Consider the following 121,896-nt stretch of genomic DNA (forward strand, 5'->3'; position numbering starts at 1 on the left):
GATAATCAAGCTAGCGCTGTACTTCGGCGTCAAGTGGTAACCATGGCAACGAAAGACTCAACACCACGGAGAGAAATGGAACAACAGCAAAAAGACAAAATGAGGCATGAGGCGTATAACGTTGCTGAAATTTTCAGCAACGTTATACGCCTCATGCTTCTTAACGGTCTCTTGCTCTTGTTAACCTTTATTTAATAAAGGTCAACAAGAGCAAGAGACCGTTAAAATATATATATTTATTTATATTTATATTTATATTGAGGGTCATCGATAACATGACAGAAAGAAAACACACAGGCTATGTCCTTCCTTTCTTTCATTCTTTCTTTTAGGCTCTCAAAGCAAAAGTGTGCGAGTATTGGGAATAAAAAGCATGTGCATAATATTATGTAGGCCTAATAGTTTACTAAATGTAGGCCTAAGCCTATATGGCTATAAGTAATAATGAAAATAATGTATTGCAGATATACGGATCTTATTGGATGCACACTTCAATTGTTATCAGGACCAACCATGCCGAGGGATAATGCACAAGTTGAAAGGGCCTGGTGGGATTACATTTCACCATCTTGTACGATTCCATATGTGACAAAAAGGCTAATTGACTGATTGATTTGCTTGATCGATCGATTGAAATCATGTCAAAATATGACATATGCTCAGTTGCATAGGCTAGCCCCCATTATGTTTTCCTCAACACACGGCGTTCTCCTGAAGAACAACAACCCTTTCTGTCAGTCAGCATGACGTGGATAAATCAGGGGGTTGAGGCTTATATAAAGAAAACTGACATCAGACTACACAGACTAGCGTGAGCAGGCATAAACGTCACATTACAGATTTCGCCCTTTGTGGCGCTTTACCACGGGCCATCCCCAAAATAAACAATGGAAAGAGGCAGCATCTCCACCGGCTCACAGACCACATCCATCCCTGCTGCGCACCAGCTCAGCTCCACCATGGATGTTCCCCAGTTTCATGGTGATATGGACGGACAGTGCGCCGGGTCCTCCAAAGTCCTTCTGGCTTACAAAAACGCGTCGCAGCACCTTAGTTCATCGGGAATTAAAGCGGGCTTGGGGATACTTAAAGTGGCCTCGTCTCAGTGGAAACAGGAAAAAAAGACGTGCTCAGGGGCAGCCGTAAGGCAACTATCCACTCCCAACAGCAGCCATCTCTGCAAGGGATCCCCACTGGATCAGCTGGCATCTCTGTTTCTCCACGGTCAAACCCGGCAGCGCCAGATTGGCCAGGAGCAAGCACCGACTAAACCGCAGAACTGTAAGCGCATCGTGGTTCTTGGTGCGCCACGGGTTGGCAAGACCTCCATCCTAAGAAGATACCTCCGGGACGGATTTGTGGAGGAGTACAATCCCACCTCGGAGGATTTCCTCAGGAAACTGTTTCGTATCCGCGGAGAGACCTACCAAATTGACGTCCTGGACGCGTCCAAGGAACGGGATTTCCCAGCCAAGCGCAGGCTCTCTATCCTCACTGGTGCGTGTTGGATCAGTTATAATCTCGGTCCTGCAAATACTAAGAATTGTTTGTCAGTTTCTGTATTTGTTCATGACAGAAACATAATTGTAAGTTAGGTAGGCCTACATGCGTAAATGCTTAACTATCTCTCTTAATGCTGTGCATCAACTATTAGAGGAAAATAATTGATTTTCTATTTTTTCGCAGGAGACATTTTTCTTCTCGTATTCAGTCTAGATGACCGGAGCTCTTTCGAAGAAGTGTGCGCCCTGCGAAAGGAGATTCTGGCCGCTAAATCCAAGCTTAACAAATCCTCTGTGCCAGGGCAGTGCGCACAGCTGCAAGTTCCCCTAGTGGTCTGCGCCAACAAGGTTGATCTCCTGGAGACTGAGAGAGAAATATCTAATGCAGAGGTGCTCCAAGCCCTCAGTGATGACTGTGCCTATTTTGAAACGTCTGCAAAGGAAAGCACGAATCTAGAGAAAGTCTTCGAGACTTTGGCAAAGCGAGGCGGGCTTCCGACTGAAACTAGCCCGTCTCAGCACCGCAAAGTCTCCCTCTGTTCGTACCAGGCAATGCGGGTAAGCCGTGTGCCGGAGAGGGGCAGACAGTCCCAGGGGCGCGATGATGCCTGCGGCGCCCTGTACCCACTGGCCCGTAGGCCGAGTTTTAATACAGATCTTCGACAAGTCATTGGGCCAAGTACGGCAAGAAAGCCCGGCAAAGCACTGGACAAATGTCCGATTCAGTAAGGACAATAAGATAACTATGAGAAGAAGTGTTACAGAGCGAATAAAACAACGAATTAAGCACTGTTATTCTAATGCATTATTGTTGTTTAGTAACACGCTTTTGAGATGATGTTTTCAAAATAAATTATCTTTAATTGCTTAACTTCGGTGACTCGCTGCGGTTCATTTGGTCTAACTTCAGTAAAAGCAATTGTCACGTGTGTGAAATGCAACACGTTTTATTTATATATTTACTTCTTAAATTGCTTATCTATCTATCTATCTATCTATCTATCTATCTATCTATCTATCTATCTATCTATCTATCTATCTATCTATCTGCATGTATACGTGCTACCCATGGAGGAGAGTGTAGGAGGATGTTGAGTCAGGAACTTGATTATTAATGTATGACTATTGCATAATATTCAGAAACCTATTAGATAGCAACTCTTTCTCGCGCCCACTCTTCCTTTTATCTTCCTGTGTGCATTTGTGTTTGTGTTTGTGTGTGCTTGTTCGTGTGCGTGCCTGCGTGTGTCTGTGTGTTATCATGGAGTCATGATTGCCAAAGGTCCACAACCCCGAATCCCACACATCTTGAACAATCAGATTAAAGCCGAGGTTTCCAGTTGGTGTAGGCTATACTTTTCCATCCTACTCTATACACACTATAAATGGCCACTCAGTTACTCACTGGGCCCTTAATGGCTGCTTCATAACTGCCAGCTTACTTTTAATTTTATAAAGCTTAAGAGGCCTCTGTAAAAGGCATTTAACAAGATTATTATTGGATTTGAGACAGGGTTTTGGTCTGCTTACATCTCATCTCCCAAAGTGAAGCATTGTAGCACCAACACATGACAACTAGGATGCAACTCCAACTCCATGAAATATTGTGTAAGAAATAAAAGCTACAAAGTTGCATTGTAATGATTGTTGCCGCAATACAGTTTAATCACGTTCATCAAGATGATAACTGATGAATGATAGCTGGAAATCCATTTTTTTTTGGAGCAGATGATGAGTGAGCAGAAACCAATACTACTGCTCATCCATTGAACGATCAGGTTTAACGCGTAAAGAAGAGATTTAAAACTTATTTTTAGGTGATGGAGTGTGTGTGTGTTGTTATTAATTTATTTATCACTGCGCTGTGTTATTTTATTTGCTTGTTACAAATGCTGCTCATAAGAATCATGTGAGGTCTGTTGTAAATGTATAAAGCCTGAGTCGGCTATTGTCTGCTGCACAAATGATTCTGAACATGAACTTGAAAGCAGTGGCCATGGAAACACATCTCCTGTACCTCCGGCACTTGGATCGAACAACCTTCACTTAGTACAGCACACAGCAAAAACATCCAGCTTGTTCACAACTACAAAGGCATACATGTGTGTATGGTGTATTTGTCATTAACACCAAGCTATAATCACACCATGTCACCGAGATACAATATGTATTTTACTCAAAAAAAGAAAATCAGTGAGTGTAGTTTCTTTACTCATAGAGCTCTGATTGGGTGCCATTGATGCATGGTCTGGATAGATAGTGGTGATGTCTGAAAGCCACAGAATAATATCGGCTGTTCCAAGGTGAGGCAAAGGCTCAGAGCGATTTGGGGACCACACACAAAATTATTTTTTTGAGTTAAAAGAATTGTTCCTGATAACGCATGTAGGGAAGAATCAGGCTGTTATTCACTAAAATGTCATATGCAGTAGACTGATGAAATGTATAATCACCTTAAGACCTGTGACAATTTCCTCCCCTATGGCATTCAATGGATGAGCAATAGTATTGGTTGCAACTCACTCATCATCTGCTCCAAAAAACATGTATTTCCAGGCCCCATACAGTTACTGCTATGCCTGTCAAGCTCTCTGGCTAAGCAGCATATAACAATGATTTACAACTTGTAGTTCTTGATTTCAGACCAAGATAGACAAAAAAATAGGTTTCTTGGTTCTGTAAGTTTTACAGGTTTAATCTATTCTATTTATTCTATCTATTAGAGTTAATTTACTAAAAGGTATTTACAATGTTTATACACCTAACTATTTACATATTTGTTTTTAAACAGGCAATACTTGTTTTATTATTTACATCAGCAGTTAAGAATCTTCCTCTGTGGATTTCCTCACACCTGAGTCTAAGTTCTGCAAGCGTCTGATTGGTTAGTTCAGCTACATGTGATTAAATAAAAACAAGGAAGTGTGGTTGTTGTGGAGCTGATGCAGTGTTAAGAAGAGCAGTAAAGTGCTGCTTAACAAAGTTGTCCGTCTCCATCCAGCTGTTCCTTCTTATTTAGAGTGATAGGCTACAACCACCACATATCGAGCCGACACGTTACACTCCTATCAGGATGCCCTTCATTTTGACGGCTGAGATGATAACTGATAGTGCCTATTATTTCAGATATATATAAGCTAATTATGGTAATGTTAGCTGCATGAAATGGTTAAAATGCTGTTTTAAAATGAGAAAACTCTTAAAGTGGTCTAAAACATGCTCTTGTTGGCTTCATGCATGATATCGTGCTAAAACACAGAGGCTAAAAACTACATATCCAAGGCCAAAAGTTAGCATCCTCACCAGTTAACAATCCATATAGAAAACATGGGAATACAGTAAGAGCATTGTTGATACATTGCACTGTATAGCTAGTTAGTTCTGCGAATTAAGGAAAATGTTTGGCTGTTTTGACAGTGGATGTCCCAATAATAATAATATAATAACCTAAACATACTATGACTATTTAGCTGAACATGCAAACTGAAGATTAAGTTAGAGCAATCACACAGACACAGACAGACACACACACATAGACACAGACACACACACACACACACACACACACACACACACACACACACACACACACACACCTGTCTGACTGTACGTAGGGAGGATGTTGGTCTGTCTGTCGGTTTCAATGACACATAGGCCTACTATACAGGTACATACACACAGGATAACAGGCTTGCTTTTAAGCATGGAGTACTTAAACGTTCTGTTTTTTTTTACTCGGCCTTCACTGGAAAAATTGTTGTTCTGCTGAGGCAGTTTACAATCGCAAGCCCCCAGTTCTATAATCCAGATCCATTGCAAGTTGGTCTGACAGTAGAGTTTGAATCAGGGGGAAGATTAAGTGATCGGCTACTGCATTTTTTTTACTATGTTACATATTTCTGTGAAATAACCTAGGCTACGTCTATCTTTCTCTTATCTTTCCTTTTCACAGATGTTCTAAGGTATTTTCCTTGGACTGGGTTGGAAACTGAGACACATATCCCTGAGTTGTCTGGCTCACGTGGGGTCAAGGCCTCTACTATGATCTCCTGATGCACATAACATCCACTACTGCTGTCGTCATCACATCAATCCCTGACTTTCTATGACTTCAAACATGAGGTGCGAATGGAAGCATGTCTACACGTAGTGTATGGAGAGCTGTGTTTGTCAACAGTCCAATCAGTCACTAGTTCACAGCCGCTGGTGCAAGATCATGCCACAGAGATAAAATGTAGGGAGGCAGTCGGCTTGTCACGCAAAGATGACAGGGAAATGAAATGGTAGCGATGGAACAATCGCACGCACACATAGTTCCCCCTAACATTGTGGCCTTTATGGATTGATCAAATACATGTAAATAATGGAGAAATAGCCCAAAAAAATCATTCATCATCAACATCATCTCCTTGTACTATGAATGTGTTTCCTACCTAAATTTCCAAACCATCAAGTTTACATCAGAAAATGTAAAGTTTCCATTGCTTTTTAAGAATGGTGATGTTTTGATGAATTTAATATAAACAATTTGTATTATTAAATTAAACACACACACACACACACACACACACACACACACACACACACACACGCTTTTGTAACCTGAACCTATTTTTTTACCATTTGACCTCAGCCGACACCGGTTTAACTGGTTCAGCATGACATTTGAAAAGTGGGTGTAATCTGATTGTCGTGCTACAAAGTAATCTCTCCACCTCTCTATATGCCAACATATTAGACAACTGAGGAGACACTCTTTGAACAGGTACGTTAAAAATATATTTTATTGTAATGTAAGAAGAGCGTTTGGCCTACATTGGTTGATAATAAAACCAAACCATTTAGGCCACCATTTATTCATCACTTCTGTTTTACTGTAATGAAAACATTCAATTGCTACTTGCCTTGATAGATTTACTTTAAACTTTTTTATTACAGTTTTTTCCAATTGCTAAACGACAGTGGGCACAACTGGAGTCACATGTGCAAAACTCAAACTACAGTCTGCATTACCAACAGGCACCTGAGCTAAACAGTTCACATCACCTGCTAAACTCATTCAAAGCAACACAACTCTAAACACACGTCTCAAAACAGGCTCAGTGCAGCCAAACACTATGCACAAGCCTCACTGAGATAACACACACTGTCACTCAGAACACACTGAGGGTAAAAACACTAGCATCAAACACCAATATAGAAATTACAAACTTTTTCATCTTTACAGTTTGAACAATTTGGGTGACTTGACACTACTCAATAGTTTATTTAAGGAAAAAATATAGATTGTATAACATACCAATTTTTACATAAGGTAAACAAGAAGGAATGAAAATCAGTAGTTTTCTTCAATATAGTATTTTATCTCTAGTAATTTATGGAATTACTGGGTAAAAAAAACTAAAGGTACATAACAGTACCAAAGAATAGTGTGACTAATCCTGCCTCTCTCCAGCATCATGTGGCAAGTTTTCTTCATCACATTGGATGTCTGCATCATCTCTAAATACAAATGAATGTGGTGTTTCTATTGCTTTCACCTCCATTACTTTCTGAAAAACAGTAAGAACACAGTTTTACTATTGTAAAGGTATAGTGTTTTTCACTTTTTTTATAGCTGTGTATATAACCTCAGACATCTTACCTGGACATGTTGGTATCTTTGCTCTTTTACCTGTTTCTCTCAAACAGTACAGTGTATAATTGTTTCATTCTTATTTGGTATTTGTATACAAAAAAAGGCTTTCTGAGCTTTCTCTGTATAAATACCATATATGTTCACTAACTAGTTTAACCCCTTGACGCCTGAATTTATTCACAATTACATAAACAAAATATTATGTGTGTGTCTGGCTCTAAGTTGATGCTAAATTAAGTTGAGATTGTTAATTTGTCTATAGCATATGGAATAGATATAAATTTAGGTATGATGCAAATTAGCGACAACAGGCATTATGGTAAAATTCTTTACAAAATGGTAAAATTAATAAAACACAGTAGATTTCATTTATGTCACAAAGTTGTTAGAAATTCTAAACTGTAAATGATAAATACATGGATCTTGACAACGGCAAGGAGAAAACACTCTCCTACTCCCTAACATTGACAGTAGTTTCTTTAGGGTTAGGGGTAGGGTTAGGTTTAGGGGTAGGATTAGGTTTAGGTTTAGGGTTAGGGGTAGGGGTAGGGTTAGGGTTAATTTTGCTTACGTGAAACGGATATATCTCCCACTCCGACCGGTCCTACGAGAAACCAATGCATGCAAAAGGTTCCGATGTATGTATCGCATGTAAACAAACCAGCATTGGGGGGAATACACACTCTATCTTGCCTGGAAGGGGTTTGATGCAAATTAGCGACAGTCGGCGTTAAGGGGCTAAAACAAGACACCTGCTTAGGCTTTCAGCTAAAACTGCAATCAGCAGTGTTTGATAGGCACCAGACTGAAATGTTTTGAACTGTTTTTAATGTGTGGTTAACAGTTTTGACAGCAGTGTGTTAGCATTTGAACAAAGTGCTGTAAATCTACAGTGTTGTGCACGTTGTGGTTAAAGTCATGGGATAAGTGTATAGAGTTTTGAAAACTGCGTTCAAGCAATGAAAAATGAACTAGAGTTTGGTCCACATGAACTGCTGCTGTGCAGACTGTAGTTAGAGTTTTGCACATGTGACTCCAGTTGTGCCCACTGTCGTTTAGCAATCGAAAAAAACTGTATTTTGTTAGTTTTTTGCCAGGGATCTCTGTTACAGATATGTTGCGAGGAAAAGCTTGGGTCCCAGGTTTCACCCTGCTAGTGCTGGTCACATTATGTTGTGAAACTGCTCACTGTCAACATGAACACAAAGGTATGTGATCGAACATGAAACTGTGTCAGTGCACTGCAGGTTTTGGATCAGAGTAGAGTATAAGGGAGACAAATATTACTGCACACATCTATAAATCCTTTTATGAAATAAAATAAAATTTAATTTTGACACTGAACAGCTTATATATAATAACCACTCTGAACAACATAAAATAATAAACTAGACACTGTACTGCTGCTGTTTTGTAGGCTATGTTTTCAATGCTTTTTTTAATGAGCCTTGTTGAATTTCTGTCACTGTCACTGCTTTGGGACAGACAATACAGTTTCAGATCTATCTAGCTCTCTCTCTCTCTCTCTCTCTCTCTCTCTCTCTCTCTCTATCTATCTATCTATCTATCTATCTATCTATCTATCTATCTATCTATCTATCTATCTATCTATCTATCTGTATTTGTGTATTGTATACAATATTTAATTTCCCAACCAAACATGGCCTATTTTTAATTTGGGATTCAGTTTTTTCAATTTTTTTGTTTTGTTTTGTATTATTATTTCAGAAAGGTGCGTTTGCCATTTAACAGTATTTATTACAGTTTTTCACAATCGCTATGACACTTTTTTCAATACTTTTAACAACTTTCCTAAACTCTTACGCACCAACACACGTACAACACACGATTGGTAAAACAGTTAATTTCCTGCTCAAAATCACACATTGTAAACTAAACTCCAACACCAATTTTCAAAATACAATAATTCACTAACACAATACACTGTGTTTACCAAAACAATGTAATCATGTCTCAAAATCAAATAATTCTTCCAAAACACTAACACATGTTCTCTCCCAACAGGAACATTTAGTCAATCATAGCACAATGTCATAAAAAACACTAACATCCCATGGAATAACAGAAACTACATTATTTTATGTATCAGGTCTGCCCTTATACAACAGACAAAAGTGACTGTATCAATCATAGATTGTGTTTTGCACTGCAGTTTCAGTTGAAGCCTCTACATTTTTGTTTTGTTGGGTTTAGCACATTTTTTTAAAGATTATTTTTTGGGGTTTTCTGCCTTTATTCGACAGGACAGCTAGTTGAGAAAGGGCAGAGAGAGAAAGGGGGAAGACAAGCAGGAAATAGCCACAAGTTGGATTTGAACCCTGGATATCTGCGTCAAGGCATAAACCTCCAAGTATATGTGTGCATGCTCTTCCCACTGAGCCAACCCGGCCACCATTTTCTTTCTTTTGCTGCAGAGATTCAATACAAAAAATGATTGACCCATCTCAGAGTGGCTTTATAGAAAGTACGGTTTGTGAAAAAAAAGGAGACAGAGACAGAATTGTCCTGGTACTCCTCTTCCTCTCCCTCGTGAAGGCATTTTTCTTATTTTCTGTGTTCATCTACAGTATATTGTTCAAATCGGTCCTCTTTTACTGTACTACCATATGATCATATGATTGAACCTCATCACCTGAGTGTGTTTCCTAGAAGGGAATCAGCTGTGATTGATCTATTTGCATAGCTTCAATCAGCTGTTACTCAATAAATGCATGTATAAAATGCAGGGAATATATTTGTGTTTCAATTTACAATATGATCAGCTGTTCACTTTGACTTTAGCCTATAAGTTAGGTTTAGAACATGTTGTTATCTGTTCTGACATACAGTGTGAAAGCATTTGTAAATTTGGCAGTAAAGATCCATTGTTTTGGTCTTGGTGGAGCTTGTATGTAAAAGAAGTTTAATTTTAAATTTATGTTAACTGTATGCATTTTGTGTCAAAGCAACAACACATGTGTTAATTGTATAGCCTACACAGAGAGATGTTGTGCTAACTGTGTTAAGAGTTTAGGAAAGTTGTTAAAAGTATTGAAAAAAGTGTCAGCACAGGAATTTCCCCAGTGTGGGGTTAATAAAGTCTATCTTATCTGATCTTATCTTATCTGATCTTTCCTCAAACAGATTTGTATGAGAGATTTGACAGTCATGAACTGGTGTCGGCTTCATTTTGTGGGATACACATAAAATTCCCAATCAAAAATATACAAAAAAAAATTTCTGATCCTATCAGATAGGCTGGTAAACAAATATTAAATAATTGTAGAAAAATACATAAGGGATAAACACAAAATCATACTGTTAAAATATGCAATTATATAACACATAACGACATACAGATAATCACACTATAAAAGGTCAATTTGTTTCACAACAAGAATAAATAGAGGATACATTAACCAATATTGTGTTAAGGAAGCTCATTCCAGCTCCGCCCATAGACTTTACATTGTAAGGATGTCACAGGTTTTGAAAATCATTTTTCTTGGCTTGAGGAAATTGCAGACAGGCGTAGCGTTTTGTGAATTTTATTGCAGAAAGTGCATTTCAAGCTTCTCATTTAATGCACACTTTTAATCATGGAATCAAAATAATGAATAAATAAAATGATTAATGAACTAGAGACCCACTCTTCCTCCTAAATCACAGCTGCCTATGTAGGCTACTGCTTAGGTCTACTGCTGTCGCATCACTGTATAAACTATTGTTACAGTAAAGCACTAACACCATCAAGCTAACACAAACACTGTTAGCTTTGTAACATTCCCTGGGTACGTGTGATTTACTATTATCTCTCTGTTCTCATAGGCTCGCATTGCCAGACCTATCTCCACAGCATTGTTCACTTACTAACTTTGTTAGCCTTTGATTGCCAGCTAAAATGCTTTAGATGGGCTACTGTTACCATACTTTTGATGCTACAGCAGTAGTCTATGCAGATCAGTATGTATTTAACATTCCCTGGCTGGTGAAGTTTTTGTGATACAAGTTAGCTTCAGCGAGGCTGGTATTCTAGCAATCAGTGTTTGAACATTTAAAGCTAGCAATGTCTCTGGGCTCGTCATGACTGTCAATGGGAATATACAGTACAGGCCTATAGTTACATTCTGGATCCAAACACACATTTAAAGTTTTTAAATCAAAGCAGTCAAGTGTAATAATCAATAATGATTTATTAATTTATTTAAGATTGGAAGTGTATTGAAATGTATTTATTGAAAATGCTCTGGTAGGATATAAAACCCTCTATTCCAGACTCAAACAACCAACACACAATAAAATATTTTAACATAAAACAAACACACCTCTATACATGCACAGCGCACTTCTTGAATTTAGCTATTTTAATTATTGACACCATGTTTTATTAATTATCCACAGACACACATGTGGAAGACCTGAGACTCATTCTGGTTGGAAAAACTGGTTCTGGAAAGAGTGCTTCTGGAAACACCATCCTGGGGAGAGAAAACGCCTTCAAAAAGGAAAGTTCAGTTGAATCTGTGACTAGAGGCTGTCACAGAGAAGAGGTACATGATGGTGAGAGGAACATTGTTGTCATTGACACCCCAGGGCTGTTTGACACTAAGAAAAGACCAGAAGAAGTGAAAGTAAAAATTGGCGAGTGTATTGACCTGTCAGTTCCTAGGCCCCATGCTTTTCTGTTAGTGATCAGTCTGAAGGCAAGATTCACCGGTGAGGAAAAGGCGGCTGTAAAGTGGATCGAGGATAATTTTGGCTCAGATTCTTCCCTTTATACCATTGTCTTGTTTACACATGCTGACTTATTAGAAGGTAAATCTCTGGAGGACTGTGTGGCAGAGAGCATTCATCTACGGCGACTGATAAACCAGAACGGCGGAAGATACCATTCATCAATGACAAGAAAACAAAGCAGAATCCAGGTCAGAGAACTTCTAGATAAGATAGGGAAAATGGTAAAGTTCAATGGAGGAAGACATTACACCAATGAGATGTACCTGAAAGCACAGGAGAAACTTGACGAGAAAATTGCTTGGTGTAAAAAGTTGGCTCTTGTTGTCGGAGGAATTCTTGCAGCAGGAGTTGTTTTACCTACAAATTTGGTCATAGGAGCAGCTGGAACACTTTTAGTCACTCAAGGTTATAATTGCACAACTATGTTTGTTTAGTTAGGTGACCTGTGACAAAAAGAAAGCATGGACGAGGGTTTAAATAATGACTATGAATCCTGTTAGTCTTACATTGAAATATCAGTGTGCATGCTTTATGCGATTATGCGGGCTAAAAACATTTTTCAATAAAGTCTAAAGTTCAGTTTACATTCTCCCTGCATTCATTGCTGATTTCATTTCATTTTCTTTGTAGCTATACTGTATGTAGGACTCACTCAGGACACCAAGTATTAGCCAGATTAGAAACATCTGTGTTTTAGAGAAATACACATCTGTATTAGTGATGGCTACCTAGTTTAAAAGGTTATCCATTGTTTTGTTTTGTCAAAGGATGTGATGGTTTTCTCCTGAGGTTTTGTTGTTTCCTCCCTTATTAACAAACCAGGCCACAATATTAGTTATAGTAAGATAAGCTAATGTTTGTCAATTTGAGAGCTTGAATTCTATTCTTGTGTTGGTTACACTTTCTTAAACATACCAGCCCATACACAAACCTGTTCAGCATATTCACAGAGCTGTGCACAGCCTCTTTGGGGATGCACATTTTCAGATGTAAACTAAAGACAATACAAGGAAGTAGGAAGCCCCCTGTGCATAGGCCAGGCTTCCAGAAGTTTTCCAGAAAACCAATGTCTAAAGTCAAGCCACAGAGTTTGTCTGAGATCACAACTCAGGCCTGGAACAACGCATTTGGCCACCTGGGAACTAGAAATTGTAATTCTGAAGTAATGGCTGAAGGTAAGACAATCTATCTGACTTAATATAACTATAAACAAACAAAAAACAGCATTGATCTTTGGATTACTGTAAGATGTAACACTTACTGTGATACTGTGATATGGAGCACAGGAGGGAAATCGTAAAAACTAAGACCTTGATAATGATGTCAGTGAGTAATAGTCTATTTTCTTTTTGTCTCAATGGAATAATTCAATATTACAGCAATACCACTGCGAGAAAAGAAACAGAAAACTCTACCTCGGACAGATGGGTGTGGTCTGAATAACTTTGACGGTATGCTCATTCATTGTCTTTCTCATGAAACCTCTCACTATGATTAGACATAGGCCTACATATATCTGTATACTGCCTTCTAACAAGGATCACTTTATAATGGCTTAAACAAATGGCTTTATTAATGTATGGTTTATTTTTGCTTTCAGATCAGTTACATATTTGGGATTGTCAGGTTGTGAAAAATCCCTTTGTCTGGTGTTAATTCTTCTTGAGTATTACTAGCTCTATCTTTGTAGCTTCTCTATTTTGATGGCTATCAGGAAAAATGTGCAATCTTTTATTAATTACTTTTTAACTATCTACAACTGTATATACATAATTTCTTATTAATCACTTATTATCAACTTATGAGTTTTTGCACCTATTAATCGGAGTGGAGTCATCAATGTCACCAAGTCAATAAAAGTGTTCTTCCACTACAATGAAACATACATCAAGAGTCTGCGATTGTAAATAAATGATAAATGATTTTAGGTCCAGTTGCTCTGTGAGTGGTTGCATGGTCTTCTTGAGGGATTAAAGCTGCCCTAAGTTATATCTACATTCAGTGTTTCTCACCAAAACACACTGTATGTATCCTTGAGGTCTAACAGATGTGTTGAATATGTTTCCTTACTCATAAAACACTCGCAATGCTGATTTTTATAATATTTTTTAATTGTGCAATGTTTATACAATACATGTATTATAAGAACTGAATACCAGACTGCAGGATGGCACCTAGTCATTAGAGAATATGTGCTTTAGCTTTTCAACTGCTGGCCCCGCCCGCGTTGGATTACTCCACCAATAGACTTTGGATGATGTCACAAACGTAAAAATACCTTTTCTAGGCTAAAGTAAAATCGGAATAGAGTACTAATCAACTTTATTTGCTGTTTGAGGTGTCATAATATTGGGGGGCACAGGTTTTTTTTCTTATTTTGCAATATCCCGTTGGCCATCAGGGGCAAATTGGCATTAAAGCTGACTACATGCACCATATCCATCTCTCTTACTACATCCATGTTGGCTACATACTTGTAGCAATCTTTTCTCTGCCTCTTTTGGCTGTACGCAAGAAGTATATGCAATGCAAAAAGAAAAGAAAAAACACTCGTAAAACATTGCTTTATAGTAATACTAGTGGTCAAAAACTTAACAGGTTGCCTTTTAAAGAGAACTAAAAAGATAAAGAAAGTTATAATTGAAGGAGATATACAGAATCAAAAGGTTCTCATGAACCTACTCACATACTAACATGGCAAAAAACAACAACAATGGATTCACTTTTGCCTTGTGCTCAACATTAATTTTGCTTCTGCTGTTGCAGCTGTGGATTTGTCTGGAGGGTTGAGGATAGTCCTGGTGGGCAAGACTGGATCAGGGAAGAGTGCGACAGGAAACACCATCCTTGGGAGAGCTGCCTTTAAAGAGGACCCGAGCCCTGTGTCTGTGACCAAACACTGTGAGACACAGAGCGGGGAAGTGGACGGGACTGTGGTCCAGGTGATTGACACTCCAGGTCTGTTTGATACAGCCATCACAGAGGAAGAATTAAAAACCAGAATAGAGGAGTGCGTCAAGATGTCGGTGCCCGGCCCTCACGCCTTCCTGCTGGTGATCAGGCTCGGAGTAAGGTTCACGGAGGAGGAAAGAAACGCTGTGAAGTGGATCCAGGATAACTTTGGAGACGATGCCTCCATGTACACTATCATGCTGTTTACGTGCAAAGATCAGGCCAAAGCTGACAATGCTCTGAAGGAGTGCAAGGAGCTGCGGAGACTCTCTATAACATTTGGACGCAGGTACCATGCCTTCAACAACAACGACGCCGAGGACCGAGTACAGGTCAAGGAGCTGATCACCATGATCAAGGAAATGATACAGGATAACGGGGGGAAACACTACACCAATGAGATGTACGAGAAAGCCCAGAGGAGGCTGAGAGAGGAGGAGGAGCGGAAGAAACAAGAGGAGGAAGAGAAGAAAGAGGAGGAGAGGAAGATGTGGGATGCCGAGAGGGAGAAGAAAGAGAAAGAGAGAGAAAAGGAGAAAAAGGTGAAAAGAAAGACTATACGCGTCATGTCGGCCGCTGCTGTTGTGTTGGTGATAGCTGGGGTGGTTATAGCAGTGGGAGCCAACACCACGGTGGCTTTGGCCCTCGGAGGTCCGGCACTCGTCCTGGGAGTGCTGTGTGGTCTAGCTACCTTCGTCATGTGGAGGGGTATAAGATGCAAAGCCAAAGCAAATGTTCCCGTATAACTAGGGTTTAGTGACCAGGACATGTTGATCCATCTGCAGCATGTGACACTAATCAGTAGAAGTATTGCACACGTTACTATTTACTGTTAGGGACTTATTAGTGAATGAGCTTGTCTTGGCCTTTTCTGCATTCTGCTTCCAGAATTATTAAGTTTTGACACGACATTGCAATAACAAAAGTATGTGAATTGAATGAAAACAGTAAACAAACGGTATGAAATGCAGTACTTGTTTTCTTTTTGTTTTTCTTTCTTTCTCATTTATTGTTTGGAGTAGGGATGCACATACTTTCAAGTACAAGTAGGCTACAAGTAAAAATGGGCTACTTACATTGATTCGGGTCCTTGCCGTGGGAGCCCTAACTGTGTGTGATTCATTTACATAACTCACAGGGGAGGCAAAATATGGCATCTGGCCATGGTGTCTGGACAAGTGAAGCTTCAGGCTACTGGTAAGCATCTACAGACTGTTCCATGTCCTGGACTGGGACTCCCGTGCTGTGTATGAATTACATTTTTATAGTTCTAATCACAACCGCTGCAGCTTCCTCACCTGCCATTTTCACAAGTTTGAAAATATGTTGTTGGTCCCGTGCCTTCCGCTCTGTAGCAATGTTGGCGATTGATTTGCACTTTTGCACGTTTTACATTTAACATTTTGCTGGTTTGAGTGCAACCTCTGGGTACTTTGTCAGAGTGAATGCACAATGTATTCAAATTATCAAGTGTAAGTACGGACGTGCTCAATTTGAAACACATGTTGCTGGATTCCTTTCCAGTGAAATATATCAACACTCTAGAGTGTTTAAGCTTTTTCACTGTGTTTAAGCTATACTGGTGTCAGTCTCAGTGCATCCTTAGTTTGGAGCTTACCGTACAGATGAAACTCGCATCATGAGTTACTTGAACAGATATTTTCTGGCTTGTGAAAAACACAACCTGAATCATAACAGATACTGTTAGAACATATTGACATGTTGAGCTATAGAACTAATAAAGTTTGTAAATACATTTTTGCACAATTTCTACTTTCATAACTTTTGCGATAATTGCTCAAATAAAATGTTCATAGAAGTTTAACTGTTCCCTTTTTAAACTGATATGCTGTCCCCCCCTCTGCTTTATTATTAGTAACATTACGAGCTCACTTCTCTAAAGGAAATGAGAGACAATGGTAAACATCTACCCGGCCAATAACATTTCACTGAGGAAGCATTCTTAACAGAGCAAACCCTCACTATACAGCCACCACATCCCTGCCAGCCCATTCCATCTGCATCCACATGACAATGAAAGGCCTTAAAATAGTGAACTGTAGCCCAGTCAACGTCACACATTTATCAAAGTAAGGGTACTTTTAGCTTTTAAATGTAGTGATGAGCTGAATCCTGTTTCTTCACAAACTGTACAATGAAAAAACTATGACAGACTTCCATTTGCTGATTTCAAGACTTGCGTAGTTTCAAAACTTAACCGCTGATGCCTTTCAATAATGTGAAATAGTTGTTCAGTGAAATGAGTGTAGCACTTAAAATGTACTTATCAGTGGTTTACTTGCTATGGTTGTTGCAGACATTTTGCAGGTCTGTCATATTAAGTCTTCATGCATTAACACATTTTAAAATGAAAAATTAATTAGAAAACTAAGATTTAAAGTTTCCACATAGTTTCAAGCTGTCCATTCTTAGCTTTTCTGTACAAGTTAAGTAGTATATTTTCTTCATGTAAATAAAAAAAAAAAGAATTTAGATTTGCATCCATCACATCAAGATTTTAACCCAAGACAGACAATGTTTCCTCTTTGTGGTTTTATATCTAAAAGAAAAAAAACCCACCTCAGGTTAATTTCTTGATGCCTACAGGTGGTGGCCCAAAGGCCCAAAGTAAAGCGAGCTTGTGACCTGTAGGTCATTGGTTCAATACCCAGACCGACAGGATAGGAAGTGGCTTGTTCCTCCTATATTACAACCCCTGAGATGCCCTTGAGCAAATTAACTGCAACTGTCAAATGCATAAAGGATTATAATTCATCTATATTGTCATTGTACGATTTAGGATTTTTAAATTCAATGCAAAAGATACACCATATGTACACCATATATGCCATCTCAGTTGCTAAAAAAAATGTGACGTCAAATGTGAGTTCAGACAAATTCCAAAACAACAAACTTTTTCATGTTGGGATCTAACCATGCAGAGATAATGACAGTGTGACAGGGTGGTAGACAAAAAAAAATACTTTTCTGATGTGTTGCCTGTGGTTCTGTTTCCTCTTTGCAGCATATCTCTTTTTAAATATCTTAACATATTAAGTATTTTGAATGTGGGTGCGCTTACTGTAATGCCAAACAAGCAACAATGTGAAGGAAGCTTTCATGGGAATTCCTGCCCCCATAACTGGGATTTTGAGTTAATAAAGAAAGAATATGGTACAATACCAAATTAAACTTTTTGAGGTTGATTTCATATTGTTTTATTACAGGAACATTACAATAGTGTTCACACAAAAACATATTCAGGATAGGTATACAGCATTGACATTTAAAAAATGTATTAAAACACCTGTCGTGGAAGTTTCCTTTGCAGCAGGGGGGGATGGAGTTTTAGAGTTTAGTAAATTGAAACAAATAAGACAGACTGAGACTTAAACCAAGTTGGGGTTTTTGTATTTTATTAAAAATATATATATATATATATATATATATATATGTGCAAATATAGGAGCACAAAAGGTCGCAGCCCAGTGTGGAGTCAGTTTCTCAAATGAGTGAACAAGAACACTAGGCTTATATGCATTGTCAGAGTGACTCTACGACTTTCACCCCCCAGTTATATCTTACAGTTTTTCACGATCGCTATGACACTTTTTTCAATACTTTTAACAACTTTCCTAAACTCTTAACGCACCAACACACCTACAACACACGATTGGCAAAACAATTAATTCCATGCTCAAAATCACACATTGTAAACTAAACTCCAACACCAATTTTCAAAATACAATAATTTACTAACACAATACACTGTGTTTACCAAAACAATGTAATCATGTCTCAAAATCAAATAATTCTTCCAAAACACTAACAGATGTTCTCTCCCAACAGGAACATTTAGTCAATCATAGCACAATGTCATAAAAAACACTAACATCCCATGGAATAACAGAAACTACATTATTTTATGTATCAGGTCTGCCCTTATACAACAGACAAAAGTGACTGTATCAATCATAGATTGTGTTTTGCACTGCAGTTCCTGTTGAAGCCTCTACATTTTTGTTTTGTTGGGTTTAGCAAATTTTTTTAAAGATTATTTTTTGGGGTTTTCTGCCTTTATTCGACAGGACAGCTAGTTGAGAAAGGGCAGAGAGAGAAAGGGGGAAGACATGCAGGAAATAGTCACAAGTCGGATTTGAACCCTGGATATCTGCATCAAGGCATAAACCTCCAAGTATATGTGTGCATGCTCTACCCACTGAGCCAACCCGGCCACCATTTTCTTTCTTTTGCTGCAGAGATTCAATACAAAAAATAATTGACCCATCTCAGAGTGGCTTTATAGAAAGTACGGTTTGTTAAAAAAAGGAGACAGAGACAGAATTGTCCTGGTACTCCTCTTCCTCTCCCTCGTGAAGGCATTTTTCTTATTTTCTGTGTTGATCTACAGTATATTGTTCAAATAGGTCATTTTTTACTGTACTACCATATGATCATGCGATTGAAAGAACCTCAACACCTGAGTGTGTTTCCTAGAAGGGAATCAGCTGTGATTGATCTATTTGCATGACTTCAATCAGCTGTTTCTCAATAAATGCATATATAAAATGCAGGGAATATATTTGTGTTTCAATTTACAATATGATCAGCTGTTCACTTTGACTTTAGCCTATAAGTTAGGTTTAGAACATGATGTTATCTGTTCTGACATACAGTGTGAAAGCATTTGTAAATTTGGCAGTGAAGATCCATTGTTTTGGTCTTGGTGGAGCTTGTGTGTAAAAGAAGTTCAAGCATTTTAAATTTGTGTTAACTGAATGCATTTTGTATCAAAGCAACAAGAAATGTGTTAATTGTATAGCCTACACAGACAGATGTTGTGCTAACTGTGTTAAGAGCTTAGGAAAGTTGTTTAAAGTATTGAAAAAAGTGTCATAGCGATCGTGAAAAACTGTAACTGGCATGGGAAAACTAGAGATAGTTTTAAGGTGACCTTGTACCTTTATCGGTTCAGGCAAACAGTGCTCACATAATGTTCCAGACTGGATGTCTCACAAAGTTAGAATCAAAATCTACATGTGGGAAATGAGATAGACTCTTTCAGCATTTGTGAGAGAATTAAAGTAGAAATAAAACATAAAAATATAAGGAATTATGCTTAAATGTAATTTTCCCATTACACACCGTCGAGCCACTTTATCGTTCAAATAAGTGTGATTAATATATATGAATGTACATTGATGAAGTGCAATAACATCTTGCCAAAAAATAAATGTGTCAAAAGAAAAATAACGGAATGACTTCACAAGTTTGCTCAGAGGACCATGGCTTTACTCAGCTGTTTGTTTAAGGTTTCATCCACCTTCCGATGGCTTTAGAAATCCCGGCACCTACAACTATTAAAATCGGTCTCATGGCTGTAGCTGCCGCAGCAGCGCCAGCAGCTACAGGGGCGTTAACTGCAGCTGTGACTACTGCTGCCACAATCAAGTGATTACCTACCGTGTTCATAGTGTCTCCCCACTTGCTCCACCATTCCTTCGAATTCATCTTTCTCTGGGCGTCTTCATACATACTTCTGGTATAATGGTTACCATTTAACTGCACTGTCTTGTCTATCTTTTTAAACAGATCAGCCACCTGAGTGCGATTTCCCCTGCATGTGTTGTCAAACACAATGTACCCAGCTGTATAACCACTGATGAACTCCCTGAATTCAGAACGTTGGTCTAAATAATCCTCAATGGACAGACCTTTGAGCTCATCTCCTCTAGTGAAAAGCACCAGTGTATAACTGGAGGCTTCTTCACCAAAGTTGTCCTTGATCCATTTGACGGCATTCTTCTCCTCTTCTGTGAACCGTGCATCCAGTCTGATCACTAGCAGTAATATGTGGGGTCCTGGGTCAGACAGCGTGATACATTTCTCTATTTCACTTTTCAACTGGTCTTCTTTAATTAATGTGTCAAAGACACCAGGGGTGTCGACCACACTCACGGTTCTTTTATCAAATCGGGCGGTTTCTTTTTCACATGTCTCTGTCACAGAAGACGGAGATATCTTCGAGGTAAAAGCTTGTCGTCCCAGGATGGTGTTCCCTGTTGCACTCTTTCCTGATCCAGTCTTCCCCAGCAGGACAATCCTCAGCTCTCTGACAACTGGAGCAATGGAGGAGTCTGTGGACAAAAAGACAGATAGACAGTTCATTTGAATTCTTGTGTTTGGGTCAGCTCACATAAGTAGTACAAAAAGTCTGCATATATCACCTTCAGTTGAGCTTAAACTCATATTGTTGCAGAGAAGAAATACCAGGGAAACACAAGTCAAACCTGACTTTGAACAAGCAAATCTGGCGTTTTCTTCTCTGTGCAAGTTATTTCTCCCTCCCTCCCTCTGTTTATCTCTCTGCTTCCACGTCAGTAGTTTCTCGGAAAGTGAAACTCTCTCCCTTTCTCTCTCCACCTCAGTGGTTTCTCGGAAAGTGAAACTACAACTTTCAGAAAGCTGTTATTAGTTAGAGTTATTAGTTGTTATGAGGTTTATAACGTTATTAACATAGTTTAGATAGAGACTTCTTACATGCTAAAGCAGGTTACTCCCTCATCTCAGTTTTGGCACACACTCTTAAAGGAGATGTGGCATCATAACTCATTTGCATGGCCCTTTTGTAGCATTTAGGTCTTTACTTTTGTGACAATTTAGATTTTAAGGGGAGAGAGAGGGGGAAGGACATGCAGGAAAGTGCCTCAGATATGCCCCTTTCACTGATAATCAAGGTGCAATGTTCCACAGCTTTATTGACAATACACAATACAGGATGGCACAATAAAAAACAGTTGTTGCCCCACCAAGTTGCATGCAGAGAAATTGTATAAATAAGAGACAGACATTAAATTAGGATAACATTTGAAAAGATAAGTATAAAAAGAAACAGAATAAGGTGGAATAAAGTAATACAAAGATACAACACAAACTTTACTATATTTACATAGTATACACACACACACCCATGCACACAATGAGTAATATAACTGTAAAATTATAATGCAAATAAACAAGGTAGTAGTGAAGTGAGGTATTAGTGCAAAGGGAGTCATATGAGGATGGGCCAAAGAAAGATGTAATTATTATGAATATTGTAATATCTGTAATGTTATGCATAATGCTCCCTGCATTGAAAACAAGACATTTAAACAAATGCTGCACCATTGGGTGTCTTTTCTTTGTAAACAACGTTGTAGTTTTTGCGTCTAGTTAAAGTGCTCATATTATGCTCATTTTCAGGTTCATAATTGTATTTAGAGGTTGTCCCAGAATCGGTTTATATGGTTACATTTTCAAAAAACATATTTTAGTTGTACTGCACATTGCTGCAGCTCCTCTTTTCACCCTGTGTGTTGAGCTCTCTGTTACTACCGAGTAAGGCATCGCACTTATGTTCCATCTTTGTTGGGAGTCGCACATGCGCAGTAGCTAGGTAAGGACTACTAGCCAGTCAGAAGCAAAGTATGAGGGCGTGCCATGCTAGCAGCTAGGCGAGCAATATAATGTGTGCGTTACAAAGTGACACACGTTCGTCACGGAAGTAAAGGCTGGACTACAATAGAGCTGTTTGGAGCAGTTTGTGAACAGTGTTTTCTGTTAGAGATGGTAAGTCCCTTTGGGGTGGACTTTGGGCTTTTTCACTTTTTTTAAACCTATAACATGCACAAAAAAGATATATAACACTATAAAGGAGAAGGTAGAAGCCAAAAAGCATAATATGAGCACTTTAACACAATGTTCTGTTAACAGTTTTCAATGGAACTACTTTCTACTTAAGTAATGGTCTCCATGAAAAGAGTTAAGTGTGAGATGTGATTAGAATGACAGTTGTGGTGGTAGACAGGAAGTGGAACATACTGATCTTGTGATCTACAGCACTCTATGCACTGGATACACTTTATTAGCTCATTTTGCACATTAGCACTGGTTTGTTCATTAGTTAAGTTTGTTATTGTTTTATTAATTATTTTTGTTTGTTTGTTTTTCTGGTATGATATGTAGCCTGCTGTTTGTCTAGTCATTACTTGTATTTTGTAAAACTTGAATAAAGCTCTATTTAAAAAAAAAAGTACAGGAAGTGACTGCAGCCTGTGTTCCTGTAGAACCAGTTTCCCACTTTGATATTTTCTTTTAACAAGGCTGTGGATCTGTTTCCTCTTAGCTAAACATCTCTATTTTTAGATATTTTTACATACCAAGTGTATTGAATGTAGATGTGGTTCCAAGATCAACTGTGATCTGAATGTTCCCTTTGCTTGAATCAAACTATGAGCCATTATTCAGGCATTTTGGCAGCTATAGCTACTTTCCAATGAAGCTTACAGAGAGTACCATGATGTTCAGAAACCCATATGACCTGTCATGTAAAACAAACCTGGTAAAGTATTATAAACTGCTTGTAATGACCTAAAGTGTGGAGCCCTGGAAACTTGTTGGAATTCTTGCTTTTTTAACTGGGATTTTCATGAAATGCAGATTTTGGTACACCATCAAACAACACTTTCTGAAATTGCTGTCACATTGTTTTATTTCATTCTTACAAATCAAACAAAGATGTTACAATGGTGTTCTCCTCACAAAATGATATTCAGGATAAGAGTTTACAGCATCAACATTTAAAAGATTTGTAATAAAAGGAGCAACAATCATTCATGGTATGCAAATTGTGATTAATATGTACAAATGTACATTAAAGTGCCCATATTATGAAAAAAAACACTTTTTTTGGGATTTGGGGTGTTATTTAGTGTCTCTGGTGCTTCCACAGGCATACAAACTTTGAAAAAAATCCATCCATGCTGTTTTGAGTGAGATACGGTTTCTGAATGTGTCCTGCCTTCAGTCTCTGGGTGAGCTCTTCAAAATGTGCACGGCTTTCTACGTCACTAGCCGAGCGCTAGCATGCTAACGCGAGCATGCTAACGCAAGAATGCTACCTCGATCGCAAAGCACTGCTACAACACACACAAGTTCACCATAATCTACCAAAGAACTACTTACGTGTGCGCCCTCGTTTAGAAGTCTCCCAGCTAATCCTGCCTTGTAACAGCCTTTCTTTTACTGTCTATGGAGCTAGCTGACATGATCTACGATCTGAGCTACTGCGCATGTGCGAGTGCAATCAAAGAGAGTACAGAAGAAAAGAGGTCTCACTCTGTAGCTAAAACAGAGACAAGGTGAAAAGAAGAGCTGCAGCAGTGAGAGAGTGCAGTACAACAAAAATATGGTGTTTTTTGAAAATTAAACCATGTAAACCTATTCTGGTACAACCTTAAAATACAATTATGAACCTGAAAATGAGCATAATATGGGCGCTTTAATGAAATGAAGAAATGCAATAAAGTTGTCCCACAAGGAGGGGACAATCATATTTCAGGGGGGGCTGGTGCCCGTGCAGCCCTTCTAGCCCTGCCCCTGGCCTCACGTTGGCCCACGTCGCCTTTGCCTTGGTCAAAAATTAGCACTGGAACACACCACACAGACTAAAGCCGACGGCCAAGTACCACGTACGTTCTGCGCCTGCATGAAAGAAAATAACTCTCCATACCAGAAGGCGGTGGTAATCTATTCGCCATTCAAAAAGGGAAACCGGATAAAAATGTTGCTATGATACCCACAACAAACAGCGTTTGCTCGAATCCAACACATTCTCACTCCCATTGTGTAAAATACGGACGCTTGGTCAGTTGCCTCTTGCGTTGTTATTGACACTAAAAATCTCCTTTAGCGTCATATCTAAATGCGCTTTATCTAAATCCGCTTGGTCGGGACTATTGCCGTCACTTTTGACGCAGTTAGGTTAAGGAAAAGATTGTGGGTGGGCTTATAAAAGGTACGTTTCCGTGACAAGACAGTTGGGTTTAGGAAAAGTGACACGCGGGACACGAACCCCTGTCTCCAGGGGGAAGGTCATGTGTTGTTTGACCCATCCACCACCCCAACCAACCTCCCTGTGCAGAATTTCAGGCTTTCATACTACTCGCTACCATCTCTCTTAATACTACGTCATCTTCAAGCACTGCATAGCTGCTGCTCTGACCGGTGAGATCTACACACATGCTGATGGTGCTTTTTGAATTGTATCTGACAGCCACTGCCCAAGCGTCCGTATTTTACGAGTTCGGAGTGAGAACGGGTTGTCGAATCAGCAGCAGCAGAAGGGAACAGAGCCTACGGTCCCTCTGCTTCACTACCGGAAGGATGACAGCGGACACTGGGAGATGGCTAACTAGACTGTCCCTCTCCCGGGCTGTCTTCTGATTTACCCCTAACCCTCACCGTCGGCCGAACTTGGAGTGTCAGGGCCTTTACGTTTCATCCACCGCCCGATGGCTTTAAAAATCCCTGCACCTGCAACCATTGAAATCACTCTTATGGATGTAGCTGCTGCAACAACAGCAGTAGCTACACCTACTTCCTCTGCCATTATAGCAGTACCAGCAGCAGGGGCAGCTGTGACTACTGCTGCCCCAATCAAGTTATTACCTACAGTGTTCACATAGCCTCCCAACTTGCTCCACCGTTCCTTCGCAATCTTCTTTCTCTGGGCCTCTTCATACATACTTCTGATATAATGGTTACCATTTAACTGCACTGTCTTGTCTATCTTTTCAAAAAGATCAGCCACCTGAGTGCGATTTCCCCTGCATGTGTTTTCAAACACAATGTACCCAGCTTTACAGTCACAGATGAACTCCTCGAGTTCAGGACTTCTGTTTATATACTCCTCAATGGACATCCCTTTGAGCTCATCTCCTCTAGTGAAAAGCGCCAGTGTATAACTGGAGGCTTCTTCACCAAAGTTGTCCTTGATCCATTTGACGGCATTCTTCTCCTCCTCTGTGAACCGTGCATCCAGTCTGATCACTAGCAGTAATATGTGGGGTCCTGGGTCAGACAGCGTGATACATTTCTCTATTTCACTTTTCAACTGGTCTTCTTTAATCAATGTGTCAAAGACACCAGGGGTGTCGACCACACAAACGGTTCTGTTATCAAAGTGGGCGGTTTCTTTTTGACATGTCTCTGTCACAGAAGACGGAGATATCTCTGAGGTAAAAGCTTGTCGTCCCAGGATGGTGTTCCCTGTTGCACTCTTTCCTGATCCAGTCTTCCCCAGCAGGACAATCCTCAGCTCTCTGACAACTGGAGCAATGGAGGAATCTGTGGACAAAAAAAGACAGTTCATTTGAATTCTTGGGTTTTGTGTCAGCTCATTTAAGGAGTGCAAAAAGCCTGCAAATATGCCTACACACAAGTAAAGACACTCACCTGCAGTTGAGTTTAAACCCATCTTGTTGCAGAGAAAAAAACACAAGTCAAACCTGCCTTCGAACAACAAAATTGGTCTGTGTTTTCACAGATCAAAGTACATCTGCACTTCTGTGTGCTAGTTATTCCTCCCTCCTTCCCTCCCTTTATCTCTCTGTCTCCACATCAGGGGTTTTGCAAAAAGTGAAACTTAAAATTGCAGAAAGCTTAGATGGAAACTTCTTACATGCAGGTTACGCCCACATCTCAGCTTTGGCACAAACTCTTAAAGGGGACGTGGCATCATAACTCACTTGTATCGCCTTTTTGTAGAAAGAAACCAGAGATCTAATCTACTTATTTTTCAATTGAGCCCCGTTCATTGATAATAACAGTTCAAGGTTCATCTTTATTGGCATTACACAATACCAAAATGCACAATGAAATGCAGTTTTCACCCCTCTGTGTAACATAGATGGAATAGAAAAGAATCAAACCTGCAAATAACTGTTTTTTTGGTCACCTTGGGGTAAGGAGAATCAAACATGGCATGCAAAAAATGTCAACAAATTTTGCCCGGTAACATGCATTGCAACAATCAAAGCTAAATGCACTTTGATTCCAAACTCGACTGCGAGCTTCAGTACTGTCAGGCATCTTACTAGGCAGCTATTTACCAGCACGCATCTTTCTGCAAAATGCAAATAATGAGCACCCTGCACCCCAGCGCCTGAAACGAGGGGAAGCTGAAGCCTGCGTGGGAATGGTGGCAGTCACTCTATTGCCATCTAGTGGCTCTACAGAGCAACATTTTAATTTAGACACATGCATGCTGCCAACATGTCCAAACAACTCAAGTGTCACTACAATTATCATTATATTAACTGCATTTTTTCACCCAAAGAAATCTGTGAGTTAGAATCTGGAAGGCCATTTCCAGTTCTTTCATCATGTTTGTCAGGTCTCCTAAATGCCTCAGGGTCCAATATGCTTTCATCTCCCCCTCCTCAGCTCCATCCATTGCCTCAATATGGCCACTCCAACTCCAAGAAATGAGAACATGGTAGCGTACAACAATATCTGTAACAAAGGGTCCTTGTGCTGTCATTTTTTTGCATAACTAGCCGTGTGTGTGTGTGTGTGTATATTTAGTATGCAGAATTACACACTGCTGCCCTCCCACCCCCGTGTATGAGATCCAGAGAGACAAGCTGGCCAGTCATTACAGAAGAAAGACACCAACTACTCACATCACACGACTATACCACCAAGAAACACACAAGGGCTCATAATCACGTTGGCTGTGGACATCTGGTTGCTTGATTGGTGATTAAAAGGTAAGTTTTATAGAGCTTTTTAAAGTAATTATCATACCATTAGCTCAGATCTAAAATAATTTTAAATAACAAGTTCATTTCAAATTTACTTCTATGTAAATTTGTTGAAAACTCATTTTCTCACTCATTCAATTGCAGGTGTTAAACAAGAAAGGGTTCTGAGGAGAAGAAAAACTCAATCACTGGATGTCTTACTGAATGACTGAGAGTAAATTGTGGGAAGACTTGACTTTAGTCTACTGAGTGCTCAGCGACGTGAGAAAGACAGCAAATAATCTGGACTGAGACTGTTCTAAGGAGAATTTTTCTTACATTAAGAGTGCTATAAAGTTTCTTCAGTGGCCATGGCATCATCAGGTCTTCAGCTGCTGGGTTTGGTGCTGGCTGTGGTGGGTTGGGTGTGCGGGGCGCTGGTGTGTGCGGCTCCTCTGTGGCGTGTGTCTGCCTTCGTGGGTGGAGAGCTGGTGATTGCCCAGGTGTTGTGGGAGGGACTGTGGATGAACTGCCTTTCTCAGACCACAGGCCAGATCCAGTGCAAGACCTATGACTCCACCCTGGCCCTGCCTACGTCTGCCCAAGCCGCCCGGGGCCTCACTGTTCTCTCTCTGCTCCTCTGCCTTCTGGCCCTCATGCTCGGGGTGGCAGGGGCCAAAGGTACTCACTGCATGGGTGACGGAAACCAGGCCGCCAAGGCTCGGCTGGGTAGGATAGCAGGGCTGCTCTTCCTCGTGTCTGGCTTGGCCTTCTTGATACCCATCTGTTGGACTGCCTATACAACCATCAGGGACTTCTATGATCCGAATGTTGCAGCACCTTTTAAGAGAGAGCTGGGGCCCGCGCTGTACCTGGGCTGGGGGGCCAGCGTGCTACTCCTGGTGGGGGGCTCCCTGCTGAATGTGGGCTCCTCTCCACCGGGCGGAAGAGCGCTGCCTATTTTTGGAGGAGCAGCTAAGGACAACCCACATCCAGCAAGAGACGTGAAGCAACAGGAAAAATCGTTTGTATGAGATGATTTTATTGGACATGTGAGGTACGAACAAACACAGAGGTCACAACCTCGTCAGGCAACCCTTTGGAAACTACAAGTTCATCTATTAGAGGATATTCAGCCTATGTTGTGTTTTATATCTTATAAAGCAGAGTTGGTACATGTTTCTTTAAATTATAATGCAGATTTGATTACACTTTGGTAAATGATTGTTTTACATTATTAATAAATGTACACGATAAACTACATTGCAAAGAGGTTTTAATAGAATTGACATTATTTAATAGCTTTCTTTCAGAGTGGGAGTTGACAGCAACTGTGGGAAGAATTGAATGTTTAGAGGTTTACTAATGTGTGTGATTTCCATTTCTCAAATTCCACTATGCCAGTGCTTGTGTTTGTTTTTGTGTGTATGTGTGTGTGGGCGGTCTGTGTACAGAAGGCCAGTGTAGTATATCTGTGTATGCTGGTGTGTTCACTGAAAATACGTGGGCAGTCAGAGCGCTGATTGTTTATTTACTTTTTATGAATGTTTTAAGCACATTTACTCTTGTTCATACATTGTCTAACATAGTCTTGAGATGTAGCAATTGTTATGTTTTATCTAGCTTTTACAACAATTAACTTAATAACATCATACAGTTTATATTATTGAGTACATACTGTAAGTGTGGCACTGCATTATCCATCTTTAATCTTTTTGTATTTACTGCCATTGTATCAATTATAACCACTTATGCACAATAAATGTGCATGTTGTCTGTTTTTCATTATACACTGTAATCCCCCCTGTTATGTTTTCAAGGACAATAAAACACAGGATTATTACCTTGTTTTTCTTTTAGATATCAAAAACAGTATATATCAGAGATGTGTTTCCTACCATCTTTTTGTAAGGTTAGAAAAGTGGTTGGCACAAAAATGGAAAACTGTTAGAATAAATACATTATCAAGAATAGACAGGGACCACTGAAGTTATAATAAAGTTTAGTTTACTTGCAAGTAGAATCAGTTTACAGTACTCACAGCACAAGTACAGAAAGTGACTGACGTGAGCCTCAAACTGTAGCTTATTTATGTGTGAAATACAATCATAACAGAATTTGATATTGTCAATTGTCCATCTTGTCAGTTAAGATGTTGTCTCCTCTATCTGGTCAGACTCAATAGCGTCCCCTCTATCTGGTTAGAAAGACGCATGTTTTGCCCCAGTCAAGACAATGACTCCATGTTATCTTGTGGGAATAAGTAGTGTTATGTTTTCTTACTATGCAAATAGTTTAATTTAACAGAGCGAGAGAGAGAGAGAGAGAGAGAGAGAGAGTGAGAGAGAGAGAGAGAGAGAGAGAGAGAGAAATAGTAATCAATATAATATTATTCTATGCAAACAGTCTACTAAATAACTAGAGAGAAAGTATGTATCACAATTTCCCCAACAAAAACAATAAATTATAGTTATTATATAAACGCTATTGGAAATCAGCAACGCCTGCAGTTTGCAGCTAGTGTCAACCTCTTATCATGTATGTTTGTTATATGTGATATTATGACTGTTAATCTTTCTGCTAAAATCGGTGCTCATCTCAAAATGTATAATGTTGCACCTATAAGGTAAGCACTTATTTACTTTGTAGTTGCTTTGGTTGAGGTGTTACAACAGTGTTGTATAACCTGTTTTTTGTTCAAAAATATACACTTTATTCAGTAGACAACTTTATTGGAGATATTATTACAGAAACGGACACAGCATGGTGCCAACAGCCAGCCATGAAAAAGAAAAGCTATATATCCAACAGTGTCTTTATGTAGTCTCTGCTGCCCTGCTAAAACACAACACAGAAGTACAGATTAAGACTTGTTCTAAGGGAAAAAGGACTGCATGAAAAGACCTGCTGCTCTCTGGACTGTGCTAAAAGTTCCTCTATCTTGGAAAAGAACAAACAAGTCTGTAACTTTCCTGATGAAGACCTTGCTTTGGAATTTAAACACTAAGTATATTTTCAGTGTGTGGAAATTCTTTCTCCTTTTTTAATCTTTTTTTTTAGATGAAGTGAAACATATTTCTTACCAACAAATCACTGCTAATGGGAGAAATGACATCTGCCTCAGATACAATAATAAAACAACCAGTTGTATAAATCTGTTTTTATTCTTCAACGAGATAAAATAATCTAAAAAAAATAGGCCCATGTTCAAACCTCTGTTTTAGGCTATTACCAATAACTTGTTTTTCATGATTTTATTAACTTTCTTTAAATAACCTGAAATGAGTAAGGCCCATTTTTTTTCCGTGTTAGATTTCTTCTTTAATCTTTCAAATGACGCGGTTTCTTGAGGCGATATAAAACAAACTTGGTGTCCCATGTGTTAATTAACGCTGTAGACTTGATTATCTTCAATCCTTTCTATTCGCTTCTGATTGTGACAAAGTAACAGCTAAGTTTATTTCTACAGCACATTTAACAAATAATCTTGACTGACTGAAGTTCCTGTACGTTTGAGAAAGCAGCCCACTCTATAACCCCGTTAAAGAGACAGGAGTGTATATTTTCACTCTCTACAGCTGCAGGAAGGATGCGTATCACTTTAAAACCCGCATGACAGTTTGTAGAAGTGAAAGTGGGCCGTGTGTAAGTTTGTACTGTTCGGGGCTTTCGACCTTAAGCCGGGGCGGGCGGGTAGGCAGCTCCGCCGTTCACAGAGACAATTGGCTGCTCTCTTCTACGCTTTTCTCCGCGTGGCCCAAACACAGCAGACAGCGCGCGCACACACACACACACACACACTGACACACACAAACACGCACACGTTATGTGGCGTGAGTGTGCGCGACGCTACAGGAGCCCAAAGTCCCTCGGTCCGTGGTGCAGTCTCTTATCGGAATGTTTGAAGATTAACGAGGTTATCCGCGTCCTGTAGACCACAAGCTACTGCCAGCGGTACACCGTGCGGGCCAGGAAGCGGACAGAGCAGGCGCGCAGCGTGTCGAAGGCGGACTGGGAAGAAGGAAGTCACCGCTGTAGCTGCATCGGACAACGTCAGAGAACGGAACCATGACGGAGAAACGGATGTCGCGGTGGTATTTCGGTGGGCTGGCGTCTTGCGGAGCAGCATGCTGCACACATCCCCTGGATCTGCTCAAGGTGAGCTGAAGGGAACAGGCAGTGTGTGTGTGTGTGTGTGTGTGTGTGTGTGTGTGTGTGTGTGTGTGTGTGTATATGTGTGTGTGTGTGTGTATATGTGTATGTGTGTATATGTGTATGTGTGTATATGTGTATGTGTGTGTGTAACCCTTCGCTGGTGTGTAATTTAGGAGAGCAGGCCCAGAGCCCTACAGCTGTTTCCAGCAGCAGTCCTTCAAGACAGGCTGCGTTACAGTTATTTATCTCCGGGCCACTCATCACATTACTGTATTAGATTTCCCTGTGTACGTGCAGTAGCTGCAGTGAGCTTTTAGCGGGCATGCCATGCTCTGAGGTATCACATGTCTTCTGTGGCATCACTGTCATGTCTATCAGGATGTGTAAGGCTGTTCAAATATCTAGGGCACAGGTTAGGACAAGTCCAAGCTGGTTAGCCTAACTATTAAACTGCCTGTGATGTAGGACAAATAATATAAAGTCATTGTTGGATTCATTTTAAAGTACACAGAATTGCCCAATGTAACCTTCATTTTACAATTAGTAGTCATGTTTTATTGAGGTAAATAGATGGTAATTGTTAGGTCACACTGACCCAGAGGGAATATGTCTTTTACCTTTCATAAGCAGCAGTCATAATATGTGTTTGTGTGTCAGTGGAATCATAAATGTTCACTCTTGTTAATCTTTGCCTTGCTGTGCTGCACAGAGGAGTTAATTAGTAGGCTCCATCTCTAACTGATGCCAAAATCCTTCGCTTTACTTGAACCTCTCTTTCGGTTGCATTGACAGCAGCACATGACCCTCCTAACACAAACTGCTCCTCAGGCAGTCATGCGATGTGTAATTATGTGGACAAGGCCGGAATAATTACATTACAGTAAAACTGTCCTCTGGTGATTTAGTTGCTTTTATGATCATAAAGTCTTTTTGTAAAGTAATTTATTTTCCATTTACTGCATACATAATTTTGTCTACACCTGTAGTAGTAAAGCACAATTAACATAAGTGTGTTTTCTTTCTGATTATCCAGAGGAAAGAGACCAGCATCATGGCTGTTAAACATATTATGTGAAAATTTTCATTTCACAATGGAAATATATATATATATATATATATATATATATATATATATATATATATATATTGAAGCGATCCTGGCGTTAAAGACCAGCTGATCGCTGCCCGATTCTTTGAATGATAATATCTCGTGAATAATGTTGATTAAAACAGCGGTTATTGGGCTAAAAATACCAATAACTGTCACAGATTTCGAGTTAAGGGGCGGGGAGCGTGTTTTTTTCTTTCATCGATATCCGACGGTGAGGGAATAACATGAATGTCTATCTGACGGACCCCCTTGTCGAAAAATAACGTTAAGGGTACCCCTATTTCGTTGAAACTTGACGCCAGGGTCCTTGACCATGCGTCATACATTTGACGAGTAGGGAGTGAGACTGTGTTGGGCCTGACCAAACACATATCTCATGTTCCTTGTTTGTGTAAACCCAGTCATCCATTACACCACCTGATAGGCTGCTCTATTGTAGGGCTGGGCGATATGGACCAAAAGTCATATCCCGATATATTTTGGCTGAATATCGATATACGATATATATCCCGATATTTTTTCCGCAAAGTGAGAGCAAATGTTCAGTCAAAGTCAAAGCCAAATATGACATGTCACAAGTAGTTTTATAGAAACCGGCTATTTCGGTGAACAGTTACAAAAACTAATGAATACATAATAAACAGGTTTCTTCACCTGGTTCATGATTAAATGCTCAATTGTTCAAATAACAATAAAATGTGAACTGTATAACATATAAATACTGTATAACAACAGGAGTACCTTTATTGAAATCAAAGCTCCATAAGGTGCACATTTAAATAAAAAAATATCTTAAATAAAAAGCCTATAAAATAAAAGAGGCCAATCCAAAAGGAGTCAGCAGCTTGCTTGGAGCAAGGATCAAATTTGAACTATATTGATATATGCGATATGGTCTAATTCCATATCTCATTTAAAAAATATATCGATATATTTTTTATATCGATATATCGCCCAGCCCTACTCTATTGTTGTTCTCAACAGCATCTTTCCGACCTCACTTAAAAAACTATCTTGTAGCCAGACACTTCTCAATCAACTCATCTGGGTGTAATAGTTCTCCACGATGTGTGTGTGCGCGATTGTTACACATTAGCTTGCTGATGGCTTTACATGCTTGCACTACTTACTTTGTGGTTCCCTTTATCAGAGCTTTAGAGAAAATACCAATGCACTCAATACGTCTGGATTAAATTCCCTGACGTTATTCTGCAACGTGCTTACATGGGTTTCTGATCCCTAATTCATATCCTCTAAATCTTTTAATCCGGAAATCACTTTGTGCCTAATGCTTGAAAAGTGTAGCTTTTTTTTAAATAAAATGATTTTTATTATTTTCCCCCCGAGGATGAATCCCACTAACTCAACGTTTTCAGTCCATCCAGGTCAATATTTCAACCCCTGCAAAACTAATGACATTCCCATCAACACTGAGTACTTTGTGTTTAGTAGTATTAAGCAATTGTGTAATTACATGGCAGAACCTGTGGAAAAACACTACAATTTCCCAAAACTACTGTATCTCAGAACTATCTTTGACCAGATAACATGTGTGTGTGTGTGTGTGTGTGTGTGTGTGTGTGTGTGTGTTGCATTGTGTTCCCTGTACTCACTGTACAGAAAATGGACCGAATAATTAAAATAAGGAAGGGATTGGTAATACAAACCCTTTATCATATATTACAAGACATAACTGCTATAAAACTACATTTGTTAGGTACAAACATACAACACTAACACTTAAGATGCTATTGAGTTGCATTATGGGAAGTGTAGGAGCTGGTGTTTTTGGAGTTTGACCAATGCTAAAGACTGAAAGTCAGGATATCTCGCCCTCTTCTGACTAGATTTTGGTCTGTCTTCCAACTTTATAGAAGTGCAATCCCAAATACCTGAAGTAATACTTTTAAAATTGTATGTATAGCACCTTTCATACAAGAAATGCAGCACAAAGTGCTTTACAATAAGGGAAAATAGGCATAGAATGAACATAAAAGCAAGCATAGAATGCCATAATTAATGGAGAATAAGATTGAAAAATAAAACACATCTGGTAATAGTAAAAATAAGATGAAATATAATCCATTACATAAAATTGAAAATAAAACCCACTGAATATTAATAATACAAAAATAAAGTTAATATTAAAATCAGTACCTATAATTGCTGCATTCACTTACACATCAATAAACACTGCAGCAGCATCAAAAGGTCTCCATTATTAGATTTGAACTTTTAAAACAAAAACTTTTTGTCCCCACGTGCACTCTCTACCAATCTGCCACTAGCCCTCTGAGGCTATAAATAAACACAACAGTATTAAAGAGGTGACACGTGTAGCTGTTTGACACATATAGTGGCCCAAATCTGTGAACTGCTGGGTAAGGTATAACACCACAAGAAATGTGTCTGTGTTCTGTCACATTTTGTCTTTATTATGTCACGAGAGTGCCCAGCTTGGTATTGAATATGACCCCAATGCTAATACATGACTGTCTTTCCAGGTACACCTGCAGACACAGCAGGAGGTGAAGAAGAGGATGATGGGGATGGCCGTTCATGTGGTGAAGAACGATGGTGTGCTGGCTCTTTACAATGGCCTCTCTGCCTCCCTTTGTAGACAGGTATGTGTGCATGCCTAAAACTGTTCCTGAGCCTGTGTATGCTAATGTTTTCAATAGTTTGTCATTTCTATTTTTTGTTGTTTAAATCTGTATCGAAGTCACACTGAGGGTGGAAACCTCTTTTGCAAGGGAGACCTTGCCAAGATGTTAGCAATAAAAAGTTGCAGACATAACGATAGGAAATTGGAGAAAAAATAAAACTACCAGACAATAATACTAAGATAAGGCTGAAGGTAAGCTTGCTTTCTTCAGTGTACATGACTTCCTAAAAAAAAGGAATGCATTTGTCTTAGTTGTTTCTCAACCTAAAAGGAAGTTTGAGTAAAACATAATGTGTTCAAGAACTTTAGCATGTTTCTGGTGAGAGGAAGAGAGAGTTTGACAGAGCACATTTGCTCTAAAACGTTTGTGGTAATACTGACCGTGTGACGTCACCATTGGCTCAAACCAAAATGTTGGTTTGTGGCTGCAGGATACTATAAATAGGTCAATGGGTTAGCTTTTTATAAAGCATTGGATGGTAGCAGTGTGTTCAGCAGGGCTGTTAATGTTGCAGGATATTCAATACGATTTCCGGGAGAAAGAAAAGATGAAAGACAGACAGCCACTGGATGATGAAGTAGAGTAGGATAAGTGTTATCCTGTAAACGATGCATCCTGTTTAGTTTCTGGCCAAAGGATTTTTTTTTTATATTGGTGTTTGGGTTGGGAGCCGGAGGGTCGCTGTTTCAAGTCCCCATACGGACCGAAATACGGAGTGCGGACTGGTAGCTGGAGAGGTGCCAGTTCACCTCCTGGGCATTGCCAAGGTGTTCTTGAGCAAGGCAACGAACCCCTGACTGCTCGGGCCTAACCAAATTAATTGTTTGGTTCCGGTTTCCGTCCGACCCTGTCAATTAATGTGCAACCCAAATTTATTTTATGAGCTGGGGAAGAAATTATACTAATTAAATAAATACACAAATAAAAAGTTTAAGGCGAACTATAATTACATTTTTGTACAGCACTCTTGCGATGCAAGATGCCCGTTTTCCTCCAGCAATGCTGGAAGAGGACCCGATGTCGCCGCAGCGGCACTTAACTTTGCCGTGTCCAGTTTTACGGCAGCAGCAGAAGCGTGAGGACGGCGCCTTCAAAGCAAAAAGCAAAAAAAGACCCTAATTGGCCCATAAGAAACATTTATTTTTTAATTGGCCCATTGTTTTTTCAATTGACTCTGGGCTGGCCAAAAAACACTTTAGTCAAAAATATCACATAGACTATTTTTTTCCATACACCCCCTACTTTCAAATTGAAATGGACTAGTCCATAACGGTGCGCGGCGCCAAAGATAAACACAGTGACAGGAGAGCTGGGAAGTACACAAACAGAGACGAAGCAAGATGAGTCTAAAAAAAGAAAAAAGACACCGATAAGTATTTGGCAACGCTGCCAAAGATGACAAACTTTTTTTACGACTACTGTTGGGGATACAGACTTGAAGAACAACAGTCCAAAGCGATGAATATGCCGCTACAGCAGCAGCTAGCTGTGAAGTGGCGCTAGGTGAGGATAACGTTAACCAAGACAATGAAGAGGACAACATATCTTTAAACAGCACCCTCTTTGGGATTGCTGCCTGCATGCAGTTTCGGGTGTGCATCTGCCAGGCTAGAACAGTAATATAGATCATGGAGAAGAAACGCAAAGGAGGTGCTGAGAAGCTGCGTGAGAAAAAAAACGCTGCCAAATGTGTCAAATGGACAGACATGTTTTGACCAGTAGCAGGACCTTCATCAGCTCTCGTGGCCGATGATAGTGGTGCTGGTGTCGGCTACAGTGACATGCACAGTGAGGAGGAGACTCAGGAGGAGAGGGACAGATGAGGGAGTGAGGCTACAACCGGCTGCGGTAAACACAACTCCCCTTAAAACACTTAACCCCTTGATAAAACTGAGTGGTGGACAAACTGTTGATGATAAAACTACAACAATAAAAGAAATAGGCATGCTATACTGTATCATTGCATTAGTTTGGCTACGTGCGCGGGTATCTGAGTCTTGACTGATAATTTTCTCACCGTTTTATTATTAATAGGCTATATTAGCCTACCTTTCATTCAACAAAGTAGCCTACATCTTAATAATAAGCAAAACACCACCTTAAGGTTCATCAAACCTTAAGCTTGTGCTTATTTATTTGTGTCCTTAAAGTAGCCTAGATAAACGTTGCACATCATGCAAGCTTTCTTAATGAGAATTGTAGCTTTTCTATCTGCATTGGCAGACAAAAACTCATGCTAGACCTCTTGAAATTAAAGCACAGGGCCTCTTCAGTCGTGAAATGATAATATATATATATATATATATATATATATATATATATATATATATATATATATATATATATATATATATATATATATATATATATATAAAAAAAATTGAGTATCCATCGCTACTGTAAAGGCAAAAAAAAATCCTACTTATCCCTTGCTGCCACTGGGAAAAAAATAAAATAAATTCCCTATCGACCCATGACCTCAACAGACAACAAACCGGAACCAAACAATTTTTTTTTTTATGCCTCGGGTGGGGTGGGGGGGCTTTCCCAAGGGGGTAAGCTTCGCTTCAAAGCGATCACCTCTTGTTAGCATTACACTGACCGCCATTTTTTTTTTTTACATCACTTGACTGCGAATAACTTTACATCTGAAGCGTTTAAAGACTCTATTTGTCCATTTTTTATTTCTAAAGAAACACGACAATGTATAAAAGTACCTTGTACCTCACGTTATAGCTCCGTAGCAGACGTTTTTGTAAAAATAAGCTAACGATTGTGTCATAACCAAGTGACTTAATGTCGCACAGTAGATGAATTACCGTACAGTACAGGAGAAGCTTGCAGGCAGTTTCGATTTACATTAGCTGTTTAGGTTTAATTACTAATGTTAACTAGCATTTTAGTTAGCAATAATTAGCCTGTGCTTATGTTATCTCCTTACATATACCTACACTCTCCGTCTCTGTAAGATTGGAAATGATTGAGATTTCTCTTGGCAAAGACTTACAACTTTCAGACGCGTTGCTCACGTTGTCTCTGTCAGTTGGAGGCTGCGCAGTAAAGCAAGTGATCACCGGAAAAGTGCTTCTAATAGCCGTCACTGGTCTCCGTCCAGAGCAACGGGGTCTATTGGTCCATTGTATATATGTCAATGGGCTTTCCAGCACTCGCAGCCCCCCTCACTCTGACATTTTTATAATCATATAAATTAATTGCAAAAGTCTCCTCCTAGTGGTTAAAAAAAAAAAGAAAATGTTAAACAGTGAGGAGAGTATAGGGTACTCATTCTTTTTTCCTCTCCTCTCAGATGTCCTATTCCCTCACCAGATTTGCCATCTATGAGACAGTAAGGGACATGATGGGCAGCACAAGCCAGGGCCCCATGCCCTTTTACCAGAAGGTCCTGCTGGGAGCCTTTGGAGGTGGGAAATCTCTCTCTCTCTCTCTCTCTCTCTCTCTCTCTCTCTCTCTCTCTCTCTCTCTCTCTCATGCGCACACACACATTCTGCTTCTTCTCTCTCAACGCCCACACAGACACCAATACAGGATTGTGTTTCTCTGCCAACAGGTTTCACTGGTGGGTTTGTTGGCACGCCGGCAGACATGGTGAATGTCAGGTAACATGCATTGACAATTCAGACTCTCAGTAATATGTACACAATTCAAATGATTTCAAACAAGCAAACCAATGTGTACTTGATTTTGTTTCTAGGATGCAGAATGACATGAAACTACCTCCAGAACTGAGGAGAAAGTGAGTGTTGTTACTTCTGTAGCTAAACATTTTCAGTTTAGACGTTCTAAATATCTTATTGTAATTGAACCCTTTTTCCCCCCCCCCTTTCAGCTACAAACATGCCATCGATGGGCTCTTCAGAGTCTTCAGAGAAGGTCACTCCAAAGCAATATAGTGTATGTAACTAAATGTAAAGCACACCGTGGCATTATGTCTGACCTATGTACCGTCCCACAGAGGGTGTGAGGAGACTGTTCTCAGGAGCCACCATGGCGTCCAGCAGAGGAGCGATGGTCACTGTGGGACAGGCAAGTCCCAGATACACAATGTGTAACTTTAAAACGTCCTTTTAAATGCCTGCAGGTATTCAAGAGACTCTAGGGATCATCAGGCCAGTGGGGGGTGGGGGGCAATGCCTGTTACTTTATATTTGTATTGTACTTTATTCTATCTGAGCTAACACAATCACAATTTAGATAATTTCCTCTCTCCAGTCCATCTGTAAGTCCTTTTTAATAAGATAATAGAATGAAATTGAGTTAAATAAAAGTAGATTAATGTATCAATGCTGAATCAATCTCCTAGATGAGCATGCTGCTTGTTCACATGGTTCTATTTAAACAATGCATTATGCATTAATCCATATAACCTCCGCCTCACTTAACTTTGTAAAGTCTGTGTTGGCAAGCATATCGGGAGGACATTTACTTCAGACTGTAGCATTAATACAACTGCTCACATCCAATTAGTTCACAAATGTCAAAGAGTATTTATCCATAGACCACACAATAAGGTACAGAATACATTGTATCTTAGCACAACACTGGGCATGGCATGCTCTGAATATACTATAAGTACATTGTTGAAGGCTGCTTGCACACTAAACCTATAACTTTGAAGAGTCTCCCATGATTGTACAGTTACAATACAAGTGCAACACAAAGGAAGTGAAGGAGTAAAGGATTGTGGATTTTTGAGTCTGTTAATTATTATGACATAGGGGTGCCACAAAGTGAAGTAATTTATTTAGTCAGAGCTGACCCCATGTGTAATAAGAGGCCAGCTGTTTGCTTTATTTCTGTAGCTCATTACACACAGGTATATGGAAGACACGCTGTATTGAGAATTGGGGCTTCAGGTAGTACAGAGTAACATCAGCACAGATTAGATTGGTCATTAAAATAACAAAAATGTTCTCTCTTTATCTTTTCCTACCTTTTAGTTGGCGTGTTATGACCAGGCCAAGCAGCTCGTGCTGGGAACAGGCATCATGGGAGATAACATACTCACACACTTTCTTTCCAGCTTCATCGCTGTAAGTATCAGGTTTTATTTCTGTGCCCGATTGAGACGGTGTGAATATTATAGGACTCTTTAGTGAACTGATGATGTGTTCCTCTGCAGGGAGGCTGTGCTACATTATTGTGCCAACCTCTGGATGTTCTAAAGACCAGGCTGATGAGCTCAAAGGGAGAGTACACAGTGAGTGGATCTCTCCCCCCCCAGCCCTCTTCATTGTCTCCTTTTAATCCTTTTTTTCCTCTGTCCACTCTGTTGACCATCTTCTTCAGTCCTCAGTGTTCATTCTAATCCAGGGTGTCTCTCTCTTTAGGGGGTGACGCATTGCTTACGAGAAACTGCCAAGCTTGGTCCGCTGGCATTTTACAAGGTAAAAAAACCGGTCCTGCACACGTTTTAATCAGAGATATCTACAAGCATGGACACGTCTCTTCTTTGCTATACAGCAGCCAGTTAGCTGTAGCACTTTGTGCAGTTTATAAACTTAGCTGTAAAGGTCAGGTTTGGATGTTTGTGATGCTAATTGATGTGGTCCCTTTTCTCCAACACCACTGCTAACAAAACGGTCTACCTGTGGTTTGCAAGCTAGAGCAAATGTCTTTACATTGTCCTACAATGCTTCTGCCAGCTCAGCTGTTAATCCAAAAGAGTCCTGCCCAGTCAGAGGCATGAAGGAGGAGCATTTCTGATGTCCCGCCAAATAACTTTACTCTTCCTTTTAAACAATGAAAAAGTATTAACGGTAAATCTGTCAAATCACTTCAAAAAGATATTTGACAACATTGTACCTTTTTATTTATTTTTTAATTTTCTTTTGGAGAAAATCCTGCACACTGACCATTACGCAAGCAATAATTTATTCAGAAGAAAAATAAATAACATTCAATTTACCTGATGAAGGTCTGAGTCCGAAACGTTGTCTTTTTCTTCTAAATAAATTATTGCTTGCGTAATGCTCAGCGTGCGGGATTTTCTCTAAAAATTTTGATCTGCTACTTTTGATCATATCCTACGCACCTGCCCGACAAAAGAGATGTGCAATGTACGTTGTACAACATTGTACTTGACATTAAAAGCTCGCTGGCAGTCCACCCTAATGACAGCATACCTGTTTTATACAAAAGTACTTATTATAATGGCTTTAAATTGACAGATTGAATTGTAGCAAACTACAAACCGTGATCTAACGTAGATTTTTTGTTGTTGTTGTTGCAGGGCCTGGTCCCCGCAGGGATCCGCTTGATTCCTCACACAGTGCTCACCTTCATCTTCCTAGAGCAGCTCAAGAAAAACTTCGGCATCCGCATCATCTCCTGAGCACACTGTGTGACCAAGCAGCCGCTCTTCAAGACCCCCCACACACCCCCAACACAGCCACACCACACCCTAGCATCACTCTACTTACTCCTGGCATTTTTACAAGAAAAGAAGGAGAGAAAGGGACTCATGTAGTTTATTTTTGGCGTCTGTATGTTTTCCTTTTCCCTTTGCTCTACCTCCATCTCACAGCTAGCAATGGCTTTGATTATCATGAGCACCAACTTCTAGAAGGGACAAATCCTAGAACTAACGGACACTATCTTCTATCAGCATAGATTAATCAATATGATGGTGCTTCAAATGGGGTTTAGAATGACATAGAGAGAATATTCAAATTAGCTCTAGCAGATGTTTAATGTAGTTGTTTAGTGTAATTTCAGGCGGGGTTGGTTACGTGACGAGAAGTACAAAGATTGAGAATTCATCTGTGATGTTCACAGACCGACTAAATGTTGATTTGATCTAATTCCAGATCAGATTTAGTAATTTATCTTTTACTTTCAGCAGTACTGAAGCCAAGTTTACCAGTATAGTTCGTGTCTTCAGAGTTCAAACTAATGTGTGACGATTGTGGCCTAAAAAGATGTTTCCTGCAAGATGTGTCATATTAGGCCATGAAGTTTATGATCAGGGTCCCAAATTACCACGATCTACTAGACAAATGCTGGTAAAATATGCAAGTGGCTGTTAGATTTGCTTCACTCACCAGCCAAAAAACGATGGTTATTTATTGAGTGGCTGGTAAAATTTGAACATTCACTAGCCATTTGGCCAGTGGACAAAACAAGTTACTTTTATACCCCGTTTATGATATAGCAGAAGTACAAAATGCAAACAAACACAGTGTAGCCTTCTCATCAGTGCCAATCTTTCCAATCTAGATTTCACAAATGCCGTAACTAAAACGTGATTGAACAAAACTGTTATGTAATTACACATACTGTAGTAATCATTCCCAACAGTGGTGACCAAATGTGATGCACCCTGGATTTAACAGTTCATTTGTTTGCTTTTACTTAACTCAATTAATGTTTTATAACTGGAAATCAACTACTAGTAGGTTAAAATGTTGTTAACTTTGACCTGATTCTCCTTTCCTTCATTCCTCTGTCAAATCTTTAGAGAAGAGGACCAAGCTTGTTTGTTTCGTGTTTTTAAGTAAGTAGGGAGTTTGTAGGGAAACTGTGAAACGGAGAGAGCAGACTTCCTGATGAAGACACTCTTGGCAGTGGCTCGTTTTAGTTTCCCAGTTGCAGTGAAATTCTGTATGACCACTTGATCTCTTAAAAGTTCTTGCTGTTTGAATAGAGCTGCATGTAGAGGACTGCTGTACTGTAGCATTTCCATCCGTAATGTTACTGTTTTGTTTAGCTGAATGCATGTCAGACTTTATGACTCAGGATGCTACTCTGTTTAACAAGGCACTTTATTAAAATCCCTGGACTCATACTGACTAACCCGCTGCGTAAAAACACATGCTGCAGACTCTTGCCAGGTATTGTCTAATGATTCGTTTGGCTTTGAGTCCGTGAAATAATGAATTCTCTGTGCTGTGCCTGCTCTGTTGACAGACCTCGTCAAGTCATGTTGCCTTACAATATGTGTCCTCCAGGAGGCAGTATAGTAATGTGTGAATGATATTGATTCTAACAATCTTCTCTTGGGCATCCTGTGTGGCCCTGCACTTTCATTCAAGGATGCATATTAAAAAAAAGTAGCGCCACAACTGTATTCTGCATGTTCTTATGGTCAAGAATCCCTCCATAATGTGAGGTACTGTACACTATCGGCCATAGTAAGTAATGTTAAGCCCAGCTTTATTGATATGCACAGAAATTAAACTGGAGGGACCCACAGTTCCGGGTGTTGTGAATTTGTATTTTGTAGATTACTAACTAATAATTTTGGAATTAAAATACTAATGGGAAATGTGTGTTTTTGTGTTGTTTCATCTTCTATGAACTTTTAGTAGTAAATCAGATTGCTTTAAATCACACCACATTTTTTATAATTATAATTTGTGTTGTTAAATCCACGTCATAAAGCAAACAGGGTGATCTTGGCGTTTTCTGCTGCCACTGGCTCGTAGTATGATGATGCTGGCTGTGACTGAATCAAGCTTCACCCTCTGGGATTTGCCCTCATCAGAACAAGGACATACTTCAATGTTAGCTCTCGGCTGGTCTTTCACACCAGCCCTCAGACCTTTGGTCAGTTCTTAATTTGAAGAATTACAGCCTCCCAGCATGCACCATGTGTCAGGACCATCCACAGTTAAGTGGTGATATTCAGCTGTAATGATGAATGGTGGCAGTGTGACTCTGTTCCTCCACCTAGATGAACATTACCTTTGAATGCTTTATTAATACTATCCATCACAGGCAAAGCGTTAATGACTGTGAGCACTCACCTCTACCATCACATGCATGTGTGGGAATTTGTGAGCCTAATGCCTCTGTGTGGACTGCTATTTTTGCACAGTCAAGGCATATGCTGCCTTTGTGTGCAGGGAAAAAGAGAATCAGGCTGTAGACATATTGTTATACTTTGATTTTAAGGAGGAACCAGCAGCAATTACATTTAACAGGGGAACAATTTGTTACTACAGCTATTTATCCTTTCAATGCACATTTCTTTTTTCATATTTTTATGAATAATTCTGTATATTCAAAAATGTCAACACTAATTTGTTCTCTGATTTGACATCTACACAATTTGTTGTACTGCTCTTTTTTATTAATGCAAGTACCTGATGCTGTTTTCTTTATGTATGCAAGTACCTGATGGAAATATTCCCTTATGGGATGACAAAATACCATTGTCAGTATCAAATCATACACAAAAAGGATATGCTGGAGGTACAATTTTTATAAGAGCACAAATACAGACAAATAGGCTGAGTTCAAAATCTATAAAGAAGGTTAGAAAGTAAAATGGAATTTCTTCAGGTTAAGGTTGTATTATAACTGCTTGCAATTTGCACTTGGCAGGGATCAGAAAACAGTTTGCCTCATTTTGACTGTTGAGTGTAATTAAGCTGTGTTGATAAAGCCTATTTTAATCTATGATTTTCCTATTTTTATTCTACATGTTCTGCCTAAAGGAACATCACATCTCCATATGTTTTAATTCCAGTTCACCCTTCACCCAATGAGACAATTAGAATAAAGAGTGAAAAGAAGAGGTAAAAAACATTGACTTTATAACCTTGCTTTGAGTTTCAAACACAAACATTGGTTCCATTCATGTTGTTAAAAGACAAAGCTAAGAAGCAAAATTAATGATCTCCCCAAACTTTTGACTTCAGCCCTCAGCCTTCAGTTTGTGTGTGGGTGTAAAAAGGTGAAATGGAGTGCTTGTGAGAGCAGTTGTGAATGTGTTTTTAAAGTTACCCACTACCATGCATAACACTACACTGCATAACACAAGCAAAACTGGAAAAAACATTGTATAAAAATATTTGCGGCAGAAATTAAGCTTTAGTTCACTGAAGTCAGGCTTGTATTGGCTGATCGGCTTTAGCGGTTTCAAATATAATTTGCCGCTGTCGCTCCGAAGGCTTGCTCTTGGAGGAATTTGGGGTCTTTGTAAATTTTAGAATGTGGTCTAGACTCTATAATCTGTAAAGTGTCCTCAGATAACATCTGTTATGATTTGACTTCACAACCAATGGCTCATTCCCAGCTGTGTGGCCACCAACATTATATCTGCTGACATCAACATGCTGGCATTGTCATTGTGAGTATTTTATCATTCTGTGTCTAGTAGCCTGCAGTATGTTAGCTCCCAAAGAAATGTAGCAATCTAAGCCATGGCAACATGGTTTACTACATCAAAACTAATTTGATTACATCCATATACACTACAAATACAAGTCAGTGTATGGTGGTGGCATCTGGTGGCCAGTGGCTGCCCGCATCCGCTTCAAGACACTAGTACTTACATGCAGGGCCACGAACGGATCAGCCCCAGCTTACATCCAGGACATGGTCAAACCATATACCCCAACCCGCCCACTTCACTCTGCATCAGCCAAACTGCTTGCTGCCCCCTCACAGCGAGGGAGAACTAATCACTCAACCAAATCCAGACTGTTCACTGTCCTGGCTCCTAAATGGTGGAACGAGCTCCCCATCGACATCAGGATGGCTGAAAGCCTACACATCTTCCGCCGAAGGCTAAAAACACATCTCTTAAGACTACACCTTGGATAAAAAAAAAAAAAAAAACTCTTGAACCTGCACTTTCATACTTTCATTTCTTTGTAGCTTTGCTTATTTAAAGCTAATGTACTTGCACTTAATCTTGTTGTCTAGAGTTTGGACCTTCTCAGTTGAATGCACTTAATTGTAAGTCGCTTTGGATAAAAGCGTCAGCTAAATGACATGTAATGTAATGTAATGTAATGTAATGTGTAGTCTACGTGATACGCAGGTATATGGAGTATACCCACTAGGAAAGGTCAAGGATTTCCATATACTCACTAACAAAAATGCAAGGATAACGTTACGTGAAGATGTTTGTTTTATGAGAGAACTTTCACACTTTCATGAATTCACCCTGTGTTGCGAGTAGTAGCCTACGAACTACAACACAGTTGTTTGGCGGTCATTCTCCACGCAAATTTGAAATGAACTAATGTGAATGTAGATATATGAAACCAAAGCACATTTAAACTACACTCTTTCACTGTTTTGGTAAGCCATCTCCTGAAGCTACTGCCGCTTCGTTACGTTAGCCTACAGAAACTACAGAAAATGAGCCGGATGAGGCTGATGCTTTACGCGGTAACGTTACAAAAAAAAACCTATGGGGTTGTCGCTCTGGGGACGCGTCGCTCTGGGACGGGCGAGTCTAATGCTGGGAAGGAAAAACATGACAGTATACTCACTACAAAAAAAACTAGACTACACCACTGGTCCCTGGCATCACTGATCCTCATCAGCGGGATAAGCAGCATAATGGCTAATGCCGGTTCAGCCGGTTTGCATAAAATCAAACCAATTTAAGAGCGTACACCGGACCGGCAAACCCAGAAATCGACCCAACCCTAGATGCTAATGTTGATATTTGTCTACTGTGTGTGTAAATAGAAAACTGTTTGCTAACAGCTGTATATTCTTAAAAGGTGATGATATAGTGTTGCGTTCACAGCTTGTTGCGCTCCCCCCCAAGTGGCCAAAAATCGAGAAAGAAATCAATTATAGCATATAGGTGCAGAAGGTTAGATAAAACAGGTGTGATAATGAGACACAAAGAGGAAATAATATCATGTCTCACACACTGAGACCCTCCCAAATCTATTTGCATCTGCAAAGACTATTCATCTAATTGTCAGTCCACTGGATTTTCTGTAAAAGGTCATGTATGATTGACCTAATTCTTTCGGCTGCCAACCATCAGTCACAGTAAGTAATTTTATTGTGTTCTGATTGAAAACTTACTTGAGCATAAGTTTTCAGCAGGAGAAAAAGCGGACTTTGGAGAATTATGGAGATCAAAAGTGGCTTTAAAAAAACATTGAGTCGCTGTGTGCACACAACATTCAGAAACACACACACACACACACACACACACACACACACACACACACACACACACACACATATACGGTGTGTGTGTGTGTGTGTGTGTGTGTGTGTGTGTGTCATTTGTCAAAGGATAACTTTGACAAATGTGAAAGGTACCCTTGTAGACAGTTGTTATTAAGAACTGATGTGTTTTATTGTGTTTCAGAAGTAAAATCCTAAATATTTTGTTGATAATGTTTAGTGTGGCTCCAAAAGTTTCATCCAACATGTTTAATTGGTGTAGATTATTTTAGTTCATCAAAGTAAATAAATCAATGTCCCGTTTTCTCATTCTCTTTCACTCAGCCACCACCCACCCACCCAACCACACATGCACACACACACACACACACACACACACACACACACACACACACACACACACACACATCTCAACGACACTTGTGGAGACTGAAGTTCAATACCTGCTGTCAGTTCATCTCATGCAACCAGGTCCTCGCGGCCCACTCAGCGCATTGTTCAGACAACCAGCAATTTGAAAAGAGGACGTAAAACTTCAATTAAATTGGAATCCTAGTAATTGTTGCCAAAACAATTGCAACAAATTGGAGCCTTTTATATTTTTGAATATAAGATGATATCTATTATGATTATCAATGATAGAGGGCTGGAATACGCTATTCACGAAACTGAAAATCCACATTCATGTGTGACCATTGTTACAGTGATAAGAAATTAGCAGGATCAGATGAAGAAAACTAAATAACAGATATAACACTACTGGAATGGGGGTGTATCAGAGATAATAATTTTTAGAAAAGAGTAAGCCTATATGAGAAATGCCAGAGGGCAGTGCGTAACTGAGTTTCTCTCTTTTTCTCTCACACAAAACAAACCAGAACACATACATCCCCTCACACTTTTATGATTTCATCAGAACCAATAAGACTAATGCCTCTGCCAAAAAACAGCGTTATAAATTGGGACTACAATAGGGACATTCTTTTTCTCTCTGACACGCTCGCATTACATTTCTGCTGGGAGGAATATGTGAATGATCATAACTCACCCTCTGCCTGACTGTGGGACAAAAAAGGGGGGAACTGCAGATGTTTGCCGACCCAGAGTGTGTGTTGTGTGTGTGTAGGCAGGCAGGCAGAATCAGAATGAGAATGAGTTCTTCTCTTATCTGCGATGTATCAGGCTTTGTGGTTTATGACCTGAGAGATAATCCCTCTTGACTCGCAGCCTCACACACACTCTCCTGTCACCAGGGGCGGGGCTAGAAAGGGGACACAGGGTGGCACCAGCCCCCCCTGAAATATGATTGCCCCCCTCCCTACCCCCCAATCCATTGGGCTAGAGTGCTGTCAACTTGACAATTGCGATTTCCTTTGGATCAGAGTACTGTCACTTGGCTGCCTGCTCTGCCAATTTTCCCAGCCCTTGTCGCATGACCAATTCATGTTTGCATGATGACTGTCCAAAATTCCGGTACCGTGGAACCAGCACTGGAATTGTTTTTAAAAAAAGTGGCAGACTGAGCCTATAGAAAATGTGTATTGTATTCGGATATAACATTTGATTCAAATGAAAACAAGTGAAATTAATATTGAACTAGTGCAGTGCCCGTTGAAACGGGCCGATTGCTTGGCCTGTGGTATTGCTGCTTGTAGAATTCATCAAAACCAAATTGTACCCCAAAATTACTTACAGAAGGACCCCAAACCACTTCATATGCAACTCCTCGGTATAGCCTACTACTAACTTACTGATTTACCTGACAGAGAACGTTGCAGATTCAGAATGTAATCACAAAATATCACAATGACAATGTGGAGTAATCAGACATTACCGTCATGGACTCATGGCAGTGTGCTACCCACCCGTGTGTGTGTGTGCAGAGAGAAAGAGAGAGAGAGAGAGAGAGAGAGAGAGAGAGAGACATTGTTGTCTTGTGTTGGATCGTTAATGAATTTAACATTTCAGCAGAGGTGTTAATTTCCATACGTGTTTAGTGGCTTGACAGTTAACAGTGAAGTAGGGGATTTGATTTGCGGGGTATTTTAGCGACGGTAATGTTATTAGTTAGCACTATACTTAATTAACCCAGGTGAGTCTGATGTGTTTGCCCGGTTCATCTCTGAGATTTTCTCACATTGCATAGCGCTGTGAAGGAATAATCTCTGAGATTACTTTATATTCTGCCTCTGCTAGAAGTGGTGAATGTAGGCTACAGCTCACAGCAACTTATTACTATATAGTTTCTGGCTTTTGTTTGATATTTAGTGTTGGCAAATGGCTTTTTGTTGAGTTTCCTCTTAGCTTCTTTTACCGATATATATTTAACGATATCTTTCTAATCCAAACAACGTCAAATTATTATTATTATTATTATTTGTGTGGCGTAATTACCTGTGTCCTCTTGTGTGACACATTTAACCCTGAGTGTGTGTGTGTTTGTTTGTGGTGAATTAGTGTGTTGTAGGTGTGGGTGTCAGGAAAGATTAGAGGGATTGGGAACAAAAGCAAATTGATGTCTCTGGGGTCATGTTAAATATATGGCTCTAGTTGCGTGAAAGGCCTGGTATATGAATGCAAGCTGACTTCTATTAGGTTTCTGTCTTAAGTGTAATTGTTGAAAAGTGATGTGTGATGTGTCTGTAAAACGTCCATCAAACAACGTCCTGCTTTCCTCTCCCTTCCTCCTCTAATTTACTAACATTTTCTTTAGCTTTACAGTTCCACTTTTTGTTATTATTTACTTGCCGGCGTAAAAGTAAAGCAAATGTGTTTAGGGAAATTTGGACTAGCAGATTGTTGCCACATTGTCTCAGGCCATTAAAGCACTACAGGAAACAGCAAATTTCTTAGAAATGTCAGGAGAGGGGGGAAATATAAGGCAGCAGGAAAAAGACAAGCACGGATCATTTACATATGTGCTTTAAATGATTCCCATTCATAGCTGTTATGTTTCAGATTCAGTTGCTTTAAAAAAATTAAATTGAACTGCATGGCAATAGCCTGAAACAACCCAATTTTACTTTCCAGGGGAGGCCTTGGATGTAGGAGGCAGGATGTTTTTCAAGCTTTAGGGATATCGATTGATCACAGTTCTTTTGAATCCTATTTTTCAGTTGCTCACTAACTCCAACTCCTGTGACCACATCCAGTGGCACAGCACATACATCTGGGCTCTGTACATACACTCAATGGGCCCCCTACACCCCCTTTCATCCATTGTCACACGTGTACAAATACCTAAATCAACAAGTAAACACAGGCATCTGTTGTGGTTATAACATTAATCTATAATGAATTGTTTATGCAGACATTCATGTTCAAACATACGAGAACAATGTTTAAACAACCAACAATCAAGTTCAAGCTCAAGGACTTTATTGTCATTTTGTAGCACAACAAGATTACTTTGTGACAGCCCGAGGGTGCGCTAAAAAGTGATAAAATGCATGTTCGGTAGTACTGGAACAATTAAATAAATATAAATAAATCTGTAAGGGTATCTAAAATAACATATACTATAAAATAACAACATAAGATAATAATATAAAATGAAATAAGCTAAAATATAATTAAAAGTTGAGTAATAAAACGTATATATATGATTTATATTTGAATAAGAGCTAACTTTATATAAATAGGAGCTAACCAAAAGTGTACAAGTTGCGTTATAGCATCAGGGTTTCCTATTGCCACATGGTTATATTGCATTTGTATTGCACATTACCACCCTGATTATCAACAACAGATAGAATTAAGGAAAACCATTGCAAAAGAGTCAAAACACCAGCGGTGAAAAACATCAAGCAGTAAAATATTTAAGGCGAATGAAATAATCTAGTTTGAGGGGAGTTTGACGTTTATTCCATTTAAAAGGTAGACCGGGTAAACCCAGCCCGATCTGCCGGCGATTTGATTTCGCCCTGCAGCTCAGGCTGGAAACCAGTACGTTTATCTATCCTGCTTCTCTTACAATTTTGTGGTGACCAATCACAAACTGGCTTATCCACCTGGCGCGCTATTGGCGGGTTTAACAAGCAGCTTCTTGTTTACATTCGGCCACCGAAGCGCAGCAACCCCTTGATGCCGCTGACGCTGCTGCGTCACCCGGATCGTTGGTCTGATTGGTTGAAGGACTATCCAAGTCATTTGAACTATGCCCGTTGATCACGCCTCTTGTGCGGTAGAAAATACAGAGCAGAATCCCCAGTCTAATGTTCAATCTTAAAAGATTGAGCTTGGTCTGGTGATAGCCAGACTATTTAAAAGGTGCATATTACCTGAAAGTTGTTCATACAAGGTTAGTATGTATTGGATATAAGGTTATTGGATTGTGTGCTACAAGTAATAAAGCAAGCGCACTAACCATTTTCTTTGCCTGAGAAAATATATCTGTTCACTACTAGACGAAAATACATCCACACATGCACACTCATATACAAATAACTATAATGATGATGATTTAATGACAATAATCACAATAATACCTATGATGACTTAAGATCAGCCAGGAGGAGGCGAGATCTATATTTGGAGATGGTTTTAGCTGTAGGAAACATAGTAAACATCTTTGTTTGTGAGGCTACACTGAACTGTTATTCAAGTACAGCACAGAGAGGTTATCAAGATTTCTTAGAATGTATTACTGGACACCCTACAGCAGGTCAGTTTTTCAGATAACCAGTTTTTTTGTATTTTTTTATTATCGTGTGTAATGGGTTTTGAATGAGTTTCAAAACTATTTTCAGAGGAAACTGTGAATTTGAATTTGTCAGATCATTCTGATTAAGCTTTAATTTAAGAAACAGTACCGGGAATAAGATGACAATTTATTTTTCTTTATTAACTCTTTCTCTTTCTCTCTCTCTCTCACACACACACACACACACACGCACGCACGCACGCACGCACACACACACACACACACACACACACACACACACACACACACACACACACACACAAATTTAAAGGATGTTAAATCACAATTAGTGAGGGAAATTAAAGTTGAATTGAAGTTAATTGGATGGAGCAGATGGTAACAAAGTGTCTTATTATCATGAAGATCTGCAGTTGCCATCTGCACAATGTTTAAAATGAATTGCGCAGATACATCTTTATGAAGTCACGGGGAGTGTAGAACTGTGTGAGAGTTTTGGATTGACAACTTAATGAATAAATTACAATTGATAAAATTTGTAAGGCATAAAATTTGAAGCTAAGATGGTAGCTCTGATGTCAATGGGCTTTTTCTTTTTCTCCTCATTCAGGCTCATAAAGTACACCAATTATACTTTCTGACATTTAACATATTTAAACGTGTACATTAAGTCTGGTAATGTGTGTGTTTAGAGTGTGTGTGTGTGTGTGTGTGTGTGTGTGTGTGTGTGAGTGTGAGAGAGAGAGAGAGAGAGAGAGAGAGAGAGAGAGAGAGAGAGAGAGAGAGAGAGAGAGAGAGAGAGAGAGAGAGAGAGAGAGAGAGAGGCGCCTAAATAAATTAATTATTTGTGGGCGCCTGGTTAGCTCACCTGGTAGAGCGGGTGCCCATAGAGGTTTACTCCTCGACGCAGCAGCCACAGGTTTGACTCCAACCTTTCAAGTCTAAGCTGTCCTATCCAAATAAACGCCTAAAATGCCCAAAAAATAATCTTAAAAAAAATAAAAAATTATAATTTGTTCATTCAACAAATTTATCATTTTAATTTATACTGTTTATTGATCCCCAGTGGGGAAATTACAATTTACACTCAAAGGACTGTCAGCTGACTGGAAAAAGACATTTTCAGATGATGGTAGACAGAAATGATGGTAGACATGTGAATGTTGTTGCCATGTTTCCGTGTCATACTGTACTGTATACATTAGGATCATCCTTTAAAGGCTCTCTGTTCTGTGTTACTGTAAGTACTTACGAGGCTGCAACAGCCCAAGTTCAGAGGCCACTCTCATATTGAATTGCATTTTTCATAAAGACCACCTACAATATGACAGAGAGCGAGGCAGAGGTAGAAAAACAATAATGCATACTGAGACCTGCGATCAGATTTCATCTGAGAATGCTGAGACAGGACTCAGATTAATGGATTCTCATTTACATCTCCAGGTCCTGGCAAAAATGTGATTCAGAGAATCCTGAAGCTTTTTGTAATTCTTATTCAAAGGGTGCACCAGCCATGATTGACATATGGTCCTGCTATAAGCAAAATAGCCTCACTAGTCACACCCTTTTCAGAATAATGATTATGGTGTGAAGTGTTATTTTCACTAAGGTCAGACTCTCTCCAAGTCTGATCAAGGCTGAGGGTCTCCACAAACAAGTCTAGGTTTTCACAACCACTTTCATTCCAGTTATGCAGAAATAACATTAGACACACGCTTTCATCATGAGTCCAAGCAAACAATTTGAGCTGGTTTTAAATGAACCGCCACCTTTAACACCAGTATCAGATCCACACGCTTTGAATGTTGTCAGCCAATTGAATGGGCGTTATCAGTTGTTGATCACTACCATGCTGTAGTCTGTAGATATGAGATGGTATGGCCCTACTCTATGGCATCAGGATTATGTCATATGTTGAGAGTGCTATAAAACATGCTCATGAGCAAGTTATATCATTTCACACGCACAGATATTACTCTTCGCGCACCAATTCAACAATCCAGGGCAGCTGTGAGTGTGAAAGAAAACATAGGGAGAGGCAAAGAATGGCACCTGCGTGTATAAACCTAAGCATAATGCGCGCATAGCTGCCACAACATGCCCGCGATTGTCTGCTTTGCAAACGTTGGAGGGCATACACTCTCAGTAGGCTGCTATCATCTATTGGTAAACTGCATCCACCATCCATGTCATTAGACCCCTAAGAGCAACGGCTTGACTGTGGCGCTGTAAGATAATGTAATAAGAAAGAGCGACAATGGTAGGGAGTAGTATTAAAAGGCTGAAACTCTGCATAGGGTTGTGGTGGTGGACTGGTCAAACAAACACAGAACATTCACCCCGGAGACCGGCGTTTGTGTCCTGTGTGAAACCATTGATGTATAAAGAGAACTAGATAAAGCGGCCCTGTTCATTCCTATAGAGTTGTTCAGTGGTGTATGAAGCCAAAAGAGTTCAAATGCCAAGTGATAGCAGCCATTCAATGGAGTGATAACATTCGAAATGGGTAATCAGAACCACTTACTTGGTAGGGCTGTCCTTGACTAAAGAAAAAATCTTGATTGACTAACACTCATATGATATGTTGACTTACCGATTAGTTGATTTATTCGACAGATCTGTAAAACTGAGTTTCTCCACGAAATTATGCAATAGCACTAGTTTGTATTTTGTGTTTAACAGAGATGTGGAAATAAGTCATTCAGCGTGAAAAAAAGCATAAACTATGACTAAATGACTAAAGAAATCTTAGTTGACTAAGACCAAGACAGTACAGTTTGCATAATGATTTTACTTTAAAAAGCCGTTTGGTAAGTTAACTCAGGAGGACGGCTTCATTCCCTCTCCCCTATTGCTTCATTCATTACTCCAGTCAAGCCTTGTGACTCTTATCCATTCATATTTAGCTGCATCCTTCTATTCATCCCATCAGTTCCTCCTGGTCAACATTGCTGATGCCAACATACGACCTCCACCCTCTACCCTCCACCCACCATTAAGACTTCAACTCAGATTACTGATGATTAGTGAGGTTGTGCTGCTAATTAGGGCACTGACCCTGAATGAAATCTCTCTGAGCAATGATGAATCACATTGTCTTATTAATGCAGAGTAGCATAACACATGGAAATTCATAAGGGACAGGGATGCTTGCTAAATATTAAAAGAACTCAACTCAACTCCTTCATCAAAATAAAAACTGACCAACAAGACATATGGCAATTGGTTATGCAAAAAAATTAAAAAATAAATAAATAAATATAAAACATACAAATAAGCACATTGTTGCGGCTGTAAGCAGTCCAAAAAAGTTCTGCCGCGAGGGGCTAAACACTGAGAGATACACACTGTGACGCGCTCAAGCAATGATTTTATTCTTCTTCCACACGTAACACTTAGCACTGCAGTTACCAAATGTAATTGTTACCTGGTGAGGAGAATAATTGCGTTAATGCAGCGTGATGCGGTCAACAGAAAGTGTTCCCAGGCTCACCCCCTCTCTGTCAATGCCCAAAAAACCCAGGTGCACAGGTGAAGCAAACAAACAGACTATCAGTTCCGCTCAAACCGCGATGAAAACGCCCACCACCTACAACATCAGGGCACAACACAATAATCAACAAATCACATGAATAAGACCATAAACAACAGCCAATATGTGGCTCCTACACACATGTTAAACACCTATGCCAGTTATAAGCAATGAACAGGTCAAATATCAAGAGACTACTGCTACTGCCATCTGTGTTCTTGTACAATTAATGTTTATAACTGTGGGTATGACAGTCAAGGACTGGCAGTATTAAAATAAAATTATTCTGTCAAATTGAAATTTTATTTGTCATTTGTGTGCAAATCATGTATGACAAAAAATATGGAATATGGAAATAATAGAATACTTAAAAACACTTGTCAGTGGAGTTTTAATATATAAGGAAATTTTCCAAGCATGAAATAAAAATAAAATAAACATTATTTTTTTTGTTGCACAAAAGTTGGCAAGTTTGTTTTCTATTTAAATTAATGATTTAATTTTAAAGGAGCTGTAGCTAGGATTGGGAAGATCCAGGATTTAGCCAAAAAATGTGAACATCAACAACTTCTCAGTCCATCCCCCCTTTCTGCTAAAGCCCAAAACCGTCTCCTAAGCCCCTCCCCCCACAAGGGAGAATGAATGCGTGTGCATGAGCAGTGATTGACATGCAGTTAGACACCCCCCCTGGCCATGATTGGTGCATCTGAACAGGGAGCTGTGGATTTTTGCAAATCACACTACAGGCTGTAGGTGGTGCCAGAGGAGCCAGATTTTTTTTAATTACCTGCTTCATGTAGTTCTACTCGAACATAGGGTCAGTTTCGGCAAATATGATTGAAAGTTAGTTTTATAAGTCGTATCTACTGCACCTTTAATCTTGGCATCCCTGCACTTCCATACATTGTAACCTTTTTATTCCTTTTTGAGCATCCTATGATACTGAGACATGCAGCTGAAAGTCATGGGACTGTTAGTCAGAGAATAGATAACGAACAGGGTCTCCACTATGGTTTCCTTCACAAGTCTCATTGCTTCATCAGCATGTGTTTCACAGGCATGTTTATACACGCAAAAGGACTGAGTGAGAAGTGAGGGACAGAAGGCAGCCAATCGTGAAAATGTGGGTTTTCTGACGCACCCCTCTTCTGTCCACAGGCTAATATTCGACCTCATAATGTAGAATTATGCAAGGAAATTGTTTTGAAAAATGAAAACATTATTGAAATATTATTGTTATTTTTTTTTAATGATGTATATTCTGAGGGGGATTGTGCCTACCTGTTGCTTTTTTCAGCCCACACCTGCTTGAGTGTAACCTTTCAATGCCCCACTGCCCTTCCTCCTACCTTTTCATCTTTTACCATACAGACACTATGGTGTGCTAGTTCATCGTGGAGCAGTATAGTATAAGAAATATCCAAATTAAAAGCTCACACTATGATCACTTCCTTTGAAATTCCTTTGGACTATGAGGAGGCTAACACTTTTCCATGAGTCAGAAAGGACAAATATCCAATGACTGATCCACATTCAATAAGGAACATCGGCCGGGAACAGACCTGGATAAAGTTAACCGTATTTAGGAATAATCTTACCGGAACTAAAAGGTGACCTTTCAAAATAAAAGCATAGACGCACACTGGTCCAAAAGAAACTGCCGGACATGATAACTTCCTAAATTAAACACCAATTTGACAGACTAGATGCAGTTTTACTTTCAGTTAGTTAATGCGTTAGATCCAACTTTTATCATATCATGCAGGCATTGAGCCTTCAGAGGCCATTTCAAGGATGTGTCCAATCCTGTGCTCTGGATTAATCTGTTCAGCATCTGATTCGCTCTCTTCCTGGTTTGTACTTCATCATTACTAGTGTTAAATATCTTGTTTGCTTGTGTGTTTTCCTCATTCATTAATAGGCTACATGTGCTATAACAATGCTGGTAATGATTACTTCATTTTGGAGTTTCAATTTAACTAAACATATAGAGCTTTTAAAATGCATGTCTACACCCAGTCACACACCCAGTCACACACACAAACACACATTATACGTCTACAATTATGTGCATTATTGCACTTGTAGGCTAGGTCTCTATTGAATTTCTCATATTTTACAGTATTCTTTGATTCATTACTACTTTTTCTTCAGCTGCATTTTGGCAGTCTTTTGTCAAAAAATTACTCACATTTACATGACAATATAACCTCGAAACATTCTGTTTTACAGTATATGGCCTCAAATCATAAAAATCCCCTATACTCCTTTTTTTTGTTTGCTGTGTCTGATTTCTTAATAAAACACACACACACACACACACACACACACACACACACACACACACACACACACACACACACACACACACACACACGCACAGATTTTGAAAGTGCTTAATCTACAAACGATCCAACACGTTCATCCTTTTGAGTTGTATTTTGAAACTTTTCACCGGAAATTACCCTCTACATTCTGACTTGTGTGACAGATATCGGGAGCGCAGAGCACTAACAGCGGACCATTCAGCCTCTTTCAGTCCGATGCACTTCGGTCCACTGCAACAGGAGCAAGATTTCATTTAGGAAAGTGATTTATAGAAACAAAAGTAAGACTGGACAGAACTGGACAAGGGAAAAGTTGAGAACTCACAAGTCCAGTCTTTCTTTCTTATTTCTTTATTTTCATCCTCAGCGCCTTTTTTTAGCCTATTTGTTACTCCACCTTTGGACACGGTGATGCGTGCTGGCTGTCCTCTCTGCACTCTACCTGCGGTGATGGGCCGGGCCGCGAGATGAGCAGCGGGCGGTGTGGGGGTGCCAGGGGCGCACGAGGAGGTCTGGACGCTAAGGTAAAAACTCAGTTTGTTGGTTTAGGGGTTACGTTTGCTTCTCCCTGTGATCCAAACTGTTGTATTCTGGAAGAGAGGGGCGGCCTCAACTTTTTAAGGTCGCCTTAGGAGAGCTTGTGTGTGTGTGTGTGTGTGTGTGTGTGTGTGTGTGTGTGTGTGTGTGTGTGTGTGTGTGTGTGTGTGTGTGCGTGCGTGGTCTTCTTATCGCAATGAGGGAATTAGAGGACTTAGATAAAATAACCTTTTCCTCTTTCAACAAGCAACTGGTCTGTCGTATTTTAATCTGTATGAAGAGCAAACCAAGTCCAATGTGTTTTAATTCATTATCTGCTTGTCCTCATCTTGACTTGGTGATCTAACTAACCATTACACATATAATTCACCATTACCTGTCATTGCATATGCACAGGTTATACTGTTTCACTCTAAATCGTAACCTACTGCTATAGTTTATTTTTGTTTATAGTATTATAATCTGTTCTGTTTGTTTCTATTTGTAAGTGTTTTCTGGAGCTATAGCACAAACAGATTCCGCTACAAGTTGTACTGTGTATGAGTGTGACAAATAGCCTAAACATGATTGGACTGGATTTTGCTTAATGTCGAGGACACAAAATTTGAGAAGTTACCAGGCAACGAATGAGGAACTAACTTCAAGTGAACCATTAGTTAATGAGTAACTCCTAATCAAATTTTATAGAGTAGCTAAAAATAAGTTTATGATTAGTTGATTAAAAAACAAGCGATGAACGTATCAGGAACGACTTTATAATTGAATAATCGTTAATAAGTACTTCCCTACCTAATGGAGCACTATAATAATGATGAGTTACAGAGAACAGACTGGGAGATCCTATATTAATGAATTATTAAGTAATAATTAGTTAATGAATATCTGTGAATCAATCCAATTCTGACCACCTCCTTCATGAGTCATTCCTGCTTCCTGCTTCCTCATTGTTCCTCATTTGTTCCCTGGTGACTACTCAAACTGTGTGGCCCTTATTGTAAAGTATTGTAAACCTATAGTTGTAGTGTTTGAGACATCAGATAAAGTGATAAGAAAGACAAAGCACAGAATATGAATCCATGGATATCGAAGGCCTATTGCGTGTTGCAGCTTCTTTGCTCATTGTTAACGAGAGGCATATGGTCACTTGAAATGTAATTATGAAAAGTTTAGAGTATGATAAATACCTCTTCTCTTTGCCCCCCTCTATCCATCATTCTCTCTCTGTGTGTTTTTTGTTTTGCGACAACTCCATGAATACGAAAGTGCAGATGCTTTTTGATCAGTCCCTCCAGAAAAACGTGATTATGCGATCACATAATTCATGCATAATCAGCCAAAGTCCGCAGATTTATGCGGGGGCATTTTTTCAAATACGGCGCACTTTCGACGCATAAATTGCCGATTTCGGCGCAAAATATGCGGGGCTTGCATGATTTCATAATCCCTGCATTTTCGTTGCAAAAAAGTCTCATAAATTTTAGCAGAAAGTTGAAAAATGTTGCGTTTAGGCTACTTCACACAAGAGCAGTCATTTTCCCCTGTTGCCATGGCAATGTTATGAAGTGGCGTAATTATGCAACGTGAACATCACCGAAAAGCAGGGTGTTGGGGGAATCACTTTTTTTTCTCTTTTTCATCAAACTGCAGTTTTTGCAAGTTCCCGCAATTTTTGAAAGTTACCGTTATCGCATTTTTTAAGAAAACGTGCCACACAATCAAAGATTTTTGCCCGCAGCAATCACAAAAAAACTCCGCATTTTTCTGGAAGGACTGTTTGATATTGGTATAGCCTACCACTTTGGTATTATTGTGGCTCAAAAAAAAGGGGCAGGTTGTGTGATATGAAGTGCTGCACAAAGCTGGTCACACAATGGGTGTAAATATTCTATTTTGCTTGATTCTAAGGTGATTGCTGGATGATTATTTTGTGATCATGACACAACAGGCGGTGATGTCATCTGAAACTGCATGCAACAAATATTTTGTAAAGACGTGGGTAATCACCTAATCAGCAGACATTAGGCAATCTCTGCTGGTTATTTTGCTGCTTACAGTCGATATCTGCACAAAAGAATTATTATGTCCTGATGCAGCTGGAACCAGAGTCCCTGTTATATGCCTTTAGGGGCTGAGAGTGTCCCCGCAGTCATGTAGCCCATAGAGGACACATTAGACATAAATCAATGTTATATCCATAAAGGGACTAATTGCGTGCATGTGGTGATAGTAATAAGGCAAATCTTATTACATACAGTTATTATTCTGTGATCGTAGAGCTGCAACAATTACTCAATTAGCAATTTATTCAGTTGATTGACAGGAAATGAATACAAACCAATTTGATAATCAATTAATCATTTTAGTCATATTTTAAGCAAAAATGTCAAGTATTTACTGGTTCCAACTTTGCAAACGTGCTGCTTTGCTGCAATGTAATAATACACTGAATATATTTGAGTTTTGGACTGACAATCAAATAAAACAAGCGATCTAAACATATCACCTTGGGCTGTGAAACAACTAATTCAGTAGAAAATCAGCAGATTATTTGTGAATAAAAATAAGTGTTACTTGCAGCCCTATGTGGAAAAAAAAACTGTTGCACACATGCCCTCGATGGCCTTCTGTAATTCCAGGAGGTGTGTTCACAGTATTTATATATTATTTTATTTTTGTAAACTAATCATCAGAGAAGTTCACCTCTCATCCCAGGCCATTTGAATATTGTCTCCGGTTTTAAAAGGGGATGAGAAAGGCTGAAGTGATTGAACAATGTATCCCATCCCTCCGGATTTCTAAATTGTGCTCCGGTACACCTGGTATGCAAAACCTGCCCCGAGATGGTGCTTGTGTTTGCACCACAGCCCTTTCTCTCCCTCTGTGTCCTTTTGCCCCCCTTCTGTGCTTGCGTTTACTCTCCAAAAAGTAATATCTTAAGATGTCCTGCCCGCGGGCTCCATGGTTTCCTCTGACATCAGACCACTCTTTTGTATATGATGGCTGCAGATTTGATTTGCCTCGTCAGACAGGGAACATTTATAAAAGATAGATATTGTCTTCAAACATCAAAGCAGACAAACTAGGCTAAAGTCTTTTTTCCATTAACTTATTTCTGATGACACTATTGTCAAGAAGCTGGAGCTTTCACGGGGTAAACGTTTTTTCAATCAATACACTGACAAAGAGGGTTGTTGTGAAACTTGGCAAGTCTAATTCAGCCGGACTGTAGATGGAGCCTGTTGGGGCCACTGTTGGAAGAAGGTGATTGCTTTGACTCAGGAGTCCATATTATAGTATATTGGATTACTTCTAGGAGTTACTTCTTGCTCAATGAGTCACATTTTCAGTGTGTGGCATAAAGTGAGGCTTGAACATATACATTAGAATAGACTTACATTTGACTTCATACTGTTTACATTTACTATTATTTGTGCTAGTAAGTGATAAAGTATTACACCCTGTGTCTTCTCATATTGATTATGAAGCAGTTTCAAACTAAAATTCAGATGTCAATATATAGTGGAGGCTGGCACACATCAACTTGTTAAGATACCCAATTGTCCTATTTCTCAGTGTCAACACGTGCCAACTCTCCCCAACAAAAAGAGTAGCACATTTTCTCCCTGGAATGTTGTATCTTGACTATATGCTCTGTCTGCATGACACGTACAATGTGTGCTATGGTTGTCAATGACGCATGTTAAATGACGTGATGCTCGCCGATGCAGCCGGTGTGTGTTACACTGATTTGGTGCTTGTTATCTTCCTGGTAAAAATGACAGCGCAGGGATTCTTTGTTACAGACATTGTTGATTGCTACCATGTTGCCATTTCTTGGAGTTGACATTGATGCAATCGATGGAGCCAAGAATGAGTAGGTGAATTGGAGCTTGGTGCATGTAGGAGACAGACAAGCACAAAATGAAACAACCACGTCATATTGTAATGCAGAGGTATAAAAATTGCCATGAGAATTTGGTTTAGTCCCTTCATTTTTAACTATTACTGTGAAACAAGCCTAACAGTCTACAGCCATGATACATCTAAAACGCTAATAGAATGGTTTGTGCTTCTTGCAAGAACTTCAAAGTTTCGGACCGCTGTTAACACGCTCAGTGAGAGAAGGAGCTTTTTGTAAAAGAAAGTCTTGCATATTTCATGTTCTGTGTATTTTCTTTTGTGAACTCCTCCATTTGATCTCTGTGTTATTTATTCATTAAGGTGCGTTGAGGTACGGGATGAGTGATCACACAAGAAGCCTCACATTAGTCTCTCTGTCCTGCACACTATACATATCATTAACACGCACGTGTGTTGAGAGAAGGTCTGCTCTATAAAAAACAATTGTTGATTTAATCAACATTTACCCAGACTGGTTTCTGACGCATGTTGTGGCACACACAAACACACACACACACACACACACACACACACACACATAGCACATTAGGAGCAGATTGCCCCTGCCTGGTTAAACAGACACATTTTATGTGTCAGGAAAAATCATATTAATTACAGTTTTTGCCGATTGCTTACACATTGAAATCAAAAGTATTACACAATTATCAAAACCTTACACTCGAGGAGCAAAACATTGACCCAGATGTGCACCACTAATAAGCACAACGTCAGCCTCACACGTTTTGCAAAACACTACACACTGTGTCTGCAAAACACTAAACACACTTCTATACATTAGACACAGAAGTATATCATGATCATGCTCACATACAGCGAGTTTGAACATGTATTTTGTTAAAAAAGCAACACAGCGTTGCTGCAAAAGAGAGAGAATTTGCGTAGGAGAAAATTACTGCTAGAGTAAATGTGTAAGTTCCGATATAGTGTAATAATATCATATTTAATCATAAGCATAATATTACTGGTGAAATGGTATTGAACCTATAATCTATTTCATTTAGGTGCAATCCTGTGGGCGAAAAAGTCTTAGGCTTACTACTCCCATTCTGAGGCTGCAGCACCATCATTAACAGAAATGGCTCTTACTGGTTTGTGTCCAGGGAACACTACAAAAACTTTTAAAGGTCCCATGACATGCTGCTTTTTGGATGCTTTTATATAGGCCTTAGTGGTCCCCTAATACCGTTTCTGAAGTCTCTTTCCCGAAATTCAGCTTTGGTGCAGAATTACAGCCACTAGAGCCAGTCCCACAATGAGCTTTCCTTAGGACGTGCCATTTCTATGTCTGTAGCTTTAAATGAGGAGTAGAGAGGGGGGGCAAGGTGGAGGGTGGGGGTGTGACCTTGACCAACTGCCACTTTGCTCGTTTGCAAGCCATGATCTGTCTCTCTCTTTCTCATGGGCGTCCCAAATTCTCTGGGCGGGCAAAGCAGAGAAAGGGGAGGTAATCTTGCTCCTTATGAGGTCATAAGGAGCAAGATTACCTCCCCTATGAGGTCATAAGGAGCAAGATTACCTCCCCTATGAGGTCATAAGGAGCAAGATTACCTCCCTTATGAGGTCATAAGGAGCAAGATTACCTCCCCTTTCTTTTCATTTTCTCAAAGGCGGAGCAGGATACCCAGGGCTCGGTTTACACCTATCGCCATTTCTAGCCACTGGGGGACCATAGGCAGTCTGGGGGAATTTATATTAATGTTACAAAAACGCATAAAGTGAAATTTTCATGCCATGGGACCTTTAAAACACGTTTCAGAGCGTCACACTCTTCTGACGGCGCTTTGCTACAGTCGCTTTACTAATATGCTCCGCATCACCAATGTTGTAAAGAAAACTGCCGTTTTCAAAAAAACTAAATGCGACACAAAGAATCTGCTGGGATGTAGAGCATGTCCACGATGGGTGACGTTAGTGATATGAGGACAGATAACGTTGTGTAGGCTACATAATTGATACACAGGGAAGTAGGGCCGGGACGATTTGTCAACGTAGTCGATGTCATCGATTACATAAATGCGTCGACACAAATAATTAGCGTTGAAGCGTCACTAAATAAAATAAATAAATAAAACTTGCGTGCAAATTAATTAACGCGGGTTCTGGTTACACCTAATCTGTAGCCCTGCCTTAGCTCTGAAGCTAGCCGAGTTCCTCCGCCTACATGCAGTTTTTTGTCAGGTCGACGGCCCAGTGAGTATGGCGAGTGGTGGAAACCCACAATAGTTCCCTGCCGGCCACTTTAAGATCGCAAGTTTGTGAAAACTTTGAGACTGTACGGCTGCAGTCTGGAGCCTTCCGTGACGAGGACTGTGTCGGCGTTTACAGCAGTTGTTGGGTATGTGAGTGGAAATACATCTAATATGCTAACGCATAACCGACGCCATCACCCAGACGTGCCAATCACTGGAACGAGAAAAAAAAACTGTCCAACTTCTCCTCCCTACAGTCCTTAACCAGTCTTTAGATACAAATAATTAAAGTTAAATTAAAGGGAAAGAGCTTGGATGTTAAACAAGAGTGTATTCATTATTTTGGTTACATGCTGCCATTTTGACATGCTTCTATTCAGACATGCCACTATTCCGACAAGCTGCTATTCCGACATGCTGCTGTTCTCTAACCCTAACCCCGAAGCCTAACCCTAATGGAAAGAAAAATTGTCAGAGTGGTGGGACGTTTGAAAACAATGGAAGTTCCGTCAATGTCGGAGTGGAGGTATGTCGGAAAGGATGGTGGAACCCCATTATTTTACCTACTGTTAAAAAAAGCAAATACAGGTTAATCTCTCATACACTACTCTTTTTGCACTTGCTCTGTTTACTTCAAGTTTTTATTTTTGTATTCCTCCTGAAAGTGACTTTATTTGATTGATAGCCTACATCTGGCTTCAGGTTGCACTAAAAATTCATTTTACTTGAACAGTGCAGTGTTAAACAATTTTAATAAATAGAGATTTTAACCTTATTGAAATTTGTTATTTGTAAATTGTTAATAATTGAGCAATGGTAAAATAATCGCTAATTGAAAAATGAATCATTAGATTAATCGAAAAATGAATCGTCAGATTAATAAAAAAATTAATTGTTAGATTAATCGAAAAATGTAAAAAATTATTGAAATTATTGAAAAAATAATCGCTAGAAGAAAAACAATACCGCTCAAATAGGTAGGCTAGTATCTGGAGATGAAAATGCATCTATAGTCGGGGCCTCAACATCATCTCCCGACGTATGTTTAACTCCCTGCGAATTAATACAGCTTCTTCATCAACGGGATCGTCGACAAAAGGAAATGCCATGTTTTGAGAAAAGAAAAACGTTTTATAGTCTGCCTAACACGGTTAATAAACCAACCTTGTTTTTTTTATTCATGCAGATAAAAAACAAATCAAAGAGCGCTATGTCAGAGGGAGGAGAGGTTCTGAAATGGGCTGGAGTTCCCCCCTACCCAGGTTTGATTAACCTCCTTTTCTGAAACAGAAAGCCCAGAGTTCCCCTCAGCTCAGGGTTAACAAACTCAGAGTTTTCATTAAACCTGCTTTCTGAAACGGACCCCAGGACGAATCTAATCATCACGCTGCTCTTTGAGTTTATCTGACTGAAGGTGAAATTGAAAACCATCAGTCCATCACATTGATTTATAAACCTGCATTATCCCTTCGCTCCTCCAATCCCTCTTTCTCTCTCTGGCTTTCAGTGTTCTTGACCCGTATCTAAATCTCTTATCTCACCCATTAATGGTAATAAAATAAGGGAGTCAGTTAAAAACACTCTCTTTGTTTTTATGCTGTATGTCTTTCCTCCCTCCCTTCCCTACCCTTTTATTTTACTATCTCCTCAACACTGTACATTAACCATTGCTGTATCCTCCTCAACATCTCTACTCCCTAAACACTTCCATTCCATCTGCAATGCTCGCTCTCAAATAGCCACAGTCTGATGAATCTCCCTAAATTTCCTCACTCTCATTCTTGAAGCGTAAAATTGAAACTCTCCCACCTCTGCCCATCAATGCATTGTATGTGTGTGTCTATGTGTGTGATCAGCTCATCTTCTCTCCCCTGAGCCCTCACCCGCACTCTTGTCTTTCATTTGATCCCCCACTTGGAAGTTCCACAGTGGCAGAATGTTGCATTAAGGTATGTATGGACAAATTAGTATTCTGTCTACACTGAAAGACAAATGATGTCTGATGAGCTTCATAATGAATAAAAAATGTGTGAGGAGAGACAAGAATGATAAAACAGAAAAGAGAAGAGCAATATGTAGACAAGTCAGACAAGTGCTGGACAAGAAATATACCCACCAGATTTAATTTGACACTGGCTACAAAATTCCGCAAGTAACCAGATATCTTGAGTGAATTATGCTAAAGCTCCCAGTTCTTTAAGTCGCTCCAGCTGTCTGGTGGAATCAACGTAATATTTAAAGGTCCTATGACATGGTGCTCTTTGGATGCTTTTGTATAGACCTTAGTGGTCCCCTAATACTGTATCTGAAGTCTCTTTCCCGAAATTCAGCCTTGGTGCAGAATTACAGCCACTAGAGCCAGTCCCACAATGAGCTTTCCTTAGTATGTGCCATTTCTGTGTCTTTAGCTATTGAGGAGGAGAGCGGGGGAGAGCAGAGAAAGGGGAGGTAACCTTGCTCCTTATGACCTCATAAGGAGCAAGATTCCAGATCGGTCCATCTGAGCTTTCATTTTCTCAAAGGCAGAGCAGGATACCCAGGGCTCGGTTTACAACTATCACCATTTCTAGCCACTGGGGGACCATAGGCAGGCTGGGGGAACTCATATTAATGTTAAAAAACCTCATGAAGTGAAATTTTCATGCCATGGGACCTTTATCCACACTGGCAGCATGGCTCTCATTTTGTGAAGACATTCATTCACCCCTGACTTGAGCGCCACCATCAAACTGACATTTTTGTTTTTTAGGGAAATATCTCAGTAACTACATGGATGACTATGAAATTTGATACACACACTCATGTTCCCAGGGAACATTTGAACTCTTTTTCCATTAACATTGACGTTGCTTAACATGTTAGCATTGTGAAATGATAATAAAACAGGCACATCCCTGTGCCCAATAGAATGGGTGCTGAATCATAACATGTCATTGAAATAAATGTTTATGGGTGTCAACAAAGAACCTTTGGGCTGCACATGACCTGCTACAACCTTTGACCCAAGTCTAGAGTGGCTGAGAACATTTTGAATTCAACAGAGGATAAAGTTGTTTCCTGCTCTAAATGTGACAGAAAGCAAGAGTACATCGCCATGACCACATCACAAATGCGAGTTAGTCTAGAACCTCTCAGCTCATTTTTGATTGCGTTAGCAATGGCCCAGGACCAAAATGCTTCTGGACCCAACGGGATAGACCTACAACGAAACATGAGACCTAGTGCTGAGCGAAATGTAAACAGACTACAGCGTGCAGTGCTGAGCTGTGATGGTGTAGCATTAATATGTCTGTGAATGAGTGTTGTCGTTTTTTGCCATCAGAATTTGAAAATAGTACTTTAACAGAAAGTTGTGTCATAAATGATTGTGACTGGCCCGGCCAGGATCTGGTCGGCTGGAAATCTGTCTGAACAGGAGGGAGACCAGATATATTTGCCAGAGCAAATAAAACTTGAGCTCTTAGATTCGTCGGGTTCCTAAGCTAAGCTTTTCCCGTAGCGCTGTTGGTTTTTACTAAGTGCAGCAAATGAACCAATTGGCATGCTGCCAGCAATGCACAGTCAAGATGGCGAGAGATCCACTGCCTCTGAGCTGATCTATTATTAGGGTTGGGTACCGAAACGCGGTGCCAATAGGGCACCAGTGCCGACATAAACAGTTGTAACGAGACTAAATAAGAACGCAAACTTCATTGCGTCATTTCGGTGCCTGACTTTACACTACACTTGACAGCAGGTAACGTTAGCCTACCTTTAGCTAGCAGCTGGATTAAACATGGTTAAAATGCTGACAGCTAAGTTATAGTTATTACATTATTATTAAATCTTTAATTTTGACCATATGGCCTTAGCAATAAACAAGCCGTTCTTTAATGTCGCCGACTGTTGTTTAGTACCCTTCTTTTTATTTTTTATTTTATTAAAAAATATCAGGTTCAGGCACCGATATCCAACCCTATCTATTATACATGAAGTTCTAATATATAATGTGATCTAGCATACACAGCTGGGAGGGGAGACAGAGCAAGAGGAGAGAGAGAGACAGAGAGAGAGAGAGAGAGAGAGAGAGAGAGAAGAAATGGGGAAGTAATATAAATAGGGTTTGTCTGTGATGTCTGTCTGATCTGTCAAACGCGACATTTTGACACCATCAACACATATCTGCTATTGCTGCTGTTTTCTGACATGGATAAATCCCAACTGACCCACTCGCTACTCCACTGACTCATTAATTACTGTAAATAAATGAACACTAGAACTGAATTCATTAACTTACTTTTTTTTTGTTAAACCCATGTGGGCAAATGCATTTTTCTTTAGCTAACTCTATCTCTTAGATCCACACACACGTCCACAATTTAAAGAATGGAAAACATTACTGAGGATACATTCAGGCTTGTCAGTGTTGAAATCAACACTGGCATACCGGTGATGTCCTTCTGAGCTTAACTGAATGAGGTTTTGTCTGGCCGGCGAGGTGCATATGTACTTTGTAGTGAGCGCATGTGTGTGTGTGTGCTGTTACGGGAAAGATAGTGCTTGTGGGTACAGGATTTATAATTAGTCACATTTACCCTCTAGGATATCACTTACCCCTCTACAGTATGTCTTTCAGTGACACCCAACAATTGTTGAAGTCATGCATCTTTTCTGTCTTCATGACTCCCGTTGTTGGGACAACCATTATCCTAGCTCTCTACGGGACAACTGAAGTTTATCCTGAAGTTAGTCCACTCCGGCGCAAAAAACTTCCCATCCATCGTCTCAATGAGCTAATGTTGGCTGGGAAAAATGATTGGTGAATTAACAATACATTTAAAAGCTATAAAGACTAACAACAGCACACTTTCTTCACACTCAGCTGTTTTTTAAGCACAACAGGGAATTCAGAGATGTGGCAAAATCATTTAACACTTTTATTTAGATTTAAATGGATGAATTCTGCTGAGTAGCCAACAAGGATGAGCGGTGCAAACTTTCTTTATCATAAGAAATATACAGTGGAAACACTAAACACAAACAGTACCCAGTAACTGCAGCAGTTAGAAATGATTCATTTGACTTTTTAGCCATGTTAGCAGCATGACTAGGGATGGCATTGTTGATCTGTCGGTGGGTCAACTCAATATCTCAACATCTATTGTGCGGATTGCAATGACATTTTGTAAATACATTCATGAGCCTCTCAGGATGAATTATAATGACTTTTTCTAGCATCATCAAGTCAAAATTTTACTTTGGTTAATTATCAAATACCTGCAAAACTATTGACAATCCCATCAGCATCAGCTGTATTTTATGTGAAGTGCTATCAACAAATGAAGATGGTGATAATGTTAAACTGTATACCTGCTAAATATCAGCATGTTGCAATAGCATGTAGCTAAAAGCATCGCTGAGCTTGAGTACAGACACACAAAGCTGCCAACATGACTGTAGACACAAGCAGTAATATTACAATAGTAACAGGCTTTTTTCACTTAAGATTGACAGATTGTCCTTCAGTCTTACCCAAGTCATATTGATCACAGGACGACAACATAAGATTCTGGGTAATTGCGGTGATCCTCTGATTGAAGAACATGCAGGTTATTTAATGCAGCATGTCATCAAAGCAGCAACACTGTGATTTATTCAGCTCTGAGTGTGACATTGAGAGAAAACACTGAGGCGAGTGGAGGCAGGCTGTGCTGTTCACAGTCAGGCCTGTGGCTCTACAGGAAATTTATGAATGATTTCTCAGTTACGGACTGCTGTATACACACTTTTATCACCATTTTTCAAACTAATGTGTGAACAAAAGCTTACATCAAAAATATGCGATACAAGTTATTCAGTGACTATGTCTACAATAATTCAAATGAAAATATGACCCCACTGGTTTTACACATCAAAGTCTGTTTACAGCATTTGGAAGGTACTAATCGTTATGTGAAGTAAGTTGTATGAAGCCTTTTTTTGGCTCCAGAGCTGTGTAAAATCTGATAAGTGAGTGTAGTGTAGAATTAAAAAGCATTGAGTTTACCAGACCTCTGTAGCCAGCTCCGTAGCCAGCTCCTCATCTCTGCTTGAGGCTAGCATCTCAATGCTATCCGCTACTAGCATAACACACTAGAATCTCCAACTGAATTGTGGGTGATCAAGTTGCATTGTGGGTAATGTAGGAGCCGGGTTTTGTCAAGGAAGAAGAGTGTGTGGAATACAAAAGATGATATCTGCTGCATCAATTTGGAGCTGTCCATTGTGATCGTCGATAATGTCATACAGTAGTAGTAGTGCATCTCGTAATCAATGGAGTGCTCTTTATAGTGCTCTCAGAAGATTATAGACCACAAACATACATCACTGAAATGCACCAGTATAACTTGTATAATTACTGATCATTGGTGTCTTTTTACTGTGCACTGTAGTCGATTGTCAGTCATAATTTAAATTATTTTGACAGAATTTGGGTTTGTTTTCTAATCCATCCTGATGGTTTCCAGGATTAGTCAACTGGGGCCAAACAAGGACAGGGAATTGGAAAAAGGAAGAGCCAATATTAGTTAGAGGAAGTGGATTATATTTGGTATCTATTGGAACACATGTTAAGATAAACAGGGATGGATGGATGATGTGTTTCAAGTTTCTGCTGAATACCTGAAATGTATTTGTTAAATAAAAAATTGTTGAAGCCGATTCAATTATGATCCCAACTGTAGCTGCTGCTGTGTGCTCAGGTTTGGTTTTCATCACGTAAACATAGTATGATATCACTCGTCACAGATCCTGGTCCATAGCGAGCAGTCTGGAACAGCAACACACAGCGCAACGAGGATAACTATCCTTGAGTAGCAACAAGTCATCTAATTAAAACACTTAATCTCAGTTGAGGTCTATTGTGAATTATTCGCGTTGGTTTAACCCGCTAGGTCAAAACCTAAAAAACAATCTAACCCAGATCAGCCAAATGATCAGCCTCGGCCGCACAGCTGACCATTGTCGAACATCAGTGTTTAGAATGCCTGCCAAGCTCAGATCCTAAGCATGATGGATTAAGAGGCTGATTAAGATCTCTTGCATGTTTCACAGGGTCCTAGTGCACATTCACCGCTGGGACCCATTCACCTCTACTGTCACTACAACCACCACAACACAAAAATGGAGACATACACAGCATCCCAAGACATTTGTCCCACAGTTTTAACATCCTACTAAAAAATGACAACACAAGATCAACAAGACCCCGTAGTGACCAAACAATTAATCCACTTATCTAAAAGTAAAAAAAAAAATCAAGTGTCTTCTGGAGCCTACAGAGCCCAGTAGGTGTCATGGAGAAAAACTAAATTGTGCTCCTGATTTATTAATTAATGCACACAAATTACTTAATTAATGCTCTTAGGATGTCAAAGATATCACAATATTGTGTTCAACAACCAAAACCTAAAGTTTATCCACTGATCTCAATCTAATCAACATAAAATGGTACTAAATTATAGCTATCCATACTGATACCGTGAAGGGTGCACACAAGACAAAACAATTAGCATGAAAGGAAATAAGTTATTTTTTTCATGATAGCTCCCTGGCTCCATGTCAATCTGACAATACCAGGACATTTATTATCACACATATTTACAGCACAAATGTGCTGTATTTATTTATTTATTTGAAGCCCCCCCACAGCATAGACCACATGGTCACATCAAGCTATGAGAAGAAACAATCCTATTCCAAAAGTCTGAAAGCTCATCATCTAGGCACAGCAAGCTATGAGCAAAAGAAAAAAAAGGCTCTTTGTCTTTGGTGTCATTGCTTTCTAGCTCAACGCCATTCTTCTACTTATGTATTTACTATTATTCTGCTGTATGGATGTGAAATACCACAAACTGCCCTACAATGATATTTTACGCTAGAAAAATAGCTTGTTTAATGTATGAAAAGGGCTAAAGATGAAAAGCTGATTTGAATGACAGATTCATGAGTTTATAGGGCCTATCAGATGCCTGGACACGGTTTATAAAAGGATTTTATAACTTTAAAGTGATCACACCCACACAACAATCACAGCATACAAAACACAAAACAGCATAATTATGACGCTGTTCATTTCACTAAGTAATTTATGTGCACTTACACACAGTAGGCTATTTGTTAATTGTTAAGGGGGGTGGCACAATGGGAGCACCCTAGTGATTAGAAGACTGGTTCTTTTAATTAAGCTGCCATAGAAGCTATAGCTTAGAAAATATTATAGATCCAAGAGCAAACTGACAGAAGGGTGGGACTGAGAGAAAAAGGTGCAATCACTGTACAAATCCGTCTGCTTCTTCAGCACCACGGACAGCGCCATGGACTTATCGACACAGCAACGGTTGCGGGCTACGGATATTTCAGAGCCATGGTCGGGACCATAGCTTCAAACTTGCTCGAACCTTAGACAGATAAGGAATCAATGAGTCAGACAGGCTAGGCTAACATTTTCAACTACACAACCCCTTGGCCCCTGAACTCTCTCTGCTACTTGCAGATTGAGATGGGGGACGACAGGTTAAGACAAGAGTTATGGCATTCCCCCTTATCCCCCCTCAAATTGCTTTACTGCTTACTCATATTTGAGTGGCCTTGCTGGTTGACGTTGTGTTGTTGTTGCAGTAAATGTTAAACAAGGTTCAACGTTTTTCCCTCCATCCCCGTGAGTCGGCACCTTAACTGTGCCAACACAATGGCCTCATTAAAATAAATGCAGCATTGTTGGATGTCTGAACATAACTTAGTTTGGATGTGGCCTCACAGTAAAACTTATTCACAGCCATGAGTGTGACCTTGACTCATAAAGTAATATGTGACACACAAACACACACTTTCAGTCTCCTTTTTTGAAATGGAAGGTATTTTTATCTTGGTGGATGTTCTTCATTATTTTGTCCCTTTGTCCCATGATAGAGACACCAGTGACATAAAACTTGATATTACAATTTAAATAAGTTAAATAAATATAGTTTCAATGTGCACACAGCTTCTGATGGCCCATAAAAATACCTTTCTTATTCTTTATTTATAAAGGACAACACACATTAATCAACATTTCTGTAAATGTGCGAGTGTTAGCCAGCCGGCAAATTTTCAACTGTAGTCCTTTGGCTAGATGATTTTAGACCAGAGCAGCAGGAAGCCGCAAGACATTAGTACAGGTTAAACTATACAGACAGAAGTCAACAATACACCACACAGACAGCTAGAGCAACAGACAAGCTGTCCCAGTTTGCCATGCAGAGCCACAGGAAGCAGCAAAGCACCAGCATATCCACACATCAAACAGCATTCACATTCAGTACAAGAAACCATGCAAGCATCCAAACACAGCCAAGCAACATCGGCCACAAGCCATCCTCTAGCACCATTCAACCATGCAAAGCAGTAACACATACATTACTTTATTTTCTTCATTTATAAGACAAAAGAAATGGGATGGGGTTGAGGCAGTATTTTTCCCACAGGCCCATAAGTTCTTGCTTCTTCCCAGATGACCCAAATGATCAAATTGTAAAATTACAGGAGTACAGGCTTTTTATATGTAAAAGTAATGATGACAATTTGGAACTTTGCTGTGTATAAGAAGTGCTTCAGTAACAGGTAAGGGTCAGAGGATCATTCCTAATTTCCACTGGTTGCGGAACGGCTCTGTGCTCTGCCGTCCTTCAATACCCACCAGATCCGGATTTGTTGCAGAACGGCTGCAGCCATGACTGACAGCTGAAGTCACGAGGACCCACGAGATCTCGCAAATTCACATAGAATAGAACCACAAAACCAACAACAGTTTGTTTCCATCCAGAGGAGTAGAGGGGAAACAACTCTGTGCTGTGTTTTCAAGGTGTAGTGCAGGTAAATATGATCCGCACGGTGTATTTTATTTTGAAAATTAACCAGATGTTTTATTTTATTTCTGTGCTCGAATTCCTGTCCCGCACAATCTGAATTGTGCTGAATTGCTGCGGAGCTCTCCGGCGTCGGGCAAAAATAGAAGCTCTGCGTATCTGCTCCGGAGGGGGTGCAGATCGCCGGAGCTGGGACGCAGTTGGAACGCAGCTGTTCCGCAGTCAGTGGAAATACACACATTGACTTTAATGGAAACCTATTGACTCTGCCTCCGTTCCGGAGCCGTTCTGCAGCTGCTCCGCAACCGGTGGAAATTACCAGTCAGTCTCTTCACTTTGTCAGTCATTTTATGTTTGTGTGTAAACTCAGCTCTCAGCAGCAACCTCCCCATGATTGATTTTCCTTCATATTTTCTTGCTTCTTCATCTTGTGACAGGAAGAGCCTGAGGCTGTTGGATCGACGGCTAAGGCGTCATGTTGATATCCTAATGAAGCCACTCGCTTCTGTTCTAACACTGACACTGGGCACACATACACACACACACACACACACTTAAAGTGATAACTATTACAGTGTGCCAACTGGTCCCTGCAGAGTAGTGTATCTTTTTCACCTTTATCTGTCATTTTGTTTTGAAGCAGAAAGGCAGTGAGGGAGAGTGCCGTTATTTACACCTGCCAGATCTGATCAGTATCAGTAACACTTCTTTCTCTCTTACATCTCCTTTTTTCACACACACACACACACACACACACACACACACACACACACACACACACACACACACACGGCAGTAAACGTTGGTGATTGTTAGGTGTCGGAGGTGTTTTTGATCAACCCTGATTGGTGTTGTTGACAATGCAATATTCCTGCTGAGTTTTTTGTGGCGTAGACACACACTAAGGCATGGATACCCGACCCGACGGGCCAGGCCGGGTTCGGATAGATATTTAGAAATTATGGTCGGGTTCGGGTCGGGCTCGGTCACATCAGCGCAATAAGGCATTTGTTGTAAAATGGTGCTGCTGCTCCTTTAAGAGAGCTCCGTGTGTGTGTGTATTTGGTATGGGTAGAATAGAGATAGAGAAAGAGGAAGCAGACATGTTGTATGCAACCGGAGCAGAGTTGTTGGAATGAGTTGTGTGTGTGGTGTCCGAAATAAATCCCAGACTGAAAGCCAAGTTAATTAATTTGCTCACCAGAAATGGGATTTTAACCCTGACTATTATTCATTTTATAACGTGGGCCCTGGAGGTAACGAGTCTCCCCTGGTTTTCTGATCACGGTCGGAAACGAAGCAAGCAGGAAAGGCTAACACATTGAACATTTTAACAGCTTATTAACGTGCGCTGGTTGTTGCTCAGTTTGCGCTGATGTGCTCTTCTGTATACATTTCCGAATGCCTTCATACAGTTGCTTAATAAAAGTGGGCTTTCCACACAAAAAACATTAGTCATTAGTATGAGAAAAAAATGAGATTTTAACTGTGTCGGGCTCGGGTCTGGCTCGGACACAAATTTCTCAATGCCTGTCGGTCTCGGGCCGGGTTCGATCACGGCTGTGTCGGACGCGGGCCGAGCTCGGACAGAAAAATTCGGCCCGATCCAGACTCTAATGCACATACATAAAGCCCTGCTTCTGGGCCAGGTTTGCGGGGCCTAGGGCGAGGCCTATAACGTCTAAACTCTGTCCCTCTGTCGCTCTGTCCTAGTCTTGGTCAGTGTTGAGAGTAACGTGTTACAAAAGTGTGTATGTATTGCTTTTCACTGTAACACAGTAAAATAACGCATTCATAACATTTCTGTAATATTATACCCATTACAATCTCAGTAATGCAAGTTACAATGCATTTAACCTAAAATGAAATGGTGTTTTGTTTTTTTAAGAATTCAGCAACACCGCAAAACGTTTTGGCACCAGACAAAAACAAAAGCTGTGAGTAAAAGAGTAACGTTATTTCCTGTTGCTGGAATTCAATGGTTGAGATAACTACAGAGACTGATTCTACATTACATTACATTACATGTCATTTAGCTGACACTTTTATCCAAAGCGACTTCCAATTAAGTGTTTTCAACCTTGAAGATGCAAACTCCAGACAACAAGTAGTACGTGCAAGTACATTAGCTTTGCAAAACTACAAAGAGCCATATGAAAGTGCAGCTTTAAGAATATATATATATATATATATATATTTTATCAGAGGTGCAGTCGGAAGATGTGTTTTTAGCCTTCAGCGGAAGATGCATAGGCTTTCGTGGGGGGGGGACATAACATAACATTATTTATAATACGTTTATTTGATTCACAGCTGCTACATATAGTGTTTTGACCTCGACAACCCAACTGCATTTTACCGCAAACTTGCGACTTGTTAACTTTCTAAAGCAGGCACAATCGCTTGTTTGCTAAGAGTCATGTCGGTGCTTGTGAATGTGGGATTGTGTAAAGGTGTTCATGAGATAGATACCAGCCATCTTTTCTCTTTTATGGAGACAGATGCTGTGTGCACGGTGGGCTCGATGGTGTTTTAAGCCTCCAACGTCGGCATTTCCTTTCCGCTGTCCGTATCAGCACGCATTGAGTCAGATGACCACGGAGCTGGGGAGGACTTGCGAGCCTGCCGTGAAGTAATAGGACAGAGAGAGTCAAGAGAGGAGGATAGAGTAGAGAGGAGAGTGCCTGTGGCGGCGTTGGGAGGCATGAGTGAGGAAGAGTCAGATGGAGGGAGGGTTTATAAAGTACATAACACCAGAGAAGAAGGAGAGAGTGAACGAATGTTACGGTGGACAGGTATAGTGTCTCTTGAGATATGGTTGTGAGCTTGGGAGAGTGGGAGAGAGTAAGAGATGAAGAAATGGTATGGAGGGAGGTATGGGAGGTATGGAGTGGGGTAACAGTGAGGTTGGATGTAGAGCAGTTTCTGGTGAACATGAGATCTAGGTGGTTGCCAGCTTTGTGAGTGGGTGGGGAAGAGAGGAGAGAAGATGTAAGTCTGTCTGGATGTTGAAGTCGCCCAGTACCAGCGGAGGGCCAGTTTCACGTATGTTTGAAAGAAGTACATCCAGCTCCTCCAAAAACTCTCCCAGAGGACCTGGTGGGAGGTAGATAACAACAAAGATGAGTTTTACCGGATGCGTTATGGTAACAGCATGAAGTTCAAAAGACAGTGGAGTGAACTGTGGCAGTGGGTAGAGAGACAATCTCCACTTGGGGTTAATGAGTAGGCCTGTACCCCACCTCTACCAGTGGGTCTGGGTGTGTGAGTGAAAGAGTAGGCGGAAGAGAGAACAGCAGGGGTGGATGTGTTGGTCGGTGTAATCCAGGTCTCAGTGAAAGCAGGGAACTCAGTCTTGCGAGTGGCAGACTGGCAGTTCCAGGCCACCTGCGACAAGGTGTTGAGTGTTTGTGGAGCGGGTAGGCAAGGTAAGAGAGGTCGGGTTGCGGAAATGTTGCAAACTTATGCAAGGATACACTAGGATACACTAGGGCTGGGAAAAAAATCAATTTGATTTAAAAATCGAGTTGGTAGGTCAAATCAATTCATATTTTCAAAAAATCGATTTTTTAGATTTTTTTTTCAATCCAAATACATTATAAATTATTTGGATGTTTAACAATCTTTGTTGCACACTGCACAGTGACTTTTCAGTTAGAGAAAGGGTTTGCCTTTGCATTTTTGTTTATGTTGATGCACTTTAATTAAATACAATAAATATATATTTTTAAAATATATTTACAGTTCGCAGTTATTTTGTTTTAAATGGAAGGGGGGGAAATCGAATCAAATCGTAAATCGAGTTTTTTATAAAAAAAATCGTAGATTTTTTTAGGGAAACAAATCGCCCAGCTCTAGGATACACTAACAGGAATGGAAAAGCACCACATTTCCAGATAAAGACACCGTGCAGTGCAAGTAAGATATCAGATATCAAGAAGATATCAAACCCACTTAATCTCCCATGAAGACTTCTGCTTAGACTCCTTTGTCTTTGTCCTCCAAGTCTTCGTCTGATGAGACTGCCGATGAAGCTGCCGCTTCACACAAATGCCAATATTAAATATAAGGAGGTGATTGGTGTTGGCTACAGCTGAGGAGGCCCCACCCTCGCTAATCACTCAACACATCATCATTAAGCACCACTTTCCCAACTTCACACTAAGCTAGTCTGATTACCCTAAACAGTTCACCTTTACTAAGACCACAAAATTCTGGCCAAAAAACACAGCAAATCCAGCAAAACACACAGCAGAAGTACAAGAAGCAGCAGAGCCCACAGTAAAAGCAGCAAAACCAAAAGGCAAGCAAAAAGCAGCAGAATGAGCAAAATCAGCAGAACAAACGCAGTCAATTTAACCTTAAGGCAGCGGATATAATGACAGTGGGCAGAGAAGCCTAATAAAGTAAGTACTTATCTTAATATCTAGCTGTCTAGCAGTAAGTTTCTTCAGAAGTCAAAGGCACTCTGATTCTACATTTGCGAGATGGACATACTCCCAGTATTTTCAGGAGTTATTACGCTGCGTTGAAGTGAGCTGCTGTCCCGTCACAGTTTCCGTGGTCAGAGCCAGAACCATCTGTCTCCCAACAGGTAACGGTACGTCAGTACAGACATAAGTGTGTCCGAGCAAGTGACAGATATAAACACATTGGGAATTAACATTTAGGCCTACTACACGTACATTTTAATATTACATTTTATCAGGGGTGGAAGGTAACTACTGTATACCATTCTTCAATACAGTTGTAAGGTAGCCTACTTTTAATTGAGTATTTCCATTTTTGTCCTACTTTATACTTCTACTCCACTACAATTCAGAGTCAAGTGTTGGACATTTTACTTCACTATTTATTTTATAGCTTTAGTTACTTTGCAGATTCAGATTAATAACACAAAATATTATAAATAAAAAATGTTGATGTATTAAATTGCATGCTTCCACAGTTATTTTGGTGAAAGTAACTCAAAAGCAACACAAAAGTAGTGTAAAGCATTACAATTTAGAGACAGTAATATTGTTATATAACTAATAACTCCTAAAGTGACAGTAACTAGGAATATATAATGTATTACCTTTTGGAAGTAACTTGCCCAACACTTGTCTTAGTACTTAGGTGTTTGAGGCACACATTCATGCAGACACACACTAAGCCTGAGGAGTGTAAATATTTGTGTGTAGCAGCAGGTTTGACATAGCTGCTGACTCTCTGCAGAGCAGAGTCGGCTCCACTAATAATGGACAGTGGGATGAAGGGTTAGGACAGGAGTGAGCGAGCCGCAGAGGGGGATTATGGAAGGAACAGTAGGATTGAAAATACCAGCTCTGACACTCGGGTTACATGGACTGTGACTCTGTATGGACGGGGATTCAGCAATCATGTGGTGTACACACAAACAATTTGCTGTGAAACACTGATACAGAGGCACAGAAAGAAACCATTGACTGTCCAATAAACCCTGCCCCGCTAGTTACTGTTGCTATTTGTGTCAAGCTTTCCATTCTAGCATCAATTCCAATTTGTTTGATAAAGGTGGCAGATTTACCACTTGCTAATTATTGAAACAGTGGGTCTTTGACAGACAAAAACAGGGATTTCATTTTTCGGGCCTGCCAAACCGATGACTGAATTTATCAGCTAAAGCTAGCTAATTAACTATGTGAGTTAGAAACACTGTCTTTGTCTGACTCATTTTAAAATAAACCTTGTAAAAGAGTTGTAAATAGTCCTTGTATACAGCCCCATGCACACCACTGAAGTATGTCATAAACCCAAAGTCTGACAGGCCTTCCCAGCCCAGTATTGCCAACTCTTTTCTAATGAAAGTAGCTAGCACTAGCTCAAAAGTCACAAAATAGTCACCAGCGATGTCATACGGTCATTTGCATATTTCTGACATAATCACATATCATTTGCATAAAGCTTAGTGGTTGCGTCAGTTGACTGCCTGACTGACCCTTTGCTGTGGGCAGAAGAGCAGTGGACTGTGAGTACTCTGAGCAGCATGCATGGGCATGAATTACAATATGATACATCTCTCTTTCCGCTGATGGTCTAAAGTGGCTTACTAGTTGCTTTTTCAGAAATAAAGTGGCTTAGTGGGTCTGAAAAGTTGCTAAATCTAGCGAGAAAGACGCCAAGTTGATAACACTGTCCATGCCTAGTTACGGTTGCTAAGCTGTAACTAGACAATTGCTGGGAGGGGCTGAGGTTTAATGAACTGTCAATCCTTTTTTGATTGTTTTTTTATAAAATACTTGCAGTGTGAACACCGGTTTACTAAAGGCCTACTCTACAACACACAACATAACATGGAACCCATAATGCACCTGGTTTTCCCTTTGAGTTCTCATTCAGTAGTGTGCTGCGCAATGATTTTCTCCTTCAGATGACATAAAACATATGGCCTTCCCCTCCAGCTTCCTCTGGGGCTTTTCTACATTCCAGAAGACCAACATTTCCCTGTCAACCAACTCTCCACATCTCGTATATACTGTGGTATATGCGCTGTCACACATTGTATTACAATGCTACATATGCCATTAAAAAGATACTATTATAATAATAATAATAATAATAATAATAATAATAATAATAATAATAATAATTGCTTTATTTATATAGCACCTTTTAAAGACAGAGGAAACAAAGCACACACAAATCAATGCACATACAGATATTTACACATCATTGTAGTAGTGAAAACAAAAGATGGGGCAGCTTTAAAGGATAGAAAGAAATTACAAATAAACTAAATTAAATTAACAGGTGCTAGGGTTAATATGACAAAGAGAAAGATAATAAAAGGATGGCATTACATAAAAGCAAGTCTAAAAATGTTTTTTTTTCTAAGAAGAGATTTAAAAGAAGTCACTGATTCAGCAAGCCTTATATCCTTGGGCAGGTCCTTCCAAAGGTTGATACAGTACTATAAATTGGGTTTTGTATTTGTGTTTGTGCCGGGTTGTTAATTTCTGTGTTGCATGTATGGTTACATTTATATCTATAGAACATGTCTAGAGGGTCTTGCAGGAAAATATGTGAGCATTACTGATGTTGATCAGAGAGAAAATTAAACATTACATTAAGAAATATGAACAGTTGGCTACACCAGATGAACGCCCTGACTCCTATCATGGTGACATCCTATCATCACACACCTCATGTTAGCAGCAGCTCCGGGAGCCTCAACATACATCAGCTGATCTGGCCAGTGGGTGGAAAGATGCTGGTTTGAATTTCTAATTACGTCTGTCGTTCCACACACCCAGTAGCATGAGATCAGAAATAACAGTTGGTAATAAGAAATAACAGTTGGTAATCTAGTGCGGTAGGCACATGTGTTACTGTCAGATGAGCCATAATGTTCAAAATGGAAATTATATCACTTATGGTTCAATAAAGATGTGTATTCTGGGTTAAAACCCTGGCTAAATTCATCTTAAGTTATCAAAAAAGTTTTTGCTAAACTTTCTTCACCTTGTAACAAATGTAAATGTAACAAGTATATTAGAACCACAATTTCTTAAAATTGTTCGGTTTTGGGATGGGGATACAAGGCACCTATTGGTGCTCTAAAGCTGTTGGAAGTGATGTTACACAGTCAGCAGCATATATGCCAACGTGTATAGAATCATTTTGGCCTGTTTTACTGTATCTTCTGTGTGTCATCATATAGCAGTGGTGTGTGGCATCTGGACCACAGGTACATTTATTGCATGCCACTTGATGCACAACTGAATGTCCTGTAGAGCTGCTTTCAAGGCTCACTGTCAGTTCATTCAGCCTCCTTATTGGGTTTGTAAAAGACCTAATTCACAGTAAAAAACAAACAAACAGAACAACATATCTGTGTCCACAATTTCTTTCTCTATAGTGGAAGCATACCATTTTTCAGTGTAAGACATCTCCTTAACCTTAAACCACTTGCCAGCACTCCACTGTTAATAGAAAAATGGCAAATTAATGCAGCATGTAACATGGTTGGAGTTCTATTCAACAAAATACATTGACCAAGGCCCTACACATTTACACACACACACACACACACACACACACACACACACACACACACACACACACACACACACACACACACACACACACACACACACACACACACACACAGGTGTTTTCACTTATTTCACTGATTAGATCACTTCAGTCAGTGCTTGATTGACCTTAACTCAAGGTATGATCATATTAGCCTTCTGTCCAACGACATTACCACACATTCAGCTCTGACATAGGTAATTAATAAATAAATATAGAGCATAGCAATTATAGACTGTAAACAGACCGTGGCAGGGATGCTGCCGTTTGTAGTCTGGTAGTGTAAATATTGTACAAAACAAGCTGATAACACATCACTGTAATAATGGCCTTTAATTTCCAAAACACAGTGCATCAATGTTTCGAATAAAAGTGAATTCTGACCTGTGAGTCGGGCGGAGGTGGCTAGAACATTACCGGGGGATTCCACCCGCAGTGCAGCTGTGGCATGGTTTTGTTCTGTTCTTCGCCGTGCGTCATACCACACCGGGAGTGTTTCAGAGTGTTTTGCTTGCAGATTTAGTTGGTTTTGGCCATTTTTCCTGGATATGTGTGCTTCTACCATAAAAAATAAATAGTCCACATAGTTAATTAAGTCCAGTTATGGCCTGTGTAACACCTCGCAGCTCTGTCAAAAAATAGACCTAGTGGGTGTTATTAGCGGAATTCAGTGCACAGCAAAAAAAAAAAATATGTTGATGCTATGTTGATGCTATTTACCTAGCATCAACATACAGACACCTGAAGCATGCTCCTTATATCCACAATTTAGTTTTGTTGCATTCATTGCAGAAAACCCCACTTTGCATATGATGTTAGAAATGGAAGCAATGTTTTCAGTGCTTTTGTGGATAGGATATTGAGCCTTGATTTTGATCCAGAATGCCGGCAGAGATACAACTCTGCAGCAACACACACATTTAGTAGGTCAGCAGGTGATGACCGACTAATGACCGCACAAACGGAACGAGGCAAGTTCAATGTTATTACAAGACATAAATTAGTCTATAATAGTATATTTATTATTCAGCTTTTATTTATTTTTTGCATAATCATATTGTTTTCTCTCGACCCAGTAGTAAACGCTTTGTGGCCCATTACCGGTCCGTGGTCTGGTGGATGGGGACCCCTGCTCTTCGAGCCCAGGAGAGTTATAACATGAAAAGGGGTTGTTTCCTAGCAACGTGCGGAAAATCATTGTCCATGCACTCATGGTACTTGAGCCTTTTGCACATTTAGCCCACCGCTGTCCACCTCAGCTTTAATCAGCCAGAATGATTGAAAACACCTGGGTTGGTGTGCAGTGCCTTGAATCGTTTTAAAGGTCCCATATGGTGAAAATGGGTTTTTATGGGATTCTGTGTGTCATATAGGCTCGGGGGTGTAAAGTAAAAGCTGTGAAAATGTGAAATCGCTCACTGCCGCCATTTGTCCACCCCCCACAGAACTAGACCGCCTCCCAGCTAAACGGGCCAGTTAGAATTTGATGTATTTGCTACGTAGAAACCGGGTAACCAATGGGTGTCGTGTTCCAAAATCGACTTAGACCCGCCCCCTTTTCTAACGTTCGCTTCGTGCTGCTGAGAAGAATCGGAAGATGCGGGAGTCATGTCTTCCCAGAAAACTGGCCATGAGAAATGCATCATTCCAGGGTGGGAGTATCAAATACATCACTGCACCGCCTTCCAAAAGAAAAAGATGTTGCTGACAGGTGGATGGATTTTATTTTTGGAGACTTGCCTCAACCTGTGCCGAGTCAGGCTTTTCAGCTAGGTAGCTACTGTATGTAGCTACTGTATGTAGCTAGCTAGCGATAGCTACTGAACTGCACATTTCTCACCGCAGTTCTACTGAATCAGGGGCTATATGATGTCGTATCAAAACTACTGTTGATGAAAGGATCCATTCCCACTATTCAGGACCCTCTCCCAAGCATTGAAACGGTGAGTAGAAAACTATTTCATAACGTAGATTACTAACAGAGTTGATAATTTCGTTTTACCTAATGGTTGGTTAGCTGGCTGGTTAGCTAGCTGGTGTGGCACCACTAGCTAACATACGGTTTATCTCTGTGTGTGTGTGTGTGTGTGTGGGGGGGGGGGGTGACTGTGCACATTATAACTATATAACCTAGTTTGCTACTGAACTAACTAACGTTAGTGCTGTAGCTAAGTTAACTGTATAGTAACGTTTGCTACAGCAAACAACAGTGATGTCGTCTACTATTATAGTTTGTTTGTTAATCAAGGGCAGGAGGAAACTAGAGATATTGTTGGTGCTCTCGCCGGGTTCAAGTCCGTTTTTAGGGCAAAATCGCCCCCAAGTCCCCGTGAGGCGCCAGCAGCTTTTTTGCTCCACCCTGCTATGAGACAGGACGCGCCACGGCTAGCCATTTGCAGCGTCTGATATACAGTATTTTCTTGGTGAGGGAATCTGGCAAGAAAGTACATTAATACTATGTTATAAACGATATAAATAAATTATTACCTTATTGATATACATGCCCGATTCTGTGCAATGCGTCCCCTGCTTGCCAACCCTTTTGATGTTTCTTTCTCTCTCCCTTCTGTCTTTGCAATATATGTTATAAGCTCTACATGTGATTAACCTAGGTAGTTACCTATTATTTATTATATTCACATATATCTGTATTGCATCTAACTTGTTAAATACCTTCTTATACTGCACTGTTTGCACTGCCACTGTTTAGTGTTATTTGCCTCATCCAAGTGCCTTTATTTGTCATTTATGTTATAGTAGATAGAGGACGCTACCTTATATATATATATATATATATATATATATATATTTCCTAACATATGTGAATGTATTCTTAGGGAGCCATTAGACCTGTTTCCCAGGCCAATACCTCCCGGAGTATTGGCTGCCAGACTGACCCCCTTCCTAAAAGATCTGTTGGAACCCAACTATCCAAGGACACTCCTAAGACTCGCGTCAGAAGCAGAGGTTTGTGAAATTGAATTTTTGTAAATGTTAGTTTACCTGTTGTTGTATTTAATTTACATTTGTATTTATAAGCTGATAAGTCAAAAGTACCGTAATCATTTGAATGATTACTGGTAATAGTTATTCCCAAATTATATATCTATGGACCTTACAGTATATTCCCATTGCAGTTGAAAGAGGAGAAGAAAAAAAAGAGGAAACAAATATGGGAACCTTATCAGACAGTACATAATGTGGGCAGACATATAACATTGATCTTAGAGAGTGTATACCGATATATTGTCCTCGCACTACATGATATGTATTTATGTATCATGTTTGTTATTACTGCTATTTCAAATGAGCAACAGTCTACATACTATCTGACCTATTTATTATTTAAAAACTACAAAAATAGGTTTTGATCCGTGCCATTTGCTCAGGTAGCTTTAGCAAAGTGTGTAGACTTCTCTTTCTTTGTACAATGTATTGGAGTAATAAAATACACACCCATTACATAATTTGCATTGTTGTTGTTGCAGACTCTATCTCTCAGCATCCCACTTCAATGAGAATGCCAACCGGCCACAGTCAACAAGTGCTCTGGGAGATCCTGCCTTTAAACTGGCCTTCCCTAAAGCGAAGAAAGGGGGATAAAGCCTTAAAGGAAGGAAAATTGAGCCAACATTCTGTAAGTAAATTATCACAACAACATGCAACATTAATTCAATTTTATTTTATTGATAGTGTCAAATCATAAGAGAAGTTTTCTCAGGGCACTTCATGTAGAGCAGGTACAATCACAAACATCTACCAGAGCCGCATATTTTACATCAGAAGAGCAAACTATAATTCTAGATAAATATGAAGAACACAGACACTATTTTACAGGCAAAACACAATACAGTCACTGCTTCCTAAAACAGGAAGACAGCTGACAAAAAAAAAAAGCAGATGCTGTAAACACGCAAATCACAACGCTTATTAATATCACTCAGTCAGGACCAAGATCTGACCATAATTACACTGTGCTTTCCATAAACTGCTTTAAACTATTATTTTAGTTGCAACCCCAACAGTGGTAAGATATCGTGAGGGCAAATAAATTATATAACAACATAATTCAAACCAAACACACGGCTCAAGAAGCCGACAAATAGCCCTGTGCGTAATTACCTCCGCTGAAAATCTATATCTTTCATAACAAGTGATCCACCGCCGTGATACACTAAACCCTGGGTTGAACCTGAAGTTACCTCGTTAATGCCAAATCTTGCGTCGTATTGCTATTGTTTTTATTAGTCATATTTCTATTATTATCTCTTCCTTTCTTGTTGATGAAAGTTTCTCTCTGCAAAATAATTAATTCATATGTTAAAATTATTTTACATTAAACATTTATTTCTGTAAAAATACAGATACAGTTCAGGTCAGGATCACTCTCCGTAGCGTACACACTTAAACTCGTTCATCACGTACTGGCGATTACTTCTACTGTCAGCATTAGCTACTGATGCCCAGGGTATTGTAAAGCCTAGAGCGCCCTCTGCTGACATGCTGAGCTTAGCAGGAACAACCTCACCCATTCAAACACATGGACTCAAATGAGCCTGTGACCAGACAGAGATACAGAGAAGTAATAAAATAATTTATTTATGTTTTGAGTCCTTGGGTTCTAATCAGTTCAAATATTAAAACGGGGGCTAATATTTGTCTGTCTCGTACAACACACCGGGTCACACATACATTTAGTAAATTGCTATTAAACATTACATGTTAATAAATAAATAAAAACATAATTCTTTCATTCCACAGGCTATGTGTTGTCCCTGACCCAGCACCTTTTACTGAAGAGCTGCAGAAGATCACCATTCCAGAGGATCTCAGCACTGAGCCAGTCAGAGCTCAGGTTGTTGCAACTGTTATTATCAGACTACTTCTACTACAGTTCATATCACTACTGAACAGTAGGTTCTGTCCCAGGTTTCTGCCTGTTAAAAGGGAAGTTTTTCCTCGCCACTGTCACACCAAATGCTTGCTCTTGGGGTAATTGTTGGGTCTCTTTAAATAAAATTGAATTGAACATTTATATGCTTCTGTTGCCAATTGCTTCTCTGCTGTGGCCCTCGCACGTCTTTGTGTTGTAAAACAGGAATTCAACCTCGGGCGGCATCCACTCACAATGTCCACATGTGCACCTGTAGTAACATTAAACATCAACTGAAGCATGAAACAGGAAAAGTATGTCAATTGGTTTAATTCAATGAAAACAATTTGAATGCATTTGTAAACAAAAAATCACTTTAATACTTGATCTGGGTGTTTTCAAATATTTAGTACTGACTGGAGAATGTATATGAACATTATGTTTGAACATTACATATGAACAACATTGCGAAGACCGAGGTAAGAACATTAATATCTGTAGTAATTTCTTTCATATTCGTAAATTCTGGTACATTTTATGAAACTACAAATAAGGTCGTACTATATCGTTTACCGGCGGTCCCAGGGGACCTTCATGCTGCTGACACTGCTGCCGCCGGTGCACAGAGAGCCGGGGATAAGAGTAGGTGGGCGTGTGTCAGGTAACAGCGACTGTATGATGATAATAACATGAAAACACATCATTCACTCTAAGTGGTTTCTGTAACTTTCAAAGGTTTAAAACCCAAAAGAGGCCAAAATACACAGCCACCATATAACGTTAGCCTTAGCCACATCACTCAAGACACACTTGTCTAACGTTAGCTGACTTTGTCTAAAGCCTTACATACTAAAATAAAAACACAATCAACTTACCACTCTGAAACGTCCTGCTGACCTCTTCTAAAAGAAATGAATCGGTCCTCTTCGCCTGAATCCTCTGAACTTGAGTATTCAGGCTCTAACTGGGGAGGTCTTGCAGATCCCGCTGCCATGTTCATAGTAGGATTCTGATTCCAGGCCACATTGTATGTTTATCTGTGCTTAGCCAATCAGAGTGTTCTGCTCTTTAGTTGTGGGCTGAACATTCCATCCAGCAGGGAATCCAAGCGTGTGTGGGAGGGGAGAAAAAGGGCTCTCAGAAAAGTTTGGGAAAATCAACCCAACTCTTTTTTTGGGGTAACACTATTAAATTAATGTTTACTAGACACATATAAACGGTACAAATATAAGTTTAAGTGTCACCATATGGGACCTTTAAGATTTGATTCCTTTCTAGCCTGGGAAGACGTGAAGCTACACTGTCACTTCCCTGAGCAGAGCCACCTGGTTGTTGTTAACACTGCTTAGGATTCCTCCAGGCTGCAAATCTGAGAAGGCAGCTTATTTGTCTTCACTTGAATCTTCGATGCATACAAAATAGAATGTATTCGTTTTACTTTTATTAAAGCTTTTAACGTAAAAAAAAACTATTTAAGCTCATTAAAATTACATTGCATACATTTGAAGATTTTTATTATCACTCTGTGGAAATATTTGCTTAAGTGAATCACAAATTGCATAACTCACCATCATTTTAGATTTAACTTTAACTGTTTTTAATCTAACTTCCTCGATCCTCTCATCCAGCTCATGAAACAATTGCCTCAATTACAATACTGAAAAAGCTGAACATTTATTTGCGTTTAGATTTCATAGCTTTTATTTATAATTTTTTTTTACAAGAGCTGCACATCTTCTCTGACCCTGCAAAACATCTTTAATTATCAGTGGTGGAATCTAACGAAGTATAGTCCCCAGGGTATTTTGTAAGTTGCGTTTGCAAAATCTTTGCACTCACATCTTTCATTACTGTATTAGTACAAATGCTTATTGTTAGAAGAAAACAAAACAATCCTTAGACATATGGACCACTACTGACTTCAATCACACCGGCTCCCTCAGAATCAACTGCTCTGCCAATCTCCTGCTTCTCTTTCTCTCTGCTGAAAAATCTTCCAATATCCATCTCATCTGCTCAATGAACTGAAGGATACAACGGTACAATAGTATTAACAGGGACCCTATGACTTTAGTTTTCAGTGACAACAACATTGTATTGGGATTGATATTGTTTTAGAATATGCCTACTATAGAGATCGGCTATATTATTGGCAATGAATAAAGAGTTGTGATTAGCTTGCTAAGTTAACTATTTCTTGTATTTCCCTCGTTCACTCTAGCTAGACTTTAGTTTTCCATAGCAAACCAAAATATCCCCTTTCCTTTACCTCTAGAAAACAGCAAAAGGTAAGCTGGTCAATAAAAACAACTTACAATTTCACTTTGTATCACTACGTGTAATCAATCTTCCTTTCACCATTAACGTGTGTATAGGTGTGTGTATGTGTGGGGGGGAGGGTGCATAGCGAGTTCAGACCAAAGAGTAGCGACGAGACGAGATGAGTCCTCCAGTTAATCGCAACGCTCCGGTCTGCAACGCTCTGAAAGCTGCCAGTTCACACCAACGCAACAAGATGGTGCGGTGCATCATCTTGGTAGCACAACGACTCTTTGTACTTCTGTCTAACTTCCGACTTTTCGGCTATTATTTTGTAGCAATATATATATCTATATTTGTTGCGTCTAAATATGAATGAGGATAAATCGAATTGTTATTGTTGTTCTTATTATTATTTAGGGGGGCTTAGGAACATTTTTCTAAAATAGGCCTAATGACGCCCCTGTAACTAACTAACCAACTTTTTTTTTTTTAATTAAGAGAATAAATCGTTATGCAAGACTTTTACTTTTAATACTTAAAGTACATTTAAAATCAGGTACTTTTTACTTTTACTTAAGTAGGGTTGTCATTGTGGTACTTCTATTTTTACTAAAGTAAATATGTCTCTGGTTATTTGTACTTTTACTTAAGTACTGAGATGCAGTACTTCCTCCACCACTGTTGATTATAGTGACATGTCAGGAGTGTATGTGTGGAGGTATGTTTCAACCATTTCAAATGTATATATATGTAATAGGTATACATATTTTCCAACTAGTGCAGTGCCGATTGTTTGGTCTGGTATTGCTACTTGCAGCTTTCTTGAGGAGCGCTTATCCAAACAACTTCACATTTTACACTGCGCTTCCCTGGGTACTGAGCAATACACCTGTCATGAAATAGCAGCAAACCCGAGAAATGCTAGAGTTTACATGTCATTTGCTAACAGCTAGCTATTTGGGACTAGGCTATTTCCGGGAACAAAGGTGTTCATTCTGAAAGTCACACCGCTGATGTTTGCTACAATGTAACATATCCAGTATCTTGTCTTCATCTGTTCTTAAATGTACTCTAGCAAGTGTGACGGAGATGGAGCTGTACCCAGCTTCCCTTTTGGTGGTATAACACTTAATAGGGGTCCCCTCTCAATACACTACAAAAGTGCCTATATAATGCACTACTAATAAATATGTCCTGTAGATCTCAAGAGCTCGCACTCAACATTTCATTGGGTCCATCCATGAGCGGTTGTGGAGAAAGGACAGACATACTATTTCCATTTTAGTTAGATACTGGTTGTTCCACATGTCCTGTAGTAATTTTACATTTAATCATTTTTGCACACAAAGATCATTTCTTTGCAGGACACTTATTAAATCTTTAAATTAGTGGCTTCAATGTAATATGACACATAGTTGAGTACTTGATGTAGTTCTACCCTTTTGAGCTTCTCTGAAGGCAACATAATACATGCAATTATCTGTGATATGATTTAAAGGGAGTAATACTGCAAAACCTACTCAGTTGAGTTATGACCCAGGCCCTTCAGGATGCAAACACATGTACACACACACACACAAACACACACAGAAAGATAAAGCTCTGTGTCTCCAGAGGCCTCTGGCACATATGGGTCTATTTAGCTTTAAAAGAATTATCTAATTATGTTCCTTCACTAAATCTGAAATGTATCTCATCTGACAGAGAAGATTGGAGCCAAATTCTCCCTCCTCTTTTTACTCTGTTTACTTTTAATACTTACACAGATTCCCTGTTACAAATAGAGCCCATCAGACAGAAATGAGAAAAGAGAGGAATACGTTCCTATTCATCTTTTTAATTGTTAATTAGTGCAACACCCTTAATGTGATTACTGGATTTACTCAAGATGAAGTAGAATGGAAAAGAAAATGTTGCTGTGAACGGAAATCAGCAACTCAAGTTGTAAACAACATGTAAATCTCTTATATATATTAAGAAAAAGGTGAAGAAAACAATGTGCACCCTCAATCCTTCACTACTTTGTAATTTAGATCTCAACTGTCAGTCACTGATGCAGCGGTATTATACCAGGAAATAGCAAAGTTAGATTGCTCTGTCTCAAATGAAAAACTCTCTATCAAACCTCAGTAAGAAATGCTATTGATGCTAACAGTCACTGATATTTAATTTGTCTGGTTTAGCCCAAACCCTAACATGAAGGAGTTTTGTGATGCACAGGTACCCACACATTTGGGGCAGATAACATAATCTTTGAACATCCTGACTGTAAAGAGTCCCATTTCCAAGCATCAGTCAAAGTTGGTAACACATTTATAACATTTGTTTATAGTTATACAATGCTTTTGTTGCTGGATTAATCTGCATAACAATGTTAATCTGAGACTGTCCTTCTGAGAAACATGTCAGCATCAGTCATCTCAGCAAATACCTCAAAACAATAAATGTTTACATCGAAGTGACAAAGCTTTCTAGCAGCCGTAGGAATTATGGTTATTGTCAAAAGTAAAGGAGGAAGTTGAGTGACAAAAAATCCCAAACAAAACTGTTGCACTGGGGTACACCACTATTCGTTTTCTGTTTCCCTCCGACAGTCGTCATTGGTTTCTTTTAACCAAGACCACGGCTGTTCCCTAACTTTAACCATGTGGTATTGTTGTAACATGACAAAAAAAAGTCTCCTAATGTTAACTAATGTTAATTGTTGTTTGAGTTAAAATACTCAAAAAACAATCTTTCCTGAAACATAAAAGTGATTGCAGCTACAGTGTTTCAGTACCATAGTGATCAGGATTCTCAAATGTGGAATATTAGCTTGTTTATTGTAGTAATAATAATAATAATAATAATAATAATAATAATAATAATAATAATATTAATATTGCAAAACATATATATTCGTATAGCACTTTTCAAGAAACTCACAAAGTGCTTTCCAAGGAAAATAAAAAGCAATAAAAATAATAGCAAATGCAAGTAAAAACAATAAAAAAAACAAGGGCAATACAGTACTGGTAAAAGTAGATCAAAATATAGTGTTTCTGAACTTTAACATGCTTACAAAGTCATCCACTGAATGTTTTCAATCCCATAAAGAGGTGTGTGAGGGGATCCCATTCACTGCTGTCATGGTAACTATGGCGAAGGCACTCACGTCAACCTCGAACAATACAATTATATTTCAAGGTAAGGTTTTGTTCAGTTTCATTTCTATGAAATTTCCCGGAGTTTGAATGCATTTAGCTCAAATCTGCCCGGTAACGAAGCCATGGTTGCTAGGCATGGAGAAATGTGAAGCTTGACTTGAAACCATGCTCTATACCTTCATGACAATAAAAGAAAACTGGCTGATTTTTTTTCCAGTCAGGGTAATGCATCTGCTGTTTGTTTGTGTGTTTTTTGCCAGTTTATTTTGAGGGGATTGATTGGAGGGTGCAGGTTGCATTCACCGTCATCAGTGTTGGCAGCATACATGTCTGCCAGTAGATAATGACCTTATGTTTAGGTTGATAAAATGGACCAGAGTTCATGAATATGTAGGATATTACTACTGACATTCCTGTAATCTTACATCTGCTGTTTTAGTGTATATTATGTATGTGCTTGCCGCCAATAATTGTTTATCAGTTTGGATGCTCACTTCGTTATAGTGTTTTGGTGTGGATGGCCCTATATAAACAGGCCTATATGGTCAGCCCATGGAGAGGATATCTGAATTTAAGTAGGCCTACCTGAAATATATATGGAAAGAACATATCAAATACTTAGAAATGAAATGCCAAAAAAGACATAAATTGACACTTATGGAGCGATATGAGGTCAAGAATAGATTATGGTTGTGCAGCAGCAGTGAAGCAGTGTTGCCACAGTTACTTTGAAAAAGTAACTTAGTTACTTTACAGATTACTTGATTTTAAAAGTAGTTTAGTTACTTTACAAATTACTTGATTTTAAAAGTAACGAAGTTAGATTACAAGTTACTTTATTAGTTACCTGCAGCAGCTGCCGACAACACCCCCACAGCCTCAACATAAAAATGACAACCGGTTTACTGCGAGGCAGCTCGGCATTGCCAGTAGTAGGATCTGGTTTATTATGGCACGAAAGAGAGCGAGTCAGCCGTCTTTAAGGGCAGCATTTCCTCTACAACATAGTCCTACTGCCCGACCAACTTCTTCAACTGTCCCCCACTTACTGGTTTTGCACCAAAGTCCAGCTTTTGTTGTTTGGGTGGTGGGGGACCTACTTCTCTCTGCTTCGCTCCACCTGCTGGGACTTACTCTGTAAGTTTGACTGCAGTGCTGCGACTCCAAATGTTTCTTCAAATTTGACGTAGTCGCCACCAGCACAGAGTGTACAATGGACCTTAATATTGCCGTCTTTAGCTGACACAAACTCTAAATAGTGACTGTATTTCCAGCTAGAAAACGTGCATCTCTCTCCTCTCTCCATTGTTGTTGGACGTGAACTGTCCACATGCTGAAAACGTGACTTGTCGCATACAAGACTTCACGCAAGAAGAAAGCAAAAATATATATTTTTACTAAGGAAAATGACAAATAGTAACGCACAGTGACTTGGATAAGTAACTTTAATCTGATTACTGGTTTGGAAATAGTAACGCGTTAGATTACTCGTTACTGAAAAAAGTGCTCAGATTAGAGTAACGCGTTACTAGTAATTGAGATGGCAATATCACAATAATTTCCAAAAGACATATTTGAATGGATATCAGACATTTGTACGAAACACAATAAAGAAAAGCTATGCACTAAATGGAACCTTTCTTATGTATTGCTATGATTATATTACTGTATTACACTTTTCCAAATATTGACTCAGCATTTTTCAGTTTCTTTCTGTTGGTCAGGCGAACCAGAGCGTGGCCACAATTGTGATGCCATGATTGTCCTTAGTTATTCCTTTAAACACCACACATGCAGGTATGTATGCAGGTGCACACATGCACAGCTGAGTTATGGAAACCGAGCTATGGAACCGGAACAGAAACAGTGGTACAGTTTTGTTAGCTTCATGCTGTTTGCTTTCTGATTTTGGTAATAGCTGATGTGTAGTTTTGTGCACCGTTTTCCTCAATGTTGGTCACTGTGGTGCGTACTTACCAAAGTAGAATCATTTTTTTTTTACAAGTATGAGTAATTGATTACATTTTTCAAGTAACTTGGCCACCATTTTCAAGTACAATATCTCAGATGCTGATGAATATATTTTGGATAACAGCCTTATTCGTTTTCTTGCTGATGGTTGTGTAAGTATTGTTTGAGTGTAAGCTGGCAGCGGAATGTGGTGTCGTTTGTTTCCATAGGAGAGAGGGTGTGTGTGGGAGCAATGCGAGGCTGAAGGACAATATATAGCGAGCAGGATATCAGTGGTATAAGTGAAGCATTTTTTATGGAGGAGTCCAGGGAGCACATGGCTGAGAATTTAGGGTCTGGCTCTTGGCATTCTCCATGGGACACTGAGAATGGTATGTACTGGCCAAGCCTTCTTCTTCCCATGTGCTGTCCCTCTCTCTCTCTCTCTCTCTCTCTCTCTCTCTCCCTCTCTCCTTCCTTCGCACACTTCTCACGTTCACACAACTTTTACGACGCTCATCTGGACGCCGCTGGGTTCATCCACACCCACCACTGGACACTTCAGTTGCAGCGTTGCCATGACTTCATCTTATCGGACAGAAATACCGCCTGGAAGTAGTCAGCTCAAAACAGCTTGGACCATCTGCCAGTCAGCTCGGCAGCATTCAAACTTCATTCCAACCCAGATGTCTCCTAAGTGAAAAGTGGTGATGATTTGCGAATGATATCAGTGCTGGTAGCCAAACTTTCTCCACTATTTTAATATGAGAACTATGAATGTGTTTTCTACATGCAGTGAAAACACTTAATCCTCTCAATGGGATGTTACAGGCTGACACACAAAACAGTGCAGGTCACAGAGTTCTTGCATGGTGCCGAAGTACCACTATGAGTTTGCAGAGTCAAGGGACGTATGGAACAGGAGAGCAGCTTTGCATGAACTATTAATCAGCTATCCGAGGCACTTCTAAAAGACATAGGACTGAAGCTTTTCTCTGTCAGACCCTCATCTACTATCTCTGCTGTTTCCCACTAAACTGACCTCCCATATGAGACAGGAAACAAGATGGTCAGACAATTCTCCCTCGAGAAGGCAAAATAAATAAGGGAATAGGGCTGCATTCTCTGCTTTGGCTGATGGAATTTTTCTTTCACTTCTGACAAGCCAGTTTGCTTCTGAATGGTTGGAGAAGTATAACATTGAAGAGTGGGGGAAGGACAAGGAGAACCTATCATGAGAGGAAGAGAGACAGAGAGAGATGAAAAGAAAACAATTGATGGCTCTTGCTCAGTTTGTGAAGCATAACATCTGCTGAAGGAGCAGATTCTGGGTCACCTCCATCACCTACCTCAGTTAATCATAACACAGAGCTTCACACGCTTGCTTGCATGCATGCATGCATGAACACACAAACGCACATTCTTGTGACTGTCACTAGCCAAGTACACCTGATCTGCCTAAACTACTGTCAATCAATAGGACAGAAACCTGAACAAAAAGCTATATGGGGGACCTTTAACAACATAAAAGCATATTTGTGTACATGGCTTCATCAATGTGTGTGTGTGTGTGTGTGTGTGAGTGATATATTTTAAGGGTCAGTTCACTCAATATAAAACATAATATGAAGCTAAATACTAACTAATCAAGTGCCCTTATTAGCAAAAAACACAGTAATGTTCTTCACTTGGAAGACACATTGACATTTCACCTTCAAAATAAGAGCTCCAATCTTAATAATGACTAAAGGGACAAATAATGGCAAAGCCTTACCTATGTGACAAATACCTATACAAATAGTAAACATTAAAAAAACCACAAATTTCATAGTATAATAAATCAAACTAAGGTGTTGTCATTCGGTTGAACAAACCCTTTAAAATTGGAATTATGTCCAAACAGCATATAGTTTAAAATGGGCGGACAGAAAGTAAGTGTCACAAACCGGCTCAACGCATGTGACAAAAAGTGGAGACCAGACAGGTTAAAGTGCCAATTAATTGTTTATTGTTAAATAAACAAGATAACTAATAACAAAAGAATCATAACAGGTGTGGAATCAATGGTATCAGTAGTGTGCGTGGTATGTGGGTGAGTGAAAGATGTGTGGATAAATGACGACTGCAACAGAACAGGTGAAACAAATCCAAACCAGGAGATGTTGAGCCTAAGAGATGGAGAATGCATAGAGGGAACAATGAGACATGATTTGTATAAATAGTCTTGGTTGATTCCTACCCAGGTGTCCACCAATTAGCTAACGAACCCTCCCAAACTGCCAGCTCAGCCAGGAAAGCCAGAGAAGCCAACAGCAGGCAGAAAAGGGAGGGGTCGTAACAGTAAGGCCGGTTACACACTGGCTGCGTGGATTTTTCTGTGTCTTTGCACACCAGAAACATGTCTGACGCGGCGCTGCTGCTGCTAGCCTTGTCTGTACACATGTATGTTTCCCATTGATAAAATGAAATACCATGTTAAACATAAATATATACTGATTTGATTACAGCAAAGACAACGTCGGCAGTATTGACGGCAAAATAGGCAACAGAATATTTCGTTCTGTATTGACAGGTGCAATATTAGAAAGCATTATTACAATTACAATATTTAAATTACATTTATATCTGCATTTATATCAAAACCTAGAGACTTCAAACATCAACATGTCATTTATTAATATGTATTTGTGTCAAAATGACATGTAATCATTTTTTCCTATTCTATTTTGCCTGGAAACGCTTCCAACACGCTTGCGTGTCGCGTGAAAAATAGGCGTCGGTTCTATTTGTAGCATGCACACCTTTTCGGCGCGACTCGAGATGCGCGTGTCATGCAGGCAGAGTGTAAGCTCTAAACTGTTAACATGGGAGCCGAAATATAAACGGACACGCCACGCGGCTGACATACTCACGCCACGCAGCCAGTGTGTAGCCGGCCTAAGAAATAAAGAAACAAATTAAAATAAAGTAAGAGAGAAGACGTCATGATATTGGTGCTTCAGAGCAGTTGGCTGTCAGTCTCCATGTGGGGCAGAGCGGCTCACCGAGGCAGAAACAACATAATTACAGCTCTGTTTAGCTCCATTACAGCACTGCACTCCTGTCTCTGTTACCGCCTACATACCCTCCATACTTTGCCTAATTACCCACTCCTCATCACATAGAGGCTTATTGATTTAAATAACACAATTGGGAGGCGCTCGTAATGGGTGGCATGATCATAACCTTAATGATAACCTTACTGATAATGGGGAAAGTGTTGTTTTCCTGATAATCTTCATTATCGGCCATTTAATCATTTGAGGACCCATTATGTGTGATAAGTAGTTTTACTTACATACTTATAATGATTTTGTGTCACACCTTTCCACTCTACTTCCTTCTGCCTCTCCTTCCTGCTCTGTCCCCCTGTTTTCCCCCAGAACATACATACATATTGTGCACTTACTGCAAATGAAATGCATGGGAGGAGAGAAGCACGGACTTACTTCTGACACACGGATACGAGCTGCCAGAGAAAATAAAAGGAGGTATACTCTGAGCTTGTGAAGAGGATGACAAATATGAATGAAAGAGACTGCAGCCTCATCTGTTGATAATATGCATTATGAGCTTAAAGTGCCACCTCTTTCTTCCCTAGAGAAAGAAGGGAAAACACGTGTGTGTGTGTGTGTGTGTGTGTGTGGTGTGTGTGTGTGTGTGTGTGTGTGTGTGTGTGTGTGTACAATGCAAACAATAGCTTACACTCAGTCCGTTTAAGCAAATATCTTTTGGGAGATGTAAATGTTACAGTGACATTACACACACACACACACACACACACACACACACACACACACACACACACACATACAGAAAGAGTGTGACCTGTGTATGACGGTCATGTATTCTGATTTACATGAACAGCGCAATATACAGTAATATTTCAAAGGAAAAAGCTGTGACTCACACAGACTTATCTCTAGCTTTGTGTTTCTTCTTGATAACACACACACACATACACAGCTCTGTATATTTATCATATGATTATAGGGCATGGAGACAGAGGATTTTCCACTGAATTGTCATGAAAAATATTTAGAAGAAGGATGTAAGAATTGGCTCAGTAAAGTTCAAAGAAAGGTGAGTATAAATAAAAAAGTAAAAATAAAAGTATATTATTATTATTATTATTATTATTATTATATATTATTCAAACCACAGCTTAAAAAGCACTAGAAACATCTATTGTAGCATGACTATTGGCGTAAAAACCAACACCGATTATAAGTAATGTTTTTACTTCCACCAAAAGATTTGTGTCATGAGAAACTGTCATATACGGTGGCCGACAGGGGCAAACGCACTGCAACTTAATGAAACACACGCAAATAGACAAAACACAAGCAAATTAAGAAAACGTCTTCATTATTTTGACAACACATGCGCAGCATTTAGCAAACGCGCTGCAAATATACACAACACAACCAAATACAGAAACGCGCTGCAAATATAGAAACAATGCAAAAAGAAAAGCACACAAACTTTGAAAACAGAAACGATGCAAAAGAAAAGCACACAATCCCTGAAAACAAATGCAACAAAAAAGACGCTGCATCAAGCATTTTCGACCCTGCTGAGAGAGAGAGAGAGAGAGAGAGAGAGAGAGAGAGAGAGAGAGAGAGAGCGAGCGAGCGAGCGAGCAGGGCACGTTCAATTTCAGAACGGTGTGCACCGTTGTGAAATGGTGTGCAACTGTTTGAGATCATAGAGTGTAAATATTAAGTCTATGTGAGATATGTTTTCTCTCGTTTGGTGGGTGTGTCTCTAGTTTATTGGCTTAGGTCACAGGTGATACCCAATCAGCAGAGATGTGTCTGTAAACTCGTGGTAATAAAAAGGCAGAGCGCGCTCTCCCTACGGGGTCGATAATCAAGCTGCTCCACTTAGTGCTCCCCTTAGACGCCTGGAGAACTTCCGTTGTGTAATATACAGCATTTCCTTTGGTTGCATTTGTTTACTGGGATTGTGTGCTTTTCTTTTGCATCGTTTCTGTATTTGCAGCACGTTTCTGTATTTGGTTGTGTTGTGTGTATTTGCAGCGCATTTGCTAAATGCTGCGCATGTGTTGTCAAATTAATGAAGATGTTTTCTTAATTTGCTTGTGTTTTGTCTATTTGCGTGTTTCATTAAGTTGCAGTGCATTTTCCCCTGTCGGCCACCGTAGTCACAGCCTCTCGGGCCTGAAAAAATCTACTACTAACCCCTCTGGAAAAAGGTGACAATTTGGACATATAAAGATTACATTTATACATTTAATACAATTCACCCAAAAGCAAACTGCTAAACTTTTGGAAGAGGATTTAAATACTGGCCTTATAAACCTGAGGTGCTACTACCCTGGAAACAGAAATTTACACAGGCTGGAAAAGGCAGAAGGATATCCTCATTCCACAGCATGCTGGTGTGTGTGTGTGTGTGTGTGTGTGTGTGTGTGTGTGTAATGTAAAACCTGCCTGTGAGGTCGATAAGGCTATCAGTTTGAGACAATCCTGTGATCACGTGCTGTCCTCCTCTCAGCATTGTGGTTAACTAAAAACATACACAGACGCTGCCAGTGGCACACATCTTCACACAGACACACACACACACACACACACACACAAATGCTCTCATATGCCCAGCACAAAGATCCTATTTAACCCAAAAATACATGTTGGATCAAAAGGACCCGACTAAGAATTGATTATTTTATTAATAAGGACCTCTCCCTGTCACAAGCAGGGACGAGCCTACGGGTGCGTCATGTAGTGGGCCAGCACCTTGTATGGCAGCTCCGCCACCATCGGTGTATGTGAATGGGTGAATGAGAGGCAAATTTTAAAGCGCTTTGTGCGGTAAGGTATTTAGGCTTTACATAAATGCAGTACATTTACCATTTACCATTGGATGAGTTGTTCTTGAGAACACTTTGAACCAACAATCCAACAATGCTGCATGCAGCAATACTGGGAACCAAGCGTTTTATAACTACATTTTGTGAAATCTTAAATAAATACTGGGAAGCAAGCAATCATCCCATTCCGAACAGTCTCACGCTCCAAATGGGCACTGCACTAGTCAAATCAAATAAAATGAAGTGTTTATAAAAAAATACTCGACCCTTGTCGTGTGCCAATGTGTCAGTCTCCCAACACTCTATGTCTTTTTCAGCCTGTAGTTGCTCTCAGCACCATTAGTTCCTAATTTTATTTTTTTAGTGTCACTTTTAAAAAAAGGCTCAGTAATTACCTGAAACAGTTGGGCACTGTAGGTCTTGCCAAAAGTTACTCAAACAGAAGTAAATAGTGAATTTATTAGGGACTATTTTCATCTGCCAATGAATACATGCTTGTATAATACATGCTCTAGTAAGTGTTTACAGCAGCAGGAGTGGCGGTGTATGTGGGATTGATTATGTGGGAATTAACTATAGTGCCTGTGTTCATCGTAATGAAAGAACATTTAAAGTCCTGCAATGTGGATCACTGACGTGACTTTGGACAACAATAGAGGCTTTGGATACACAGACAATACTTCTTTAATCTTAAATCTAACCATTGTTGGTTGTGCTCTTTTTATGGGATTTGTTGAGAATAAGAAAAATGTAGAATAATTAATCTTACAGATTGTGTACCAAACATGGAGATAAAATCTGTCTGCCGGAGCATCTAAACTGTCTGTCTGTCCTTCTGCTCTTGGCTTTGCTGCTTAGTCGATAAGAGCTGCATGTGATGTGAGGATGGTTGTTACTGTACTGTAACAAACAACTGCAACTTACTATATTGTTATGTGTATGTTATGTGCTGTGATATCATGACAGGCTACTGATGTTTGACTTAGATATCTGTTAAGGTACAGCAAGTCAATACCATGGTCAGAAACACATTCACACTAATTGCTTGATGCAAATGCATCATCATCATCATCATCATCAGCAGCAGCAGCAGCAGCACCAGAACCAGCAGCAGCACCAGCAGCAGCAGCACTTCAAAGAAGCACAGAGACTGGAACAGAGTGGAATTTGAAACGTTTTAGTCAAAAATGGTTTCATTGTCCAGGTGTTTTTTGCAGAAACGTTTCAGATTTCGTTTTGTTCTCCAACTTCATGGATGGAAACGGTCAACTGGTGCCTCACAAAATGCACCGGCCATCAAAACCAACACACACACACACACACACACACACACACACACACACATTCATGTTGTGGATTTTATTCAACAGGTATTCCAAATAATAAATAAAGTTGCAAGCAGCAATGAGGGGGCCAAGCAGCACACTAGCAGGAATGGCGTTGCCATGGCATGAGCAAGCACTCACAGCAACTTTGATGGCAATTAATAAAGAATGGCTGATATATCAGCTCATTTACTTTGTTACAGTGCCCCTTGAGGCCAAATTACACCAGTGTCCTTGTTCGTTCTCACAATGAAGTGCCAAGTCCCTGTACCAAGTTTGATTTCGATATGTGTAAGTATTGCTGAAATATGAGCCTATTTCCTGTGATTATAGCATCCCCTTAGTGGTCAAAAGTCACCAAATTTCTTGAGCCTCCTCCTAACTGGGTCATGAGTCCAAGTATTGAGATTGGTTTTGATACGTGAAAGCCTCCCCGAGATATGAGTTTACATCCTGTTTAGCGGCTTCAGCGTCAATTTTGATTGGCTGTGACCTGTGAAAACGTTTTAGTGTTTTTGATAAAATCCAATATAGCGGCCGGATCAATTACGTTGAGGTCACAAATTGGCATGTGTTGCCCTTAGGACCTCCCACAGCATTAACAGACACCGCTAGTAAGTTTTAATTCCAAACACATGAAACGATAAAGGCCAAAACGTAATTTTGCTAATTACAGCGCCCCCTATAGGTCTAGGTCACCAAATGTCTTGAGCCTCTTCCTAATTGGGCTCTGTACCTATGTAATAAGATTGGTATTGATACGTGAAAGCTTATTGTTTGTCTGTGATGGGCAAACACTTTTGAATATCAATACGCAATGGAATGACTTTTGTGAGGCACGGTCTGAAGATCATCTGTGCCAAGTTTTGTGAAAATCTGACAAATTCTGTGACTTATGAAAACTTGTTAGTGTTTTGATCAAATCCAAAATGGCGGAAGGTCCAACATGGCGGATATTTACATCATGGGGTGCATTGAGTTCGGCGTCATCCAAGGATTCCAACTATATCTCGATGTTCAAAATCTGGCATATGGTTCAAAAGTTAATCGCATGGATGCAACGCCAACTTTGACCCATTGGTGGTGCTAGACTGCCTTTGGTGCAGACCTAAAACTTGGTGAAATGAATTATGGGACTGTCCCAAATCAATGTGCCAAATTTCAAAACTTTTGACTGTACGGTTCTATGGGCTGCCACAGACTCCCATGGCACAGGAAAGATGTGTAATTAAGTAGAATCACTATGGGGACTTGGCCCCCAATAAGGTGTTCTAGACATATGGCTAAGTGCAGACAAACGCACACATACAAACATCTGTAACTGAAAGGACATATCTCGTCTCCAGGAAGACACTATCTTCGCCTCTGACCCACTTCCCCTTGCTGTCCTATCCCATTATCCCATTATCCAATCACATGATTAATGCTTTTGTGCTGCAATTTCACAGTAAATGTTTAGAGATAAGTGCTATATGTGAAGTATACAGTTAGCTTGTATAAATGACAATGTTGTTTTTTCATTGCTGTGAGGATTCCTATGAGCTTTTCTGTAGGCTCTTGTGTTAGAGTAATTAAACCAAGTGGATAAGCTCAAAAATAAGATATTTGTTCATTATTGGCTGGCATTGTGGAGGTACATGGTTTTCATCTTAAAGCTGTGATGTGTGTAAGCACGTGTTGTGAGTGTAAAAAAAGAGAAGCTGTCATTATATTACTGATTGTTGCTTGTTTTGTCTGTCCATTGTTTCTTTATAGCTTAATTTTTCACTCCATCTCTCTTTCAGTTGCAGTTGAAACAACCCCCAACACACACAGACACACACTTTGTTCCCACTAACAAGCTCCTTCATATTGTGTGTGTAGGTCACACAGTGAGATAGGGCCGAGATCGCCTCATGTGTCAGACCTCCTCTGTGTTTTGGTCCCCACTGACCCCCATCCTACCAGCATCAGTGGGATGTCCCAGGTGTGTCTCCTCTTCGCCTTGCTTATGCTCTGCAACTCTGCAACAAAGGTACGACTCACGGCCTCGCTCTCTTTTTCACATGCACACACACACACACACGCACACACACGTGTCTTTGAGCTAGCTAGATGATGGGGCTGCGATGGTGTAGCTGAAACTTGACATGAAGCTTCAGAAAGTTTCGTCCTTCTTCAGGTCTCCTGTACTAACTCCCTGGAGCTTGTGAAGGAGCAGTGGAGCAGCTTCAGAAACCAATGCCTGGACTACCTCAACGCCACACCCCCCGCCACAGGTGAGCCCCTCTTCTCCCAGGATGAAAGAGAGATGCTTGCAGGAGAATGAAGCCTGAACTACTATAAGCCAAAAGCTACATTTCAAAGATCTGATCTTTATTGCAGGGCTGGTGTGTAACAGGGCCTTTGACCTGTACGCCTGCTGGCCTGATGGACTCCCAGGAACCACTGTCAATGTCTCCTGCCCATGGTTCCTGCCATGGTACCATAAAGGTGTGTGTTATGATAAGATGAGATAAACTGTATTTATCCCAGGGGGAACTTATTGTGCAGCAGTCAGTACAAAGTGGGAAAGATTGCAAGTATATGGAGTGCAAATGAACAAAATCTAAACAATAAAGATTATCAGTAAGGTGCAAAAAAAAAATATACACAATGTCGGAAATGTAAACGGTAAGTATAGATATTACTTACCAGAGCTGTGTGCAGAAACTATCCCTTTTTTTCCCAAATTGGAGCTCCTCTCCAACACACCTTCATGAGAAGTACAGTACTGGATATTAGAGTTTTTCTAAACTGCTACTGTAGGTAGGCCTCGTCCCACTTGTTGAGTTGAAGCACTGACTTCAGTTCGTTTGAGAAATACATGGATACACTGCCCATCCAGGGACATGATGTGAGAGTAAAACTTCAGAAAAAGAGCTTTTTTGAAGATTGCTTCATTAAAGTCATTGTGGAGTTAATGGAAAATTAACTACTCACTGTATTGTTGTGTGTAGATTGAGATTTGTGTATATACTGTATCTGGACAGTTGGATCCATGCCACATGTCATCCTAATATACAATCTCATAATCTGTGCATCTGCATGAACAGTTCAGCAGGGTGTGGTCTACAGAGTCTGCCGTGAAGATGGTCAATGGGCGCCAAAGAATACCAGCGAATGTGAGGCCGACCCTGGTGAGGTGTGTGTATACATTAGAGTGTGTTTGTGTGTGTGTAAGTGGATCAGGCTTGGCTTGTGAGATAACAGTTTCCATGTCTGAAAGCTGCTTGGAGTGGTGACTCAGCGTGTGAAAATCCTCCTATCTGTTCAATACTGTTTAGGAAAATCTTTGTGCCAGGTTAAATCTACACTGAGTGTGTGGGTGGATGGGCGGGTAGATGTGTATGAAGGCAATGCATGGAAGTAACTGACTCAGTCCCTCATGTTGGTTCTGCAGCACCAGTATGGCCGCATCCTCAGTCAGCTGCGGATCATGTATACAGTGGGCTACTCGCTCTCCCTGGGAGCTCTGCTAATGGCCCTGGGAATCCTCATCACCTTCAGGTACAACATGTACAAGGAGTAAACGGTTGGGGGCGGAGGAAGAGGAATGAAAGAAAAAGAAGGAAGAAAAAAGAAAGAAGGAGGGAAGGAAGAAAGGAATTATCAATAAAGGGGTGAACAATAAGATACAGGAAATAACTGAGGAAAGCAAGAAGAAAGGAAGAAAGGAGAATGAATGGGATGACAGTGGGAAAGAATAACAGAGAATAAAAGAAATAAAAAAATAGTGATGAATGAAATGAGGAAAATATAATAAAAGTAAGGAAGGAAGAAAGGAGGAAGAAATGATAGAAGAATGAAAATAAATGAAGGGGGAAGAACAATGAAAAAGAGGGAAACTAGGGAAAGAAGGAGGGAAGGAAGGGAGAAATAAAGAAAGGAAGAAGATAAGAAGGAAGGGGGTCAATAAGAGAGAACAGACAGGAAGAGAAAAAGAAGCTATGCATGAAAGGTGGAAAAAAAAGTTTGGAAAAGGAAGAAGCAAACCAAGGAAGGAAACAAAAAGCAAAAGGAAGGAAGGAGAGAATCAAGGACTGGAAAAGAAATAATCATTTTAGTCATGTTCCTGCATGCAATGTAATGAATAGAACATATACAAGTCAAAAGCCATCACACACTGTCACCTCTGCACCAGGAAGCTCCACTGTATGAGGAACAACATCCACATGAACCTGTTTTCCTCCTTCATCCTGAGAGCCGTGTCCATCCTGGTCAAAGACGCCCTGCTGACCCTCACGCTGGCCCCCAGGAGCAGCAGAGACACCCAGACACAAGCCTGGGTCAACATACCGGTCAGAGCAAACACACCACAATCACTGCAAACATTATTTATTTATTTTCTTTCATTACATGTTAAATATAATAAAGTATCAAAGTGACTCCTTGCATAAGAGGAAACAGAAACTCCAATACAATACCTCAACTGCAACTCCCTTCCTTTCCACTTCAGTAAAACATCACACTACGTCATGCACTGTTGCTAGAACAAAAATTGTAAATGCAGAAAAGTGCGTATGAAAATAACAGTAATGAGACACAGGGTTGCGACACATTTAAAGACTACTCCATATTTCTTGAATATCTGTATTTTTCTATGACAAACTTTAACTGCTGCGAAGGATTGTGAACAAAGAAAGAAATATATGTGGATGCCAGAATCAAAAAGTTCATGTGAAGGACAGCTGTCCTTGTCCTCTGAACTGCTGAGCATTGTATTGTGCTGCAGCCTAGAGTCAATTCAACTGAGCTGAAAGCAGAATACTTGTGACTCCTTTGGAGATCTGGTTTAAAGGAGAATTCCGGTGGATTTCAACACGTAGCTCAGTTGTTTGTAAATTTGGAGTACTGTCAGTAGCGAGAAAAACGAAAACAATCGGTGTTGCCTACATCGTGTTATCCTACTGCTAGCGTTAGCACCCAGGAGAATGAAACCGGGCAAACTTTAAATGTGCTTTTAGCCTCTTAACATGTTCGAGATGTCATTACAAGTGCCTACCCATGTGAAGTGATTCCTTCCGAGTGAACACAGTGAATCTGACTGCAGTAGCTGTGAAAGAAATGCATAAAAGTTGTAATAATTCAGTTCTGTGTAGTTCTGGTGTTCAGACGGCAAGACTTAGGACCGTCTACAAACTACAACACCGAAAAGAGATGCAACAAAAATATTTATTAATTTAATGATTACATAATGGTAGTGTCTCCAAACTTACCTCAATTATAACTTGTCTCCTGCTAGTTGTACTACCGCACTTACTTTAAAAAAATAAGCATATGCCTATTTTTGAAAATATTTTTTGCTAGCAGGAGGATAACACGGTGTAGGCAACACAGATTGTTTTCGTTTTTCTCGCTACTGACAGCGCTCCAAATTTACAAAGAACAGAGCTATGTGTTGAAATCGACCAGAATTCTCCTTTAAGGTGACATTTTTGACTTTTGCATCAGAAAAAAAAGTGTCACCTTGGCTTATTGTTTGTATCCCAACCACCCTTGTCATAATGTTGTGTCTCAGGCTGTTACGTGGTGCCGTGGTGCCATGGTGATGATGCAGTACAGTGTGATGGCCAATAACTATTGGCTGTTGGTGGAGGGCATCTACCTGCACAGCCTGCTAGTCATCACCGTCTTCAGTGAGAGGAAGTACTTCTACATTTACCTGGCCATTGGCTGGGGTAAGAACCACAACTCTCACACAGTGACTGACAATCACATCGTAATGATGCTCCACTTATTACAGAATCTGTATTTTTTGTGCTTTTCTGACAGACAAATATTGGTCAATTTAGTGAGAAGAGTAAACAGGATTCTGTCCCAAAATCAATCATTTGTAGCAAACAGACTCTGTCAAGCAGTTCAGATATGGTTAACAGGTATGTACATACATGCAGATTAATGATAAAATACAGAGCAGCTGTTTGGACAGGCAATTGTAGAGACAGGAAAAGTAGGAGATGGCGCAGGTATCATTTATTTGTAACTTGCACAATTCCAAAATGTATAAATCCTTCACGACATGTAATAAAAAAAACAATCATGAGCCCAGACCCACTTTGGTTTATCATTTCAGACCTGCTTTCTTGAAAACGTCTGTCTCTAAATAAAGAATGACTTTATGATGCTCATATTAAGTTTTCAGCTTGTTTTCTGATGTAGCAATTTAATTATATAGTTATCTTGAGATTTTAAATATTGTTTTCCTCATGCTTCACTGAGCGGAGATAACAAATCATGGTCTTGCCACAACTATTAACTGGATTGTCCATTGGATGTTAGTGAGTCATTGTAGTCCGACAGGACAGTTCATGTCAGCAGAAGAGACCAGGTTCATGAACGGATTAGATTCTGCTTTGCACACGCAGCAAGCATTTTCATATCAAGTCGTCATCGTGTTAGAGGAGAATAGATATTTTGTCTTGAGATAATGAGATTGTAAAGTCACCATCATAAATAATGCTAAATAATACAAAAGAATCATGTCAACATGATCACTTGGTTAAAGAATATATATAGCGCAAATAATTAATGTAATTAAGTGTTGGAGTGACTGATCTACCAGGAGCACAGCATCTATGATGTCATCGCTAATCTGGTAAAATGACAACTTTATGTCCTAAAAAGTTTGACTCTGTTCACTTTCTTCTTTTACCTTTGTCATTCTCAGGTGCACCACTCATATTTGTGTTGCCGTGGATCACAGTGAAATATCTGTATGAGAACGAGGAGTAAGTTGCTTTTTTATCACATGAAAGGCAGTTTAGATGTAACAGTTGTTATCTGTGCATTCATACTATAGTGTATGAATGTGTGATGATTCTTTGGATACAGTGAAAAGATCAAAATCAAAAGTATAGCAGCAATAAATTAGAATGTAAAATGTGTGTGTGTGTGTGTGTGTGTGTGTGTGTGTGTGTGTGTGTGTGTGTGTGTTTGTGTGTAGGTGCTGGGAGAGGAATATTAACATGGGATATTGGTGGATCATCCGTTCTCCTATACTGTTTGCTTATCTGGTAAGGCTGTCTGTATCTGTCTGTTTGTCTCTTACGCTCATATTCTCTGTCTGGCAGTCTACAATTGAACAATTTAATGAAGGAAGTTCAAGTCCAGAGTGTGCTGGTATGTGATCGAGCTACAGATGCACATAACACACACACACACACACACACACACACACACAGACACACACACACACACACACACACACACACACACACACACACACACACACACACACACAGCAGCTGACATTCCCCAACTGTGTCTTTGCAGATGTTGCTGTGAATAGAGATACCAAAAGATACCAAATGCTTGTGTTTGGGTGCATGTGTGAAAGTATGTAGAACATATTGATTCACCTTAAAATTACACCTAATTTCCAAGTTTTCATTTTTTTATACATCTGCAACATTACAGTTTTTTACAATCACTTTGCTACTAATTTCAGAACCTTGACGTCATTTTTCAAAACTCTAGACACAAAACTCACAACCAATGATCAAAATGCACATTTTTCAAAACTCTAACACTTTTTTCAATTGCTTGGATACAATGCACATAAACCAAATATCATTTGTTCATTTAACAAAGATCACCTGTTCAATATGACACAACTTAACATCAAAGTACTACTATTTCAAAAAGCAATTCACACATTACATTTTAGATAATTGTCTATTCATTCCATTGCAATCATCTAACTATCAATCGATACAACTACTCAAAATGATAAGTAACTGTTGCATTACTCTTAATGCATAATTGTATGGAAACAGACAAACAATATTCCATGTTTAGATCATGAAAGTTTCAAGATAACGAGATTCACATGTCACCAATTAGCGTGGATCATGAACCAATTAGACTACATCATCTATGGATGTAATATTTCATCATTATTCTTTACTGTAATGTACTACTGTTTATCAGACACTGTTTCTATAGTACCATGTACCAACTTTTCAGACTCTTTACAGTATTTACAGTACTGCACTGTGTGGATTCAGGCCCTTGGAATTGCTTGTCCAATTCTGCCAACTTGTTACTGATGATTGAGATATATAATTTACAGTCGTGTGAAAAAATTAGGACACCCATGCTAAAGTTGACTGAAAAGAGGAATAAAAAAAACATATATTGCAAATTGATCTTAATGCCTTAATTAAAAAAATGAGGGAAAATCCAATCTTTAAGGACACCAATTTTCTTTGTGAATGAATAATGTTTCGTAAATAAATAAACGTTCTTCCTTAAAATACAGGGGGCATAAGTAAGTACACCCATTTGTTAAATTCCCATAGAGGCAGGCAGATTTTTATTTTTACTGTAAAGGCCAGTTATTTCATGGATCAGGATACTAGGCATCCTGATAAAGTTCCCTTGGCGTTTGGAATTAAAATAGCCACCCCATCATCACATACCCTTCACCATACCCCCCCATCATCACATACCCTTCACCATACCCCCCCATCATCACATACCCTTCACCATACCTACAGATTGGCATGGGGTAGTTTCCATAAAATCATCTCTCAATGCAAATCAAACCAGCTATCAACTCAAATTAACTGAAATAAAACCATGCCAATCTCTAGGTATGGTGAAGGGTATGTGATGATGTTGGGCTATTTTAATTCCAAAGGCCAAGGGAACTTTATCAGGATGCATAGTATCCTGGATCCATGAAATAACTGGCCTTTAAAAATAAAAATCTGCCTGCCTCTATGGGAAGTTAACATAGGGGTGTACTTACTTATGCCCCCTGCATTTTAAGGAAGAACATTTATTTATTTACGATACATTATTCATTCACAAACAAAATTGGTGTCCATAAAGGTTGGATTTTTCCTAATTTTTTTAATTACAGTTTTTTACAATCACTTTGCTACTAATTTCATAACCTTGATGTGATTTTTCAAAACTCTAGACACAAAACTCACAACAGTCATCACTTGTAACACAGGCTATCCAATGTTCAAAACATTGGATTGTGCATTCATATCTCTAAAGAAGTCTTGCACTTGCACAATCACTGGTTCAAAAAACAAATATATTGTGAAATACCATTGAAACATTACTTTAGATCACCCACACACAAGCTACCCATAATTTCACTGGGTCATCGTTCGTACAATCATTAAATATTGTAGTACAAAATAGGTGATACATGTTTCATTATGGTACTACAAGTAAATACATCCCTGTAAAAGTACTGCAGTAGTAGAGAGAATACTACAGACCAATGTGGTATAAGTATATATATATATATATATATATTTATCCAGGTAAGTCGATTGAGAACAAATTCTCATTTGCAACGACAACACACACACACATATATATATATATATATATCCTTTTTTTTAATGAAAAAAACAACAATATGTTATTATTATCTGTACAAATGCCATGGGGAAATTTTATTTTTTCACAGTCTGGGATATGTCATTGGCAACAACATTGTTGTTGCCAATGACATATCCTGCAATATGACATATCCTGCAATATGCAATGCTCCATAATACAGCAGCAATAACCTGAGTAGAAATCAGGAAAATAGCATGTAGTTGCCCCATAGGGGAAACATAAAAAATGGCTCAATCTGGTGGAAAATAGTAAAAACAAAAAATTTGAAGTTTTAATAGGGACATTTTTGTCCCTAAGGGTCTAACTGTCTATTGGCTGTACAATCATTATCGACTTATTATAGAAGCTGAAGTTGAACTTCCAAAATTCAGACCTTTGTCAAAATGTAGACAAGATTATTAACACAGCCAAAATGATTGAAAAGTTAAAAAGCCCCACTGTCCCTAGTGATTAAAGTCACTGATTAATTTACAAATAAATCAGAAAAAATGGGCTGGGAGTATGCACTCTTTTTTTGTGAAACATTTATGTCAATACAGATTTTTTTGTATAGTATGTTTACTATTTAAGTCAATAATGTGCTTGAAGTTCCTGTTCTTCTGTTCTTTTGCACGTTTTTCTTGTTCTACTAACAATTAAAAGCCTGAGGAGATTAAACTACAAAGATGAAAGTATGAAAAAAAACGTCATTATAGTGAAAATAGTGAGAAAATGTGACCTCAGAAACTGAAATTGAAGTAATTAATTCCCAAAGATTCACACCCTAAATTGTATGTAAACTATCGTTTATATAATATCTTCAGTGTTCTACAAACACACACACACACACACACACACACACACACACACACACACACACACACACACACGCACACACACACACAGAAACAAGTTGTGGAATTCCTTGTGTGTGTTTCCTGCCTCTTGTTCCCATAGATAGATACAAACAACTTTATGGATGGAAACACTTATGATCACAAGTGCACAGTAACACTAACAGTAGTAACCTTTGTGACCTCATGCAAAAGCGTACATGTGCACGTGCGCACACACACACACACACACACACACACACACACACACACACACACACACACACAAAAGACAGACAGAATTATACTGAAACCCGTACATTTCCTAGACTGTTTAAGTCGCACAGTTTGTTCCATGTGGAAAAATTCTCTTTATCTTAATATCTGAAATAGTTGCTGTCCAGTTGTGTAACTTCATATGTCATCCTCCAGCAATCCCAAACACAACCCTGCAGTTCAGCTATTGTTCACACACACATATTCACACCTAAATAAACTGCATTTGTGTGCACTCAAACACACACACACACACATTCACACAAACATATCTGTCAAGACAACATACACACGTTACCAAATTTGGTAAGTAATATTCGGTAATAACTTGAGTGCTGTAATAATAAATGTTCTTTGTCATTGGAGAGGGTCTGCACTAGCTCACTGTGTGTGTGTGTGTGTGTGTGTGTGTGTGTGTGTGTGTGTGTGTGTGTGTGTGTGTGTGTGTGTGTGTGTGTGTGTGTGTGTGTGTGTGTGTGTGTGTGTGTGTGTGTGTGTGTGTGTGTGTGTGTGTGTGTGTGTGTTCAAATCCCACAGGGCACAGAAAGGCATTTTCGGGAGTCTCTGACTTACACATTATGTCATCTAAAAATTATTTTTTAGATCATTTAACTCCCCCTCTCTTCTTCATTTTAGATTAACTTCTTCATATTCATACGAATTATCAAAATCCTGATGTCTAAACTCAGAGCTCATCAGATGAGATACACTGACTACAAGTTCAGGTGAGACTTAACTGGGATCTTGAATCTTACCTGATGAAGGTCGTAACTAAAATGAGCAGTGGATAACCTTTCTGCTTTCTTGTAATATTCCTCCTCTCCAGATTAGCAAAATCCACTCTGACTCTCATTCCTCTGCTCGGGATTCACGCCATCCTCTTCACCTTCGTCATTGACGAGTCTGTCCCTAAAGGCTCCATGCTGCGCCTCATTCGCCTCTTCTGTGACCTGCTGTTCAACTCTTTCCAGGTCAGAGCTCAACTTAACATTCAACTTATTTACACGTACATCCTCAAACATTCGAACATTAGTATGTTTCTCCATGTTTTTTCTCTTTATGCCTCTATCTTTTCTTTTCTGAGGCATGCATGAACAATTGTAAGCCTTTTGTTGTTTCTTTAAAAGGGATTTTGACTCAAATGAATATTTCTTTTGATTCATCTATAAGAAATATTGTACATTAAAGGAAACTTATCCTGATTTAGTGTTAAAATGTATTTATCCATTTCATATTCTTCTTTTGTAAAAGATTTTACAAAGCACTTATGTCCTTCCTTATAAAACATCTGCAACGCCAATTGTTTTGAAAAATACTAAACCTCAATTGTCTCCATCGATGTTAACTTGCTACCAGTCTTTTTCTTTCCTGCCTTTGTTGGCGCATCGCTGCCTTCTTTGGCGTGTTACTGCCACCTGAAGATCAGTTGTGACCTAAACTAGCAATGCATTTATCTTACAAAGTACTGCTAAGTATTGCTTAGCCTTTGTACCAAAGAACTCATACAGGTATAAAGGACCCGTACTGATGCATTGGGTGACAAATAACATAACTTCATAGTGGGGAATTTGGTACAGCTCTTTTACAGGTTTTTAATTACCTGCTTTTTCAACAACAATGGAGTTCTATGACACAAAGGTTGTAAGTTATATTTATATATGTTGATAATATTAAAAAATTAAAACATATTTAGAGCTGTGTCCTTTAAAGCTCTCATATTTTGTTAGTTTATACTCATATTTTGGGTTTCTTCTTGAACATGGTTACATACTTTAATGTTCAAAAAACATTATTTTTCTCATACTGTCTGTATGCCTGTATACATGTCTCTTCAAGCCCCCCAAAAAATGCCCAGTCTGCTCTGATTGGTCAGCGTTTCCAGGTCTTCCGCATCTGCACTCTCTGCATTTTTGCACCGTCATTGCAGACGGGGAATGCACTGCACGTGATCATTTAGCAGAGTTATATGCTATAAAGTAGTTGTGACATAACAACATAAGGAAGTCCTGACGGCTTGTTTAAAGGCACCGTTTCTAAACACGAGCTGTGTAAATATCTCTGTGGATGTGAGTTTTGATAATTTCCCAGTATTTATATAGCTTGGAGAATGAAAAAAATATTTTTTTAAATTTTCCGGTATCTGATGTGACTGAAATTTTTAAACTCCACTTTCTTTTTCAGGGCTTGCTAGTTGCCATCCTGTACTGCTTCGTCAACAAAGAGGTGAGACAGATGTGCTTTCATTTCAAGCACCACCTTAATTTAATATCTGCCTTTCTGGCAGTTCCTTCCTTTCCTTTTGTAGAAACAATAAATAAAAAGACATTAAATAAAGACATTTTTCATCATCAGTGTTCCTGTTGCCAGCCTTTATCGGACCTTTTATATCGCGTAAAGCTCCATCTTTGTTCAAGTTCCACTTTATACTTTTGTTTACAAAGTGAGACAGGCACAACATCATCCATCTGTCCATATATCCACATTCTTTGGCAAGAGAGCAAGTCCATCTAATGAAGTGCTCAGCGTCTTATTTAATCTTCATCACAAATCTTCATGTGTCTGTCCTCTATCTGCTCTCTCTCTCTCTGCTGTTCCATCATCCCTCAGGTGCAGTCAGAGATGCTAAAAAAGTGGAAGAGGTGGAAGCTGGGTAAGGACATCGATGAGGAGTACCGCCACACACACAGCCACACTCCGCACATCAAGAGCGGCAGTATTGCCACTGGCAATCTGCCCTATCTCCATGACAACAATGTCAGTGATCCCGGCGGTGACTCACCTCGCCTCAACAAGGCTGACAGAGACCCCTCCTGCTCCGCCACACTGGAGGACAACCGCCGACTCGTCGTCTCCTACAGCAACGGGACAAAGAAAGGCGGGCCCGCCAAGAGCAGACACACCCTGCAGTTGTCTTTCCTGCCACACCGAGGCGCTGGCAGTAATGTGACCACTACCACAGAGGACGCGTGTCTGGAGGAGAAGGTGCAGTGCTGCACATGCCCTCTGGACGGAGAGGAGACTAATGTATGAAGACAACCTGCTCTGAGGCATCTTCACGAAAACTCTTACTGTTTGTGCTTATCGATGTTTCGGATTAGTGTTTATCATGCGCCAACAAAACAGCCTGAGTGGGAGCAACCCACACAGATCACGATGTTTTAACCTGCCCAGCAGCAGATATTTATTGGTTTTGGGACGTTAAGCGAAAAAGCACTTATTGATTTCAGACATTAGGAATGATAAAATAAATTAAAAAGAAACGTGTGTGTGTGTGTGTGTGTGTGTGTGTGTGTGTGTGTGTGTGTGTGTGTGTGTGTGTAAGTGCATGTGTGCGTGCGTGCGTACATGGAGGACTGCCATTTTGCCACCGACCCTGCTCACATCTTTCCATCTGTACTGCTACTGCCGTTGTGAGCTGCGCTTGTGTTGTTTTTAAGGTTGCAGCAATGGACGCTCATTTGTGGTACTCTCCTACCAAAACAAAAAATGAAAAGTGTCACTTTTTTGGGTGGTTTTATGAAGAATGTGGACTTCAGCAAGCATGACTCGAGATGTCTTGTCTCTCATATCAAGATGAAAGAAGAATTGAGAGATTCATTGGACATCACTGACTCTCATCACGCAGTGCTTGCAATGTTGAGGCAGAGGATTGATGCTTTGATCTTCAGAGAGACTATTATGTTTAAGTAATTTTGGTTTTAAATGACCAATGCCAAACGAGGAAATACTAAGAAGCCATGATAGGATTACAGTAAATCAGTTGGATCGACCAGGCATTAAATCTACCTTTTCATGCACATTCCTTCCTCCTTTTTTGTCTATAATAACCCCATCCTTTGCCTTTTGAAACAGATTTTCCTGACTGAATGTATATGAACAATGGAGAAATATGGGGTGGAACAATATTTAAGTGTATCTATGTAATAAGAAATATGCCCATAGCACCTGCATTTAGGAGACTTAATTTGCATTCTTCATTTGTCTTCATGCAGAAAATTCTATTCTCGACAAACGTTTAGTTTATTGGATGAAAAGCAATTTGGCTTATGTGATTTTTAGTGTTGTACATAAACCGAAGTACCTCCAGAGCATGGTCATCATACTGCTCCAATCATTGTCCATACAGAACATAAAGTGATTTTCCACACAATAGAAAAAGTCATTTTATGTGCCAGAAAGGTTTTTCATTTCATAATGAATGACATTATTTTTCTGAAACAAGCACCACGTTTACAACAAAGTAGTCTATATTCACGACGTTCCACTTCCGGGATTGCTAAAGTGCCGCAGGAAATTCTGCCGGATACATGTCTTTTCGCTGATGACCGTTACCTTCCGCTTTCTTTGTGTTGGAATTCTAAACTCCGGTGGATTTATGAGGACTATGGTCAACTGCTCCTCAGATCTCTCCATGGTAAATTGAGACAGCTAGCTAGACTATCTGTCCAATCTGAGTTTTCTCTCCACAACTAAAACAACTTTTGAACATACACACGTTTCACCAAAACAAGTTCCTTCCTGAGGCTATTTTGCAGCTGCTCCGTGAGGAGCTTAGCGCCGCCCATGACGATTGTGATTGGTTCAAAGAAATGTCAATAAACCAGAACACGTTTGTCTCCCTGCAGCGTGTGGATGGTCTGGCAAAGCGAGATTACTTTGTTGTTAGTCTCGCTTTGCCAGACCTTCCTCCACCGTGCTGTGGAGGAGGGTCTGGCTAGTCCACACAGCATTGCGGGATGGTAGAAAAACGTGCTCTGGTTTATTGGCATTTCTTTAAACCAATCACAATTGTCATGGGTGGTGCTAAGCTCACCATGGAGTTGCTGGAAAATACTTGTAAGTACTTGCAAGTGAAAACTCAGATTGGACAGAAGTCTAGCTAGCTGTCTCAATTTACCCTGCAGAGATCTGAAGAGCAGTTAACCATAGTCCTCATAAATCCACTGGAGTTTAGAATTCCAATGCGGAAGGAAACAGACATCAGCGAATTCAGGAAGTGGAACGTCAATGATATAGACTAACAAAAGAGTAACCACCTGATATTTATTTCTTATTATATATTTAGTTATTTTCTTCTGCAGATCAGATCAGGGCTCGTACTTCATGACTCAGAAAGCTAAATGTGCCACACAGAACCACTTTCATAATTTTGGAGTAAGAAATGGGTAAATTAAAGGATTGGAGTTTTTAAACTTTTAAATTTAGTTCAGAAATGGCCTGGGTTTAATTTTTGATATTTTCCAAATATGATCAATTTCAGTCACCCAAGAGCCAACAAGGATTTTCACAAAGGGATTTCTGATGAACTTTTTGATCAAGGATGGTAAACAAATATATAGTTTGAAATGTAACAGCGACAACTGCACTGTAAATATTGATATAAGTGAATGCCGGTATTCTAAAGACAAAGACATGTGGGTGGAGGGAACAGTACAGCTGAGAATGAGAATTCACATGAAGAATTATGTTGGAAAAAAGACAAAACATGATTGTACCTGCCTTTTATTTAGATGTTGCAATTGTAAGAGTGGGCCCAAAGCAAACAATGTCATGACAGGACGCAAAAAAAGTTTTATATTAAAGCCAAATTGTTGTGTCTCATTTGTCTCTGTGGATCCAATTAAACTGAATTATGTCAGCAATCAAGTGTATTGTGTGAATTCAACATATGAGAGAGAGACATGTCGTTCCTCCGCAGTGAGTTTACTGTCTGCTGATCATGAGATGACACGAGCTGGCACTTTTGACAAATGTGTGAGTAAAGTAAGTAGAGTAACAATGCATACCTAACTGACATTTTGTGGCTGCTGTCACAGCAGAAATGTTTCTGAGTAGAAAAACATGTTTCACATTGGCTTCAATTTAATAACTCATCCCCGTGTGCACATGTGCATGCATATCATAGCGCAGTTATTCCACATCATGGTTGACTGCAAAGTCAGGACTTACTATCAATCAACGCATGTTTCCATTGGAGATGACTGAAACATGAAAAATGTAATAACTCCTCTGTGTCTTGTTGCGCAGCGGGTAATAGGTTGTCAGTGGATGAATTATGTATTGGTAGCGCACACATGTCCAATAATGTGTGTGCATGTGTGTTCATGTGTGTGATTGATCTAGACATCTATCTGAAAACACCTCCCTCCCTATCCTTTTATTTACATATAACAGAGAACATAAACAACTGGAGGCAGCTCTCTGCGTGGCAGGATAAACCCCGCAGAGAATATTATCAAGCACGGCTCCCAATGTCTCTCAGGGGAATCGCCTGACTTTCACAATATGTAGAGACTACAGAATGAGATTGGTATGCAACTGAGACATAATGTAAGAGTATAGACAGGAGTTTGTCTCTGGCACATTTCTGTTTCTAGAATAACCATTTTGAAATAAATTAGTGTGTGATATGAATAATTCATTCAAGATTCATGAGTGATTATTCATAATGTTAAGATTCTGTGCTGGTATTTAATTATGGAGTTCCTTGTATGACTGTGTTTGGTCTCTTTTGTGTTATGGTCCAATATACCCTCACCAAACTAAATGGGGAAATTAAATCTAGAAAGTCTGTAACAAGACAAATAAATAAAAAATGTATTCATTCATTACATAAAAATAAATACACCAGTATACAAATTAATGAATACATAAATGTTTTTTGTTTTTGTTTTTTTAAAGGTGAAAACTGGTAAAGTGTAACAACAAACATTTACTTTTAAACTGATTTAATTCTGGTATCAAACGCTGACACCAACCTTTTTGACTTCATAGGAGTCAAAAGGCTAATGTAAATTGCTAATGCATCATAACCAATCATATAATTTATTGATCCCCAGGGAGGAAATCCAGTTGTTGCAGCAACCCAGATTAAAGTGCTGATTACAAGTACAGATAAATAGACAAAGGGTAAGAAATAAGAATAACAAAAAAAGAATAGAAATTAAATGAAAAAAACTGTACAAAAGCAATTGGATTAAACAAAGTATGTGAAGGGTCCTGAACTATTAATGTTGCTTTCCTCCTGGTTTGTGTGGTGTTCAGCTCCACCAGCTATTTGGGGGTTTGTATAATCTTGGGTTCGTGTTAACTATTTTCATGAGCTTGCTTTTGCTCATATAGCCCCTACATTTCCAGTCCAGTATGCATGCATAGGCGGATTATGAGACAATGGGACCCTGGACGTGGCAGGGAAGGTACCGTACCACTGTCCTACTACCGCAAGAAGCACAATTTGGTCGTTGTCTAGCACCACCCCTTAGAGGCCCCTTAGACAGAGCTTCTGCTGTTGTTTTGGATTTGGATTTGGATTTTTTCGAAGGACCTATATTGCAGAGAGCGCTCAGCCCCTCGAATAAACTCACATAAAATGTATCATGATGGTTTATGTCTTGTAAATGTGAAGTTTTTATATAGTGCTTTTCTAGTCTTAACAACTACTCAAAGCGCTTTAACATAGTACAGGAACCATTCACATGCTGTGGCCTAGGCTGCCGAACAAGGTGCCACCCGCTCATCAGATAAACACTCACACACACTTACACTCTGATGTACAGCATCAGGGGAAACTCGGGGTTCAGTGTCTTGCCCAAGGACGATTCAGCATGGGACCGCAGGGCCAGGGATTGAACCACCAACCTTCCGATTATCACGCAACCTCTCTACCACTGAGCCACAGCCGCCCCTTGTGGACTCTTCAAAGTGAATGTTAAGGCTATTCCTTCATTTTTACAATATAACTTTTGTGACTCTGTTATTGACATGAATGACTAAGCCCTTTGACTATGTGAAATTAAATTAGTTCAAATTAAGTTAATAACTTCATGCGGGGGTTCTCTAAATGTCAGATTGGAGGCTTGGACCCAAGTGCAAGAAGAAGAGGAGTGTGCAGAAGTTTGAATAAATAATAAGCACAAAGAGACTTACAAACTTGTAGGGCTGGGACGGTGTGGATTCTTTCTTACCGCGGTTGGAAAGCAAGAAATTCCCACGGTAGAGCGGTATACCGCAACCCCCTTACAAGATTAGCGTAAGTTAGAGCGAGAATGGCAGGGTGCCTTAAGTGAGTGAAGTCCGTGCCTTTGTGGAGAGCGAGCGGTAACGGAGAGTAGCGTATGAGTGCCGCTGTGAGGAAAAGAGAGATGAAAAAGAGATAGAAAAGTTGATGTAAAGTGAGTTAAAAGTGAACAATAAAACAACAAGCTAGAACTTCTCAAGACATGGTGGCTTTATCTATTGTCAATAGTGCTGGTAAAGTGAATGGCTTTACGCCCGAAAAACATTGGCTTAAACCTTACAACCTGTTGCAGACAGAGAGCAGAGAGGGTAACTCGGCAGTCCGCTAACTTGTTGCTTTCTCTACCAATATAAGCCGCTCTGTTTTAGGCTACGAAATGTGCATGCAGGCTGAAATTCAACCATGCCGTTTTATCAGGATAAAGCTATAAACAGAAAAAAACTCCGTTAGCTGCTAGGCTAATGTGCAATGGTAAACACTGCAATGCAATTAATGTGTCTACCTCAGCTGAGAATGGAGAAATGTCTTTGCCTTTCCTACCGTAATACACGGTAGGAAAGGCAAAGACATTTCTCCGATACAAGATATTACACAGGTAGGCTACTCTCGCATATAGGTCTAATAGTCAACACAAATGGAATGTATATGTGTCATGGAACATTGCACTCCCCAACTCGCGAAAGGTCGGATTTGCTCCATCTTTTGATGATATGTTTTGTTTGGAAAACCTTGAATCCATGTAAGACACAATGTCATCAGACACAATCCATGTCATTAGAATCAATGAATCCATGTCATTAGACACAACGTGCACACATGTGCAGGCCAATGTTTTTCTGCGGTGATGGCGGTGACAAGCTCAGATCCGCATCACGTGACCGCAGTATTGCGGTAATGCGGTAACCGTCCCAGCCCTACAAACTTGTAAACAGGAGAACATAATCCAAAAGAAACAGGAACAGGGAAGGGACAGGGACAGGGACAGGGAAACATCCAGGAGCACAAAAACACTCACAGGACTGAACTCTTCACAAAAGACAGATGACGAATGACGACAAACCAACAACAGACAGAGAAAGCACACAGACTAAATACACATGTAAACGAAACAAGGTGAAACAAGGGACAGGGGAACAGGTGAACGACATCAGGGCGGCGCAATCTCAAAGACGGGAAAACACAAGACAGGAAGTATAACAAGACATGACATGGGAGAAACAGAGAGACTACAAAATAAAACAGGAAACTAAGCATGAAACATACACTACAAGGTAAAACACAGAAGACAGAAACAAGAGATGTAAAACAACAAGGAAACAGAGAATAAATAAACACAATAAAACAGGAAAAAAACTACAACAGAAACCCACAACGTTGACACTAAATGCAATTTTAACCTTTGGCCTTTATATTTAAGTTAAGTTTGTTGCCATGCACATTTTTGCCACACTATTTGACAAATTAAACTCAATTCCTCCTTGCTTTTAGCAGCACTGGAATTTTGAAAGCCAGAGGAGTTGTGTATTAATTCTTACTGAAGCTGATTACTGTTTAATGAGCAATCAGAAGCTCATTTCCTCATATTCAGAAAAGAAAAAGACTCAAAATTTCAAACCCAATCCAAGCTATTATAATAACAGAACAAATAGTGGATT

General features: G+C 39.7%; 9 protein-coding genes across 9 annotated transcripts in view; 6 read left to right on the forward strand and 3 right to left on the reverse strand.

Moving 5' to 3' along the window:
- The window catches only part of mycbpap (mycbp associated protein), an 11,455-nt gene extending 11,384 nt beyond the window's left edge, over positions 1-71 (reverse strand). The window contains exon 1 of the mRNA XM_028600224.1: positions 1-71. This exon is cut by the window's left edge and continues 111 nt beyond it. The gene's annotated coding sequence lies outside the window, so the exon portion shown is untranslated.
- A 721-nt stretch (positions 72-792) lies between these two features.
- rasd2b (RASD family member 2b) lies at positions 793-2,243 on the forward strand. Its single transcript, XM_028600236.1, has 2 exons — positions 793-1,497; positions 1,687-2,243. Exons 1-2 carry the CDS (start codon positions 888-890, stop codon positions 2,229-2,231), a joined length of 1,155 nt encoding a protein of 384 aa, XP_028456037.1. The 5' UTR covers positions 793-887; the 3' UTR covers positions 2,232-2,243.
- Positions 2,244-8,362: 6,119 nt separating this feature from the next.
- Positions 8,363-12,651, forward strand: LOC114562374 (GTPase IMAP family member 7-like). Its single transcript, XM_028588756.1, has 3 exons — positions 8,363-8,372; positions 11,542-12,187; positions 12,645-12,651. The coding sequence occupies exons 1-3, from the start codon at positions 8,363-8,365 to the stop codon at positions 12,649-12,651; spliced, it is 663 nt and encodes a 220-aa protein (XP_028444557.1).
- A 307-nt stretch (positions 12,652-12,958) lies between these two features.
- LOC114574092 (GTPase IMAP family member 4) lies at positions 12,959-15,842 on the forward strand. The gene is made up of 3 exons (XM_028606412.1): positions 12,959-13,052; positions 13,257-13,328; positions 14,644-15,842. Exons 1-3 carry the CDS (start codon positions 13,043-13,045, stop codon positions 15,573-15,575), a joined length of 1,014 nt encoding a protein of 337 aa, XP_028462213.1. The 5' UTR covers positions 12,959-13,042; the 3' UTR covers positions 15,576-15,842.
- Positions 15,843-19,903: 4,061 nt separating this feature from the next.
- On the reverse strand, positions 19,904-21,229 carry LOC114545588 (GTPase IMAP family member 4-like). The gene is made up of 2 exons (XM_028563974.1): positions 21,057-21,229; positions 19,904-20,966 (listed from the first exon to the last, which is right to left on the reverse strand). Exons 1-2 carry the CDS (start codon positions 21,076-21,078, stop codon positions 20,137-20,139), a joined length of 852 nt encoding a protein of 283 aa, XP_028419775.1. The 5' UTR covers positions 21,079-21,229; the 3' UTR covers positions 19,904-20,136.
- Positions 21,230-24,649: 3,420 nt separating this feature from the next.
- On the reverse strand, positions 24,650-26,269 carry LOC114572663 (GTPase IMAP family member 4). Its single transcript, XM_028604396.1, has 2 exons — positions 26,107-26,269; positions 24,650-25,998 (listed from the first exon to the last, which is right to left on the reverse strand). Exons 1-2 carry the CDS (start codon positions 26,126-26,128, stop codon positions 25,103-25,105), a joined length of 918 nt encoding a protein of 305 aa, XP_028460197.1. The 5' UTR covers positions 26,129-26,269; the 3' UTR covers positions 24,650-25,102.
- Positions 26,270-27,330: 1,061 nt separating this feature from the next.
- On the forward strand, positions 27,331-29,200 carry LOC114571945 (claudin-9). The gene is made up of 2 exons (XM_028603268.1): positions 27,331-27,422; positions 27,561-29,200. Exon 2 carries the CDS (start codon positions 27,767-27,769, stop codon positions 28,427-28,429), a length of 663 nt encoding a protein of 220 aa, XP_028459069.1. The 5' UTR covers positions 27,331-27,422; positions 27,561-27,766; the 3' UTR covers positions 28,430-29,200.
- Positions 29,201-30,879: 1,679 nt separating this feature from the next.
- slc25a10b (solute carrier family 25 member 10b) lies at positions 30,880-41,724 on the forward strand. Its single transcript, XM_028596482.1, has 11 exons — positions 30,880-31,553; positions 35,166-35,285; positions 38,635-38,749; positions 38,896-38,944; positions 39,040-39,081; positions 39,175-39,218; positions 39,301-39,371; positions 40,286-40,378; positions 40,468-40,545; positions 40,676-40,732; positions 41,578-41,724. The coding sequence occupies exons 1-11, from the start codon at positions 31,464-31,466 to the stop codon at positions 41,677-41,679; spliced, it is 861 nt and encodes a 286-aa protein (XP_028452283.1). The 5' UTR covers positions 30,880-31,463; the 3' UTR covers positions 41,680-41,724.
- Positions 41,725-57,965: 16,241 nt separating this feature from the next.
- gcgrb (glucagon receptor b) lies at positions 57,966-116,543 on the forward strand. Its single transcript, XM_028588392.1, has 14 exons — positions 57,966-58,277; positions 103,613-103,763; positions 103,911-104,007; positions 104,114-104,221; positions 104,824-104,912; positions 105,171-105,277; positions 105,912-106,068; positions 107,289-107,448; positions 108,438-108,498; positions 108,714-108,783; positions 112,861-112,949; positions 113,051-113,195; positions 114,406-114,447; positions 114,832-116,543. The coding sequence occupies exons 2-14, from the start codon at positions 103,707-103,709 to the stop codon at positions 115,252-115,254; spliced, it is 1,605 nt and encodes a 534-aa protein (XP_028444193.1). The 5' UTR covers positions 57,966-58,277; positions 103,613-103,706; the 3' UTR covers positions 115,255-116,543.
- Positions 116,544-121,896: the final 5,353 nt, after the last annotated feature.

Source organism: Perca flavescens, chromosome 2, assembly GCF_004354835.1.
Source record: "Perca flavescens isolate YP-PL-M2 chromosome 2, PFLA_1.0, whole genome shotgun sequence".
NCBI classification, from domain to species: Eukaryota; Metazoa; Chordata; class Actinopteri; order Perciformes; family Percidae; genus Perca; species Perca flavescens.

Bases quoted from the DNA above. Each gene is read 5' to 3' on its own strand.
- gcgrb (XM_028588392.1), top strand. From the start codon at position 103,707: ATGTCCCAGGTGTGTCTCCTCTTCGCCTTGCTTATGCTCTGCAACTCT. The intron at 104,913-105,170 runs GTGTGTGTATAC...TTGGTTCTGCAG, and splicing joins GTGAGGCCGACCCTGGTGAG to CACCAGTATGGCCGCATCCT. The intron at 105,278-105,911 runs GTACAACATGTA...CCTCTGCACCAG, and splicing joins GGAATCCTCATCACCTTCAG to GAAGCTCCACTGTATGAGGA.
- LOC114571945 (XM_028603268.1), top strand. From the start codon at position 27,767: ATGGCATCATCAGGTCTTCAGCTGCTGGGTTTGGTGCTGGCTGTGGTG.
- LOC114574092 (XM_028606412.1), top strand. The intron at 13,329-14,643 runs GTATGCTCATTC...CTGCTGTTGCAG, and splicing joins TGGTCTGAATAACTTTGACG to CTGTGGATTTGTCTGGAGGG.
- LOC114545588 (XM_028563974.1), bottom strand. From the start codon at position 21,078: ATGAGTTTAAGCTCAACTGAAG. The intron at 20,967-21,056 runs GTGATATATGCA...TTTTGTCCACAG, and splicing joins GAGTTTAAGCTCAACTGAAG to ACTCCTCCATTGCTCCAGTT.
- slc25a10b (XM_028596482.1), top strand. From the start codon at position 31,464: ATGACGGAGAAACGGATGTCGCGGTGGTATTTCGGTGGGCTGGCGTCT. The intron at 39,082-39,174 runs GTGAGTGTTGTT...CCCCCCTTTCAG, and splicing joins CCTCCAGAACTGAGGAGAAA to CTACAAACATGCCATCGATG. The intron at 40,546-40,675 runs GTGAGTGGATCT...CTCTCTCTTTAG, and splicing joins GCTCAAAGGGAGAGTACACA to GGGGTGACGCATTGCTTACG.
- rasd2b (XM_028600236.1), top strand. From the start codon at position 888: ATGGAAAGAGGCAGCATCTCCACCGGCTCACAGACCACATCCATCCCT. The intron at 1,498-1,686 runs GTGCGTGTTGGA...ATTTTTTCGCAG, and splicing joins CAGGCTCTCTATCCTCACTG to GAGACATTTTTCTTCTCGTA.
- LOC114572663 (XM_028604396.1), bottom strand. From the start codon at position 26,128: ATGGGTTTAAACTCAACTGCAG. The intron at 25,999-26,106 runs GTGAGTGTCTTT...TTTTGTCCACAG, and splicing joins GGGTTTAAACTCAACTGCAG to ATTCCTCCATTGCTCCAGTT.